At 35.1% G+C, this 144179-nt stretch overlaps 2 protein-coding genes and 3 long non-coding RNA genes across 11 annotated transcripts; 2 read left to right on the top strand and 3 right to left on the bottom strand.

Annotated features, from left to right (window-relative positions):
• Nucleotides 1-29146: 29146 nt before the first annotated feature.
• Nucleotides 29147-29578, top strand: LOC147567222 (uncharacterized). Its single transcript, XM_086657379.1, has one exon. The coding sequence runs from the start codon at nt 29147-29149 to the stop codon at nt 29576-29578; it is 432 nt and encodes a 143-aa protein (XP_086513505.1).
• Nucleotides 29579-44789: 15211 nt separating this feature from the next.
• On the top strand, nt 44790-46530 carry LOC147567221 (uncharacterized). Of its 3 annotated transcripts, none has more exons than XR_015230722.1 (4): nt 44790-44964; nt 45111-45224; nt 45888-45967; nt 46243-46530. It is a non-coding gene; the product is annotated as an uncharacterized LOC147567221 (long non-coding RNA). The 3 variants fall into 3 exon arrangements; XR_015230721.1 differs by having other exon boundaries at nt 44802-44964; nt 45881-45967; XR_015230720.1 differs by lacking the exons at nt 44790-44964; nt 45111-45224 and having other exon boundaries at nt 45233-45967.
• A 433-nt stretch (nt 46531-46963) lies between these two features.
• Nucleotides 46964-48086, bottom strand: LOC147567220 (uncharacterized). The gene is made up of 2 exons (XR_015230723.1): nt 47877-48086; nt 46964-47478 (listed from the first exon to the last, which is right to left on the bottom strand). It is a non-coding gene; the product is annotated as an uncharacterized LOC147567220 (long non-coding RNA).
• An 8797-nt stretch (nt 48087-56883) lies between these two features.
• On the bottom strand, nt 56884-107761 carry LOC147567218 (uncharacterized). 5 transcript variants are annotated; one of them, XM_086653824.1, is made up of 2 exons: nt 106871-107761; nt 56884-57261 (listed from the first exon to the last, which is right to left on the bottom strand). In XM_086653824.1, exons 1-2 carry the CDS (start codon nt 107645-107647, stop codon nt 57079-57081), a joined length of 960 nt encoding a protein of 319 aa, XP_086509950.1. In that variant the 5' UTR covers nt 107648-107761; the 3' UTR covers nt 56884-57078. The 5 variants fall into 5 exon arrangements, with proteins under 5 accessions (XP_086509950.1, XP_086509952.1, XP_086509953.1 ...); XM_086653826.1 differs by lacking the exon at nt 56884-57261 and adding an exon at nt 94848-94947; XM_086653827.1 differs by lacking the exon at nt 56884-57261 and adding an exon at nt 96536-96687.
• Nucleotides 57278-73820, bottom strand: LOC147567219 (uncharacterized). The gene is made up of 3 exons (XR_015230719.1): nt 73661-73820; nt 58390-58728; nt 57278-57958 (listed from the first exon to the last, which is right to left on the bottom strand). It is a non-coding gene; the product is annotated as an uncharacterized LOC147567219 (long non-coding RNA).
• Nucleotides 107762-144179: the final 36418 nt, after the last annotated feature.

Genomic DNA, 144179 nt, shown 5'->3' with positions numbered 1-144179 from the left:
CACGAAACGTGACAAGAAGCAGTTCCAGTACTGCTAATCAGAGACCCCCAGCTAACACAGGAGCCAATCCAAATCCGTATACAAAATTTCGTGGGACTAAGTGCTACTCCTGTAAGAAATCGACCACACGTCAAGCAATTGTCCCCAAGGAAGGAATAGAAGGTCAGTGAATGTCGTGTCAGAGAATAGAGAAGATAGTTTTCCGGAAGAAGACGAAGATGGTGGTGAAGATTATGAGGGTTATGAATGTGCCGAAGAGGAAGGTGAACGAGTAGCTTGCATGATTTATCCAGTCTTACTCACACCAATGAAGGAAGATCGTAGCCAACGGAAAAAGATCTTCCGATCTGAATGTACTATCAAAGGAAAAGTGTGTTCTATAATCATAGACTCCGCAAGTTTTGAGAATTTTATTTCTAGAAAATTTGTTGAGCATCTACAGTTACCTGTGGAAGATAATCCGTCACCATACACCATTGGTTGGATAAAACCGGGACATGTTAAGAAAATTGTCAAGACGTGTCGAGTTCCTATCTCTACCGGAAAGTACTACAAACAGGAAGTCGTGTGTGATGTGACCGATATGGATGCTAGTCATGTTCTTCTAGGACGACCATGGAAATGGGACACCGATTGTACCTTCAGAGGCCGATCCAACACTTATACATTCGATTGGGAGGGACATAAGATTCTCATGGTGCCCCAAGGAAGTAAGGTTAAAAGTATTTCACCTACATCCTCATCTAAAGAAACTTTTCTTACATTGAGCAAGTCAGAGGACGAAGTCTTTGCTGATGTGAAGGAAGCCCAAGGAGCCTATGCCATTGTCGTTAAGGCAACAGTGGAAGAAGGAGTACATAAGCCGCCAATCCAAATTCCAGAACAGGTTGAGGGAATACTAGGAGAGTTTCATGAAATCATTGTTGAAGATTTACCTGAAAAGCTACCTCCTCTTAGGACGTACAACATCATATCGAGTTCATTCCAGGAGCCAGCTTGCCTAATATGAGACATTACCGTATGAGTCGAAGGAAGATGAGATTTTAAGAGAGAAGATTGAAGAATTACTCAGTAAAGGATTCATCCTCCCAAGCATGAGTCCTTGTGCTGTACCCTTCCAAAGAAAGATGGAAGTTGGAGAATGTGTGTGGACAGTCAAGCTATAAACAAAATAACTGTGAAATACCGTTTCCCAATTCCACGACTAGAGGATATGTTGGATATATTAGAGGGCTCCCAAATCTTTTCCAAAATTGATTTGAGGAGTGGATATCATCAGATCAGAATCCGACCAGGAGATGAATGGAAAACGGCTTTCAAAAGTAAAGATGGACTGTATGAATGGTTGGTCATGCCCTTTGGTCTTAGCTATGCTCCCAGCACCTTCATGCGAGTGATGAACCAGGTACTTGAACCTTGTATTACTGGAAAATTCGTTGTTGTTTATTTCGATGATATCCTTATTTTCAGTAAAACTGAGGCGGAACACCTCGTACACCTCCGAAAGGTATTGATGGTTCTACAGGAGAATGAATTACACCTGAATCTGTAGAAGTGTACTTTCCTCACACATATTCTTATATTTCTGGGCTTTGTAATAAGTTCAGAAGGAATTCATGTTTATAACGAGAAGATACAGGCTATACAAGAGTGGCCGACTCCTAAAACAGTCACTGAAGTTCGTAGTTTTCATGGATTAGCCACCTTTTACCGAAGATTTATTCGGAATTTTAGCACTATCATGGCACCTATCACTGAGTGCATGAAGAAAGGAAAGTTTGTCTGGGGTGTCAAAGCAGACGAAGCCTTTTCCCTTATTAAGGAAAAATTATGCAATGCACCGGTCTTAGCCTTACCCAACTTTGATAAACCTTTCGAAGTCGAGTGTGATGCTAGTGGGTTAGGAATTGGAGCAGTTTTATCACAATGAAGGCGTCCTGTAGCCTTCTTTAGTGAGAAATTGAATGAAGCCCGACAAAAGTGGAGTACTTATGACCAGGAATTTTATGCAGTAGTTAGAGCTTTACAACGTTGGGAGGTTTATTTGTATCAGAACGAGTTTGTCCTATACTCAGATCATCAGGCCCTAAAATTCATTAACAGTCAGAAACAAGTAGACACGATGCACATCAGGTAGGCCACTTTTATTCAGAAATTCAACTTTGTTATTCGACACAAATCTGGAGCAACGAATAGAGTCGCAGATGCACTTAGTAGACGTGCCACACTGTTGGTAACGTTAACACAAGAAGTTGTGGGTTTTGAAGTATTAAAAAAGTGTACGAAGATGATGAGGACTTCAAAGAAATCTGGGCTAAGTGTAAGGAAGATCAACCTGTGGCAGATTATCTTATTTCAGAGGGTTACCTATTTAAGGGCAGCATCTTATGCATTCCCAAAACATCCCTACGGGAAAATTTGATCCGCGAGTTACACGCTAGTGGATTAAACGCACATCTCGGAAGAGATAAAAAGTTCTGAGCTTATCCAGTCGATATTTCTGGCCAAAGTTGAAGAGAGATGTGGGGAATTATGTTCAGAAGTGCTATGTTTGTCAAGTCTCAAAGGGTCAGGCACAAAATACGGGTCTTTACATGCCTCTTTCCATTCCAGCAACCATTTGGGAGGATTTATCCATGGATTTTGTGTTAGGACTCCCTCGTACACAAAGGGGAGTAGACTCAGTTTTTGTGGTCGTCGATAGGTTTACGAAGATGGTTCACTTTATTTCGTGTAGGAAGACTTCGGATGCTACCCATATAGCAAAATTGTTTTTTCAGGAAGTTGTCAAGCTACATGGAGTACCTAAATCGATTACTTCAAACCGGGACTCAAAGTCTCTTAGCCATTTTTGGGTCACCTTATGGAAGATGTTCGACACTTCTTTAAACAAAAGTACTACAGCTCATCCTCAAACAGATGGATAGACAGAGGTAACAAACCGAACTTTAGGTAACATGATTCGATGTATCTGTGGAGATAAACCCAAACAATGGGATCATGCATTACCTCAAGCAGAATTTGCCTACAACAATGCAGTGCATAGTGCTACTGGAAGGACTCCATTTTCTGTAGTTTACGTGAAAGCTCCTAATCACGCTGTAGTTTTGGCGAAGTTACCTGATGGGCCTAAAAATAGGTCTACTCCCGCAAGTATACGGGGTCAAGTTATAGCATTGAAAATAAGATCGAGTATCGTCCCAAGAGATAGGTGGGTAACTTCGGATATTGACGGCGAGTTTAGCCCAATAATCAAAATGCCAATAGCTAACTTAGACTAACACACACACACCCCACTCATGAATTTGATGATTGATTGGTAAGAAATAAAGAAACAAATAAAACTAGTTAAACTAACTAAGAGAGAGGAGAAGATATCTAAGGTTATAAAATCCACCACATAATTTCACTTTATAAAACAAACACTTAATCACTTAAATCTCTTTTGTATTTACTCGGGATCCAATATAATGAACTATTTGGATTCCGGATGATATTCTAGATAAAACAATTTTATAATTGAGAATGTATGATTGACTACCATATAAAACTAATTTCCTACACTATCATTCAAGATCTAAAAGGCATATCTCATCTAATAAATCAATAAAAGCATGAAATATCTAATTATAATACATGAATGATAATAAGGTTATAGAATCAACATGAAATGACAATCAATAGGCATTGAAGCACATCAAAGGATTTAATTAATCAAGAACAAGTATTATAAAGATCCAAAATGGGTTTCATTCACAACCTTAGATTGCTAAATTAACTATACATGGAATCTAGAATAACATCCATTGACATTGTAAAATAAATGAAAATACTAAGAAATTAATGGAAAGAAATCACCAAGAATGCTCAAATTCCATATCCCCATGTATCTCCAATTTGTCCAAGATTTGCTCCATTTATGCTCAAGAATGTTACTCCAAAGAATTCAAGTAATAGCTATTTTATTGCCACCCAAATAAGAAAAAGAAAGAGAAGGAAGAAATTAGATCTAGAAAGAAGTTGGAAAGAAGAGATGAAGAGGGTTAGAAATGGTGGAAGAATATGGAAGAAAGAAGGAGATGACTATTAATGGTAGAAAGAATAGTGGTAGAGAAGAAGATAGAAAAAGATGGATTTAATAGAAGAGGGATTGAGTAAGAAGAAAAGAGAGAAAGAAATAGGTGAGAAGAAGTAGAAGAAAAGAATGGAGGATTAGGGTTAGAAGATAGAAAGAGAAGTGGCTTAGAAATTAGGTAAGGAAGCCATTTGAGAGGGTTATTGAAGTCTAGGTTTTAATGGAGGAGAAAATGATTTATTTATAGGTGGGTTTTGGTTTTGGTTGGGTTAAATGGTAAAAAGGATGAAAAGGAAGGGTTATATTTGGAAATATGGGGGGTTTAAAATTGAAAAACCCTAATTTACACAAATAGGTTGGCGGCGGCTGGGTTAGGGTTTGGAATTCGGATGCTAAGGCACTTCTCGGGCGAGCAATTTAGGTGCGGCAGCAATCAGCAGCCCTTGGATCAGGAGAACGCGGGATCTGGACGTCGGGAATAAGACACGTGGCCTGGACTATGTTAATAAGGTGCTTCGGCTCACACGGGAATAGAAGAACTGGAGCTGAATCACGGCATCCGTTGGATCTTGATGACGCGGGAGCGAACGAACAAGATTATAAGGTGGGAGTGGGAGTACCGAGTTACGTTGCTACGGGTGCATGGAATAAGTACAAAACGCGGGACTTACGAGAGCCGTTGGATCTGGGACACGCGGAAGGGAGAGGCTGAGATTAAAACGTTGGCCCAGGACTACCATACTAACTTGCAACGCGCTCCACCGGATCAGGCCTATAGGGTGCGCTTGGATGCTCAGCGGGAACACGGGATATAGATGCACCAGCCTTCGCTCATCGACATCTGTCTGTTGGGATACCGCGCGCCAGAAATGTACCCGAAATTGTCCCGCTAGTCAACATCTTTTGACTGAACTTTGACCTTGGTTTATTCCTTCGTCCGGACTCCGATTTGACTTCCGTTTTCTCCTACGGACTCGTCTCGACCTCTACTTCTCAACCATGCACTGACCTTGACCAAATTTCCAGAATATCCTTGACTCCAAATGACCAAAATACCCTTTATGCATCTTTTTCCCATTTTTAACCGTTTTTCTCATCTAACTCCCCAAAAGACACCTTATCAAGAAAATCAACCATTTTATTATTATAAAGACTCGAAATCGACTAACTTGGCTAAATTAAACGACTTAGATGGGACATTTTCATGACCCATCAAACATCCCCAAACTGAGATTTTGCTAGTCCTCGAGCAAAACAAAATAAAAGAAAAACCTAACTCACTTTCGGAGGAATCCCGGTTGCATTTAGCATATGCAACAAGCCGTTAAACCCCTAGGTTGCCCTAGTGGACGAGTGTGGTCTCGTGAGGGTTTCCATAGATGACACCCACAAACATCATGGTTTCAAATACACAAGGGTCCAAAATCCAAATCATAGATAAGCATGTTCAAATAGTGAAGGGTTTAAGCATGTCAAAACATAATGAATCATGTAAATAAGCTCTTGTAAAAGCTAAAGGCCCCTTCACTAATGATCTTACCCTAAAATGCAAGTGTCATACCATAATAAGCACATCTATGTTCCGAAGTCACAAAACCTTGATTCCCAAGTTTGTACATTTCGCCTCGACTTCGGCCTCACGGACATACACTCCAAAAATGAAATCACTCAAGAATGGTTCGCTCGTATGTGTGAGTGTGATCACTTAAATAGGACTCAACACATAAAAAGGGGTGAGGACAACATTTTGGAACGAATGATCTTCGAAAAGGAATTAGCCACTAAATAGAGTGGGGAAGCTCACTCGCCCTTCTCACCCATTCTACCCTCTAAAAATGCCTTCTAAAGGTTAGCGGATACTAGAGATGGATGATGATGGTGGATTCCCGAGAATTTCGACCTCCTCATGATAGAACCTCTTAAGCATTTCCACATTTATTTCTTGCTTCGAATACTTATTCATGAACAAAAACACCAACACATATATACAATCACATCACTCACACAAAAGAGCTAACACATGCTCAAACATACACAAAAATCACTTTTTTTTTTTCTTTTCATGTCACTTTTTTCATTTTTTTTTCATTCCTTTTTTTTTTCTTTTTTTTTTTTTTCTTTTTCATAACACAAATACTAACAACCAAAACAAAATACAACACACACAACTCTATTCTTGCAATCAACTTTTCATTTCATACTTGCTTTTGACATTCTTCATTTTTTTATCTCATGTCTTCATTCTCGGGATATAAGATGATGGATGGTGATGGAGTATCCGCTTTCCTCTAGTTGGCATTCTCATTGGGTTTCATGGACTACAAGGGCAAGGTTAATTCGCTATCCTAATGTCACTCCTAATGGCTAAGGAAATTGAGCACACGAGATCAAATGAGCTCTTTTAAAAGTTACGAGGTTGAGTAGCTCTTCATTCTACTCGGAGTTAGCGCGGAAGAGTACACTCGAATGGCAATTTAGGCTTTGAGCTCTCACATGGGTCAAGTCTCCACTAATGACTACTTTAGGTCTCTTAGAAATGTTTCTTCTTCACTAAGATGTAACTCACATGGCACAACACAAACACTAAAAGACTCGACTTTCATGCAAAGACAATTAGCAATCACAAAACTCATCAACTCGACACATATGCATCAAAATTCTTAAAACTATCACTAGAATCACATGCAAATCTACTCAAAATGTTCAAAATTTTGGCTAATTTGAACCCTTTTGTCTTTGAACCTATGGTCATGCATTGGTTTTGGTCAAATCCCCGCATCCCCAAACTTAAAATTAACATTGTCCTCAATGTTCTAAGCATATACTCACCAAAAGATAAAGAGACACATCAATCTAAAGAGAAGAGTGGAGAGATATTACCATAACCGAAGGAGATAAAAGATGATACTACCAAGGCCCATGTATAAAGAGGTTCCAAGTTGATGCCAAGCTCGCGCCATCCCCAAACTTGGAACAAACCACGCCTCGGAAGTAAAACATATAAGAAATGCTCCTAAAATATCAACAAATATCATGAGAATGAAGCACATAAAACATATGACCATATAAAACTTACCACTAACGCGGGTATACACGATTGCATTGAGCTATGCAATTAGCCTTTAATTCTCTTGATTTCACACAAGAACACGAGTTATGTCTCGTGGAGGGTTTCCAGAGATGATACCCACAAACATCAAGACCCATTAATCGGCCTAACGATTATAAAGCAAAAGACGAAAGATTTGGGGGTCAACCCAAAGAAAGCTATATACAAATAGTAATCGTCTCACAAAAAGATAAAGAATACGAAGTGCACATGAGACGTTAAAAGAAAACAAGCCATCCACAAACTTAGTGGGTGCACAGTCCACTAAGTAGGTATAAATAGAAGGAACGACAACAAAGAAATCATCAAAAGGATCGACATACATGTGAAGAGTCAAAATATCAGTCGAAGGCAAAAAATCATCTGGAAGCTTAGTGGACAGAATATCCACTATGTCCATAGACGTCTTTGAAAAGACGTCTGAAATGTCCCAAAAGGGATCAACAACCGAGTTTGAGATCATGTGGAAAGTCGAACTAGACTCTAAGGGTAAGGCAGTATGCTCGGGGACCAAGTCAAGGTCCATGGTTTCCTTAGGTAAATAGTCTGACAAACTATCCAACATGTCTCTAACTACTACGTCATCAATATCCTCAAAGACATCTGGGGCCTCGCAGTCAGTTATAATATCAGGCCTTCCTAGCATTGCATCTAAGACTGACTCCTTACAAGTGTCAAAAATTGGATAGTTCGGAATCATGTCATCCTCAATCTTGCTCGTAGAGCCATCATCTTGAATCTCAAAGTCTAATGTAGTCCTATCATGATGAGATGACACATGGTGAGGAAACGAGACAACAAGGTTATCAGTTTGTTCAAGCTCTTGGGCCCTCTCAGTTGATTTGTCGACATTTAACTTAGTACTAGGGTATGACGTATTACCCTCACCATCGGACCTAATACCCTCTTGAGTTTGGGGTGGTAAAACCCCTTCCTCGTCGGCTAATAACTGTGACAACATCATCTCTAATGGATGATTTAGAGACTCTAATTGATGATTTAGAGACTCAAACCTCTGGTGTAACTCTTGTTGCATTTGAATCTGAGTCTGTTCAAAACGATATTGTGTCTCTTCAAGTTGTAACATCATTTCAGTCAGACGACTCACAGACTCTTCTTGAGAACTATCTTCAAGAGTCTCTTCATGATAAGGCTCATAAGTGTAATTAAATGAAGACTCTTGATAATAACTCCCACCGTACATACTAGGATCATACCTGCCGCTAAAATCATTGATCTCAGAATAGTGTGGACTATAAGGTCTCTCATACATATTTAGTGTCGGACCATATCCATCACTAATTCGACCATCTCTACACATCCGTCGGTATTCTCCTAGGGTCATACGAGATCTGTCAGACTCAAATGGTCTATTCCCTTCACTAATCGAAACATCCCTACACATCCGTTGGTATTCACCTAAGGTCATATCAGGTCGGTTAGTGCGGGGAATCCTCGAAATAAGCTCATCATCATCATCAAATGGCCAACCGTTATAAGAACGGGCCATGATCTCACAATGCTCAAGGAACTAACAAACAAGCTATCAATGCAAATCAAAACTCATCCAACCAATCACACACAAGTAAGAAAGAAAGAGATAGAATACGATACTAGCGGATGCTCCTCTCATTTCGTTCTTCCTTCCGATTCCTTTCTGATTCTTTTGTTCCCCTTCGCTCCTATGTTCCCGTTTTTGGGCTTTTCTCTTAAAGTGGTACCTAAAAAAAAAAATAGATAAGAAACTACGAAAATAAAGAAAGAAAACGTCTAAGTTAACAAATAACACCAAACTAAAGAACAAAACAAGCAAACAATATCCTAACTACTAAACCTATCCCCGGCAGCGGCGCCAAAAACTTGATGGGCCTAAAAATAGGTCTATTCCCGCAAGTATACGGGGTCAAGTTATAGTATTGAAAATAAGATCGAGTATCGTCCCAAGGGATAGGTAGGTAACTTCGGATGTTGACTGCGGGTTTAACCCAATAATTAAAATGTCATAAACTAACTTAGACTAACACACACACACCCCACTCATGAATTTGATGATTGATTGGTAAGAAATAAAGAAACAAATAAAACTAGTTAAACTAACTAAGAGAGAGGAGAAGATATCTAAGGTTATAAAATCCACCACATAATTTCACTTTATAAAACAAACACTTAATCACTTAAATCTCTTTTGTATTTACTCGGGATCCAATATAATGAACTATTTGGATTCCGGATGATATTCTAGATAAAACAATTTTATAATTGAGAATGTATGATTGACTACCATATAAAACTAATTTCCTACACTATCATTCAAGATCTAAAAGGCATATCTCATCTAATAAATCAATAAAAGCATGAAATATCTAATTATAATACATGAATGATAATAAGGTTATAGAATCAACATGAAATGACAATCAATAGGCATTGAAGCACATCAAAGGATTTAATTAATCAAGAACAAGTATTATAAAGATCCAAAATGGGTTTCATTCACAACCTTAGATTGCTAAATTAACTATACATGGAATCTAGAATAACATCCATTGACATTGTAAAATAAATGAAAATACTAAGAAATTAATGGAAAGAAATCACCAAGAATGCTCAAATTCCATATCCCCATGTATCTCCAATTTGTCCAAGATTTGCTCCATTTATGCTCAAGAATGTTACTCCAAAGAATTCAAGTAATAGCTATTTTATTGCCACCCAAATAAGAAAAAGAAAGAGAAGGAAGAAATTAGATCTAGAAAGAAGTTGGAAAGAAGAGATGAAGAGGGTTAGAAATGGTGGAAGAATATGGAAGAAAGAAGGAGATGACTATTAATGGTAGAAAGAATAGTGGTAGAGAAGAAGATAGAAAAAGATGGATTTAATAGAAGAGGGATTGAGTAAGAAGAAAAGAGAGAAAGAAATAGGTGAGAAGAAGTAGAAGAAAAGAATGGAGGATTAGGGTTAGAAGATAGAAAGAGAAGTGGCTTAGAAATTAGGTAAGGAAGCCATTTGAGAGGGTTATTGAAGTCTAGGTTTTAATGGAGGAGAAAATGATTTATTTATAGGTGGGTTTTGGTTTTGGTTGGGTTAAATGGTAAAAAGGATGAAAAGGAAGGGTTATATTTGGAAATATGGGGGGTTTAAAATTGAAAAACCCTAATTTACACAAATAGGTTGGCGGCGGCTGGGTTAGGGTTTGGAATTCGGATGCTAAGGCACTTCTCGGGCGAGCAATTTAGGTGCGGCAGCAATCAGCAGCCCTTGGATCAGGAGAACGCGGGATCTGGACGTCGGGAATAAGACACGTGGCCTGGACTATGTTAATAAGGTGCTTCGGCTCACACGGGAATAGAAGAACTGGAGCTGAATCACGGCATCCGTTGGATCTTGATGACGCGGGAGCGAACGAACAAGATTATAAGGTGGGAGTGGGAGTACCGAGTTACGTTGCTACGGGTGCATGGAATAAGTACAAAACGCGGGACTTACGAGAGCCGTTGGATCTGGGACACGCGGAAGGGAGAGGCTGAGATTAAAACGTTGGCCCGGGACTACCATACTAACTTGCAACGCGCTCCACCGGATCAGGCCTATAGGGTGCGCTTGGATGCTCAGCGGGAACACGGGATATAGATGCACCAGCCTTCGCTCATCGACATCTGTCTGTTGGGATACCGCGCGCCAGAAATGTACCCGAAATTGTCCCGCTAGTCAACATCTTTTGACTGAACTTTGACCTTGGTTTATTCCTTCGTCCGGACTCCGATTTGACTTCCGTTTTCTCCTACGGACTCGTCTCGACCTCTACTTCTCAACCATGCACTGACCTTGACCAAATTTCCAGAATATCCTTGACTCCAAATGACCAAAATACCCTTTATGCATCTTTTTCCCATTTTTAACCGTTTTTCTCATCTAACTCCCCAAAAGACACCTTATCAAGAAAATCAACCATTTTATTATTATAAAGACTCGAAATCGACTAACTTGGCTAAATTAAACGACTTAGATGGGACATTTTCATGACCCATCATTACCCAAAGGAATAGGAGTTAGTATAGCAGCAGAAAACATGGCCGAGCAAATTCAGACAATGCACGACGAAGTGCGACTTCGCCTCGAGGAGACTAACGCTAAGAACAAAGCAGCTGCCGATAAACATCGTCGAAAGAAGGTATATAAGAAGGGTGATGAAGTGATGATTTTCCTACGAAAAGAGCGTGTTCCTGCAGGTACATATAATAAATTGAAACCTAAGAAGTATGGTCCATTCAAGATCTTGAAGAAAATCAATGACAATGCTTATGTGGTGGATCTTCCTGAAGACATGGGAATTTCAAATACTTTCAATGTTGCTGATATCTATACCTGTTATCCAGATACACCACTTTATCCTTACAATCACTCGAGGTCGAGTTCTTTTCAAGTAGAGGAGACTGATGTAGAGGAATTGGCCGAGAAATACATGGATGAGATCGAAGCGGCCAAATACAAGGGTGACAGACTAAAACGGCCAAAATCGAAGCTACAGGTGTCGGAATTGGACGAAATTTTGAGGGATGGTGCGAAATAGCGTTCCGGTCATTCGTTGTTGCTTTGCCACGAAGGGCCCACTTTGAGGGGCAAATTCCATCGTTTAGGGCCTCAAAACGGACTTTTACTAGTTTTTTTCTATTTTTGGTAATTGTTTTCAGTTTAGGATTACTACTATTCTGGTATTTTATTTTTTTTAGGAGTTTCTATTGGAGTTTGACCAAGATTAGGAAACCCTAAGTCTATATAATGAGGGCTTAGAAGTTGTTTCAGTCATTCATTCAATCAATAAAATTCAGTATTTTAGTATTCTTGTTATCAACTTCGGTTCAATAGTCTTCAGACGGAGTTCTAAGGCTTTTATCAGTTTTTCCTCTGCGTCATGTCGTCTGGCCACGAATTCATCATGGGCAAATTTAGTTAAAGACAATGCTACCTTTGAGGGTTAATTTACCCGCCAAAGCAAAAAATGCGTCGGCCAACCTTAATTAAAATAAAAGAAGTTTTCTTCTTCAACATCAAAAGTCTACACCAAATTGCATTATCTCGTTTACCATTCTTCAACATCAAAAGTAACTTTTTCTACATACTAAAAAAAAAACTTCTTCATCTTTCCCATCTTCACATAAAACATCAATAACTCTACAACAAAGTGATGAACTTGGTATAAATTTTCTGTGAAACATATGTCGAACAAGTTATGTGCTTCTCCATACTTTCTTTCTCTACAATGAGCTTCAACCATAACGTCCATTATCTTTATAGCTTCTATTAATCTTCCTTGGTTACAAAACTCATTGATCAAAACTGTGTAATTGGTTGAATCTAAAGTCCACCCGTGATCTAAAATCTCATTAAAAATCTTTCTTGCTTTATCAAATGTCAATTAAATAGTACCCACCTAAATTTTTTGTATAAGTAACTAAATTAGGAACCAAACCCATTGATGACATTTCTTCAAAAACCCTAGTTGCAGAATCCACATCAAACTTCTTAATCAAAGCTTTAATCAAAATATACAAGTGATAACGTTAGGGGTTATCTCAAATTCTCGAACTTTTTATTTATTTTAAACCTAACAAACATCAATAGAGGTAAGTTGGGTTTACAAGAAATAGCATAATTTCGAATTACAGTTACGAAAAATTTCTCTTGAGATTTGATTTGAGAATTTTTCAATTGTGAAATCAGGATTTCCATTTGTTCAAGGAGATGGAAGGAGAAGAAGACGGAGGAACAAGAGAGAGAATAAAAAATCACTCAAGGTCACATCGACCGGCGGCAGTCGGTGCCGTTAGGTCAAACCTTCATTCAGACATTGCCTCTTAAACACACATGGCCTTTAACCAATATTGGAATTACCTTTGCGAGATTGCCTATAACAACTTTGTACATTGCCTATAAAATCTCCATCTTTAAAACACTAAAATTTATAAGAACTTGGTTATAGCTTAGTTTTTTTGGAAAGTGACAACTATATGAAGGAGTTGAAGGAGATGTCCTTCGACCAAGGTGACAATGCGAACAAATTGTCGGATAGGACAATTGATGTTGAAGATCATCAAGTCCGATTGATTTAGGGATCGTAGAGTTGTAGCTAGAGACCAACTACGATCGTCGAATTACGAAGTAATTCGCGGCTAACTTCGATCGGATCCTACAACGGGTTACACATAAGAGTGACAAATTGATCTAGGATATGACTAGTGGGAGTGAGATATAATCATGGGAGTGTCCCATAAACATATCTCATAGGCCTAAAAAGGAATTAGGCAAAGATAGTACAAAAAGGCCAAAAACAGGGTTTTTGGGCCTAGACCGGTTCGGGTACTTCTAGGACTCGGATTGGGCTGAATTTTGGAGGGTTAGTTGCTGATATAATAAACATTATATCTGCCAATTTTCGTGGTGTTTGGGCACCTCCTCCTTAGGGAATTGAGAAAATACCAATAGTTGCTATTTTCGACTATTTCCCTAAATCTTATTCTAAAGGGTGTTTTAGGAAACCTAAAAGGAGGTGGATTCTTATTAGGGTTCTATATAAACACTCTTAGGGAAGAGAATAAGGTGTGGAATTTCTCTCTAAGCTTTCTTACTCTACCACATCAAGTAGAGAGGAGAAAGTGAGCTAATTCCCAAGCTATCTTCTAGTCAAGCAAGAAGAAGGTCTTCTTATTATCCAACCACCATTGGTGTGCTAGCTATACAACAAGGTGGGAGATCAAATTGATTGCTCGTGTCCCAAGTAGAGGAGCTACACTTGAATCTCTTGGTCTTCTTCAATCAATTCAACTAGTTCGAGGGAAAAGCGATTAAGGTAATGTACTATCTCCATTAGATTAATTACTAGTTTTGCATGTGATCCTGGGAATACTAGTGTAGACATTAGATGTCATATTTCCGCTATAAACACTAGTAGAAGGGTGTAAATTCCTACACTATAGTCATTGTAAACTCTTACAACAACGGGTCTAAATCCAAACTAAACTATTTTATTTATACTTTTAATAACCAAAGTTCAATAAACCATGAATTTCACTTCTTTTGGAAATCGAACTTGAGACCTCCAGGGTTTTGGAGTACATGCCTTGCCTGTAGGGGACGATATTTGAGAGAAAATATCTAGATAAGATTTATAATAAATTTAGACATAAGTAATATATTTAACTATATTAAAATTTGGAGATGTACGGGCTAGAAGCCCGTACAGAGCTCCTTCAACTCTAACAACTTACTTTATAAGTTCTTCAATTCATTCTCTAATTTGCTTCTCTTGTGCTTCCTGTGCTTTATACCTGCTGATGTCGAAAATTGGCTCCCGGTTAAATCAACATGAAAAAGGGAGTTGATGCATGACAGCCTCCGTTATGATGGTATATTCTGTTTGGAGAGGAGAAATTCCTTTGTTCAGCTCTGCTTCTCTGCTCCTTTCTGCTCCTCTATTCTGCTCTTGTGCTCTGGCTCTGTACCTCCGTTCCTCGCTCCAGCTCCTGACTCCTTGCTCCAGCTCCTGGATCCTTGCTGTTGTTCGTCTCTCCCGAGGGGGAAAACCTGCAAAGGGTTCGAAAACCGCTCCGACGCTCAAGACAGTCAGGGTGCTCTTTGTAGTAAAAGAATGAATATTGATTGATCCTTTTGGTGGTGAGTTACGAGAACTCTGCTTTTTGGGGGTGATCCTTCTTGGTATGAAGAGATCGTAATTTTGGGGGAGAGAGTGTGTTTTTCCTCCAGCGATCATGTCCTTTGAAGGACGATGTGGGGGCCTTTTATAAGCGAAGGTAGGCCGACTGTGATTAGTGGCGGTGGTGAGGCGGTGACCGTCAAACCGTAATAGAAGTTACCTATTTTGCGTATCTAGGGTTTCTCTTCGAGTCTATCCCGGATCTTTGATAAGTGATATTTTCTAAGTTCAAAGATACTTCGTTGATATCTTGCCGGAGTGATAGACTCTAAAGGAGAAGTTTCCTCCTTTAGATACATGGAGTCCAATCGGGCATAAACACTTCAAGATGTGTAACCGACTGAGATCTTTTTAGAAAGTCCGGGATTAAGTCATTAGGTCGGGCAGCGCTGATATCTTCCCAGTTCTGGGCGTAAGATATGGGCAGAACCTGTGGAGACCCCCCTTATTCCTTTAGAGATCCCAGGGCTGATCTGTCCATACCGAGGGCGTTTTGTGCAGAACTGGTTTCTTCTGGCCGACCTCCCGGTTGTGGGAATGTGTGGTGGACCATTAGGGGTTTTCAGCTGTCCTGCTGCCTTAAGCCGAGCTGTTCCGAGAGACTTCTGGTCTGATCTTTGACTCTTCAGACGTTAGTCAACGTCTTGGACATTTTATGCATCATCAATACCCACATCTTACCTCTATTTATACTAAAGATGGAGCATACTAGTAAAGACTAGAGAATTGCACGTTCGGACTTACAAAGGGTTAATATAATTTTTAGACTAATCTTTCAGTCAAACTTCTCTAGACTATTCTTCTCTAGATATTTCTACTTTAAAAAAATATCCATCTAAATATTTCTCTCAATACAAAGAGTTACATAGGAAATTACAAATTACTAATTTCCAACATTGCCAACTGAAGTATCAGCGGTTGTAGCTTAGTTGGCTGATACTTTGTTTTAGAAACTACACAAGTCATGAGTTCAATACTCCCTCCTTTTTCTTTCCAAATGGTCAATTACAAGTATATGCTTCTACGATAAGGATTTATGGAATTTTAAATTCAATAACCATTGTTTCTTTTGGAAAATGATTCCTAAATGTGTTTGTATAGAACTAGAATTGTATATTTTTTCATGCAAGAATGTAAGTCGGCTAGTAATTTATTTTGTCGTAAGTACTTTGAAGCATCAAACACATAGTTAATTACAATGTTCATCTACATTCATATTAGTTATAACAGAAAAATTATGTAACCTGAGTGGAAATGTTTTCCTTTTTTACTATGACGTGCATAAGGAATTATTTTTCGTCTTCAATTATCGAAGGGCCTGAACAAAAATTCCACTGGGCTCCGCTTTTCAGCCACCCCACTGTTTATAGATTTTATATTCTCTCTCCCTTCTTTTCTACTTGAGTAAACACATGATATAGATGACAAGGTGATTAGATATTTTGACTTAATTTTGTCATAATAATTTAGGTTTGGTAGTTGAGTTGTTAGGTACATTTATATTTCCAGTAAAACTAAAGTAATTTATTATCACATGATATCGATGAACATATTCAGGTGAGTTGCTTTGTTGTTTTTATAGTGACTTTGAGATATTTTATCAACGTATCTGGAAAATACAACAAATAAAATATATAAAAAAAATCATCTAATTGAGATGTTTTAGACATCAACAAATGTCTATTGCCTGCTCAACAAAAAAACCAAAACAAAAACAAATGTCTATTGCCCCACATGATTACATGACTTCTTCCTAGCTATACTTTTATGGTTAAGCTCAAAAGAAAAAATATTAGAAAATTTTGATAATATTGGTAAGCAAAATTATCTCATATTAATATTGTACCTAGATTCGACCGTCGAATATATCAAGTAACTAGGCATGACCAATTTTCACTTATTTTCAATATTATTGTGATATACTTGACTAAAAATTTGGGCGTTTTTGTTAGAACTTAAAAATCCATCCAAATTCTATTTTACTAAATAGTTTGTTTCTAAATTATTCTTGTGAATGGTGTCTTCAATTTTTCACTCTCATGGTCGTTTTCTTTTTGTATATGCTTTCCAACAACTTATAACAATTGTTGCTTCTCCTAACTTGAAAAGTCTTCACCAAACGCAGTTCTAAATAATAAAACCAAACGAATTTCTTCTGAATTGAAATGAAAGATTATTAAAAGAAAGTTCCCAACTGATTTGGTCAAAGTTTCAAATCACAACCGCCACATCAGCTGGGAACTATCTTTTGTTAAAATCTTTTGTAACTTTAGCATTTCTCATGTTTTTTATCCTGAAATGTTTGGTCTCTATGGGTTGCCCACGTCAACATTCGGAATGGGGTTAGTCCATTATTTCGGGCGAGAACAATTGTTGTTTTCTTTTTCTTATGAAAAAAGGTGGCATGTGAAAAGCAGATTGAGTGATCGTTTTCATGGAGGGACCGGTCACCACTCACCAGTGAGAGAGTGGTGAGTTTGGGTAGGCAAAGTGTCGGCAACAAGAAAAATCTCTAACACACCTCTTGAATTGCTTTTCCTATCCCATACTATCAAAGTTTAACTTTACTCACTACAGAAAGAATGCGTGTATAGGGAGATGCCGTTATTGTATTAGGAAATATGAAAAGAGTAATTTTCCTTTTTGGTAAGATCTCCCTATAAAATTTAGGTACTACAAATTAAATATTAATTTATAAAGGAATAAGAAAAAACAAAATAAAAGTTCGTGTAACTTTCGTCTGAACTCTTTTAGTTAGGAGGTGGCAATAGATGAGGACTCTCGTGAACGTCAAGTCCATGAATATTTTTCAAGACTTTAGTTGACCTTAGAGTGTACGTGGACATTTTATAGATTTTGAATCCATGGATATTATGTCATTAGTATCTTGTACGACATTTTCATTGACAAGTCTTTGGTGTAAGCCCAACACTGTAAGGTCGACACGAGTCTTTTAGGCATCTTAAGCCCTGTTTTGCGTCTAAAATCCACCAAGTCACCCCTAGTAAAAACTTTGCTCTAGATCTAAGCCCAGTAAGGGAGACCTATGGAAGTCTGGCCGATAACTTAAAGTCCCGAAAAATGGGAAGGTAAAAGCGCGCCTAGATTTACCCAACTAGGACATCGTCAAACCAAGGTCTGGAAAGAAGAAAGAACAAATAAATAACCAGGTCCGCCCGGAGCTCTATGACAAGTCTGAACAGAGCTATGTGACGTGAAAAGCTAAAATACGTCAGAAATCTACTTATGATATACAATGTACAAGATTGACAACAAGATCTATGAAATCCGAAAAATACGCAGACAAGTAAACTTATCTTTTCTACGTTCATAAAAAAATGTGGTTTCATCTAAGTCGGTATTTCATTCACGTATGATCTTAATTGATCAACCAAGCCTCTACAAAGATAACATGTTCGCCCTAATCAACCATGCAAGGTTTAATTTCTAAACTCACATTATGAATTCAACTCTTGAACGCCAAAAGCACTAATATGACTAGAGCTTCAAAGAGATTTTTGAGTTTTTTGCATGTCCTGTCACTCGAATTGTAAGTAGATATTTACTATTTTGTTCATTGATTCCTTATTGCATGAGCGATAACCTAAAGCTAATTTTCGACATCATTTAGGATACATTTTATGGACTTTCATAGACTCTCGCAAATATCAAATTCATTGACATTTTAAAAGAAATGATATATATTATTAAATAGATAATCAATATTTTACTTAACATATTAATAATATATTACTTAATATATTAATAATATATTATTACATAACGATAGATTTTAGAATGATAAAACAAAAACACCTAAAAGGTTTGGTGTTTACAGATCATGTGACATCTTACAATTATATAGCGTGCATAATGTACTATATATCATATATGTAGAATCGTCTATATAACAAGGGAGGACGGTATCTTCTTTAGAATATATCTTCCTCTTCAATGGCTAAGATTATAGCTCCCAAAGTAATCTCCAATGGTTAAGATTATACCTCCCAAACTTATCTTTAAACCCTGTCTAATGGCTAAGATTAGACCTCCTTAACTTATCTCCAAGGGTGGAGATTATACCTCACAAACATATTTTTAAATTTACAAAAAAATACACCCTCTTTGCTTTTATCAAATTCCGTCCAAACTCAATCCTCAGACTTTTCTTTCCAATTTAAAAATTTTGACCAATTTTTTATTTCCAATTTAAAAATTTTGACCAATTTTTTCTCTTCCACCTCATTTCTTCTCGCATCTTTAGCGAGATGAGATATCTCTCTAAGATCTTCAACATATCTCCACATATATCTCTCTTTATCGTTTTTGTTTAAGGTTCAAAACTTTCAAATCCCAGAAATCTCTACAATTTATAATATTTTATACTCATAAAATTAGAGATGATGGTGTTTGTTTTGAGTTTGGGAAATGGCTAAATTCCGTAAGTTAATTGAGGGTTTCTTATGGGTTTTGCAAATTTTCAATCGAGCCAGGTTTCCAAATTTTGCAAGGTTCATGTGAAGGAGATGTCCTTCGACCAAAGATACAGTGCAAGCAATTTGTCAGATAGGACAATTCATGAAGAATATTACCAAGTCCAGACGATTTAAGGATCGTAATATTTTGTTAAAAACCAACTACGATCGTCGAATTACCAAGCAATTCGCGGCTAACTTCGACCGAATCCTACATTGGGTTACACCAAAGAATGACGATTTAATCGGATGATATGACTAGTGGGATGAGACATATATAGATGGGTAAGACCCATAAGTATGTCCCAAAGGTCTGTTGGAAAAATTGACACTTAAGTTAAAATGGAAGGTGGAAAATAATCGATGAATAAAATAATGTTGATCACTAGACTTCGAAGCTTGATAATATCAATTATTTTACATAGTAATTCGCCCCCTTCTGGTATGAAACCACAAGTACACAACGGGTCAATAATTATGCCTTCAGGATACGATGAATCCCTTCAACAACTGCTTGGTTCAAAGTATGTACGCTTTGACCAAGACCAAAAATGCTCAGTATTAATAAACTGATAATGCCAAAATCGACTCCAAAATTTACCAAATAAGGTGATAGAAATTTCAAAAATACTTAGACTGTTGGTATGACTTTGAAACTGAGAGCAATAGAGAAACGAGGAGAGGAATTTTGTTGGATCATCTACTGTATACCAATTGACATAAATGTCAAATATTTATAGTATAATGAATGGATGCAAGTGCATTGGATGCCCCTATCCGATGAATGGGCAGCATACCCATTCACCCACCCTTGAGATGTGGGGGTGAATTGCATCCCTCCATTCTCTATTAATTAGTACCATACACCCAACCATTTTCAATTTGAAAATATCCAACATTCCCCCTCCATTTTCAAACTTTGAAATATATATGAAACATAGTATGGAAAATCAAGACATCAAAGAAACAAATATAAAACAACTTTGGAATAAAAAACAATTGTGACATTATCGTAGAAACTTGTACATAAATGATAGGTATCTTATGGATTTGAACCTTCACTTAGTGCAAACAACTCAAAGCTTTATCAGAATGCTATGGTTAACGTATCTTGAACCAAGAATCCTTAAATGATAAAACTAGAGTCATCGAACATACTCGTTTCGGAGGACAGAGTGTTCATACTCCGCATGTTAATGCCCATGTGCAATATCCCTTTCATGAGTCTTCTTCAGAAAACGGTCTTATTTTCTTAGGAGACGGCCTGGTCTTTATACTCACTCAGGTAAGTCCACTTGAGGTGTTTCCGTCAGGCACCACTTAAAAATTAGGATTTATTAAGGATTATCATCTATCCTTTGTCTTGCAGAAAACCAATACTAGCTCAGAAATGGGAAAATATAAAAGCTAGTATTCCATAATCGCGTAAGCTTTAACTTGTTGGTACCCATTGAACTTTATCTATCTATTTCAACACATAAGTTGGGTTTCTGTTAAAGGCGATCAACATTCATTCACAGACCTGAGTCCCATTTTTTTTCTTTAGATTTAAGTTCTCTAGATAATTCTGAAATCATTAAAGAATATTTGTCTAGATAACAACATTAGAAAATATTTCTCTAGATACAAAATTGACTTAATATAATCAACCATAACTTCACATGAACAAAAATTAACGGTACAAGTTTTGGCCAAAACATTTTATGAGTAATAGTTTCTCAACCATCTACAATTTGTCTCATGTAGTTTCTCAAAATATTCATCACTGAGCTTCTTTCTAGCACGCATGCTTAGAGAAATCAAATAGGTCAATTTCAGTGAAACTAAATCACCACTTGTTTCTTGGTTTCCCTATACAACAACATCTCACAACATGAGGATCTATGTATGGACCCAAGATGAATCCACCAACTTATGTAATTGTATTCTCTTAATACAATGTGATATTCTTTAAAATAAAAAAAAATATCATATCAGTGGAAAATAAATAGTCCAAAGGAACTAAATTGTACTATTACTCAATACAATTTCCATTCATTTTATTCTTCACTCAAGAATATGATTATTCATTTCTTAGAGTTTTAATTCTAAGATCACCATTGATTTTTTCATCATTTCAAAGACTCAAAGTTAGAAATTACCATTCATTTCTTCCACGAAAATGAATTATAGTTTCACGAGCATTATTAACCACTTGTTAAATATCTTATGTTACAAAATAATGTCTGTTATTCCGTAAACATGAATTTCTCAAATGCATATCATCTTCTAAATCTTAATTAGAAACTTCACATGTTCATAGATAACAAAATGATGTACTCATAACATGAAGTAAATTACTTTTGTATTCCGAAATTGAGTAAATATAACTCACGCATGAGATTTACCCCGTGTACCAAAAGATTACATTTCACTCTCTCGTAAATGACTCGAGTGCACTTCCATCTAACACAAAGAACAGTGTGACCAAAATCACTTTTTTCTAGGACTCATAAATACCTCTTTAAGTGGGTAACCAATTGGATTCGAAAAACAAATAGTTCTCACGAACAAATAAACGGACCAACACTAATGTTAAGGTTTTCATGGTAACCACAAAATCACAACCAACCTTAACAATATATTATGGCTATAAGATATTTTAACATAGCATGATTAATAAAAAGATATCAAAATCTACGTCATTTTGTCACATAAAATCATGCATCAAATTTAACAGAAATACATACAGGTGTTCCGCTTATTTTATTCACTTAGTTCGCCTGATCATATGTCGAGATGTTGATTGAAATGACTTCCATTTCAACTACAGAATTACTGTCTAAAAATTGTTGGAAAAATTGGCATTTAAGTTGAAACGGAAGGTAGAAAATAATCGATGATTAAAATAATGTTGATCACTAGACTTCAAGCTTGATAATATCGATTCTTTTAGACAATAATTCGCCTCCTTCTGGTATGAAACCACGAGTTCACAACGGGTCAAGAATTATGCCTTCAGGATACAATGAAGCCCTTCAACAACTGCTTGATTCAAAGTATGTACGCTTTGACCATGACCAAAAACACTCTGTATTAATAAACTGATAATGCCAAAATCGACTCCAAAATTTACCAAATAACGTGATAGAAATTTCAATAATACTTAGACCGCTGGTATGACTTTTGGAAATGAGAGCAAGAGAGAGACGGGGAGAGAAATTTCGTTGGATCATCTACTGTATACCAATTGACATAAATGTCAAATATTTATAGTATAATGAATGGATGCAAGTGCATTGGATGCCCCTTCCAATGAATGGGCATCATACCCATTCACCCACCCTTGAGATGTGGGGGTGAATTCCATCCCTCCATTCTTTATTAAGAATTTTTGAGCTTATAGCCCTAAAAACGAGTCCTAATATGACATTTAGTCCCCTCTTATCCCTTAAAGGGTTTGAAAACCAAAATAATAATGCAAATGGATATCTAGTCCATTTGTATACATCTAGAGAGGAAACACAAATCCCTAGAATACCAATTAAATCATAATTCTTAATCTAACCTTCCTCATATATTGTAACTGATTTATCTTCAAAATCCATAAATATCTTCTTTCATTTTTATCTCCCACATTCTTTCTCCAATCACGTTTCTAAATCTAACATTCCTCATATATTACAACTGATTTATCTTCAAAATCCTTAAATATCTTCTTCCATTTTTATCTCGCACATTCTCTCTCCAATCACGTTTCTAAACAAAGGTTTGTTAGCTTCATTATTTTCAGTAACCGAAACTGCTTTATTCTCTCTCTCTAAATCCGATTTACATAACAAAACCTCCATTAAACTCTGAAATCTTGTTTCATCTTCATTAGATTGTTTTTCAAACTTCGTCTTCTAATCAGGTTTTACAAACATTCATCCTTCGTCAGCTCTTCAGGTTAAAGTAACAGATTCTCTATCTCTAACATTAATCGTAACAGGTTTATTCATTTTGTTTTCCTGTTTATTTTCTCTCTCTAAGATTTTTATAACTGTTTATGATATGGATGGTTAATCCTTCTTTATTGATTCGTTCAAACTGATTATGTTTTGTTTTCATCTGATTATCATATCATATTTCTTTAGATTTTTTTGTGGTTTTTTATCTTTCTTCAGATCAGATCTATTTGTCCGTATAATTTTCGAACCTGGTGATTATCCGTACTGAATCTCGTAACAGAATATACAATACAGTTAATTTAGTATACATTTCTATACTTTCCAGTAAATTACACGAACTTTACAGGTAAGATGTTATTATTACTAAATGATATATATGTGTATTTTTAATACAAATTATACGTACTTTAGCATTGATATCAGATACATATTATAGATGTGCTTACAGTATTAAAAATTTATCCAACATTACTCTAGCTTTTCATAACTGCAAAGATGCCACGACAAACGTGTAAAGCTTCTCTTAACCAAAAAAACAATCGTACTTTGCCATACATTATATATAATTTACTGAAATGTACATGTCATTTATGATACAAAATTTGTTTTCACATTAAATATCTCATTATTAATGTATGTTATTTAAGGTTTAAGCTTCTTGATTGATATTTCTTCACCTTAGATCTTTGGTTTCGTACAATTTTATGAACCAGGTGATATTCCGTACGTTTATCATAACAGAATATACAATATAGGTAATTTACAGTAAATTTTCATACTTTCTAGTACATTACGCAAACATCTTCCGAACAATGTTTTTATAAGAGAATGTAAAATGTGCGTAATTTGTTATACATTATATATAATTTATAATAAATTATAAAACATCGTATAAGTGCACATAAATTATGCATTATTTATTTACCATTACGCGTACTTTTCACCCAAAACAGTAGCCTTGTTAAGCTTACCAAACTACTCAAAACCGTCAAATATTGTCAAAATTTGACAAACATTATACATAATTTACGAAACTGTACATGTAGTTTATAATACAATATATGATTTTTTTTGTTTAATGTATGTGTATTTATGTGTGTAGATTTGTTATAACAGATGGAATTTCAAACAGAATCATCAAATCAAAGTAAGTCATCGAAACTAAAACCTGATGGCTGGGATAAAATATTTACTGAAGTTGGTCAGTTGTTTCCTGGTGGTGCAAAAGCATTTGGATATGCTCTTCGACAATATAGTGTAACTGTTGTTTATCCTGCTCAAGACTACAAATGGAGAGTACATGGATGGGCACCATTTTTTAACCAGAGAAGATTTTGTACGTTTTTTTTTGTAACAGAATGTAAACAATGTGTAGTGTAAAAGAAATTATGTGTAATTTGTAGAACAAGACCCACATACCATTTGATAAATTACGTTGTATACATGACAAATGATGGCTTCCTCGTCATAAATAACACATAATTTACGTATTTGTGTCATAATTTATATTCGATGTGTATCTATGTATGAGTAAAAACAAAAACAAATGCTGCTTTAATGTTCCCAGAAAAATATAATATTTCCAAGTCTGAAAGTTAAGTGAGAGAAAGAGATATATATGTTTTGTATATTAACCCCCAAATCACGCTCAATTGATCCTAGAAAATATACTCTTTCCAAATCTGAAAGTTAAGTGAGAGAAAATTGATTTGACTCGAAAAGAAAATTACATAGTAAGATAGAGAAAATTGATTTGGTTTCCAAATCTGTAAAGAAGAGAGAGAAAATTGATTTGGAAATATCCGTGGTGATGGCGTTTCGTTTTGGTTAGGATTTTGGTTTCTGATTGATTCAGATAATAGGAAAGAATAAATTTAATTTCCAAATCTATTTAGAGGAGAGAGAAATTATGATTTGTTTCTATCCATTTTTTGCTAATAAATCCCCCAAATCACGCCCAAATCTATCTTCCCAAAACGCGCGAATTTTGACTGTGGGACATTGACAGTATTGTGTTTAGAAAGTGAGGGTTTTTATGTCCATAATGTAAAAGGACTAAATATCCATATTTTGGGAAGATTGGATCATAAATCTTTTTTAAACATTATTTTGGTCTATATATACCATACACCAAGCCATTTTCAATTTGAAAATATCCCACATTCCCCCACCATTTTCAAAATTTGAAATATATATAAAACAGAGTATCGAAAATCAAGACATCAAAGAAACAAAAATAAAACAACTTTGGAATAAAAGACAATTTTGGCATTATCGTGGAAACTTGTACATAAATGATAGGTATCTTATGGATTTGAACCTTCACTTAGTGCAAACAACTCAAAGCTTTATCAGAATGCTATGGTGAACGTATCTTGAACCAAGAATCCTTAAATGATAAAACTAGAGTCATCGCACATACTCGTTTCGGAGGACAGAGTGTTCATACTCCACACGTTAATGGCCATGTGCAATATCCCTTTCATAAGTCTTCTTCAGAAAACGGTCTTATTTTCTTAGGAGACGGCCTAATCATACTCACTTAGGTAAGTCCACTTGAGGTGTTTCCGCGAGGCACCACTTAAAAATTAGGATTTATTAAGGATTATCATCCATCCTTTGTCTTGCGGAAAACCAATACTAGCTCAAAAATGGGAAAATATAAAACGCTAGTATTCCATAATCTGCCCAATGGGGCCGACAAGATCTGCCCAATGGGGCCGGCAAGATCTGCCCAATATGGCATGGTATGGCCGACCACAACTTAGGAATATTACAAAATGGAAACTAGTTTCTATTTTTCAGTATTTCCTAAATCTTATTTAAAAGGGACTTTTAGGGTTGAACTCTAACTTAGAATTCTATATAATATCTCTTGGGACTTGAATAAGATGTGGAATTTTCTCAAGAAGCTTTCTAACTCTACAACATCAAATAGAGAAAGAAAGAGAGATTTCTCAAGCTATCTAACTAGTCAAAAGAAGAAGTGTTCTTCATCAAACCACTATTAGAGTTCTAGCAAGCATAAAGGTGGGAGATCAAGTTGATTATTCGGGTGTCTTGAGTAGAGGAGCAACAATTGGAGCTCTTGGTCTTCACATTCAGTTGGAAAGGTTTGAGGGAAAATTTATCGACTAAGGTAATCTCTAACTCTTAGTTTATTATTAGCTTATGCATGAGATCCTGGGGATACTAGTGTTAGATATATTAGATGTCTGAGATTCCGCTACCAATACTAAGAGACATCATAACCCGACAGTGGCGCCAGAGCCTCTTGCACATAGTTAATTTTGGCTAAGTTTAAGACCAATCTATACTTGTTTTGATAGTTAGATGTATCTAAAAGTGTTTTAGACTTTAGTTTGTTTAGTTTGAATGTGATTTGGAGTTATTTAAATTGATTTTAAAAGTTGATGATTGAAAAGAGTTTAAAAAGATTCGATTTTGATTGATTTCGGTGTTGAGAAGTGTTTTCAAAAGAATTGAATTTCATTGATTTTAGAAATCGTATTGGAATCAAAATTTGATGTTTTTAAAAGTATCTAGAAGATGGAACAACAGCTTGGAGAAGCAAAATAAAAAAAATTAGAAGTTGCAAGGAGATGCAACTTCTATAAGTTGCTGAAACTGGGCGGGACGCGTCTAGGACGTGTCCGGCCAGTCGCGTGCTGGTATCGGCCTTCCTAGCCGAGACCGATCCGGACTGTGCAAAACCTGGGTCTTGGTCGCGTACTGGACGCGACCAAGTCAAACCGAGTCCATCTCGGATAAGTATGAGACGATTGTTTCCACCAGACAGGTCTAGACGCGTCTCGGAGGTCCTAGGCATCTCGATATTGGACCGAGATGGACTAGGACCTCGACCATGGGCCAGACGCGTCTGGGACGGCCTAGGATGTCTCGGTCTTGACACTAGGCTCGGCCTTAGGCCAGATGCGTCTAGGACGCGTCTGGGCCAAAGTCTGGCGTCCTGGCCAAGTGTCAGGACGCATCATATGCTCAGGCCAAGAGTCACATGCGTCTTGCCTATGTCTAGACACATCTAGTCTCGGCCAGACTGTGCTAGACACGTCCCAAGCTTTCGGCCTTGAGCCGAACCGTGCTTGGGTCGAACCTATGCACGACCTAGGCTTCTTTGGCCCGGACTAACTTATTGGGCCTTGACCTTATGGTCTTGTGCCTTGACCAAGGGATGTTTTGAGCCACTCCGAGATTGACCTAGGATTACGGGCCGAAATTTTTTGGGTCATGATTCGAGTAGGAGTTTTTTGACAAAAGTCCAAATTTTCTCCCGGTTCCACCCAAACTTTACCGAAATTATTTCGGGCCACCCGAAGGCCCGAAAAGGGTTTTTCTTAAAATTGATTTTCGAAATCATTAAAAGTCAAACTAATTTTTCCGAAATTGACTCGGACGCTCCAAAGGCCCAAACAGAGTTTTTTTTTTCTTAAAACTTGATTTTGGAAATCATAAAAGATGAAACCGGAACGCACCTTTAGTCAAATTCTTCGAATATAGACTTAAGGTCCGTAATGTGACATAGAGATGTCGACAAAAGTATCTCCAGAATAATCATGCATAGATAATTGTTATCCTTGAATATTATAAGATTGCATGTGATGTGAATGCGGGAACTAGTATGACCATAGAAAGTTGTTTTTTCTTTCTTGTTTTAAGCACGGATAGGTGTAATTTGTATCAATTTTAATTTCAAGTGTATACGATCTGTGTATCGTTCGATTCTTGTATTTAGAGTTTAGGGTCTATTAGTCCATTGAAGAAGCTCAAGGATATGATCCAAAGGCGAGTGGCATAATTCAATTGAGGTTCGAGGATGCCAATCCATGCGAACTAAAAGGCGAAACAAGAAGAATCCTAAAGAAGATTAGATCTTTTAGGACTGGGGGCCATACGAGGATCCACATGTGCTTGATTTATTTTCTCGCGCGCATTTAGTTATATATTTACGTTTTATGTCGTGGATGTTAGTTAGGCTAAATAGTTCACGGTAACACATATTAGATGAAAACGTAAAGTCCCTAAAAGTAATTTGAGAAAACGCCTATCCAAATTAAGACACCCTTTGAGCCCTCGATCAAGGAAGGTGGGTCTTCCTCCGCAGGGTACCTCCTTTATCTTGGGACAATACGGGTAGACTTATGGCAGAGGTCTACGGGTCTAAATGGTTTTTCTCAATGAGATCATCAAAAGAGTTTTGGATACCCGAGGCAAAAGGATAGATTAGGCATTCATTAATGCAGTCTCTTAACCAAGAGTCATAAGAGTATGATCAGTGAAGTAGTTCACTCACCCAAGACAAAGGGGTTAAGGGCAGGGCCCTAGTCCGCTTAACGTCGTAGGAATGGGATCTTGGAATCATGTTATTCAATCAGAGACGGTTTTGTATTGAATAATGTGGCAAAACTGAATTTTTCAAAAACGATAACGAGTTTAAAACTTTAAAATTCTTTTATATAGTTTTAAGATGACGAAAGAGAACAAGTTCGACTTAAGCCCTCAAAGAGGTATTGAGAAAATCCATCCATGGAGGAAGGAATCGAGAAATTCTTCTCAAATTGGAAGGCGAGCTGAAATCTGTAGACACTCCAATTCTAAAATTGGATGCCACTTCAATTTCTAAGGAGAAAGAACATGAAGAGGATAATCGGAAGGCAGCTATGTAGTAACGTGCATGATAGAAACACCCATTGATCATGTTTTTCGAGAACAGTTCAACAATATGGATGCCCGTCTCATGAATCCGGAACTTGAGGAATTGTTCCAAAAGAAGCCGAGACTGGGAAGGTATATAACCACCAGAACACAGTAGGGCTTCATGTTGAGCAAATGATTCAACTGATTGCTAGACTAGATAAGCCAGGTAATCCATTATGCCAAAAGTTGTCCGCTGATACGATCCTTCATTCCCTCCACGATGGTTTCAGTCTATTTAAGACGATCCATGAAAAGGATGGATGGAATAAGTCCTTAGAGGAACTTCATGTAATGCTTATAGCAGCTGAAAACAGTATAGTAGAACCAAAGAACGAGGCTCTAATAGTTCAAAAGGACAAAGGGATAAAACGGAAGAAGAAGAAAATAACGCCCAAAGGAAAAGATAAACAAGTTGCCAAAGCTATGGTCAAGCTTATACCTTTCGAACCCAGGTGTTTCTATTGTGATGGAAAAGGCCACTGGAAGAGAGATTGCCCTAAGTTCCTGGAGGACAAGATGAACGGAAAGGTTCTTACTGTTTCAGGTATAAGCAATGACTGTTAATTTAACAAATACTATGCCATTTCGGTATATGTTACCTAATGCTCTCAACATTATGAATGAACATGAGCGATTGGGAACTGAGTATTTGGCTAAAAGAGAAAAGATCCAAGAAGAGCAGAAGCCAAGCTTGCTAAGGATACTGAAAGGGATCGAAGTCTTCTTTAGGCACTAGTCTATATTAAATTTGTTTTTCTAGTTGAACATCATCTCTGTACTAAGTATTATGGGGAGTCAATATAGAAGTTTATTTCTATATTGAGATGTCATAAAAGTGCTAAATTAACAACTTATACGAAAAGATTCTAAATTTGATTATGAGTGTAAAAGAGACACATCAACGAATCGGATGATCTAAGATGAGAATGTTGGAAAAATGTTGGAAAAATGTCATACATGTGACTCATAAAACAGACACATTCTTAGAATGTTGGAAAAATGTCCAATATAATCAAATACGCTTAGAGAAAGGAAAACGTTTCCTTTCAAAGAAAAGAATCAATTGACAAGAAAGAAAGTCTTGAGTAAAAAAACAAAGGTTGATCGTTACTACACTTCTAACCTATCCGCATTGGAGCGTCCATAAGGGATTAAATTGAAGAACACGAATCAAACGCTGTCCTCCAACAACACTATGTCAAGACACAACTTCCCAAATAGTACCAAATCCGTTTGATAGCTACGACTTGAAAGGCACAAAATTAGCTAAGTTTGGCGTAATTTCTTTAGAAGAAATTTAGGGGTTTCCACAACTGATCAGAGAACAAAGTGTTTGTTGGTCGTGATGGTATTCTTCAATTAATTAGTCTAAATATTACAAGAATGAGTAATGAGAAAAGTCATGAGAAACGTAGAGGCCGAATAAGTTCGACCAAGAGCAACAAAACTGTTAAGAACAGTTTACCACACTAAAAGGTAAAATAACTCTAGTTACCTACCGCACGCGCAGAAAAACGAATGTGATTCGTAGGAGAACTCTCAAGTGGTTGAGAGTTGCTCAGATCATGAATATCTAAGGAGTTGAGCGTATTCCAAATTGTTGTTCACAAACCCTTAAGGTCAAAAGTTTTTCTTACAAACTCAGAAGATTAAAATCTTACTGAAGAGATAAAAGACCTGCGCAGAGGCGAAAATCAACTCTATATTTTGGCCTGTAACCAAAAGGATTCCACAACTCATCAAGTTTTGGAACTTGATATATTAGTCAATAGAGTAAAACTCAATTGACGATAATTTGTTTTCCAGAGAAGAAAACAGAAGAATGGAAACATTGGAGTTTCCCAAAACTAGACAAAGAGGAAAAAGGTTCATACAAATAGATTATGAACAAGATCTTTTTCAGTCTAATTTTGTCCACACTAACGTAGTCAAGAAACGTCCTAATAAAATTAGGGAATATAAAGTTAACGACTTAAGAAGTTAGTGAAATACGCATGCTTCAGGAATCCGTCGAAGGCTTGAAGCAGGCAAGAGTTGAAATCTTCGATTCAACGAGGAAATCAAAGATGTTTGATTCCTGAAGAATGAAGAGAACCTTGAACCTCGTGATTTTAAGAAGGTAAGTGGGAGTAACAAGCTTTCTAGGTCCGTATGCAGAGTACATACTAGAAATTGAGAACAACATGTGTTGTAAATAGTTAAAGAACTAACTCGATAAAGGACCACACTCACAAGAGGATGAAATGCTTTAGGCGGATCTATAAGCATAGATCAAGAGGATGATAGGATTGAGATAAGAAAACCTGGTGCGCCAAAATTCTTAAATCTAAACTTGAAACTCTGTAAAAGAAATTCGACCGAAACTCATGACAGAGAGCAAAGCGAGACTCGAAGTCCAAAAGACACTGACGAGCAAGCGCGCATGAGAAGGATTTTATGACCAGGACATAAAATCGATCATGTAAGACACGATTAGCATTAAGACATCTCTAAGAGACGTCGACATCCAAGTTCAGAAATATGTAGTCTGAACCGCTACTTATGGACATCCTAAAAGGCTGTAGGATGAAGTAGTACAAAAGTTGAACATGTCACTGGCTACAAACTTCCAGACATAGAATGAAAGTGGGCTTGAAAGTGTTTCAAGCCCGGAACTGTTACAGACTCTACAAACGAAAGAATGAGATTAAAGCCTTAACACTAGTAAGGGGTTACTAGAGATTATCAAAATTGAAGAACACAACTTTATCAACTGGTAACTAGCAAAGTTTAAACGGACAACACATGTTGTCAACTAAACCGTTCCCTAAGGCAGAGTATAAATGAATTGACACAAAAGTCTAAGGCATAAGGTGTTTACTGAAATAACCTTGATCGGTAAATTGAGTGGGTAAAAGGGGTTTTACGGAAGAGGCTCAAATTTATAAACTCTCGTTATCAAGAAATAAGTTAGTTATTTCGTAGTCGTCTAAATTTGGTTTAGTATTTAAACGACAGTCCAAAGTTAATAAAACATTCCAAATAGGTTTGTCAGATACGTTATCTGATGAATGAAACCCTATTAAGTGAACTTGGAATATTTCATTATCATATCCCTAGTCCAGGTCATTGCATGAACAACAATGACTTATGAAGACTAGCAAGTGAGGTCGATGAGATAACGCAGTTTCATGGGCTATAGGAATAGTGTATTCGACTCGACTACGTGAGTGTATAATAAGGATTATGCACTGGATAACCCACAAATGAGAGCACATCAAAGTGATGAACGTCAAACACCTCCCATTTACAAGATTGGAGAGATTCCTCAAAACATGAACACATCAAAGTGATGAACGTCAAACACCTCTCATTATAAGGAATATCTAACTTTGGTTCCGCCAAACGCCGCGCCATGAAAGTGTAGGGTTTTGTGTATCCTATACACTACCTAGTGTTGTAAGCGGAATCTCAAACATCTCATGTTTAACACTAGATTGCCCAGGACCTATATGCATAAACTAATCAATGAACTAGAGAGGGATAAATACCTTAACGCGTTTTTCCCTCGAACCATTCCAATCGCATGCAAAGATCGAGAGCTCCAACTGTAGCTCCTCTACTTGAGACACCGAGTGAATAGACTTGATCTCCCTTCCTTTCAGACTGCTAGGACTTACTAGAAGGTTGAGAAGAACTCTTCTTCTTGACTAGATTGATAGAATGGGAACTTTTTCTCTATATTCCTCTCTCTCCAATAGCTGTATATTCAGAGAGAGAGAGAGCTGTATATTTTTCCTTAGAGAAAAATTCACACCTTTTCTGTTCTCAACTGACCCAATATATAGACAAACCCTAATTAGAATCTCATTCAGATTAGGTTTTCTATTTTCAGGGTCACAGAAAAGATAATTACCAAAATACCCTTTTTGGGGTATTTTGATAATCCCCTTAAGTGTGGCCGGCCAGGGCAGCCCACTATGGGCCTTATGTGGCCGGCCCACTTACTCTGGTCGGCCATCTCATGGCCGGCCCAAAGAGCCTTCCTTCTATCTTGTCCCGAATCTCCATTCGGACCCTTTCGGCCTTTCCAGTTGAATCCCGTTCGACTTTAGCCAGTTCCCGTCTAGTCAAATCTCTCCGATCAAGTTACCACTCTTATGTGTAACCCGTTGTAGGATCCGGTCTATGTTAGCCTCGAATCAACTCCTTGATCCGACGATCGTAGTTGGCTTCTAGCAAAGCATTACGACCCCTAATTGGACCGGACTGGATGATCTTTACGTGCAGTCATCGTTATCCTAACTGACAAATTGATCGCATTGCCACCTTAGTCGAAGGACACTCCTTCAGAAGGACATCTCCTTCAGACCGAACGGATAAATCCTTCAGTCTCCCACTTGTACTTAGAACAAGTGCAATGCTCGATTCCCATGTCGCTTAGTATCTCATCTGATACGTCACACGTTTCAGACTTTCTTGATCCAGAGAACAACTGTCAATACAAATGATTAACTCTTAATCCATTTGAGTGCGGCCACACATTTCCAGTTGCTTCTCCTCAAGTGGCCCGGAGATACTTATTCCTAACTTAATAGGAGGACATCATCCAGTCTTGTACTCCCACTTAACTTCATGTCTATCCTGTCTCCCCCAGTATGCTGCCTTTATAACCTCCTTTTACGGCGCGGCGTTTGACAGTACCAAAGTTCGACATTCCTTACATAAGATGAGTGGAGCACTCATGTTTACGGAATCTCTCCAATCTTGCCTATGAGAGTTTGTGACGCCTTTTTCAACTTCTTGAAAAAACTCTCATCTTTGGGTTAATCCAATGTAGATTCCCCAATCCACATCCATGTAATTGACTTAAATACCATATTCCTATAGCCCATGGAACTGCGCTATCAGTCAATTCCCATGCTAGTCTTCTTAAGTCATTGTTGTCCATGCAATGACCTGTACTAGGGACTCTATAATGAATCTATTCCACGTTCACTTAGTAGGGTTCCATTTACCAGATCACGTATCTGATAAACCTACCTGGAATTCCTCATTATTTTGGATTGTCATTAAACACTAAACTATGATTTAACGACGAAATAATTAACTTATTTCTGATAATAAGAGTTTGTAAATCTTGAGCCTTCCCGTGTAACTCCTTACACCCTCAAGTTTACCAGTCTAAGCTTTTCAGGAAAGCTTAATGCCAATGACCTTAGTATTACCTCCATACTTAGTCAAAGGTGACAGTTTAGTTAATAGATCAAATCTATATGGATTTTGCTTGTTATCATCCGATGATAATCTTCAGTATCGCCATACCGAATTAAAACTTCCCAAGTTTTAACTATTTTCTTTTATTTGTAAAGTTTGCAACAGTCTCTGTCTGGAACCCTTCCAGCTCACTGTTCTTCCAAGTCAAGATTGTCATCTTATTCTGGAAGTTTGCAACATATGACTTTTCAACCTTTTATTTTCATACCGAGATCACACAAGTTCTTCTCAAGTACATTGTGTGATTCAGATCAGCTTATCTGGATTTGATTGGTGACGACCATAAATACTCCAAGTATTTTGTGACGTCGAGGCGAATGCTAATCATGTCCCACATGACCGATCTTATGCCTTTTGCATAACCATATTTCTCATGCGTGCTTGCTCATCAGAATCCTTCAGATTCTAAATTTTGCTAAGCTGTGTGCCATGAGACTTGAGTAGAAATACTCCGTTTGAGTGTTTCACATTGGACTTTTCAAGACCTTTTCTTGAACAAGTCTTATCACCTTCTCGATCTATCTCCATAGATCTTTGGTGCCCAAAAGCATTTCACCTTTATGTGGTCCTTTTATTGAGTCAGTTCTAAACTGTTTTCAACATCAGAATGTTGTTCTCAATCTCTAGTATGTCATCTACATACCGGACCAAAGAAAACTGGGTCACTCCCACTAACCTTCTTGAACTTCTTAAATTCAAGATTTCTCTTCATTCCCAAAGAAACCAACTCTTGATTACTTTGCTGAATCGAAGATTCCAACTCCTACTTGCTCGCTTTAATCCCTTGATGGATTTTGAAGCTTGCATTCTCACTAGCTTTAGAAGAGTAAACTTCCTCCTGAATGTGTCATGTATACATTCCTTTGCTAGTAATAGATCATTATGGTCATGCTCTGGGAAACACCAATGTTTCCCTCCTTGTCTGTTTTTCACTTTGAAAAACCTATTTGGACTTAACAGGAACCCTTCCTTTAAGCAAAATAGACCAAGTTCCAAACTTGATTTCAGACATGGATACCATTCTGATCATATGGCTCCAAGCCATGTTTCGGAGCGATTCCGTCACAGCTAGCTCATTTTCTTCTTCAGCCGGATCCCCATCCTCTGAGACAGATGTATGAGCTTTCAAGGTCTATAAGGGGTTTGAACAACTTCGAGACACTCTCAACTCCTTGAGGGTTCTCTTGCGAATCACATTCGCCCTGCGCGGGAGGATCTCCGAGATCTACCATCTCTTCCTCTCTTTCCTTTTCTATCGGCTCAGAATAGTTAGGAATCGCGACTTCTGACATCGGTACAACGGTGTCAGTTTGTTGCTCAGATCGAATTTCTTCGATATCTAATATTTCTCCCACTTGTCTTCTTGAAATAACTCTTATTCCAAGGAAGACACCATCACGAGCAACAACCTCCTTGTTCTCTGATTGCTTGTGGAAGAATCCCCAATATTTATTTATCCCATAAATAAATATTCTTTCTTGATATGCAAACTTGGTTCTCGGAAACCATTTACGTTTCATATCTATAGACCTTCAGAAAAGACCACTTTTGGAACCCTTCCAAACCCATACTCTTATGGTGTCTTTTCAGCTTTTGACGGAATATGGTTAGTTAGGAAGAACGACCGTGTTTGAGAATATATCCTAGAAAGTGTTCGGAAGATTGGCCTTAACCCATCACTGATCGACTCATGTCTCACATGTTCGATTACTCCCACTAAACTCATCATCCATATGATGTGTTTGTGGAGCAAGGTGAGAAACTTTTTCTCAACTTCTTTTGATGGTCATCAAATTTCTGATTCAAATATTCATCATCTCGATCCAATCGAATGACTTATATTTTCGTCAAGTGGATTCATGTTAACTCTAGTTAGTATATTAATAGTTTCACGTACATCTGTATGTACAAAAACTATTAGTTTACTAGCCATTTCTCCCTTTCTAAAAGGCGATTTCGTCAAATGGCCACGTTGAACAAAATTCACATGTGTCGTATGATTCAAAATCATTAGACTTAGAAATCCATACCATTGGATCTTCTTCATGTGTTTTATGTCAATTTGACCAATGACAAAACATGAGTTGACCTCTCCGAATCCTTTGATTATAGCCTACCGTATCATTGTTAATGCTCTTGGTTCTCTAAGAACCCATCGTTAACTTAGCACTATTTTAAAACATCTGATGTTTCTAGAAGAACATAATAACTCTTATTAAGTTCTACCTAGATTAGTGTCTAAAAGAAGACTTTGATCCTTTTCAGCATCCTTAGCAACTCTTGCTTCTGCTCCCTCTTGGATCCTCTCTTCTTTTAGTCAAGTATGTTATTTCCACGAAGGAAATCTACAAAACTTGCTAGATTAACTTAGTCAACAAAGATACAAGAATCGGAATTCATAATTCCTTTTCTTTTCTCTTCCAGGTACTCAGGGTAGTTTCCTTGAATGGCCTAGCCAAACTTTTCATCGACCCTTTTAACCTTTTGAATCATAAGAACTCTTCTTATATTCTTTCGGTAACTGAATCTTAAGAACTAGCTTCTTAGATTCAATCTTCCTCAATGTTCTCTTCAAGACGACTTTCTTAGAGGCACCATCCTCTCCATTCACGACTTCTAGTGGAACTCTTCCTTTAGTTGTCGAATGGTTGTGTATGCATCCATATCATTAATCTCTACGTGAGAGAAGAATTTTATGGATGTTCACAAAAGACTTTGGATAATCATATCCTCAGTCGTCTGAAGAACCAATGAACATTAGGAATGATATATTCTCGGACGTTTTCTTTATTTCGAATTCGAGAACGCTTCTCGGATTCCTTTCCAATCATGAAAATAATTTTCATTTAATTCCTTCTGAAGGAATGAACGAAGGTTGGAAAACTATTTTCTAACAGTCATATATCCTCTACTTTTAAAAGAAAATAAAACAAAATCCTAAAACTTATTATCATTGCAAAAACACTTTTTGCCATATTATTCAGTGAAAACCGTCCCCCTTTGAATAATATGATTCCAAGATCCCATTCCTGTGAAGTTAAGCGTACTTTGGCACTGCCCTTAACTTCACCCTCCTGGGTGAGTAACTCCTTACTGATCATATCTCATATGACTCTTGGTTGATGAATAACACTTATGTGTTCAATTCATCCTTTTGCCTCGAAATCCAAAACTCTTTTGCTGACTCGTTGAGAATAACCATTTAGACATGTAGACCTCTTCATAGGTCTACCCGTATTGTCCCGAGGTAAAAGATGGCACCCTGCTTTGGCATGACCCACCATCGATGAACAAGGGCGCAACAGGTGTCTTAATCTGGGTAGGCATTACTCAAAATTCTTTTTGGGGACTCTTACGTTTTTGTTTGCATGCATTACTGTGAACTCTAACATAATCATACACCACACAAAACGTAAATAAGTAAATGCGCGCGAGAAAATAAATCAAGCAGATATGATCCTAGTATGGCCCCTAACCTAAAAGATCTAATCTTCTTAGGTTCTTTGCTTGTTTAGCCTCCGTTCGCCTGGATCTCCATCCTCGAACATCCATTGAATTCTCCCACTCGAACCACGATCTCATCCTTTGGCTCTTCAATGGACTCAATTGTACCCTAAACTCTAATTACAAGACTCAACGATTCGCAGATCGTATAAAACTTGGAATTAAATTAATTACATCGGGCACCCATCCGTGCTTAAAAACAAGATAGAACAATTCTATGGCCATACTAGAACCCGCATTCACATCCATACATACATAATAATATGACACTCATAAAACACCCAAGTATGTATGAGATTCGCTTACTCAGGTCGAATCTAGGTTTGCTATGTTCTAGATAGCTATTCGGGAGATACTACCGACATCTCTATGTCTAACTTGCCTTAAGTCTAATTATCTCATAATTCTGACTAATGGCTCGTTCTGGTTTTATCCTAAAAGATTTTGAAATCGTTTTGGAAAAACTCCGATTCGGGCTTTGGTGGGCCCGGGTCACTTTCGGAAAAAATATGGTCAAAGTCGGAAGAAGAAAACCGAAACCTCCCACTTAAGTCAAGGCCTAAAAGACCCGAGTCTAACTCCAAAGACTTAAGTCAAACTTGGTCAAGGGACCCTTTGACTAGACCCAGTCAAGTCTCGGTCAAGGTCCGAACCAAGGTCGGACCCGGATTGGCACGTTCCAGACCGTGCCGTGTCCCTCGGGTGGTTGCGTCCTGGCCCTAGGCCAGACGCTTCCTAGCCCTGCAGACGCGTCCCAGACGCTCTGCCCAAGTACATCCATCTCGGACTCCCAGTCCGAGACGGTTCCTGGTTTCCCAGACGCGTCCCAGACGCGTTCTGGTAGAAACAGTCCCGGTCGCGTCCGGATTCTCAATCCGAGACGCGTCCGGACTTCTCTATGGTCGCGTCTGGAAGACGCGACCTCTGGTGCTAGACGCGGATCCTTCGGGATCCCTGTCCGAGACGCTCTCGGACTCCCAGTCCGAGACGCTCTCGGACGCGTCTTCTGTCCGAGAATAGCTCGGACGCGTCCTAATCCGAGACGCTCTCGGATTCCCAGTCCGGGAAGGACTGGGACGCGTCCAGAGCGTCCGCGACTGGCCAGACGTGTCCTAGGACGCGTCCTGGTCTGTCCGGTCTCCTGGACAGCACCCTGTTTTCTTCAATTTTCCAAAAAATTCCAACTTTTTGCTGTTTTTGATGAATCTTTCATCCAAAAACCAGCAATTTGAAAACTCTTTTCAAAAAAAAAAAACCATCCACTTTAAAATTTTATTTTGAAAACTCTTTTCAAAAACACCAAATTTTAAAGATTTCCCATTGAAACTCTTTCAATTTTCTATCCGATTAAGTCTAAATCTAATTTAAACTAATCAATTTCATGTCTAAAACCCTATTTAAACATAAAATCATCTAATCAATCAAGCTCGAATCTAATTCGACTAGTCAGAGATAGTTTCATGCAACCGGCTCGTGATGCCACTGTAGGGTTTTGTGTATCCTATACACTACCTAGTGTTGTAAGCGGAATCTCAAACATCTCATGTTTAACACTAGATTGCCCAGGACCTATATGCATAAACTAATCAATGAACTAGAGAGGGATAAATACCTTAACGCGTTTTTCCCTCGAACCATTCCAATCGCATGCAAAGATCGAGAGCTCCAACTGTAGCTCCTCTACTTGAGACACCGAGTGAATAGACTTGATCTCCCTTCCTTTCAGACTGCTAGGACTTACTAGAAGGTTGAGAAGAACTCTTCTTCTTGACTAGATTGATAGAATGGGAACTTTTTCTCTATATTCCTCTCTCTCCAATAGCTGTATATTCAGAGAGAGAGAGAGCTGTATATTTTTCCTAAGAGAAAAATCCACACCTTTTCTGTTCTCAACTGACCCAATATATAGACAAACCCTAATTAGAATCTCATTCAGATTAGGTTTTCTATTTTCAGGGTCACAGAAAAGATAATTACCAAAATACCCTTTTTGGGGTATTTTGATAATCCCCTTAAGTGTGGCCGGCCAGGGCAGCCCACTATGGGCCTTATGTGGCCGGCCCACTTACTCTGGTCAGCCATCTCATGGCCGGCCCAAAGAGCCTTCCTTCTATCTTGTCTCGAATCTCCATTCGGACCCTTTCGGCCTTTCCAGTTGAATCCCATTCGACTTTAGCCAGTTCCCGTCTAGTCAAATCTCTCCGATCAAGTTACCACTCTTATGTGTAACCCGTTGTAGGATCCGGTCTATGTTAGCCTCGAATCAACTCCTTGATCCGACGATCGTAGTTGGCTTCTAGCAAAGCATTACGACCCCTAATTGGACCGGACTGGATGATCTTTACGTGCAGTCATCGTTATCCTAACTGACAAATTGATCGCATTGCCACCTTGGTCGAAGGACATCTCCTTCAGACCGAACGGATAAATCCTTCAGAAAGGAGGTTATAAAAGCGGATACTGGAATGATAAGATAGACATGAAGCTGAATGAGAGTATAAGAATGGATTGTGTCGTCCTAATTAAATTAGGAAAAGTATCTCGAGGCCACTCGATGAGTAACAACTGAAAATGCGTGGCCGCGCTCAAATGGATTAAAAGTTAATAATTTGTTTTGACAGTTGTGTGCAGGATCGAGAAAGTCTGAAAGATGTGACGTATCAGATGGGATTCAAAAATTGACAAGGGAATCAAGCATTGCACTTGTTCTAGGTACAAGTGGCAGATGTCCTTCGACCAAAGATGCAATGTAAGCAATTTGTCGAATAGGATAATTGATGAAGAAGATCATCAAGTACGGACGATTTAGGGATCGTAATGTTTTGCTAGAAACCAACTACGATCGTCGAATTACTAAGTAATTCGCGGCTAACTTCGACCGAATCCTACATCGGGTATGACTAATGGGATGAGACATATATAGATGGGTAAGGCCCATTAATATGTCCCAAAGTTCTAAAAGAAGTTTAGGCAAAGATAACACAAAATGCCCGAACAAAGGGGATTTGGGCCGCGGCATAAAAGAGAAGTCTTTGTGCCCGAAAAGGGGCAGGCCGGTTGCCCTAATGGGGCCGGCCAGATCTGCCTAATAAGGCATGGTATGGCCGGCCACAACTTAGGAATATCACAAAATAGAAACTAGTTTCTATATTTGAGTATTTCCTAAATCTTATTCAAAAGGGACTTTTAGGAAACCTAATTAGGGTTGAACTCTAACTTATGGTTTTATATAATGTCTCTTGGGACTTGAATAAGGTGTGAAATTTTCTCAAGGAGCTTTCTAACTCTACAACATCAAGTCGAGAAAGAAACAAAGAAAGAAAGATTATTCCCAAGCTATCTAACTAGTCAAAAGAAGAAGTGTTCTTCATCAAACCACTATTGAAGTTCTAGCAATCATCAAGGCGTCTTGCCGTCTTTAGTTGCTGAGTTTGTAAACTTCACTACCTACAAATCAAGAAGTCATTTTTCTCTGAACCTATAAACAGATTAAACCTAGACAAAATAGAAGTTATTCCGTTCGATTTCTATCAACCTTCTCGATGCAAAGACGAGTTCCAGACCAAAATGATCCATCACAGCATGATTAAATAAGGTGTGTGTTGATGAAATTGGTACTTTTGTGCCTTTCTAGTGCAACAAAATCAACTTACGATATTCATCATAATCATGTTTCATTATCTTCTTCTTGGGTGGTACGGGTAGGTTCTGACATTTGATTTGGGATGGAAAAATTAGTTGTTTGTCTGGGCATTTAAAAGGGAAAGGTGATAATAGTAATCACTAATAGTTGGTCCTCTATATGTTTAAGCCATTGAATAGGAAGAATAAGCTGCTTGAAGTTCATCTTACTACAACCTCTTCATTCTTAATCAATAAGATGGTTGCCAAAGAGAAGAGGAAGGTGATGGTCATCGTAGTGATAATAGTGGTATTAATTGGTGAATGTGGTGGTCAGTGAAGATATGAGTCAAGGTGGAGTGGTGATGGTAGGGGTTTTGTTGGTGTTGGACTTGGTGATGGAGGTGATTGATGATGACGAAGGAGAAAGATGAATGACATTTAGGCTTCTATTGTAATCTATTATATTTGTTTATAGTCCTCAGATCAGGTAGTGTTTTGATATTTAAGGTCTTATATAGTTGTCCCCTTATTAAATCAAAGTCAATTAAGTCAAGCATAGTTAACTTCTACTGGGCCCGAAAATAGTTGTCCACAAAAGAAAATCGGTTGTCCATGTATTGGCCACTTTTTTATTTGATTTCGAGTAGAACTGGATAATGATGAAAGATGAAAATTTTAGTTTCCCTTAAAAATCTATCACACAGACTGGACCAATCCGAGACTTAAAAGGTCCAAACAGATTAGTTGATCAGAGACCTACGAGACCCCCACGGAACAGTGGATCCAGGACCCAAGAGGGCCATACATATCAGTTAATCTAGGACCTAAGAGGTCGAAACAGATCAATTGATCCGTTATGTTGTGTTAGGTCCTAGTCTGGGCCACTCCGAGTACGTAGACCAGATTCATATTTTTGTGCACCAAACAATATATTATGTATTCAAATATCAAATAATGGGTTACAAAATATTTGTGTACATCATTAAAACATTAGAAAAGATGATTTAGAGGCATTTTGATCTAAGAAATCAATGTAAAGAAGGATCCTCAGATCATAATCAGATCACAATATGCACTCACAATCATAAAAAAATATCTCTTTTGTCATATAGTTTTCACCTTTGTTATAAAGACATTATTTAAAACTAATTGTGTTGATACTACATAATAGTTGTACCTTGTTCAAACCAAACCCAATACTTGGCTTTCATAAAATTTTAGAACTCAATGCACCATCTACTTAGTGTACTTACTAAGAGAGAAGGTAATTATCCAACACTATTAATCTTTATTTTCATTATTGATCTTCTTTGACTACAAATAACATCATCAACAGTTAAACACAATAAAACCATCATCATCGAGAGTGACAACATCAATATCATCAATCACTTAAAGAATGGCAATCAAGGAATTCAATGGCAAACCAAAATACACATCCAAAAAATCCATGAAGTTAAAAAGAGGCTGCAACAGGTCCAATTCAAACACACGATCAGGAAATGCAATGCTCCTGCAGACAAGCTAACGAAATGGTCCAGGTTAAAGAATAGAACGAAGACTTGGCAAGTTGTTCCTTATTTTCTTGTTAATCTATATTGTAAGAATGTTTTAGTTTCTTAATATAAGAGGTACTGTTTCAACAAAAAAAAAAAAAAACAGTTAAACACAATAAAGAGTCAAAGATCAGAAATTAGAAACTTCTATTTTTAATTCGTAGTACCGGCTGGACATTTTAGAAACAAGTAAATTGAGAGGCACGAGTTTGCAACAGTATGAATTCTTAAAGCAACCTAAGTCACTAATAGGACCAACAATTCTAACAAGTGTAATTCCTCACTCATTTCTTATTACAATTTAATAGTGTAAAAAAAATTTTAGGTGACTATTATATGGATAACCAAATATCTTCTGTGGACAACTATTTCTGGTCTAATGTAAGTCACTTATGCTCAACTTAATTGACTTTGATTTTAATAGTTCCTAAAAATTACATCCATTTACCGAACTAAACCAATTGATTTTTGGAAATATACAACCGTACCAAACCACTCGTTGTTTGATTTGAAAACTGACTGGACCGATTTGGATCGGTTTGGTTTGATCTATTTTTGCACACCACTACCTTTGACTGTTACCGTCCATTTGACTATTAACCTCTTTTTGGATTTTCCAGAAATACACTTATTTTAATTACTTCACATCAACCAAATTGTTTCTCTCTTCTTTATCTTCCCCAAATTATTTCCCTATCTTCTTCATCTTCCCCAAATTATTTCTCTCTCTAAAATCAATCAAACAACTCTCTTCCCAGAAATTGAAGTTTTTCATTTTTCTTTCTTCTTCCCAAACCACAACGGTTTAATTTTTTTCATCTTCTTTCTTCCATGAAAAATAGATTGAAATATTTTTCATTTCAATTATAAATCAAGTAAGCATAAGACAAAGTAAACTAGAGGCAATTTGATCAAATTTTCACAGAAACATAGATCATTATCAGAATACACGGTCCACTATAGATCATCGATTAACATTAGAGATAATCAACCAGAGACAATCTAATCCAAGAAACTAACGTTTTAAAGGATCCCCCGATTAAAATAAGATCAATAAATCATTAGAAAAGATGATTCAGAGGCATTTTGATCTAAGAAATCAATGTATAGAAGGATCCTCAGATCATAATCAGATCACAAGATGTGCTCACAATCATAGAAAATCAGATCACACGATGTGCTCATCAAGAACCGAATCAATCAACTCATCTCCTTCAGTATAATGACCTTTCACCCAATTATTACCAGCACCAGATTGTTTAAAAACAAACTTATGAGGACGAAAGATCTGTCCATAGTTCCTGGTCCAAGATCTAATACTATTCATAGTTCCTGGTTCAAGATCCATAAAAAACAACTCTAGGTACGAATCGTCCACGAGAAGGTTCTCCTCATTTGAATCTCCCAGTCTGTTCAATTCCATATTCATCACTGATCACTTCCTAGAACTGAGCTCCAATTTGGGTTTCCACATTGTCCTCCCTGAACATGTAGAATTTCTCTCATTCTCAGATTAGGGTTTGGTTGATCTCTCTCTCTCTCTCTCTCTCTATCTCTCTCTTGTTGTGAAATCTCAATTAGTGAAGAAGATAGGCTTTATAGAGGAAACAAATCTAGAGAGAGAAAGAGAGAAGGCAATAATTATTTTTTATCATCTTCTTTCTTCCATGAAAAAAATTTACAAAAATGATGCTATGCCCGGCGGTTTTCCCGGCCGAATCCCGGCCAGCCGAGTTGGCAGTCCAACCGGGCATAGCATCCTGAGTTGGCAGAGTGAAGAGGGTAGTTTTACAAATTTTACGAATTGGTCCCTCAAGTTTTAAGTCTTTTGAGTTGAGTCCATTTTCAACTCAAAAGCAAAACACGGGATTTCACTCCCTTCATTCCCTCTTCCTCCAATAGCTAGGGCAAAACTTGATGATTCTCTAAATCGATTTCAGCTAGGTTTTGGTTCAAAATCACTCGAGAAATACCTCTTCTTCACTCGATTCCAACCCCAGCCATCATCAGGTAAGTTCGATTAACATAACTAGTAAAACCTAGTAAAATTCTAGGGTTTTATAGGGTAATAGTTTCAGGTTTTAGGACCAGTTCGTTCTTGAGTTTCTTAGTTTCATTTGCTTGATTCTAAAAGGGTTATGCTCGAATCTTGACAGAACTAGGGTTTTGCTCGATTCCATCATCATGGAATAAGCCGCTCGCCTCGCTCGTTCAGTTGGGTTTTGCTCGATTCACATTGTTGGGTTTGATTTGCTCAAATCCATCATCAGGTAAGTTCATTATCTACTTCCAATTGGATTTTCATCAATTTTGGTTGGTTGAATTCCAACTTTTCTTCTGTTTCTTTCTCAATTTTTCTACTTCAACAGAACTAGGGTTTTAGATTTTAAAGAAAATTGCATCAATTTATTTGGGGATTTTTTTAGCATAAAGTATGGCTTGTAAGATGTGATTAAGAGTATGGCTTGGTAAGATGTGATAAAGAAAATCGCATCAATTTATTTGGGGATTTTAAAGAAAATTGCATCAATGTATATACTGAAATACACAGTTTTGTATTAGGAACCACTTGTTACCCAAGCTACAATATTGGTGAGATGTGATTAAGAGTATGACTTGGTAATACCATACCATAGTTATGCTTGAAAATTTTAATACATGAGTTGTGAAATTTGATGTGATTTGAACATTAGTTTAGATTGATTTGAGACAAATTTTGACCTTTTTTTATGGTTTAAATGGGTGACTGAATTTGATTTTGGCGCGATGTGGTTCAAAAGAGAGAAAAATAGGATCTTATTATGTTTTATTTGTCCAAACATGAACTATGCCCTCGAAGTACAAATGAATTGGTAGTAATTAACTTTAGAACATATAGGAGTTCAAAATAGTATTTGTTTATAATTCTCTCATTCTTTTGCTTGAGGCGGAAGCTGCACTTGAGGCATGAAAGAAACCTCCCGAAGAAACTAACCCACGTATCATCAGAGAAGGATTAGTTATCGATGAATGGGTAAAACTAGCTTATTTCTCATTCTTTTGCTTTTCTTTTACGAAATATTCCACATATATATACGAAACAAACGATTGTATGCTCGAGAAAAGGAGCCGAAATCCGAGGTGCACAGAAGGATTCTATCACCTGTTTCTTTATCTTGATTGGTTGTGCGCAATCCAACCACCCCACTTTGAAATTTGGCCTGCTTTTTCGGTTAAACTAACGTGTTATATGTATTTGCATATGTATACTGATATCTCTTTGTTTTCTCCCTGTTTTTCGTTTTTCAGAAAGAACGAAGAGAAAGATACATTGCAAAGCAACAGATTGAAGGGATCGATTCGTTGTAAATTGCAGGATGCAGATGTTGTTGAAGATGTTTAATCTCGATCGTATCATTTTCGGTCCCCTAGTGGTAGTAATGGCAAAGAAGAAAGGGGTTTAGGTGTAAAGGTTCAAGTAGATGATGACAATAATTGTGGTTTTTGTGTTCTAAAATTTTATGAATAAAGAGTTCTTTTTTACATGAAACCCAACTATTTTTAAAGGAAGCTTAATCATATCTGCTGCTTGCATCACATTTGAGCTGTTGCTTTGCCTATATGCTTATATTAGTGCAACAAATGTATAGTGGATGTGGGTGCTTTCGATGTTAACAGCATGAAATAGTTGGGATATTGCAAAATGAAGAAGAATTTTGAAGACGAACAGGAAGAAAGGTGCAACTTCAATTCCTAATAAAATATGAACTAGCCTATAATAAGAGTTGCAGAATCTTAGTACTTCAGATACAAATGGTTTATGGTTCACATTTCTTTTCCTCATTATCTGAATCCGACTTGTCTACCCTTACCTTTTCGAATTCCTGCCATTTTTCCTGTTTGAATTCATGTACAATGAAGTCTAGAGATTTAAGTTTCATGGTCTTTACTAAGTTTTTCGTAGCCAACTAGTGATCGCCTGTTCTTAAGTTCGTAAATGAAAAATAAACAGCTAAAAATAGTCTTTCAATTGGCAAGAAATCTTCATTATATGACTAACAACAATACCACAGTAGCCTTGGAATATAAACAACATTTCTTTCTTCTCTCTATTCTATCCACTACTATGTGCATACAACACAAAAACACTTTGCTGCATCGTCTCAGTCATCGATTCATGTTTTCGGAACCCAAAAACACTTTTCTCTATAACTGCAGAGGATGTGTCAGCACTGAACCCATTACAACTTTCTGGTGTGCTACCTTTCTCTATGTGAACGTTGATATCATAAAAAAGTTTCATAGCACCAGACTTGACTGCATTATCTTTCCGTGCCACTTTTTTGTCGCTGGTAATTGAACTTGTCGGACCTTCTTCTTAATGAATCACACCAAAGATGATAGCACATGCTTCTCTTATCTTTATTCAGTTTAGTCTCATCTTGGGGTTGTTGAGCTTCCCTCTGGGGTTCTAGTTGTTCCTCATTATTAATCCGACCACCATTTTCACGCTTTTGAGCCAATTGCCGATCATAAACTGCACTCCTGTAATATCCACATCAGACGCTTAATCTTAAGAAAATGAAATATTCGTTTATATGAAATTATATGAATCAATGCTTATATGATCTCCCAACAAAAGTTTATACGCTCTGACTCATCTTATGATCATACGGTTCAGACCTACCATTCTGAATTGAATTCAGGTAAAAATCTAGGGCAGAATCTGACCAAAATCAATTGAAAAGTAACCTAACAAAAATCAGTAATCTAACTTAACAAACATAAGTAAATACAACAAATCAGTAACCTAACATAATCATTAATCGAACATAAGTGAATCATGGGTGTGACAATAGACAGTAGAAGTTAGGATAAAATTTACGAACAAAAGAGAGAGAACTGGAGAAGAGGTAACAAGTATTGAGATAGAGAGATCTGACCGAGGCGCTGGATGCTGAAGAAATACCCCTAGATTAAAGCGTTGGATGACGAAGAGCCGTTAATGATGATTTCTGACCAGAACCCCTTACTTTGGATGAAGAACAATGAAACCCTAGGTTGGAACTCAAAAAATGTCGAGAGAGAAATGAAGTTCAATGAACTGCTCGTGAACAAAGAAAAAAAAGGAAAAGGGTTTTACCCATCTTTTTGAGGGAAGCCCCTCTTTATAATTAAAATAATTTAAAGGGATCATTTATGGAAACTGGGAAATCTCAACTCCTCTTGCATTCCGTCAGATGCTATGCCCAGTTGGCTGTGCCACGTCGGCGTCCCGGGTTTGGGCCGGGATTGGCACCGGGCATAGCATCATTTTTGAAAAATTTAATGGTTGTGGTTTGGGAAAAAGAAAGAAAAATGAAAATCTTAAATATCTGGGAAGAGAGTTGTTTGATTGATTTTAGAGAGAGAAACAATTTGGAGAAGGTGAAGAAGAGAGGGAAACAATTTAGGGATGTGAAGTAATTAAAATATGGGTATTTCTGGAAAATTCAAAAAGAGGTTAACAGTCAAATGGACGGTAACGATTAAAAAGAGGTTAAGAGTCAAATGGACGGTAACGACGGTCAAAGGGGACAATTTGATTGGTGACAATCGATAAAGGGAATAGTTGTCTGTAGTTGATGAAGTTGATTAATGGAAGAAAAAAAAGGTATTGAGATGGCAATTAAAATGTAAATAAGGGCATTTTTGTCCAGATTCACATGTGATTTCCACGGCTGACATTACCTTAAAGTTAACGTATTCCGTCCACGTGGGGGTATAAATCAAAAGTTCTTAAAAATGGGGGTTTAGTCCAAATATCCATATAAAAATGGGGTCAATATCAAAATCTTATTAGTAAACATCATACTGTAAGTAACATATGATAATTAATTTATTGGTTATTCCCAAATATCCCCCAACTTTGTGACCGATTTCCTACCTATCCCCCTACTTTATCAAAAATACTCAGATGACCCCCTTTTTCAGATTCCGTTATAACACTGTTAACTAGTCATCACCTCTCTCTTCCAACTCATCGCCTCTCTCTGCCACCTCATCATCTTCACTGGCGAAGGTCGCCGGGCGACGACCTTCAAATATAATTTTTTTTTTTTTAACTATTCTCTCTCTCTCTAAAATTTTTTTTGAGAGGGAGAGAGAAGAGTTAAGAAAACGAATTTTTTTATGTTTGAAGGTCGCCGGCCGGAAAATTGGCCGGTCGGCGACCTTCGCCGTTGAAGATGATGAGGTGGCAGAGAGAGGCGATGATTTGGATGAGAGAGAGGTGATGACTAGTTAACAGTGTGATAATGGAATCTGAAAAAGGAGGTCATCTGGGTATTTTTTATAAAATAAGGGGCTAGGCAGGAAACCGGTTACAAAGTTGGGGGCTAGTTGGGAAATTACCCTTAATTTATTAACAACAAACCAAAAAAGTTTAGTAATAAATATTGATTATCATACTCTAAATAGACTAACTGATTAGCTATAAACATTACCTGAAACCTTAGAAGCACATCGACTTATTTCATAATTGTAGTAACAATAAAGAAAATAAAACATTAAGAAGAGATGGCGATGTTTCTTTCCAGGAGCTTCTTCATCTTCTCTGTGAGTTTCATTTTTTATGTTTTTCATGAGGGGTGTATCAATGCAGTAGTTGGCTTTCATCAGGACCGGCACTGACTTTTAGGTGGTCCAAAGCGAAATTCAAAATTGAGGCCCCTTGTATTATAAGTAAATTCAAAATTCACCTTAGGTCCTCATGAATCTACGTCGACCCCGAAACCATCCTATAAAACCTTTGTTGAAATTGAACATTTTTCCCTTCATACAAAAACACATACATAATGTACTTTTTTACCAATTTAATCCTGGTTGGATTCATCGTAATGGTTAGCTAACAAACATGGGTGCATGTGTTTTGTGATGCTAAAATGGGACCAATAGATATTTAGACTATTCTATCTTTGGTTTTCGAAACCACTTGCTTTAGACATCACAGTGTTTTTTATCCCGCTAGAATGGCTTCTTGAAAGTGAGTTTGAGATCTCATGTAGATTAGGAGATTGCCTAAAATATGACTTCAGAGAATTTTCCTCTTTCATGTGGCATCCAAATCAATTTGTCTGACTGTTCAAATGAGAGAGAGGTATCTGAAGTATTGCTTTCACTATGTCTTCATCAAATAAGTCCTTGAGTAAGTCTACATTCCAATTGTTGTTGAATAATAGATCTGAAACATAGTGATGGTGATCTGAATTCCTATTTCTAATAATGGCTTTGAAATCTTGTATTGTAGGGACCCATGGGTCAATAGCAATCCGAATCTCAGACCAATCTCCCACTTTCGAACAGGTATGATGCTTTAAAACTTCCCGGATCTGAAGAATAGAAGACCATGTTGCTGATATGTTTTGTTTCCTGTTTTCCGTCCAAAAGTCGCCTGTGATGTAATATTTAGATTTCAATATCTGAACCCAAATATCATTAGGGTTATAAAGGAATCTTCAGGCTCGATTAGCCACCAGAGATCCATTAACCTTGGCCAAGTCCCTAACACCCAAACCACCAAGTTCTTTAGACTTCTGAATTACCTCCCATGACAGAAAGTGCATCTTATGTTGATGTTCTTCATGATCCCACCAAAAGCTTCTCTCAAGCCTCTCTAGTTTGTTTAATGTAGATGTTGGAATTAGGGAGTGGCTGAGAAAGTAAGTTCCTATAGGAGTAAGAACTGACTTGATTATGGTGGTTCTTCCTGCTTGGGATGTCAATTCTTTCTTCCACCCTGATGAGTCATGAAAATGCCTCATCTGAATCTCTTAATTTGGACTAGTTAGTCTATTTCGAGCAGTTACTAGGATGATTTGTTTGATTTTCTTTCTGAGGTGTCTTTTACGGAGTTCGGTGTGAAAAATAGTTAAAATCGGAAGAAAGACACACATGAGGGGCAGTTTGGCCATTTGCTGATTTTGGAAATTTTAGTACCCGGTTGAAAAGTAGAGTCTCAGACGAATCAGTAGGCGAAAACAGAAGTAAAAACGGTGTCCGGACGAACGAAATAGAGCAAGTCAAACTTGGTGTCAAATCATTTGACCAATTTAACTAGAGGACACGTGGCAATGATCTAGCGGAAGGACATGGCATAATCTGACGGCAGATGGAAATTTTTGGTACACAAGTGGGCACGGACGGGACCATTTTCGGGATTCTCATGAATTAGGATCAGGTGCTTTGCACTCGCATGTGTCAGCGAACCCTGTGCATATCCAATGGACTTTGTTGTGACACGTCCATATCAACTCGATCTGATGACGCGTGTGAGCCCCTTCCCATCCAGCGACTTTAAATGTACGTAACTTACCTTCTTCCGCTGCTCCATGATACACCGAGTCATTCTCCTTATAACTCCAACTGCCTCCACACGATTTACTCCCAATTTATTGGGTATTCTCTTTTATCTCATCTCTAATCAAAAGAGAAAGAAAATCTCTTACAGTAGAGAGAGAGAGTGAAGAGAGAGACCGAGAGAAAGATATTTTCTTTCTCATTTCTTTCTATATTCACTAATACTCCATACAGTAGAGAGAGAATGGGATTTCTTCTTCAATTTTATAAACTGAGATCAGTGGAGTGGCTTTTAGATAATGAAGAGCAAGAAGGAAATCTTAATAGAGATTTAAGAAGAGATTTTCTTAGACAAATGAATAAGGATGGAAGTGATATTTATAAAGATAGAAAGCTGTTATAGGGATCCTTATATTTTAGAGAGAGGAAGAGATTCGACTAAGATGACAGAGAAGAAGGAAAGAAATTAGAAACAGATATTGAAAGAAGTTGTTGATGAAGAAATATTTTAGAGAGATAAGAAGAATAAAAACAGAGATGAATAAAGAAAGAGATTGTGCTCTGTTTAGAGATGGAAATAATAGAGAATCATGAAGATGATTTCAAGAGAGAGAGAGAGAGAGAAGCCGAGAAGGACAGAGATGATCTTTGAGATATATTCCATTGATGGAAGGGATGATTTGAGAAGATTTAGAAGATTGACAGAGGAGCTGAGTATGATTTTTCTATTCTTATATAAGAAACAGAGAAGAAGAGAGGGGGCATCTTGGAGGGGGAAATTAATTCGGCTCTGTTCTTCTTCTCTGGGCTTCAATTTAATCATAGAGAGATAGAGAAGAAGAACAGAGTATATTTACTATAGAGAGAGAGAGAGAGAGAGAGAGAGAGAGAGAGAGCATTTTTCATCATCTTCTTCTCTTGTTTCTGTTCTTATTGTATTGAGAGAAAGAAAACAGAATTTGAGAGAGAGTTTGAATCTTAGGGGCGCGTTTGGCTGCAACAGAGAAAATCAGCAAGAAAAGTTAAATCTTTTTTCCTCTTTTCTCTTAATTCTTCATACTTATTAGTTTAATTTCATGAATAGCTAACTCTCTCAATCTAGGGTTGATGATGAAACCATATTCGAGCTTTTAGAAACACGAGTTATTTGGTTAATTCTATGAATGTGATTTAATGTTTAAATTGTTTTAATTTGTCAAGTCGATTATCTTTTCACTATCTATGCTTTTTGGTTTGATGTATCGTGCTTAGGTTAAATCCTTTGACGATACATACTTATTGATTGATAGGTAGTAGTTTAGAAATTCATTTTTTAAGTAAGAAAATTACAATTTCAGGAGTTAAAAACCGATTTTATCGAAAGCATCTCCCGGAATTAGGATAGTTCATTATCCGAAATTCTGAGTTATAAAACGAGATAATTAGTCAGTTGATTTCCTGTGTTTAAAAGTTAGTTATTTGGTGGATTCCAGACACCCTAGGTCATCTCCCCCCATCTGGGTTCCTTGTATCATTATTTGTTTTATTATTTTGTTCTTTATTATTTTATCACCAAAACTACAAACCAATTTTCAAACAAAACTGTATGATTTCTAAGTTTTAGAATAAGCTTAACTAGTCTCTGAGGAACGAACCGGTCTTATCGAAAATATTACAACTTGACACCCGTGCACTTGCGGGTGTAGACCAATTTAGGAAACTTTCTAGGCCCATCACACCCCGCTAGCTTGTTTTTAAATTTCTGAACCAGGAACTCGTGAGACTCTATTCTATTTCTCGGTTTGAGAATAAGAGTTCCTAAATACTTCTCTGCATCCGACATGATAGAGCATTAAGTTGGCCTAGATAATTGTCCTTTTGAAGCTGAGGGACACCCAAACTAAAGTGAATCGATGACTGATGCACCCGAAAAGGTTGCACACCCACGTCCACGCGTGCCCACATCCTATTCGGCCATAATAGTAGTCCTAGTTAGTATATGATTAGGAAGTTACTTTAAATTGGTATTTCTTTATATTAAAGTTTCTATGTTTTAAGTATTTTATTATTTAGGAATCCTAGTTTGAGTCTATCTAGGAAAGTCTTATATCCTATAAAAGGAGGTCTAGTCTATTTTATTATTCATATTGAAGAGAAAAACCATTGAAGTTAATCAAGTTTTAGTTTATTTATCGTTTTCTTTACAGTTCTTCGTTTATTTTATTGTTCTTATTTTAATTCCGCTGCGTCTACATCAAGTGGTATCAGAGCCATCAAAATTCTGGATTTTTTTTACAAAAAAAAATAAAAAAAAATATCTATGGATACATCTCCTCAACAAGAGGTTTAGCTAGACATGGAAAGATTCTTGAATTCAAGCACAAATGAGAGTGTGATTAACATATAAACACCATAAAATCCATAATCATACTCACTTTATTTTAATTTCTCTCTCTCTAGGGTGTATGTAGCAAGAATAACTAGTAATCAAGCTTTAGAAGGATTATTTTATAAACTTTGAATCAAGAATGAGAGTAGTTATTCATAAAGATAATCAAATTAAAGCATAATAACATGAATCACTCATATGAAGTACTTTATCTCTCTAAAATTCATCACAAGCAAGTTCAAATAACTCAATACAACCCTAAGAATAGCTTAAAAAATCCTAGAAATCAAAAGAAGAAGAAGATACAAACAAAGGAACTCAAGGGAAGTAAGAGGGGTGTTTGGACGACCAAACCCTATGCAAAACAAGCTTTCCCACGCTATTAATGGGCTGAAAAAGCTGCTGGCCGAGCTGGGTAGCCATGGCCAAGAGCTTCAAAGCATAGCTAACCCATTCTTCACCTTCTCCACCTTCTTTGTTTCACTTCATTTAGATTTCTTCTTGTTATCCCTCTCTAGATCTTTAAATCTCCATGAACCCTAGCCTCCATTGTCATTTTCTCTCTCTAAGTTCAGCACCTAAGGAAGAAGATGAAGTGTAGAGACAAAGTTAGGGCATTACTTTCTATTTCTTACCCAAAAGACCACTTTGCCCTTCTTTAGTAGTTATAGCCACTCCTTTGTCTAGCTTGACTTCTTCAAGTTATTTTGACTTATTCAATGAATCCATTTAATTATAACTTGAATAATAGGCTCTCTAACTTGACCAAAGAGTGCAAATGACAATCTTTCTCTTGTCTCCTAACTTGCTCATTTCTTATGCTTTTCATCTCTAGTCTTCACCAAAGTGATAATCATGTTCCCAAGACTTCATAGACTTTCTCAAATTATATTTTGACCCTCTTAGGTGCAAATGACCATAATACCCTTGGTGAGTCTTTATCTCCTTACTTTCTCCTAGACTTTAAGGGCCTCTTCTTAGATTCTTTTAAGTGTTCTTGACTCTTCTAGGGTCTCCTTAGCTCATTTCCTTGCATAGTTCTTTTATGGTACCTTGTCATGAATATAAACATATCTTATTAGGATTAAAGCATAAAATGGACTAATTCATCTAAGTTAAGTGACCTAAATGTGATGTTTTCACTCCACATCAATGACTTGTTAAAATTCACAGCTTGGCCTGAAAAAAGAAGAATAAGTATGCATAATCTCTATTACTACTTTTAGATTTTTATCCGTAGCCTCACCTAGGATAAGCAAGTCATCTGCAAACACCAAGTGAGATATAGATGGAGCATATCTATTAACTTTGTACCCGTTGAATAAGGAGTCCTTCGCATATTTGTCTATTAGGATAGACAGAGATTGAGATACCAAAATAAATAAATACGGAGACAGCGGGCATCCCTCTCGAAGTCCTCTAGATGATTGAAAGTTACCATATTGCTTACCATTAATAATGGCACTGAACATAGGAGTAGTGGCACAACACATAATGAGGGAGTTATTTGGGGAAATTAAAATTGTTGTTGTTCTCTCACTTTCATCCCCTTTGTCCTTCATTTCAGGAATCGCAGTTGTCATCAAAATTCTCTGAAGTAGTCATCTACTCTTCGCATAATCCACGTCAAGCGAGTATACATATCTAATATTCATATCATCATATGTATAGATCAAGATATCCTAACTTTGGAATTGACTCTTGTTTTCTTTTCGTTTCTTGGTGCATTCATTGACCAATATTACCAATCTCTAAACATATATATATATATATATATATATATATATATATATATATATATCATTGCACAGAGAATTTTCAAATGTGGTGTACTTTTCCCTAAGGAAAAAGAAAGGAAAAGGGTGATTTAATTATACTGAAATCCAAGCCATCCAAATCTACACGTGAAACAGTGGCGAAGCCAGAAACTTTAATTGGTGGGGGCACTGTTAAACAGTAAAAAAAAGAAAAATACAGTCATTAATGACGAATTGTAGAGCTTCATTACTAACCTCTATCGAAATCATTAGTTTTATTTTAATCAGAGAAGTTACCACTATATTACATTACAAGTTTTTTGTAAAATCCCTCTATCAATGTCAAAATTTCATGGTTGGCTTTGGCTATTTCAAGAATCTTGGTATCTTCTTACGTGAATGTCACTACCCTTCTCCATAATTCCATTTTTTAGTTTCTTAACAGTTATCTAAGGAAATTTTTAATATTCAGTATTCCAAGATTTAGATATACATACACAAATTCTGTTTAGTTTACTCCAATATCTTCATTTTCGATTTAGTTTGTAATAATTAGCTCACTCAAAAATTTCACTCAAGAAATAATTTGGTGAGAAGATGAACTATATACGAAGTTATTGAGCATGAAATAAAAACACTCATGTTCCATTAATATGAATTTTTGTTCATAAGTTTTTCGTGAACCACTACTGCTTCTAGATCAACGACTGAGGACAAAGAACATTTACTAACATCGAAGCCAAAAACTTTTCTTGGTGGGGGCACTGTTAAACAGTAAAAAAAGGAATACTGTCATTAATGACGAATTGCAGAGCTTCGTTACTAACCTCTATCGAAATTAGTTAGTATAAGTCTAAATTGCAAAAAAAAAAAAAAAAAATCATATGTTTTTCAGACCAATGATTCTATATGTCATAGCAATACTATCAACTAATTAGGTTATAACTAACTGTAACTTGTTTTTACTAAAATCTAAACATAAATAAATAACATTTGCAGTTAAATTAAATAATGTTTGGATATATACACAAGAATGAAGAATTAATAGGACCTAAGGATAACATGGAGATGCAAATAACTCTATCTGAAGTTGAATAAATTTACAAAAAAATATGAACAAAAGAAATTTGATAACCAAAGAAGTAGAAGTTTAACAAAAAAAAAAAAGTAGGAGTTCAAAAGAAAATTTGAGGTACCGATTAGACAGGCAAAAATGAATTGAAATTTTTAGAAAGCCCCCTTATAAGTATTAATGGAGAGGCGCCATTAACACTAAAACAAGTTATCTTTAAAAGGTCGAACTCATGACGTGTTGTGTGAACGACGAGTGACTCAACCACCGAGCCAACTACGGCTTTGTGATATAATTTGACAATCACATGTATTTTACCTAAATCCGATCATGAGATTTTCACACTCAAAGACGTTTTTATCTCGGAACCGTGGGGGCCTACGCCCCTACGGGCCCCTATGTGGCTCCGCCCATGCGTGAACACATGATAAATTAAGAACAATTACTATTGAAGACTTCCTAAAACCACATGCTTTTGCTAATATTGAGATGGGTTTCTTGAAAGATCAAAGAGAAACCAAGCACGTGCACACACACAATTATTATTATTTTTTTTTTAGAGAACGCAAATTTATTTCATAATCATGGTAACGAAAAAGAAAATAAAATAGTTAGAAGAGATGGTGATGTTTCTTTCCATGCGCCTCTTCATCTTCTTTGCGAGCTTCTTTCTTCTCATGATGTTCATGAAGGGCATACCCACCACTTCCCACGGCAAACGTTGCAGCAATCCCCTCTTCAATTTTGTGTCTCTGGGCATTTTCTGGGTCTTTCTCCGCCTTATGTTTTTCATGCTGTAAGATTACAAATGAAAAATTCTAATTAAGTAAGGTATGCATTTAGTTAGTTTCCCTTCGGCCGAACTCATCAACGCTACCGTCGTTTGAGGGTGTAAGTGTCGTCTGCACACAGTGGCGGACCCAAGTAATTTTATGGGGGCCCATTTGATTATATTATATAGTAACCAAATATAAAATACAATCAGCACTGAGTCAGTGACGAATTGTCGAGCATCATTAAAAACTTTTACCGAAATTAGTAATAAGTAAATTAGTAAAAAAAAGTTATGTTCCCTTCAAACTAAAGATCCATGTATGCTATAACAAGACTCTTAACTAATTAAGCTGTGAAATCTAAATATAAATAATTAGTGTCAAATATATAAAAAGAAATATATACGAATTATATGGTTATATAAGACCCTCTATCTTTAAGAAATCATCATAATCCATATTCTGTAAAGATCAATGAAGAAGTGAAATAGAGACAATAATGAATTTAAAAAGAATATTACAAGAAAATAAACAAAAAAATGAAGGATGAAAGGACATATGGGTACTGTGTGAATGCAAATAATTCTACTAGAGATAAGATGAATCCTAGCAGACTCTGAGGTCAAAGTGATTACTTCAAAGAAAGTAGAGGAAAAAACAAATAGGTAATTTCTAAAGGGTCTGCACAAAGTGTTATTGGGCGTTTCATTTGTTCATACTTTCTAAAAGGCCAGCGCTTTGGGGAAAGCTAAATAGTTTCCGGGGTGTGAAATTTTAAAGGAAATATGCAAAATTTTGAAAAGTTTCCTGGGAAACATATTTTATGGAGAATAAGGCTCAAAATAAAAAACTCTCCCCCTCACCTCCCTCCCCCTCACCTCACCTCCCTCCACCTCATCTTCTCTCTCCCTTCTCCGATAGGTCGCCGGCTGGAAAATTTTCCGGCCGGCGACCTATCGGAGAAGAGAGAGAGAAGATGAGGTGGAGAGAGAAGATGAGGTGGAGGGAGAGAAGTGAGGTGGAGAGAGAGAGCTGAGGTGGAGAAGCTATTTTGCTTTCCCCCTAAATAAAATTGTCCAACAAAATTGACCAATTTTTGACCAAGTCTTCACACCCCGAAAACTATTTAGCTTTCCCCAAAGCGCTGGCCTTTCTAAAATTTGCCTTTAGATGGGCGCCATGAACACTTCGGCGGGGTGCCTTTAGATGGGCACTTTACCGTCGGGCCAAGTATTCTTTCCTAATGAAGTTGTGCAAATACTTTTATTCTAAAGTAGATAGCTTTGGAAAATTTGTGGTTAAAGTTGTGGTTAAAGTCGCTTTGAGCTTGGGACCGCAGGAGCACGTGCCCCCATAAGCCTCAGTGTGGGTCCGCTCCTGTCTGCACATCTAGCATATCCTTTCTTTTTCTTCTCAATTTCTATTTTAATTGCTAACTTTGTGGTAATAAAACAAAAATAGTTTTTTTTTCTAAAGCAATTATAGTTCCTTAGTTTTTTTTTGTTTAAAGAATTATAGTTCCTTAGTCTATATCTATCTCATTGAATTAGATATAAAACTCAAGCTCTGTAATAGTAGTTTGTAATTAAAGCTAGAAGATTAATAAAGCCGAAGTATTTTGAAGATTAAGTCTGGTTTCTGCTCTCCCATCTTTGTAAGTTTTCTCTTTATCGGTATTTTGAAGATTAAGTCTGGTTTCTGCTCTCCCATCTTTGTAAGTTTTCTCTTTATCTCTTATGTTAAACGATCCTTCTTAATATTGGTATCAGAGCCATGATAGCTTAAATCCGAATTAGAGGAGAATATGTAGATATAGACTAAATCCAAATTATGATAGTTAGAAATTTCCTTTTAGAAATTTGTTCTTAAAAATAATTTATTATAATCCTTGAATTATGGTACGTCACCCAAGTCGCGTATGGGTTTAGATCCGTTGTTGCCGGGTAGGCGTTGAGGATCGTTTGATACCCTTTAAACCGTTGACAGACGTGTAATTTAATAATTATATATAAATATTTTTAAGAATATAATTTTAAAGGAAATTACTAAAAATCATAATCTGCTATTTATGCTAAGTCTATATGATTTCCTCTAATTTAATTCAATGAATCAATTGGATTCTCGAGACTTAACTGAAAGTTCTATAAAGAACTCCGTAATTGAAGAGTTTGACCAAACTAAACAATTAAATCAATGGACCATACCCGCAATAAAATCAAATAAAATCTATAAAAAAGGATTTTTTGATTTCATTAGTCAAAATAATATCAAGACTCTTGAACAGTCAATCGGACTTGACCAAGAATTCAAAACCCTTAGACTTTTGAGTCTTAAAGATATTGAAAAGTATTTAAAATCTAAATACAACTACCTGCACGTTGGATGCATTCAAATAGCATTCAAACCTTTGACTTTGGCCGGATTAAATGCCAGTATCTTATCCTATTTGCGAGATGCTAGGTGTTTGGATTTCTTACCATCTTTAATGGGAATAATCCAAACTAGTTTATGCCATGGACCGGTTTATTTTAATGTTTACCCGAATTTGACCTTATCTTTGACAGATAGAAATCTGTTTGAGGCAGTGTCCCTGCATATTCAAACACAGGGATATAATTATCTCCCTGGATCTGAGACAATATCAGTAATATATAGGATTCATTATAAGGTAATGAATACCTTGACTCCTAACGCAATACTGCGTAGTGAACCAGGCAAGACTATAGTAATAGATAGTAATTGCTTGACTACTAATATTGCAATTCCGAAGTTAATTAAATGGGAAGAAATTGACTTTCCACATGAATGGGTTGTACAGGATGCTGTACCACCTGTCAATATTATGAACAGGAATTTAAATCAAATAACCCAAACACCTGAGGGAGATGTTGAAATAACATTTGCCCCTAATAAAATCAGTAAACTAAGCTTAACTAGAAGCTCTTCCGCCAAAAGGATAGAAGACTATAAAGTCTCATATCCTAGTAGTTTATCTAGATACTCTGTATCAAATGATGGACTTAAAGAGCAAATCATCCGAGGATTAAAGATTTCTGATCAACAAATTCCACATGGAGTCTATGTTGAACAGACAACTGAACAGGAGAAAGAACAAAGGACTTCTCCGACTCAATCTGAAATGAGTTTCCATTTATAAAATTTTATGGATTATAGTCCAGGATCAATACCTAGACAGTGGCTTAATCAGGAGCTCATGATGACAAAACATGAAGCTTTCCGAAATTGGTTTTTTGCAGCCTTTAATAGTAGGACTCTTGAAAATATTAAAAATATTTATTATCAAGAGTTAGAAAGGGATCAAAAAATGACAACCTTTACTATTTGGTTTCATAATTGGTACCCTAATCAGAAAACTATCCATGTTATAGAAGATTATACAAAAATGTGGACTAAGAGTGATGGAACTAAGATTAATTCTATTCATCCTCCACCTGAAGCCTTGACTCTTAAAAATGACAATGAAAGTAAAGCACTAGAAGCAGTTCCATATGCTATACCTAGTGAATCAGTAACTACCGTCATAAAACAGCACAATCATACCAATCTAAGTCTTCAGACTATTGGTAGTCAATTAATCAGAATTGAAAATACTATTCATAATCAATTGAGTAGTATTGAAGAAAAACTTAAGGATACACCTAAAGTTTTATCTACCAAGGTTGAATCCACTTCAAAAAATAAAGACAAAGAAATTGTTGAAGTAGATGTTAAATCTAGTCCAGAAATCAAAGACTTTAAACTGTCTGATAAACAGGATATAGACTTTGCTAATTTAATCATTGAAAGAATGAAAAATTTAAAGATTAATATTATTAGCCAAGATTCTAGTACTGAAAACTCTGATCTTGAGTCTGGACCAGATATCAGTAAAGTTCAAACCATGTTATATAAACTTAGTAATGAACCTAATACAGGTTTTAAGACCTATTATAAAAGACCTACTCCTCAAGATCTCCTCTTTGAGGAAGACTTTTTTTCATTAACATCCTCAGAGTCACTAGAAGATGAAGATTCTTCTTCAGTATTAGAGGTCAGGAAAACTTTGCTTAATTCAGCTTTTAGATTGTCATCAATTTTTAATTCATTCAGTTTTCTTTTTGTAGAACATTTATTAGCATAATGCCCTATTTTTCCGCATTTAAAACAAGTTTTATTACTTGTTTTTTGTCCTGATTTTGTTTCAGATTTATTAGGAATATAATTTCCTTTAAATCTTTTCTTATGTCGAGGCTTCTGATAATAAATTTCTTTATTCTGTTTGTATTTTCTTCTTTTCTTATAATAAGATTTTCGAGAATACTCTTTCGAATCTCTAGAATTCCTTTTATGAGATTTTGGATAATCAATTTTCATATCATATGCAAATTGACTACAGAATTCACCAATTTCTTTTTTCCCATGCAAATTCTGTTTTTTCAATTGGTATTGTAATTTCATATGATTACAAATTTCTAATCCAGTTTGAACACAAGTAGTAATTATATGTCCATAAGTTAGATAACTATAAGAGATGATGTTTTCATTATTTTGATCTCTTAGTCTTTGTCTAACTTTTTCAGCAAAAAGAGGAGGAAGTCCATCAATGAACTTAGCCTTCCAATATTCAGAATTAGCATCATTGCGTTGCATAACTTTACAGATAAAGACATCTTTATACCATCTAAAATGGGTTAAAGATGGACATCTAAGGTTCTGTAAAAGTTCTCGACTTTTCTCTTGCCTTTGAGGATGACTCCCCACAAAATGCAAAAGAATAGTCTGAAGTAAAGTATAAACTGCATCAGGTTTAACTTGTGCAGTATTTGGTTCAGGTTTTGTAGCTGTGAAAATTTCAGTCTGCTGGGCAACAGTGAGAACATTATCCCACCATCCTTTTAAGGCACCAACAAAACCAGTAACAATGAATTTAGCCACAGCCGAATCATCATTACCACTAGCTTTGCAAATGCTGGCATACATTAACATTTTATGAACAACTTCATAAATTTGATATTCTGAAAGGCCATCAATATTCCATTCATAAATGGAACGACCATTATAAGAATTCTGATTTTGATAAAAGTCTTCCTCAAAGAGGAGATCTTGAGGAGTAGGTCTTTTATAATAGGTCTTAAAACCTGTATTAGGTTCATTACTAAGTTTATATAACATGGTTTGAACTTTACTGATATCTGGTCCAGACTCAAGATCAGAGTTTTCAGTACTAGAATCTTGGCTAATAATATTAATCTTTAAATTTTTCATTCTTTCAATGATTAAATTAGCAAAGTCTATATCCTGTTTATCAGACAGTTTAAAGTCTTTGATTTCTGGACTAGGTTTAACATCTACTTCAACAATTTCTTTGTCTTTATTTTTTGAAGTGGATTCAACCTTGGTAGATAAAACTTTAGGTGTATCCTTAAGTTTTTCTTCAATACTACTCAATTGATTATGAATAGTATTTTCAATTCTGATTAATTGACTACCAATAGTCTGAAGACTTAGATTGGTATGATTGTGCTGTTTTATGACGGTAGTTACTGATTCACTAGGTATAGCATATGGAACTGCTTCTAGTGCTTTACTTTCATTGTCATTTTTAAGAGTCAAGGCTTCAGGTGGAGGATGAATAGAATTAATCTTAGTTCCATCACTCTTAGTCCACATTTTTGTATAATCTTCTATAACATGGATAGTTTTCTGATTAGGGTACCAATTATGAAACCAAATAGTAAAGGTTGTCATTTTTTGATCCCTTTCTAACTCTTGATAATAAATATTTTTAATATTTTCAAGAGTCCTACTATTAAAGGCTGCAAAAAACCAATTTCGGAAAGCTTCATGTTTTGTCATCATGAGCTCCTGATTAAGCCACTGTCTAGGTATTGATCCTGGACTATAATCCATAAAATTTTATAAATGGAAACTCATTTCAGATTGAGTCGGAGAAGTCCTTTGTTCTTTCTCCTGTTCAGTTGTCTGTTCAACATAGACTCCATGTGGAATTTGTTGATCAGAAATCTTTAATCCTCGGATGATTTGCTCTTTAAGTCCATTTGATACAGAGTATCTAGATAAACTACTAGGATATGAGACTTTATAGTCTTCTATCCTTTTGGCGGAAGAGCTTCTAGTTAAGCTTAGTTTACTGATTTTATTAGGGGCAAATGTTATTTCAACATCTCCCTCAGGTGTTTGGGTTATTTGATTTAAATTCCTGTTCATAATATTGACAGGTGGTACAGCATCCTGTACAACCCATTCATGTGGAAAGTCAATTTCTTCCCATTTAATTAACTTCGGAATTGCAATATTAGTAGTCAAGCAATTACTATCTATTACTATAGTCTTGCCTGGTTCACTACGCAGTATTGCGTTAGGAGTCAAGGTATTCATTACCTTATAATGAATCCTATATATTACTGATATTGTCTCAGATCCAGGGAGATAATTATATCCCTGTGTTTGAATATGCAGGGACACTGCCTCAAACAGATTTCTATCTGTCAAAGATAAGGTCAAATTCGGGTAAACATTAAAATAAACCGGTCCATGGCATAAACTAGTTTGGATTATTCCCATTAAAGATGGTAAGAAATCCAAACACCTAGCATCTCGCAAATAGGATAAGATACTGGCATTTAATCCGGCCAAAGTCAAAGGTTTGAATGCTATTTGAATGCATCCAACGTGCAGGTAGTTGTATTTAGATTTTAAATACTTTTCAATATCTTTAAGACTCAAAAGTCTAAGGGTTTTGAATTCTTGGTCAAGTCCGATTGACTGTTCAAGAGTCTTGATATTATTTTGACTAATGAAATCAAAAAATCCTTTTTTATAGATTTTATTTGATTTTATTGCGGGTATGGTCCATTGATTTAATTGTTTAGTTTGGTCAAACTCTTCAATTACGGAGTTCTTTATAGAACTTTCAGTTAAGTCTCGAGAATCCAATTGATTCATTGAATTAAATTAGAGGAAATCATATAGACTTAGCATAAATAGCAGATTATGATTTTTAGTAATTTCCTTTAAAATTATATTCTTAAAAATATTTATATATAATTATTAAATTACACGTCTGTCAACGGTTTAAAGGGTATCAAACGATCCTCAACGCCTACCCGGCAACAACGGATCTAAACCCATACGCGACTTGGGTGACGTACCATAATTCAAGGATTATAATAAATTATTTTTAAGAACAAATTTCTAAAAGGAAATTTCTAACTATCATAATTTGGATTTAGTCTATATCTACATATTCTCCTCTAATTCGGATTTAAGCTATCATGGCTCTGATACCAATATTAAGAAGGATCGTTTAACATAAGAGATAAAGAGAAAACTTACAAAGATGGGAGAGCAGAAACCAGACTTAATCTTCAAAATACCGATAAAGAGAAAACTTACAAAGATGGGAGAGCAGAAACCAGACTTAATCTTCAAAATACTTCGGCTTTATTAATCTTCTAGCTTTAATTACAAACTACTATTACAGAGCTTGACAGAGAAAGAGAGAAGAAACTAAAAACTTGAAAAGGAAAAACTTAGAAGAAAAAACTTAGATTCAGAATGAACCAACATTCGGAATTTATAAAAATTTTTAGATGACCGGAACAGTTCCGGTTTCCAGGTCTACTTTGTCGTCTTCTGATGAATAGTGAATAGTAAAATTGACTTTTACTATTTGCCTTTTACTATTTGTCACAGTAAGCCGCCATCTACTGTTGGCACAGTAAGCCGCCTTCTATGTAGTTCTTGACTCTTCCTGTCGAAATAGTTCTTGACTCTTCCTGTCAAAATAGTTCTTGACTCTTCCTGTCGAAACAGTCTTGACCTTTACTATTTAAGCTGACAATCACTATTTTGAATAGTGTCTTCTAGATGCTGATACTGTCGAATAATACTGAAATACGGATTTACTGTACAATTGTACAGTACCTGTAGCAAACTACTGATCTTTTTGTTTGCCTTTTGCAGATTTTAGTAACTTCTGAGAATGCACTTCGATGATAGCATCCCAGTAATCTGCCATTGAGGTATCCGATTTTGCTGATTTTGAGTCATCGAAATCCTCATTCGGATCTTGGCTTTCTCCAGCCAATACAGCATACTGATTTTCTTGAGATGACGAGTCATCTAGAATTTCAGTCTCTATATCTTGCTTCTGATGATGAGCTAGGAATTGATTTTTAATTATTTCCATAGCTTTAATCTGTTGATCTACAGATGAAAGGTTCGGATATCTTTTCTGAATATCATCCAGTAAAAATTGGAAAATATTATCAGAAGGTGAAATAGATACGGATTTTTGAGTAGCCTTATAGGCATTTTCATACTCAATTACAGTTTGGCAAATGAGTTTATGGGTATCTGTAATAGGAAATCCATCCCACCATTTGTAATGAAAAGTTCTGCTAATACATGGAATTAAGAGATCATCAAAGTGAAATTCTAGATCCCATCTCCATATCCATGGTATTTTGAACTCTGCCATATAACAGAGTGCTGATAACCCTTTTGGGGTTTTTTCTGCAGTTTTTCCCTTGAGCTTTGGATGATACTCATACCATTTTAGCCAAGGGTCTTTCAGTGTATCTGGTAAGAAACTCAGTTCTGGACCGAATTTCTCCCACCAATGCAGAAACCAGAGAGGGAAACCTTTTCCTTTAACAATTTCAGGGTTAATACTGATAAACCAGGAGTGTTTCCTGATCGGATTCTGATAATAGAACATGAATGACCATGCCAAAACATAATCCCAATAATTATAGTTTTGACCATTCAATTTCAGACTGGGTCTTGAGGGGTCAAGAGCCCATTCTGTTATATGTAAGACTTTTACTATATAACACTTAGAATGTGTTATAGGAGACTTACTGTCTTTCAGATTATAATGGTGGTGTACCATTTGTACAGATTCTGTTTCATTCAAAATGGCTTCATAGATATATCTATGCTTGCCATCTTGGATAGGATAGTTTTGTACTCCTAAGTACCGTTCTTTGATGTGCCATGGATCATGTTTCCACTGGACATCTTCTAAGGATACAGATAGAATTTTTTCAGTTATTAACTTTTTAGCATAAATGATTTCTTTTTTTAGGATATCTTTAGCAGTTAGTTTCGGATTGGGTTTATCCTGAGAGGATGATCCTACTACAGGGAATTCTGATAGAGAAGAAAACTTCCCTTTTTTCTGATTTACTTTCTTCGGATATCTAGATCCTCCTGCTCCTTTATCAGGTGGTTCCATCTTTATCCTGCAAAAATTCACGGGTTAAAAAATCAGGAAGAGAGTTCTGATTTCCTTTAATATATTCAATTTTAAAATCGAATGCAGATAATTCAGATTGCCATCTTGCAAAAATTTGTTTAGAAACTAAATTTTTAACATCCTTTTGCAAAATATCTTTTGCAGCACTACAGTCAATACGGAGTAGAAAAGATTGATTTAATAAATCATCTTGAAATTTAGAAATGCATTTGACTATTGATAACATTTCTTTTTTGATGGTGGAATAGTTTTTCTGAGCATTCTTCCACATTCCAGATGCGAATCTAAGTAATTCATCTTTATTAGTAGAAGGGTTTTTCTGTTTTAGAATACCTCCATAACCAATATCAGAGGCATCCGTTTCAACAATTTTGAACCATTGAGGGTTTGCTAACCCTAGACATGGTAATTGTTTTACTCTAAGTTTGATTTTTCGGACTGCTTGGGTATGCTGATCATCCCAAGGTAATGGATTCTTTTTAAGCCTATCATATAAAATAGCACTATCCATTGCTATATTCTGGTAGTAGTCTGCTATATAATTAAGACTTCCTAAAAATCTTTGCAATTGATTTTTGTCTCTAATTTCATCAGGAAATTTAGAGGCAAATTCAATGCTTCTGTCAATAGGGATTATTGTCCCTTGACTAATATTCTGTCCTAGAAATCTAACTTCAGTTTGAAAGAGTTTCATTTTAGGTGCAGATATGACTAAACCATTTTTTCTGATAACATCTTTTGTAATTCTAAGATGTCTAAAATGTTGATCTATATTAGATGAAAATACTAATATATCATCTATATAGACAATAGTAAAATTTGAATACGGAATAAAAATATCGTTCATAATATTTTGAAATTCTGAAGGGGCATTTTTTAAACCGAATGGCATAACATTCCATTCATAATGCCCAAAGGGTACAGTAAATGCAGTTTTATATCTATCTTCTTCAGTTAGTTGAATCTGATAGTATCCAGATTTAAGATCAAATTTAGAAAATATTTTTGCAGAATGCAATCTATCTAAAAGATCTTTTTTGTTTGGAATAGGATATCTAATCCATTTCAGAGCATCATTCAAAGGTTTGTAATTTACTACAAGCCTTGGAACACCTCTTTCCTTTTCAGCTGCTTTATTCACATAGAAAGCGGTACAACTCCATGGTGAATAACTTTTTCTGATAAGCTTCTTTTCTAATAAATCTTGAATTTCTCTCTTACAAAGTTCAAGATATTCAGCATTCATTTGACTAGGACGAGCCTTAGTCGGAATCTGAGTTTTTTCATCAAATTCAGGTTTATAAGGTAAAGATACAATATATTTTTTCCTTTCCCAAAAAGCATTGGGAATATTGCTACAAACTTCGGTTAGAAATTGATTTTCAATTTCTTTGATTTTTAGTTTTATTTCTGGGGAGTTCAATTTCTCGGAAATATTCAAATTATGTATTTCTTCTTGTAAGAAGTTTAAATGAGCAGTTTTAGAATTAATTAAATATTCTAACTCATTTAAAGTCCTGGTTTCAGGGCTAGTAATAAATTCAAAATGTATTTTATGATTCTGAAAACTAGCATATAATCCGGTTTCATCTATCTTGTCATAAGGGAAAAATAAATTAATAAATGGAGTTCCCAGAATAACTTCTTGAGATAAATTTCGGATTAAAATAAAGGTTTGTGGAATACAGATTCCTTTATTACAAATATAAGCTTCAGGTAGCTTATAATTAATTGGCATTCTATCTCCACTTGCAGAATGTAGAGATTGTACGGTTTTTTCGAAGTATTTAGTCGGAACTAAACCTTCTCTAATACAGTTCATGTCAGCTCCGCTATCCACCAATGCTACTGCATTAGTAATGGTATATTCTTTGTTGATAACAATATTAATACTTATATACCATTTCTGATAGGTAATTTTCTGCATAGTATTTAAAAAGATAAGATTATTATCTAAAATACTAGATGGTTCTGTGTTTAGAATAGCAATCGATTTATCTTTTGATTGATGTTTTTCAGCTTGACTTTCTATCTTCTAGCCAATCAGAAGATATATCTGAAAAGGAACCTTGTGCAGGACAATGTTCTAAAAACCAAGACTATTGGAAAGCCATTGTAGAAATGAATGGCTTGAGTATTAATGTTTTAACGGATACTCAATCAGAAATAATATCTATGATAGATAAAGTAACAGACCCTCTGCTAAAAAGTAAAATATTACAATTTTGCTTAGAACAGACAAAAAACTCTCCTAGTTCCTTTGAGAAACCGAATATTACTAAACATTACAGTATGAAAGAAGTACTTCAAAGACTTGAAGGAAAACCAGAAACTTCTTTAAAACCTTCTACTTCTCAAGATTTAAGAAGTGAGGTAAATATAGTTAAATCTGAAATAAAACTCATCAGAGAAGAGTTAGATAACCAGAATATCAGACTTATTCAATCCTACTATTAAAGGCTGCAAAAAACCAATTTCGGAAAGCTTCATGTTTTGTCATCATGAGCTCCTGATTAAGCCACTGTCTAGGTATTGATCCTGGACTATAATCCATAAAATTTTATAAATGGAAACTCATTTCAGATTGAGTCGGAGAAGTCCTTTGTTCTTTCTCCTGTTCAGTTGTCTGTTCAACATAGACTCCATGTGGAATTTGTTGATCAGAAATCTTTAATCCTCGGATGATCTGCTCTTTAAGTCCATCATTTGATACAGAGTATCTAGATAAACTACTAGGATATGAGACTTTATAGTCTTCTATCCTTTTGGCGGAAGAGCTTCTAGTTAAGCTTAGTTTACTGATTTTATTAGGGGCAAATGTTATTTCAACATCTCCCTCAGGTGTTTGGGTTATTTGATTTAAATTCCTGTTCATAATATTGACAGGTGGTACAGCATCCTGTACAACCCATTCATGTGGAAAGTCAATTTCTTCCCATTTAATTAACTTCGGAATTGCAATATTAGTAGTCAAGCAATTACTATCTATTACTATAGTCTTGCCTGGTTCACTACGCAGTATTGCGTTAGGAGTCAAGGTATTCATTACCTTATAATGAATCCTATATATTACTGATATTGTCTCAGATCCAGGGAGATAATTATATCCCTGTGTTTGAATATGCAGGGACACTGCCTCAAACAGATTTCTATCTGTCAAAGATAAGGTCAAATTCGGGTAAACATTAAAATAAACCGGTCCATGGCATAAACTAGTTTGGATTATTCCCATTAAAGATGGTAAGAAATCCAAACACCTAGCATCTCGCAAATAGGATAAGATACTGGCATTTAATCCGGCCAAAGTCAAAGGTTTGAATGCTATTTGAATGCATCCAACGTGCAGGTAGTTGTATTTAGATTTTAAATACTTTTCAATATCTTTAAGACTCAAAAGTCTAAGGGTTTTGAATTCTTGGTCAAGTCCGATTGACTGTTCAAGAGTCTTGATATTATTTTGACTAATGAAATCAAAAAATCCTTTTTTATAGATTTTATTTGATTTTATTGCGGGTATGGTCCATTGATTTAATTGTTTAGTTTGGTCAAACTCTTCAATTACGGAGTTCTTTATAGAACTTTCAGTTAAGTCTCGAGAATCCAATTGATTCATTGAATTAAATTAGAGGAAATCATATAGACTTAGCATAAATAGCAGATTATGATTTTTAGTAATTTCCTTTAAAATTATATTCTTAAAAATATTTATATATTTATTATCAAGAGTTAGAAAGGGATCAAAAAATGACAACCTTTACTATTTGGTTTCATAATTGGTACCCTAATCAGAAAACTATCCATGTTATAGAAGATTATACAAAAATGTGGACTAAGAGTGATGGAACTAAGATTAATTCTATTCATCCTCCACCTGAAGCCTTGACTCTTAAAAATGACAATGAAAGTAAAGCACTAGAAGCAGTTCCATATGCTATACCTAGTGAATCAGTAACTACCGTCATAAAACAGCACAATCATACCAATCTAAGTCTTCAGACTATTGGTAGTCAATTAATCAGAATTGAAAATACTATTCATAATCAATTGAGTAGTATTGAAGAAAAACTTAAGGATACACCTAAAGTTTTATCTACCAAGGTTGAATCCACTTCAAAAAATAAAGACAAAGAAATTGTTGAAGTAGATGTTAAACCTAGTCCAGAAATCAAAGACTTTAAACTGTCTGATAAACAGGATATAGACTTTGCTAATTTAATCATTGAAAGAATGAAAAATTTAAAGATTAATATTATTAGCCAAGATTCTAGTACTGAAAACTCTGATCTTGAGTCTGGACCAGATATCAGTAAAGTTCAAACCATGTTATATAAACTTAGTAATGAACCTAATACAGGTTTTAAGACCTATTATAAAAGACCTACTCCTCAAGATCTCCTCTTTGAGGAAGACTTTTATCAAAATTAGAATTCTTATAATGGTCGTTCCATTTATGAATGGAATATTGATGGCCTTTCAGAATATCAAATTTATGAAGTTGTTCATAAAATGTTAATGTATGCCAGCATTTGCAAAGCTAGTGGTAATGATGATTCGGCTGTGGCTAAATTCATTGTTACTGGTTTTGTTGGTGCCTTAAAAGGATGGTGGGATAATGTTCTCACTGTTGCCCAGCAGACTGAAATTTTCACAGCTACAAAACCTGAACCAAATACTGCACAAGTTAAACCTGATGCAGTTTATACTTTACTTCAGACTATTCTTTTGCATTTTGTGGGGAGTCATCCTCAAAGGCAAGAGAAAAGTCGAGAACTTTTACAGAACCTTAGATGTCCATCTTTAACCCATTTTAGATGGTATAAAGATGTCTTTATCTGTAAAGTTATGCAACGCAATGATGCTAATTCTGAATATTGGAAGGCTAAGTTCATTGATGGACTTCCTCCTCTTTTTGCTGAAAAAGTTAGACAAAGACTAAGAGATCAAAATAATGAAAACATCATCTCTTATAGTTATCTAACTTATGGACATATAATTACTACTTGTGTTCAAACTGGATTAGAAATTTGTAATGATATGAAATTACAATACCAATTGAAAAAACAGAATTTACATGGGAAAAAAGAAATTGGTGAATTCTGTAGTCAATTTGCATATGATATGAAAATTGATTATCCAAAATCTCATAAAAGGAATTCTAGAGATTCGAAAGAGTATTCTCGAAAATCTTATTATAAGAAAAGAAGAAAATACAAACAGAATAAAGAAATTTATTATCAGAAGCCTCGACATAAGAAAAGATTTAAAGGAAATTATATTCCTAATAAATCTGAAACAAAATCAGGACAAAAAACAAGTAATAAAACTTGTTTTAAATGCGGAAAAATAGGGCATTATGCTAATAAATGTTCTACAAAAAGAAAACTGAATGAATTAAAAATTGATGACAATCTAAAAGCTGAATTAAGCAAAGTTTTCCTGACCTCTAATACTGAAGAAGAATCTTCATCTTCTAGTGACTCTGAGGATGTTAATGAAATTGACTTTCTATCTTCTAGCCAATCAGAAGATATATCTGAAAAGGAACCTTGTGCAGGACAATGTTCTAAAAACCAAGACTATTGGAAAGCCATTGTAGAAATGAATGGCTTGAGTATTAATGTTTTAACGGATACTCAATCAGAAATAATATCTATGATAGATAATATTGGTATCAGAGCCATGATGCTAATTCTGAATATTGGAACGCAATGATGCTAATTCTGAATATTGGAAGGCTAAGTTCATTGATGGACTTCCTCCTCTTTTTGCTGAAAAAGTTAGACAAAGACTAAGAGATCAAAATAATGAAAACATCATCTCTTATAGTTATCTAACTTATGGACATATAATTACTACTTGTGTTCAAACTGGATTAGAAATTTGTAATGATATGAAATTACAATACCAATTGAAAAAACAGAATTTACATGGGAAAAAAGAAATTGGTGAATTCTGTAGTCAATTTGCATATGATATGAAAATTGATTATCCAAAATCTCATAAAAGGAATTCTAGAGATTCGAAAGAGTATTCTCGAAAATCTTATTATAAGAAAAGAAGAAAATACAAACAGAATAAAGAAATTTATTATCAGAAGCCTCGACATAAGAAAAGATTTAAAGGAAATTATATTCCTAATAAATCTGAAACAAAATCAGGACAAAAAACAAGTAATAAAACTTGTTTTAAATGCGGAAAAATAGGGCATTATGCTAATAAATGTTCTACAAAAAGAAAACTGAATGAATTAAAAATTGATGACAATCTAAAAGCTGAATTAAGCAAAGTTTTCCTGACCTCTAATACTGAAGAAGAATCTTCATCTTCTAGTGACTCTGAGGATGTTAATGAAATTGACTTTCTATCTTCTAGCCAATCAGAAGATATATCTGAAAAGGAACCTTGTGCAGGACAATGTTCTAAAAACCAAGACTATTGGAAAGCCATTGTAGAAATGAATGGCTTGAGTATTAATGTTTTAACGGATACTCAATCAGAAATAATATCTATGATAGATAAAGTAACAGACCCTCTGCTAAAAAGTAAAATATTACAATTTTGCTTAGAACAGACAAAAAACTCTCCTAGTTCCTTTGAGAAACCGAATATTACTAAACATTACAGTATGAAAGAAGTACTTCAAAGACTTGAAGGAAAACCAGAAACTTCTTTAAAACCTTCTACTTCTCAAGATTTAAGAAGTGAGGTAAATATAGTTAAATCTGAAATAAAACTCATCAGAGAAGAGTTAGATAACCAGAATATCAGACTTATTCAATTAGAAAGTCTAGCTGAAAAACATCAATCAAAAGATAAATCGATTGCTATTCTAAACACAGAACCATCTAGTATTTTAGATAATAATCTTATCTTTTTAAATACTATGCAGAAAATTACCTATCAGAAATGGTATATAAGTATTAATATTGTTATCAACAAAGAATATACCATTACTAATGCAGTAGCATTGGTGGATAGCGGAGCTGACATGAACTGTATTAGAGAAGGTTTAGTTCCGACTAAATACTTCGAAAAAACCGTACAATCTCTACATTCTGCAAGTGGAGATAGAATGCCAATTAATTATAAGCTACCTGAAGCTTATATTTGTAATAAAGGAATCTGTATTCCACAAACCTTTATTTTAATCCGAAATTTATCTCAAGAAGTTATTCTGGGAACTCCATTTATTAATTTATTTTTCCCTTATGACAAGATAGATGAAACCGGATTATATGCTAGTTTTCAGAATCATAAAATACATTTTGAATTTATTACTAGCCCTGAAACCAGGACTTTAAATGAGTTAGAATATTTAATTAATTCTAAAACTGCTCATTTAAACTTCTTACAAGAAGAAATACATAATTTGAATATTTCCGAGAAATTGAACTCCCCAGAAATAAAACTAAAAATCAAAGAAATTGAAAATCAATTTCTAACCGAAGTTTGTAGCAATATTCCCAATGCTTTTTGGGAAAGGAAAAAATATATTGTATCTTTACCTTATAAACCTGAATTTGATGAAAAAACTCAGATTCCGACTAAGGCTCGTCCTAGTCAAATGAATGCTGAATATCTTGAACTTTGTAAGAGAGAAATTCAAGATTTATTAGAAAAGAAGCTTATCAGAAAAAGTTATTCACCATGGAGTTGTACCGCTTTCTATGTGAATAAAGCAGCTGAAAAGGAAAGAGGTGTTCCAAGGCTTGTAGTAAATTACAAACCTTTGAATGATGCTCTGAAATGGATTAGATATCCTATTCCAAACAAAAAAGATCTTTTAGATAGATTGCATTCTGCAAAAATATTTTCTAAATTTGATCTTAAATCTGGATACTATCAGATTCAACTAACTGAAGAAGATAGATATAAAACTGCATTTACTGTACCCTTTGGGCATTATGAATGGAATGTTATGCCATTCGGTTTAAAAAATGCCCCTTCAGAATTTCAAAATATTATGAACGATATTTTTATTCCGTATTCAAATTTTACTATTGTCTATATAGATGATATATTAGTATTTTCATCTAATATAGATCAACATTTTAGACATCTTAGAATTACAAAAGATGTTATCAGAAAAAATGGTTTAGTCATATCTGCACCTAAAATGAAACTCTTTCAAACTGAAGTTAGATTTCTAGGACAGAATATTAGTCAAGGGACAATAATCCCTATTGACAGAAGCATTGAATTTGCCTCTAAATTTCCTGATGAAATTAGAGACAAAAATCAATTGCAAAGATTTTTAGGAAGTCTTAATTATATAGCAGACTACTACCAGAATATAGCAATGGATAGTGCTATTTTATATGATAGGCTTAAAAAGAATCCATTACCTTGGGATGATCAGCATACCCAAGCAGTCCGAAAAATCAAACTTAGAGTAAAACAATTACCATGTCTAGGGTTAGCAAACCCTCAATGGTTCAAAATTGTTGAAACGGATGCCTCTGATATTGGTTATGGAGGTATTCTAAAACAGAAAAACCCTTCTACTAATAAAGATGAATTACTTAGATTCGCATCTGGAATGTGGAAGAATGCTCAGAAAAACTATTCCACCATCAAAAAAGAAATGTTATCAATAGTCAAATGCATTTCTAAATTTCAAGATGATTTATTAAATCAATCTTTTCTACTCCGTATTGACTGTAGTGCTGCAAAAGATATTTTGCAAAAGGATGTTAAAAATTTAGTTTCTAAACAAATTTTTGCAAGATGGCAATCTGAATTATCTGCATTCGATTTTAAAATTGAATATATTAAAGGAAATCAGAACTCTCTTCCTGATTTTTTAACCCGTGAATTTTTGCAGGATAAAGATGGAACCACCTGATAAAGGAGCAGGAGGATCTAGATATCCGAAGAAAGTAAATCAGAAAAAAGGGAAGTTTTCTTCTCTATCAGAATTCCCTGTAGTAGGATCATCCTCTCAGGATAAACCCAATCCGAAACTAACTGCTAAAGATATCCTAAAAAAAGAAATCATTTATGCTAAAAAGTTAATAACTGAAAAAATTCTATCTGTATCCTTAGAAGATGTCCAGTGGAAACATGATCCATGGCACATCAAAGAACGGTACTTAGGAGTACAAAACTATCCTATCCAAGATGGCAAGCATAGATATATCTATGAAGCCATTTTGAATGAAACAGAATCTGTACAAATGGTACACCACCATTATAATCTGAAAGACAGTAAGTCTCCTATAACACATTCTAAGTGTTATATAGTAAAAGTCTTACATATAACAGAATGGGCTCTTGACCCCTCAAGACCCAGAAGCCTGAAATTGAATGGTCAAAACTATAATTATTGGGATTATGTTTTGGCATGGTCATTCATGTTCTATTATCAGAATCCGATCAGGAAACACTCCTGGTTTATCAGTATTAACCCTGAAATTGTTAAAGGAAAAGGTTTCCCTCTCTGGTTTCTGCATTGGTGGGAGAAATTCGGTCCAGAACTGAGTTTCTTACCAGATACACTGAAAGACCCTTGGCTAAAATGGTATGAGTATCATCCAAAGCTCAAGGGAAAAACTACAGAAAAAACCCCAAAAGGGTTATCAGCACTCTGTTATATGGCAGAGTTCAAAATACCATGGATATGGAGATGGGATCTAGAATTTCACTTTGATGATCTCTTAATTCCATGTATTAGCAGAACTTTTCATTACAAATGGTGGGATGGATTTCCTATTACAGATACCCATAAACTCATTTGCCAAACTGTAATTGAGTATGAAAATGCCTATAAGGCTACTCAAAAATCCGTATCTATTTCACCTTCTGATAATATTTTCCAATTTTTACTGGATGATATTCAGAAAAGATATCCGAACCTTTCATCTGTAGATCAACAGATTAAAGCTATGGAAATAATTAAAAATCAATTCCTAGCTCATCATCAGAAGCAAGATATAGAGACTGAAATTCTAGATGACTCGTCATCTCAAGAAAATCAGTATGCTGTATTGGCTGGAGAAAGCCAAGATCCGAATGAGGATTTCGATGACTCAAAATCAGCAAAATCGGATACCTCAATGGCAGATTACTGGGATGCTATCATCGAAGTGCATTCTCAGAAGTTACTAAAATCTGCAAAAGGCAAACAAAAAGATCAGTAGTTTGCTACAGGTACTGTACAATTGTACAGTAAATCCGTATTTCAGTATTATTCGACAGTATCAGCATCTAGAAGACACTATTCAAAATAGTGATTGTCAGCTTAAATAGTAAAGGTCAAGACTGTTTCGACAGGAAGAGTCAAGAACTATTTTGACAGGAAGAGTCAAGAACTATTTCGACAGGAAGAGTCAAGAACTATTCTCAACAATAGAAGGCGGCTTACTGTGCCAACAGTAGATGGCGGCTTACTGTGACAAATAGTAAAAGGCAAATAGTAAAAGTCAATTTTACTATTCACTATTCATCAGAAGACGACAAAGTAGACCTGGAAACCGGAACTGTTCCGGTCATCTAAAAATTTTTATAAATTCCGAATGTTGGTTCATTCTGAATCTAAGTTTTTTCTTCTAAGTTTTTCCTTTTCAAGTTTTTAGTTTCTTCTCTCTTTCTCTGTCAAGCTCTGTAATAGTAGTTTGTAATTAAAGCTAGAAGATTAATAAAGCCGAAGTATTTTGAAGATTAAGTCTGGTTTCTGCTCTCCCATCTTTGTAAGTTTTCTCTTTATCGGTATTTTGAAGACTTAAGTCTGGTTTCTGCTCTCCCATCTTTGTAAGTTTTCTCTTTATCTCTTATGTTAAACGATCCTTCTTAATATTGGTATCAGAGCCATGATAGCTTAAATCCGAATTAGAGGAGAATATGTAGATATAGACTAAATCCAAATTATGATAGTTAGAAATTTCCTTTTAGAAATTTGTTCTTAAAAATAATTTATTATAATCCTTGAATTATGGTACGTCACCCAAGTCGCGTATGGGTTTAGATCCGTTGTTGCCGGGTAGGCGTTGAGGATCGTTTGATACCCTTTAAACCGTTGACAGACGTGTAATTTAATAATTATATATAAATATTTTTAAGAATATAATTTTAAAGGAAATTACTAAAAATCATAATCTGCTATTTATGCTAAGTCTATATGATTTCCTCTAATTTAATTCAATGAATCAATTGGATTCTCGAGACTTAACTGAAAGTTCTATAAAGAACTCCGTAATTGAAGAGTTTGACCAAACTAAACAATTAAATCAATGGACCATACCCGCAATAAAATCAAATAAAATCTATAAAAAAGGATTTTTTGATTTCATTAGTCAAAATAATATCAAGACTCTTGAACAGTCAATCGGACTTGACCAAGAATTCAAAACCCTTAGACTTTTGAGTCTTAAAGATATTGAAAAGTATTTAAAATCTAAATACAACTACCTGCACGTTGGATGCATTCAAATAGCATTCAAACCTTTGACTTTGGCCGGATTAAATGCCAGTATCTTATCCTATTTGCGAGATGCTAGGTGTTTGGATTTCTTACCATCTTTAATGGGAATAATCCAAACTAGTTTATGCCATGGACCGGTTTATTTTAATGTTTACCCGAATTTGACCTTATCTTTGACAGATAGAAATCTGTTTGAGGCAGTGTCCCTGCATATTCAAACACAGGGATATAATTATCTCCCTGGATCTGAGACAATATCAGTAATATATAGGATTCATTATAAGGTAATGAATACCTTGACTCCTAACGCAATACTGCGTAGTGAACCAGGCAAGACTATAGTAATAGATAGTAATTGCTTGACTACTAATATTGCAATTCCGAAGTTAATTAAATGGGAAGAAATTGACTTTCCACATGAATGGGTTGTACAGGATGCTGTACCACCTGTCAATATTATGAACAGGAATTTAAATCAAATAACCCAAACACCTGAGGGAGATGTTGAAATAACATTTGCCCCTAATAAAATCAGTAAACTAAGCTTAACTAGAAGCTCTTCCGCCAAAAGGATAGAAGACTATAAAGTCTCATATCCTAGTAGTTTATCTAGATACTCTGTATCAAATGATGGACTTAAAGAGCAGATCATCCGAGGATTAAAGATTTCTGATCAACAAATTCCACATGGAGTCTATGTTGAACAGACAACTGAACAGGAGAAAGAACAAAGGACTTCTCCGACTCAATCTGAAATGAGTTTCCATTTATAAAATTTTATGGATTATAGTCCAGGATCAATACCTAGACAGTGGCTTAATCAGGAGCTCATGATGACAAAACATGAAGCTTTCCGAAATTGGTTTTTTGCAGCCTTTAATAGTAGGACTCTTGAAAATATTAAAAATATTTATTATCAAGAGTTAGAAAGGGATCAAAAAATGACAACCTTTACTATTTGGTTTCATAATTGGTACCCTAATCAGAAAACTATCCATGTTATAGAAGATTATACAAAAATGTGGACTAAGAGTGATGGAACTAAGATTAATTCTATTCATCCTCCACCTGAAGCCTTGACTCTTAAAAATGACAATGAAAGTAAAGCACTAGAAGCAGTTCCATATGCTATACCTAGTGAATCAGTAACTACCGTCATAAAACAGCACAATCATACCAATCTAAGTCTTCAGACTATTGGTAGTCAATTAATCAGAATTGAAAATACTATTCATAATCAATTGAGTAGTATTGAAGAAAAACTTAAGGATACACCTAAAGTTTTATCTACCAAGGTTGAATCCACTTCAAAAAATAAAGACAAAGAAATTGTTGAAGTAGATGTTAAACCTAGTCCAGAAATCAAAGACTTTAAACTGTCTGATAAACAGGATATAGACTTTGCTAATTTAATCATTGAAAGAATGAAAAATTTAAAGATTAATATTATTAGCCAAGATTCTAGTACTGAAAACTCTGATCTTGAGTCTGGACCAGATATCAGTAAAGTTCAAACCATGTTATATAAACTTAGTAATGAACCTAATACAGGTTTTAAGACCTATTATAAAAGACCTACTCCTCAAGATCTCCTCTTTGAGGAAGACTTTTATCAAAATCAGAATTCTTATAATGGTCGTTCCATTTATGAATGGAATATTGATGGCCTTTCAGAATATCAAATTTATGAAGTTGTTCATAAAATGTTAATGTATGCCAGCATTTGCAAAGCTAGTGGTAATGATGATTCGGCTGTGGCTAAATTCATTGTTACTGGTTTTGTTGGTGCCTTAAAAGGATGGTGGGATAATGTTCTCACTGTTGCCCAGCAGACTGAAATTTTCACAGCTACAAAACCTGAACCAAATACTGCACAAGTTAAACCTGATGCAGTTTATACTTTACTTCAGACTATTCTTTTGCATTTTGTGGGGAGTCATCCTCAAAGGCAAGAGAAAAGTCGAGAACTTTTACAGATTTTATTTGATTTTATTGCGGGTATGGTCCATTGATTTAATTGTTTAGTTTGGTCAAACTCTTCAATTACGGAGTTCTTTATAGAACTTTCAGTTAAGTCTCGAGAATCCAATTGATTCATTGAATTAAATTAGAGGAAATCATATAGACTTAGCATAAATAGCAGATTATGATTTTTAGTAATTTCCTTTAAAATTATATTCTTAAAAATATTTATATATAATTATTAAATTACACGTCTGTCAACGGTTTAAAGGGTATCAAACGATCCTCAACGCCTACCCGGCAACAACGGATCTAAACCCATACGCGACTTGGGTGACGTACCATAATTCAAGGATTATAATAAATTATTTTTAAGAACAAATTTCTAAAAGGAAATTTCTAACTATCATAATTTGGATTTAGTCTATATCTACATATTCTCCTCTAATTCGGATTTAAGCTATCATGGCTCTGATACCAATATTAAGAAGGATCGTTTAACATAAGAGATAAAGAGAAAACTTACAAAGATGGGAGAGCAGAAACCAGACTTAATCTTCAAAATACCGATAAAGAGAAAACTTACAAAGATGGGAGAGCAGAAACCAGACTTAATCTTCAAAATACCGATAAAGAGAAAACTTACAAAGATGGGAGAGCAGAAACCAGACTTAATCTTCAAAATACTTCGGCTTTATTAATCTTCTAGCTTTAATTACAAACTACTATTACAGAGCTTGACAGAGAAAGAGAGAAGAAACTAAAAACTTGAAAAGGAAAAACTTAGAAGAAAAAACTTAGATTCAGAATGAACCAACATTCGGAATTTATAAAAATTTTTAGATGACCGGAACAGTTCCGGTTTCCAGGTCTACTTTGTCGTCTTCTGATGAATAGTGAATAGTAAAATTGACTTTTACTATTTGCCTTTTACTATTTGTCACAGTAAGCCGCCATCTACTGTTGGCACAGTAAGCCGCCTTCTATTGTTGAGAATAGTTCTTGACTCTTCCTGTCGAAATAGTTCTTGACTCTTCCTGTCAAAATAGTTCTTGACTCTTCCTGTCGAAACAGTCTTGACCTTTACTATTTAAGCTGACAATCACTATTTTGAATAGTGTCTTCTAGATGCTGATACTGTCGAATAATACTGAAATACGGATTTACTGTACAATTGTACAGTACCTGTAGCAAACTACTGATCTTTTTGTTTGCCTTTTGCAGATTTTAGTAACTTCTGAGAATGCACTTCGATGATAGCATCCCAGTAATCTGCCATTGAGGTATCCGATTTTGCTGATTTTGAGTCATCGAAATCCTCATTCGGATCTTGGCTTTCTCCAGCCAAATGAACCTAATACAGGTTTTAAGACCTATTATAAAAGACCTACTCCTCAAGATCTCCTCTTTGAGGAAGACTTTTATCAAAATCAGAATTCTTATAATGGTCGTTCCATTTATGAATGGAATATTGATGGCCTTTCAGAATATCAAATTTATGAAGTTGTTCATAAAATGTTAATGTATGCCAGCATTTGCAAAGCTAGTGGTAATGATGATTCGGCTGTGGCTAAATTCATTGTTACTGGTTTTGTTGGTGCCTTAAAAGGATGGTGGGATAATGTTCTCACTGTTGCCCAGCAGACTGAAATTTTCACAGCTACAAAACCTGAACCAAATACTGCACAAGTTAAACCTGATGCAGTTTATACTTTACTTCAGACTATTCTTTTGCATTTTGTGGGGAGTCATCCTCAAAGGCAAGAGAAAAGTCGAGAACTTTTACAGATTTTATTTGATTTTATTGCGGGTATGGTCCATTGATTTAATTGTTTAGTTTGGTCAAACTCTTCAATTATGGAGTTCTTTATAGAACTTTCAGTTAAGTCTCGAGAATCCAATTGATTCATTGAATTAAATTAGAGGAAATCATATAGACTTAGCATAAATAGCAGATTATGATTTTTAGTAATTTCCTTTAAAATTATATTCTTAAAAATATTTATATATAATTATTAAATTACACGTCTGTCAACGGTTTAAAGGGTATCAAACGATCCTCAACGCCTACCCGGCAACAACGGATCTAAACCCATACGCGACTTGGGTGACGTACCATAATTCAAGGATTATAATAAATTATTTTTAAGAACAAATTTCTAAAAGGAAATTTCTAACTATCATAATTTGGATTTAGTCTATATCTACATATTCTCCTCTAATTCGGATTTAAGCTATCATGGCTCTGATACCAATATTAAGAAGGATCGTTTAACATAAGAGATAAAGAGAAAACTTACAAAGATGGGAGAGCAGAAACCAGACTTAATCTTCAAAATACTTCGGCTTTATTAATCTTCTAGCTTTAATTACAAACTACTATTACAGAGCTTGACAGAGAAAGAGAGAAGAAACTAAAAACTTGAAAAGGAAAAACTTAGAAGAAAAAACTTAGATTCAGAATGAACCAACATTCGGAATTTATAAAAATTTTTAGATGACCGGAACAGTTCCGGTTTCCAGGTCTACTTTGTCGTCTTCTGATGAATAGTGAATAGTAAAATTGACTTTTACTATTTGCCTTTTACTATTTGTCACAGTAAGCCGCCATCTACTGTTGGCACAGTAAGCCGCCTTGTATTGTTGAGAATAGTTCTTGACTCTTCCTGTCGAAATAGTTCTTGACTCTTCCTGTCAAAATAGTTCTTGACTCTTCCTGTCGAAACAGTCTTGACCTTTACTATTTAAGCTGACAATCACTATTTTGAATAGTGTCTTCTAGATGCTGATACTGTCGAATAATACTGAAATACGGATTTACTGTACAATTGTACAGTACCTGTAGCAAACTACTGATCTTTTTGTTTGCCTTTTGCAGATTTTAGTAACTTCTGAGAATGCACTTCGATGATAGCATCCCAGTAATCTGCCATTGAGGTATCCGATTTTGCTGATTTTGAGTCATCGAAATCCTCATTCGGATCTTGGCTTTCTCCAGCCAATACAGCATACTGATTTTCTTGAGATGACGAGTCATCTAGAATTTCAGTCTCTATATCTTGCTTCTGATGATGAGCTAGGAATTGATTTTTAATTATTTCCATAGCTTTAATCTGTTGATCTACAGATGAAAGGTTCGGATATCTTTTCTGAATATCATCCAGTAAAAATTGGAAAATATTATCAGAAGGTGAAATAGATACGGATTTTTGAGTAGCCTTATAGGCATTTTCATACTCAATTACAGTTTGGCAAATGAGTTTATGGGTATCTGTAATAGGAAATCCATCCCACCATTTGTAATGAAAAGTTCTGCTAATACATGGAATTAAGAGATCATCAAAGTGAAATTCTAGATCCCATCTCCATATCCATGGTATTTTGAACTCTGCCATATAACAGAGTGCTGATAACCCTTTTGGGGTTTTTTCTGCAGTTTTTCCCTTGAGCTTTGGATGATACTCATACCATTTTAGCCAAGGGTCTTTCAGTGTATCTGGTAAGAAACTCAGTTCTGGACCGAATTTCTCCCACCAATGCAGAAACCAGAGAGGGAAACCTTTTCCTTTAACAATTTCAGGGTTAATACTGATAAACCAGGAGTGTTTCCTGATCGGATTCTGATAATAGAACATGAATGACCATGCCAAAACATAATCCCAATAATTATAGTTTTGACCATTCAATTTCAGGCTTCTGGGTCTTGAGGGGTCAAGAGCCCATTCTGTTATATGTAAGACTTTTACTATATAACACTTAGAATGTGTTATAGGAGACTTACTGTCTTTCAGATTATAATGGTGGTGTACCATTTGTACAGATTCTGTTTCATTCAAAATGGCTTCATAGATATATCTATGCTTGCCATCTTGGATAGGATAGTTTTGTACTCCTAAGTACCGTTCTTTGATGTGCCATGGATCATGTTTCCACTGGACATCTTCTAAGGATACAGATAGAATTTTTTCAGTTATTAACTTTTTAGCATAAATGATTTCTTTTTTTAGGATATCTTTAGCAGTTAGTTTCGGATTGGGTTTATCCTGAGAGGATGATCCTACTACAGGGAATTCTGATAGAGAAGAAAACTTCCCTTTTTTCTGATTTACTTTCTTCGGATATCTAGATCCTCCTGCTCCTTTATCAGGTGGTTCCATCTTTATCCTGCAAAAATTCACGGGTTAAAAAATCAGGAAGAGAGTTCTGATTTCCTTTAATATATTCAATTTTAAAATCGAATGCAGATAATTCAGATTGCCATCTTGCAAAAATTTGTTTAGAAACTAAATTTTTAACATCCTTTTGCAAAATATCTTTTGCAGCACTACAGTCAATACGGAGTAGAAAAGATTGATTTAATAAATCATCTTGAAATTTAGAAATGCATTTGACTATTGATAACATTTCTTTTTTGATGGTGGAATAGTTTTTCTGAGCATTCTTCCACATTCCAGATGCGAATCTAAGTAATTCATCTTTATTAGTAGAAGGGTTTTTCTGTTTTAGAATACCTCCATAACCAATATCAGAGGCATCCGTTTCAACAATTTTGAACCATTGAGGGTTTGCTAACCCTAGACATGGTAATTGTTTTACTCTAAGTTTGATTTTTCGGACTGCTTGGGTATGCTGATCATCCCAAGGTAATGGATTCTTTTTAAGCCTATCATATAAAATAGCACTATCCATTGCTATATTCTGGTAGTAGTCTGCTATATAATTAAGACTTCCTAAAAATCTTTGCAATTGATTTTTGTCTCTAATTTCATCAGGAAATTTAGAGGCAAATTCAATGCTTCTGTCAATAGGGATTATTGTCCCTTGACTAATATTCTGTCCTAGAAATCTAACTTCAGTTTGAAAGAGTTTCATTTTAGGTGCAGATATGACTAAACCATTTTTTCTGATAACATCTTTTGTAATTCTAAGATGTCTAAAATGTTGATCTATATTAGATGAAAATACTAATATATCATCTATATAGACAATAGTAAAATTTGAATACGGAATAAAAATATCGTTCATAATATTTTGAAATTCTGAAGGGGCATTTTTTAAACCGAATGGCATAACATTCCATTCATAATGCCCAAAGGGTACAGTAAATGCAGTTTTATATCTATCTTCTTCAGTTAGTTGAATCTGATAGTATCCAGATTTAAGATCAAATTTAGAAAATATTTTTGCAGAATGCAATCTATCTAAAAGATCTTTTTTGTTTGGAATAGGATATCTAATCCATTTCAGAGCATCATTCAAAGGTTTGTAATTTACTACAAGCCTTGGAACACCTCTTTCCTTTTCAGCTGCTTTATTCACATAGAAAGCGGTACAACTCCATGGTGAATAACTTTTTCTGATAAGCTTCTTTTCTAATAAATCTTGAATTTCTCTCTTACAAAGTTCAAGATATTCAGCATTCATTTGACTAGGACGAGCCTTAGTCGGAATCTGAGTTTTTTCATCAAATTCAGGTTTATAAGGTAAAGATACAATATATTTTTTCCTTTCCCAAAAAGCATTGGGAATATTGCTACAAACTTCGGTTAGAAATTGATTTTCAATTTCTTTGATTTTTAGTTTTATTTCTGGGGAGTTCAATTTCTCGGAAATATTCAAATTATGTATTTCTTCTTGTAAGAAGTTTAAATGAGCAGTTTTAGAATTAATTAAATATTCTAACTCATTTAAAGTCCTGGTTTCAGAGCTAGTAATAAATTCAAAATGTATTTTATGATTCTGAAAACTAGCATATAATCCGGTTTCATCTATCTTGTCATAAGGGAAAAATAAATTAATAAATGGAGTTCCCAGAATAACTTCTTGAGATAAATTTCGGATTAAAATAAAGGTTTGTGGAATACAGATTCCTTTATTACAAATATAAGCTTCAGGTAGCTTATAATTAATTGGCATTCTATCTCCACTTGCAGAATGTAGAGATTGTACGGTTTTTTTCGAAGTATTTAGTCGGAACTAAACCTTCTCTAATACAGTTCATGTCAGCTCCGCTATCCACCAATGCTACTGCATTAGTAATGGTATATTCTTTGTTGATAACAATATTAATACTTATATACCATTTCTGATAGGTAATTTTCTGCATAGTATTTAAAAAGATAAGATTATTATCTAAAATACTAGATGGTTCTGTGTTTAGAATAGCAATCGATTTATCTTTTGATTGATGTTTTTCAGCTAGACTTTCTAATTGAATAAGTCTGATATTCTGGTTATCTAACTCTTCTCTGATGAGTTTTATTTCAGATTTAACTATATTTACCTCACTTCTTAAATCTTGAGAAGTAGAAGGTTTTAAAGAAGTTTCTGGTTTTCCTTCAAGTCTTTGAAGTACTTCTTTCATACTGTAATGTTTAGTAATATTCGGTTTCTCAAAGGAACTAGGAGAGTTTTTTGTCTGTTCTAAGCAAAATTGTAATATTTTACTTTTTAGCAGAGGGTCTGTTACTTTATCTATCATAGATATTATTTCTGATTGAGTATCCGTTAAAACATTAATACTCAAGCCATTCATTTCTACAATGGCTTTCCAATAGTCTTGGTTTTTAGAACATTGTCCTGCACAAGGTTCCTTTTCAGATATATCTTCTGATTGGCTAGAAGATAGAAAGTCAATTTCATTAACATCCTCAGAGTCACTAGAAGATGAAGATTCTTCTTCAGTATTAGAGGTCAGGAAAACTTTGCTTAATTCAGCTTTTAGATTGTCATCAATTTTTAATTCATTCAGTTTTCTTTTTGTAGAACATTTATTAGCATAATGCCCTATTTTTCCGCATTTAAAACAAGTTTTATTACTTGTTTTTTGTCCTGATTTTGTTTCAGATTTATTAGGAATATAATTTCCTTTAAATCTTTTCTTATGTCGAGGCTTCTGATAATAAATTTCTTTATTCTGTTTGTATTTTCTTCTTTTCTTATAATAAGATTTTCGAGAATACTCTTTCGAATCTCTAGAATTCCTTTTATGAGATTTTGGATAATCAATTTTCATATCATATGCAAATTGACTACAGAATTCACCAATTTCTTTTTTCCCATGTAAATTCTGTTTTTTCAATTGGTATTGTAATTTCATATCATTACAAATTTCTAATCCAGTTTGAACACAAGTAGTAATTATATGTCCATAAGTTAGATAACTATAAGAGATGATGTTTTCATTATTTTGATCTCTTAGTCTTTGTCTAACTTTTTCAGCAAAAAGAGGAGGAAGTCCATCAATGAACTTAGCCTTCCAATATTCAGAATTAGCATCATTGCGTTCCAATATTCAGAATTAGCATCATGGCTCTGATACCAATATTATCTATCATAGATATTATTTCTGATTGAGTATCCGTTAAAACATTAATACTCAAGCCATTCATTTCTACAATGGCTTTCCAATAGTCTTGGTTTTTAGAACATTGTCCTGCACAAGGTTCCTTTTCAGATATATCTTCTGATTGGCTAGAAGATAGAAAGTCAATTTCATTAACATCCTCAGAGTCACTAGAAGATGAAGATTCTTCTTCAGTATTAGAGGTCAGGAAAACTTTGCTTAATTAATTCAGCTTTTAGATTGTCATCAATTTTTAATTCATTCAGTTTTCTTTTTGTAGAACATTTATTAGCATAATGCCCTATTTTTCCGCATTTAAAACAAGTTTTATTACTTGTTTTTTGTCCTGATTTTGTTTCAGATTTATTAGGAATATAATTTCCTTTAAATCTTTTCTTATGTCGAGGCTTCTGATAATAAATTTCTTTATTCTGTTTGTATTTTCTTCTTTTCTTATAATAAGATTTTCGAGAATACTCTTTCGAATCTCTAGAATTCCTTTTATGAGATTTTGGATAATCAATTTTCATATCATATGCAAATTGACTACAGAATTCACCAATTTCTTTTTTCCCATGTAAATTCTGTTTTTTCAATTGGTATTGTAATTTCATATCATTACAAATTTCTAATCCAGTTTGAACACAAGTAGTAATTATATGTCCATAAGTTAGATAACTATAAGAGATGATGTTTTCATTATTTTGATCTCTTAGTCTTTGTCTAACTTTTTCAGCAAAAAGAGGAGGAAGTCCATCAATGAACTTAGCCTTCCAATATTCAGAATTAGCATCATTGCGTTGCATAACTTTACAGATAAAGACATCTTTATACCATCTAAAATGGGTTAAAGATGGACATCTAAGGTTCTGTAAAAGTTCTCGACTTTTCTCTTGCCTTTGAGGATGACTCCCCACAAAATGCAAAAGAATAGTCTGAAGTAAAGTATAAACTGCATCAGGTTTAACTTGTGCAGTATTTGGTTCAGGTTTTGTACCTGTGAAAATTTCAGTCTGCTGGGCAACAGTGAGAACATTATCCCACCATCCTTTTAAGGCACCAACAAAACCAGTAACAATGAATTTAGCCACAGCCGAATCATCATTACCACTAGCTTTGCAAATGCTGGCATACATTAACATTTTATGAACAACTTCATAAATTTGATATTCTGAAAGGCCATCAATATTCCATTCATAAATGGAACGACCATTATAAGAATTCTGATTTTGATAAAAGTCTTCCTCAAAGAGGAGATCTTGAGGAGTAGGTCTTTTATAATAGGTCTTAAAACCTGTATTAGGTTCATTACTAAGTTTATATAACATGGTTTGAACTTTACTGATATCTGGTCCAGACTCAAGATCAGAGTTTTCAGTACTAGAATCTTGGCTAATAATATTAATCTTTAAATTTTTCATTCTTTCAATGATTAAATTAGCAAAGTCTATATCCTGTTTATCAGACAGTTTAAAGTCTTTGATTTCTGGACTAGGTTTAACATCTACTTCAACAATTTCTTTGTCTTTATTTTTTGAAGTGGATTCAACCTTGGTAGATAAAACTTTAGGTGTATCCTTAAGTTTTTCTTCAATACTACTCAATTGATTATGAATAGTATTTTCAATTCTGATTAATTGACTACCAATAGTCTGAAGACTTAGATTGGTATGATTGTGCTGTTTTATGACGGTAGTTACTGATTCACTAGGTATAGCATATGGAACTGCTTCTAGTGCTTTACTTTCATTGTCATTTTTAAGAGTCAAGGCTTCAGGTGGAGGATGAATAGAATTAATCTTAGTTCCATCACTCTTAGTCCACATTTTTGTATAATCTTCTATAACATGGATAGTTTTCTGATTAGGGTACCAATTATGAAACCAAATAGTAAAGGTTGTCATTTTTTGATCCCTTTCTAACTCTTGATAATAAATATTTTTAATATTTTCAAGAGTCCTACTATTAAAGGCTGCAAAAAACCAATTTCGGAAAGCTTCATGTTTTGTCATCATGAGCTCCTGATTAAGCCACTGTCTAGGTATTGATCCTGGACTATAATCCATAAAATTTTATAAATGGAAACTCATTTCAGATTGAGTCGGAGAAGTCCTTTGTTCTTTCTCCTGTTCAGTTGTCTGTTCAACATAGACTCCATGTGGAATTTGTTGATCAGAAATCTTTAATCCTCGGATGATCTGCTCTTTAAGTCCATCATTTGATACAGAGTATCTAGATAAACTACTAGGATATGAGACTTTATAGTCTTCTATCCTTTTGGCGGAAGAGCTTCTAGTTAAGCTTAGTTTACTGATTTTATTAGGGGCAAATGTTATTTCAACATCTCCCTCAGGTGTTTGGGTTATTTGATTTAAATTCCTGTTCATAATATTGACAGGTGGTACAGCATCCTGTACAACCCATTCATGTGGAAAGTCAATTTCTTCCCATTTAATTAACTTCGGAATTGCAATATTAGTAGTCAAGCAATTACTATCTATTACTATAGTCTTGCCTGGTTCACTACGCAGTATTGCGTTAGGAGTCAAGGTATTCATTACCTTATAATGAATCCTATATATTACTGATATTGTCTCAGATCCAGGGAGATAATTATATCCCTGTGTTTGAATATGCAGGGACACTGCCTCAAACAGATTTCTATCTGTCAAAGATAAGGTCAAATTCGGGTAAACATTAAAATAAACCGGTCCATGGCATAAACTAGTTTGGATTATTCCCATTAAAGATGGTAAGAAATCCAAACACCTAGCATCTCGCAAATAGGATAAGATACTGGCATTTAATCCGGCCAAAGTCAAAGGTTTGAATGCTATTTGAATGCATCCAACGTGCAGGTAGTTGTATTTAGATTTTAAATACTTTTCAATATCTTTAAGACTCAAAAGTCTAAGGGTTTTGAATTCTTGGTCAAGTCCGATTGACTGTTCAAGAGTCTTGATATTATTTTGACTAATGAAATCAAAAAATCCTTTTTTATAGATTTTATTTGATTTTATTGCGGGTATGGTCCATTGATTTAATTGTTTAGTTTGGTCAAACTCTTCAATTACGGAGTTCTTTATAGAACTTTCAGTTAAGTCTCGAGAATCCAATTGATTCATTGAATTAAATTAGAGGAAATCATATAGACTTAGCATAAATAGCAGATTATGATTTTTAGTAATTTCCTTTAAAATTATATTCTTAAAAATATTTATATATAATTATTAAATTACACGTCTGTCAACGGTTTAAAGGGTATCAAACGATCCTCAACGCCTACCCGGCAACAACGGATCTAAACCCATACGCGACTTGGGTGACGTACCATAATTCAAGGATTATAATAAATTATTTTTAAGAACAAATTTCTAAAAGGAAATTTCTAACTATCATAATTTGGATTTAGTCTATATCTACATATTCTCCTCTAATTCGGATTTAAGCTATCATGGCTCTGATACCAATATTAATCTTCAAAATAAGAGATAAAGAGAAAACTTACAAAGATGGGAGAGCAGAAACCAGACTTAATCTTCAAAATACCGATAAAGAGAAAACTTACAAAGATGGGAGAGCAGAAACCAGACTTAATCTTCAAAATACTTCGGCTTTATTAATCTTCTAGCTTTAATTACAAACTACTATTACAGAGCTTGACAGAGAAAGAGAGAAGAAACTAAAAACTTGAAAAGGAAAAACTTAGAAGAAAAAACTTAGATTCAGAATGAACCAACATTCGGAATTTATAAAAATTTTTAGATGACCGGAACAGTTCCGGTTTCCAGGTCTACTTTGTCGTCTTCTGATGAATAGTGAATAGTAAAATTGACTTTTACTATTTGCCTTTTACTATTTGTCACAGTAAGCCGCCATCTACTGTTGGCACAGTAAGCCGCCTTCTATTGTTGAGAATAGTTCTTGACTCTTCCTGTCGAAATAGTTCTTGACTCTTCCTGTCAAAATAGTTCTTGACTCTTCCTGTCGAAACAGTCTTGACCTTTACTATTTAAGCTGACAATCACTATTTTGAATAGTGTCTTCTAGATGCTGATACTGTCGAATAATACTGAAATACGGATTTACTGTACAATTGTACAGTACCTGTAGCAAACTACTGATCTTTTTGTTTGCCTTTTGCAGATTTTAGTAACTTCTGAGAATGCACTTCGATGATAGCATCCCAGTAATCTGCCATTGAGGTATCCGATTTTGCTGATTTTGAGTCATCGAAATCCTCATTCGGATCTTGGCTTTCTCCAGCCAATACAGCATACTGATTTTCTTGAGATGACGAGTCATCTAGAATTTCAGTCTCTATATCTTGCTTCTGATGATGAGCTAGGAATTGATTTTTAATTATTTTATTAGGGGCAAATGTTATTTCAACATCTCCCTCAGGTGATTGGGTTATTTGATTTAAATTCCTGTTCATAATATTGACAGGTGGTACAGCATCCTGTACAACCCATTCATGTGGAAAGTCAATTTCTTCCCATTTAATTAACTTCGGAATTGCAATATTAGTAGTCAAGCAATTACTATTAAAGCACTAGAAGCAGTTCCATATGCTATACCTAGTGAATCAGTAACTACCGTCATAAAACAGCACAATCATACCAATCTAAGTCTTCAGACTATTGGTAGTCAATTAATCAGAATTGAAAATACTATTCATAATCAATTGAGTAGTATTGAAGAAAAACTTAAGGATACACCTAAAGTTTTATCTACCAAGGTTGAATCCACTTCAAAAAATAAAGACAAAGAAATTGTTGAAGTAGATGTTAAACCTAGTCCAGAAATCAAAGACTTTAAACTGTCTGATAAACAGGATATAGACTTTGCTAATTTAATCATTGAAAGAATGAAAAATTTAAAGATTAATATTATTAGCCAAGATTCTAGTACTGAAAACTCTGATCTTGAGTCTGGACCAGATATCAGTAAAGTTCAAACCATGTTATATAAACTTAGTAATGAACCTAATACAGGTTTTAAGACCTATTATAAAAGACCTACTCCTCAAGATCTCCTCTTTGAGGAAGACTTTTATCAAAATCAGAATTCTTATAATGGTCGTTCCATTTATGAATGGAATATTGATGGCCTTTCAGAATATCAAATTTATGAAGTTGTTCATAAAATGTTAATGTATGCCAGCATTTGCAAAGCTAGTGGTAATGATGATTCGGCTGTGGCTAAATTCATTGTTACTGGTTTTGTTGGTGCCTTAAAAGGATGGTGGGATAATGTTCTCACTGTTGCCCAGCAGACTGAAATTTTCACAGCTACAAAACCTGAACCAAATACTGCACAAGTTAAACCTGATGCAGTTTATACTTTACTTCAGACTATTCTTTTGCATTTTGTGGGGAGTCATCCTCAAAGGCAAGAGAAAAGTCGAGAACTTTTACAGAACCTTAGATGTCCATCTTTAACCCATTTTAGATGGTATAAAGATGTCTTTATCTGTAAAGTTATGCAACGCAATGATGCTAATTCTGAATATTGGAAGGCTAAGTTCATTGATGGACTTCCTCCTCTTTTTGCTGAAAAAGTTAGACAAAGACTAAGAGATCAAAATAATGAAAACATCATCTCTTATAGTTATCTAACTTATGGACATATAATTACTACTTGTGTTCAAACTGGATTAGAAATTTGTAATGATATGAAATTACAATACCAATTGAAAAAACAGAATTTACATGGGAAAAAAGAAATTGGTGAATTCTGTAGTCAATTTGCATATGATATGAAAATTGATTATCCAAAATCTCATAAAAGGAATTCTAGAGATTCGAAAGAGTATTCTCGAAAATCTTATTATAAGAAAAGAAGAAAATACAAACAGAATAAAGAAATTTATTATCAGAAGCCTCGACATAAGAAAAGATTTAAAGGAAATTATATTCCTAATAAATCTGAAACAAAATCAGGACAAAAAACAAGTAATAAAACTTGTTTTAAATGCGGAAAAATAGGGCATTATGCTAATAAATGTTCTACAAAAAGAAAACTGAATGAATTAAAAATTGATGACAATCTAAAAGCTGAATTAAGCAAAGTTTTCCTGACCTCTAATACTGAAGAAGAATCTTCATCTTCTAGTGACTCTGAGGATGTTAATGAAATTGACTTTCTATCTTCTAGCCAATCAGAAGATATATCTGAAAAGGAACCTTGTGCAGGACAATGTTCTAAAAACCAAGACTATTGGAAAGCCATTGTAGAAATGAATGGCTTGAGTATTAATGTTTTAACGGATACTCAATCAGAAATAATATCTATGATAGATAATATTGGTATCAGAGCCATGATGCTAATTCTGAATATTGGAACGCAATGATGCTAATTCTGAATATTGGAAGGCTAAGTTCATTGATGGACTTCCTCCTCTTTTTGCTGAAAAAGTTAGACAAAGACTAAGAGATCAAAATAATGAAAACATCATCTCTTATAGTTATCTAACTTATGGACATATAATTACTACTTGTGTTCAAACTGGATTAGAAATTTGTAATGATATGAAATTACAATACCAATTGAAAAAACAGAATTTACATGGGAAAAAAGAAATTGGTGAATTCTGTAGTCAATTTGCATATGATATGAAAATTGATTATCCAAAATCTCATAAAAGGAATTCTAGAGATTCGAAAGAGTATTCTCGAAAATCTTATTATAAGAAAAGAAGAAAATACAAACAGAATAAAGAAATTTATTATCAGAAGCCTCGACATAAGAAAAGATTTAAAGGAAATTATATTCCTAATAAATCTGAAACAAAATCAGGACAAAAAACAAGTAATAAAACTTGTTTTAAATGCGGAAAAATAGGGCATTATGCTAATAAATGTTCTACAAAAAGAAAACTGAATGAATTAAAAATTGATGACAATCTAAAAGCTGAATTAAGCAAAGTTTTCCTGACCTCTAATACTGAAGAAGAATCTTCATCTTCTAGTGACTCTGAGGATGTTAATGAAATTGACTTTCTATCTTCTAGCCAATCAGAAGATATATCTGAAAAGGAACCTTGTGCAGGACAATGTTCTAAAAACCAAGACTATTGGAAAGCCATTGTAGAAATGAATGGCTTGAGTATTAATGTTTTAACGGATACTCAATCAGAAATAATATCTATGATAGATAAAGTAACAGACCCTCTGCTAAAAAGTAAAATATTACAATTTTGCTTAGAACAGACAAAAAACTCTCCTAGTTCCTTTGAGAAACCGAATATTACTAAACATTACAGTATGAAAGAAGTACTTCAAAGACTTGAAGGAAAACCAGAAACTTCTTTAAAACCTTCTACTTCTCAAGATTTAAGAAGTGAGGTAAATATAGTTAAATCTGAAATAAAACTCATCAGAGAAGAGTTAGATAACCAGAATATCAGACTTATTCAATTAGAAAGTCTAGCTGAAAAACATCAATCAAAAGATAAATCGATTGCTATTCTAAACACAGAACCATCTAGTATTTTAGATAATAATCTTATTTTTTTAAATACTATGCAGAAAATTACCTATCAGAAATGGTATATAAGTATTAATATTGTTATCAACAAAGAATATACCATTACTAATGCAGTAGCATTGGTGGATAGCGGAGCTGACATGAACTGTATTAGAGAAGGTTTAGTTCCGACTAAATACTTCGAAAAAACCGTACAATCTCTACATTCTGCAAGTGGAGATAGAATGCCAATTAATTATAAGCTACCTGAAGCTTATATTTGTAATAAAGGAATCTGTATTCCACAAACCTTTATTTTAATCCGAAATTTATCTCAAGAAGTTATTCTGGGAACTCCATTTATTAATTTATTTTTCCCTTATGACAAGATAGATGAAACCGGATTATATGCTAGTTTTCAGAATCATAAAATACATTTTGAATTTATTACTAGCCCTGAAACCAGGACTTTAAATGAGTTAGAATATTTAATTAATTCTAAAACTGCTCATTTAAACTTCTTACAAGAAGAAATACATAATTTGAATATTTCCGAGAAATTGAACTCCCCAGAAATAAAACTAAAAATCAAAGAAATTGATTTTCAATTTCTAACCGAAGTTTGTAGCAATATTCCCAATGCTTTTTGGGAAAGGAAAAAATATATTGTATCTTTACCTTATAAACCTGAATTTGATGAAAAAACTCAGATTCCGACTAAGGCTCGTCCTAGTCAAATGAATGCTGAATATCTTGAACTTTGTAAGAGAGAAATTCAAGATTTATTAGAAAAGAAGCTTATCAGAAAAAGTTATTCACCATGGAGTTGTACCGCTTTCTATGTGAATAAAGCAGCTGAAAAGGAAAGAGGTGTTCCAAGGCTTGTAGTAAATTACAAACCTTTGAATGATGCTCTGAAATGGATTAGATATCCTATTCCAAACAAAAAAGATCTTTTAGATAGATTGCATTCTGCAAAAATATTTTCTAAATTTGATCTTAAATCTGGATACTATCAGATTCAACTAACTGAAGAAGATAGATATAAAACTGCATTTACTGTACCCTTTGGGCATTATGAATGGAATGTTATGCCATTCGGTTTAAAAAATGCCCCTTCAGAATTTCAAAATATTATGAACGATATTTTTATTCCGTATTCAAATTTTACTATTGTCTATATAGATGATATATTAGTATTTTCATCTAATATAGATCAACATTTTAGACATCTTAGAATTACAAAAGATGTTATCAGAAAAAATGGTTTAGTCATATCTGCACCTAAAATGAAACTCTTTCAAACTGAAGTTAGATTTCTAGGACAGAATATTAGTCAAGGGACAATAATCCCTATTGACAGAAGCATTGAATTTGCCTCTAAATTTCCTGATGAAATTAGAGACAAAAATCAATTGCAAAGATTTTTAGGAAGTCTTAATTATATAGCAGACTACTACCAGAATATAGCAATGGATAGTGCTATTTTATATGATAGGCTTAAAAAGAATCCATTACCTTGGGATGATCAGCATACCCAAGCAGTCCGAAAAATCAAACTTAGAGTAAAACAATTACCATGTCTAGGGTTAGCAAACCCTCAATGGTTCAAAATTGTTGAAACGGATGCCTCTGATATTGGTTATGGAGGTATTCTAAAACAGAAAAACCCTTCTACTAATAAAGATGAATTACTTAGATTCGCATCTGGAATGTGGAAGAATGCTCAGAAAAACTATTCCACCATCAAAAAAGAAATGTTATCAATAGTCAAATGCATTTCTAAATTTCAAGATGATTTATTAAATCAATCTTTTCTACTCCGTATTGACTGTAGTGCTGCAAAAGATATTTTGCAAAAGGATGTTAAAAATTTAGTTTCTAAACAAATTTTTGCAAGATGGCAATCTGAATTATCTGCATTCGATTTTAAAATTGAATATATTAAAGGAAATCAGAACTCTCTTCCTGATTTTTTAACCCGTGAATTTTTGCAGGATAAAGATGGAACCACCTGATAAAGGAGCAGGAGGATCTAGATATCCGAAGAAAGTAAATCAGAAAAAAGGGAAGTTTTCTTCTCTATCAGAATTCCCTGTAGTAGGATCATCCTCTCAGGATAAACCCAATCCGAAACTAACTGCTAAAGATATCCTAAAAAAAGAAATCATTTATGCTAAAAAGTTAATAACTGAAAAAATTCTATCTGTATCCTTAGAAGATGTCCAGTGGAAACATGATCCATGGCACATCAAAGAACGGTACTTAGGAGTACAAAACTATCCTATCCAAGATGGCAAGCATAGATATATCTATGAAGCCATTTTGAATGAAACAGAATCTGTACAAATGGTACACCACCATTATAATCTGAAAGACAGTAAGTCTCCTATAACACATTCTAAGTGTTATATAGTAAAAGTCTTACATATAACAGAATGGGCTCTTGACCCCTCAAGACCCAGAAGCCTGAAATTGAATGGTCAAAACTATAATTATTGGGATTATGTTTTGGCATGGTCATTCATGTTCTATTATCAGAATCCGATCAGGAAACACTCCTGGTTTATCAGTATTAACCCTGAAATTGTTAAAGGAAAAGGTTTCCCTCTCTGGTTTCTGCATTGGTGGGAGAAATTCGGTCCAGAACTGAGTTTCTTACCAGATACACTGAAAGACCCTTGGCTAAAATGGTATGAGTATCATCCAAAGCTCAAGGGAAAAACTGCAGAAAAAACCCCAAAAGGGTTATCAGCACTCTGTTATATGGCAGAGTTCAAAATACCATGGATATGGAGATGGGATCTAGAATTTCACTTTGATGATCTCTTAATTCCATGTATTAGCAGAACTTTTCATTACAAATGGTGGGATGGATTTCCTATTACAGATACCCATAAACTCATTTGCCAAACTGTAATTGAGTATGAAAATGCCTATAAGGCTACTCAAAAATCCGTATCTATTTCACCTTCTGATAATATTTTCCAATTTTTACTGGATGATATTCAGAAAAGATATCCGAACCTTTCATCTGTAGATCAACAGATTAAAGCTATGGAAATAATTAAAAATCAATTCCTAGCTCATCATCAGAAGCAAGATATAGAGACTGAAATTCTAGATGACTCGTCATCTCAAGAAAATCAGTATGCTGTATTGGCTGGAGAAAGCCAAGATCCGAATGAGGATTTCGATGACTCAAAATCAGCAAAATCGGATACCTCAATGGCAGATTACTGGGATGCTATCATCGAAGTGCATTCTCAGAAGTTACTAAAATCTGCAAAAGGCAAACAAAAAGATCAGTAGTTTGCTACAGGTACTGTACAATTGTACAGTAAATCCGTATTTCAGTATTATTCGACAGTATCAGCATCTAGAAGACACTATTCAAAATAGTGATTGTCAGCTTAAATAGTAAAGGTCAAGACTGTTTCGACAGGAAGAGTCAAGAACTATTTTGACAGGAAGAGTCAAGAACTATTTCGACAGGAAGAGTCAAGAACTATTCTCAACAATACAAGGCGGCTTACTGTGCCAACAGTAGATGGCGGCTTACTGTGACAAATAGTAAAAGGCAAATAGTAAAAGTCAATTTTACTATTCACTATTCATCAGAAGACGACAAAGTAGACCTGGAAACCGGAACTGTTCCGGTCATCTAAAAATTTTTATAAATTCCGAATGTTGGTTCATTCTGAATCTAAGTTTTTTCTTCTAAGTTTTTCCTTTTCAAGTTTTTAGTTTCTTCTCTCTTTCTCTGTCAAGCTCTGTAATAGTAGTTTGTAATTAAAGCTAGAAGATTAATAAAGCCGAAGTATTTTGAAGATTAAGTCTGGTTTCTGCTCTCCCATCTTTGTAAGTTTTCTCTTTATCGGTATTTTGAAGATTAAGTCTGGTTTCTGCTCTCCCATCTTTGTAAGTTTTCTCTTTATCTCTTATGTTAAACGATCTGGCAAATGAGTTTATGGGTATCTGTAATAGGAAATCCATCCCACCATTTGTAATGAAAAGTTCTGCTAATACATGGAATTAAGAGATCATCAAAGTGAAATTCTAGATCCCATCTCCATATCCATGGTATTTTGAACTCTGCCATATAACAGAGTGCTGATAACCCTTTTGGGGTTTTTTCTGCAGTTTTTCCCTTGAGCTTTGGATGATACTCATACCATTTTATGTATTAGCAGAACTTTTCATTACAAATGGTGGGATGGATTTCCTATTACAGATACCCATAAACTCATTTGCCAAACTGTAATTGAGTATGAAAATGCCTATAAGGCTACTCAAAAATCCGTATCTATTTCACCTTCTGATAATATTTTCCAATTTTTACTGGATGATATTCAGAAAAGATATCCGAACCTTTCATCTGTAGATCAACAGATTAAAGCTATGGAAATAATTAAAAATCAATTCCTAGCTCATCATCAGAAGCAAGATATAGAGACTGAAATTCTAGATGACTCGTCATCTCAAGAAAATCAGTATGCTGTATTGGCTGGAGAAAGCCAAGATCCGAATGAGGGTTTCGATGACTCAAAATCAGCAAAATCGGATACCTCAATGGCAGATTACTGGGATGCTATCATCGAAGTGCATTCTCAGAAGTTACTAAAATCTGCAAAAGGCAAACAAAAAGATCAGTAGTTTGCTACAGGTACTGTACAATTGTACAGTAAATCCGTATTTCAGTATTATTCGACAGTATCAGCATCTAGAAGACACTATTCAAAATAGTGATTGTCAGCTTAAATAGTAAAGGTCAAGACTGTTTCGACAGGAAGAGTCAAGAACTATTTTGACAGGAAGAGTCAAGAACTATTTCGACAGGAAGAGTCAAGAACTATTCTCAACAATAGAAGGCGGCTTACTGTGCCAACAGTAGATGGCGGCTTACTGTGACAAATAGTAAAAGGCAAATAGTAAAAGTCAATCTTACTATTCACTATTCATCAGAAGACGACAAAGTAGACCTGGAAACCGGAACTGTTCCGGTCATCTAAAATTTTTTATAAATTCCGAATGTTGGTTCATTCTGAATCTAAGTTTTTTCTTCTAAGTTTTTCCTTTTCAAGTTTTTAGTTTCTTCTCTCTTTCTCTGTCAAGCTCTGTAATAGTAGTTTGTGACGTACCATAATTCAAGGATTATAATAAATTATTTTTAAGAACAAATTTCTAAAAGGAAATTTCTAACTATCATAATTTGGATTTAGTCTATATCTACATATTCTCCTCTAATTCGGATTTAAGCTATCATGGCTCTGATACCAATATTTTGCCAGATCGTTTAACATAAGAGATAAAGAGAAAACTTACAAAGATGGGAGAGCAGAAACCAGACTTAATCTTCAAAATACCGATAAAGAGAAAACTTACAAAGATGGGAGAGCAGAAACCAGACTTAATCTTCAAAATACTTCGGCTTTATTAATCTTCTAGCTTTAATTACAAACTACTATTACAGAGCTTGACAGAGAAAGAGAGAAGAAACTAAAAACTTGAAAAGGAAAAACTTAGAAGAAAAAACTTAGATTCAGAATGAACCAACATTCGGAATTTATAAAAATTTTTAGATGACCGGAACAGTTCCGGTTTCCAGGTCTACTTTGTCGTCTTCTGATGAATAGTGAATAGTAAAATTGACTTTTACTATTTGCCTTTTACTATTTGTCACAGTAAGCCGCCATCTACTGTTGGCACAGTAAGCCGCCTTCTATTGTTGAGAATAGTTCTTGACTCTTCCTGTCGAAATAGTTCTTGACTCTTCCTGTCAAAATAGTTCTTGACTCTTCCTGTCGAAACAGTCTTGACCTTTACTATTTAAGCTGACAATCACTATTTTGAATAGTGTCTTCTAGATGCTGATACTGTCGAATAATACTGAAATACGGATTTACTGTACAATTGTACAGTACCTGTAGCAAACTACTGATCTTTTTGTTTGCCTTTTGCAGATTTTAGTAACTTCTGAGAATGCACTTCGATGATAGCATCCCAGTAATCTGCCATTGAGGTATCCGATTTTGCTGATTTTGAGTCATCGAAATCCTCATTCGGATCTTGGCTTTCTCCAGCCAATACAGCATACTGATTTTCTTGAGATGACGAGTCATCTAGAATTTCAGTCTCTATATCTTGCTTCTGATGATGAGCTAGGAATTGATTTTTAATTATTTCCATAGCTTTAATCTGTTGATCTACAGATGAAAGGTTCGGATATCTTTTCTGAATATCATCCAGTAAAAATTGGAAAATATTATCAGAAGGTGAAATAGATACGGATTTTTGAGTAGCCTTATAGGCATTTTCATACTCAATTACAGTTTGGCAAATGAGTTTATGGGTATCTGTAATAGGAAATCCATCCCACCATTTGTAATGAAAAGTTCTGCTAATACATGGAATTAAGAGATCATCAAAGTGAAATTCTAGATCCCATCTCCATATCCATGGTATTTTGAACTCTGCCATATAACAGAGTGCTGATAACCCTTTTGGGGTTTTTTCTGCAGTTTTTCCCTTGAGCTTTGGATGATACTCATACCATTTTAGCCAAGGGTCTTTCAGTGTATCTGGTAAGAAACTCAGTTCTGGACCGAATTTCTCCCACCAATGCAGAAACCAGAGAGGGAAACCTTTTCCTTTAACAATTTCAGGGTTAATACTGATAAACCAGGAGTGTTTCCTGATCGGATTCTGATAATAGAACATGAATGACCATGCCAAAACATAATCCCAATAATTATAGTTTTGACCATTCAATTTCAGGCTTCTGGGTCTTGAGGGGTCAAGAGCCCATTCTGTTATATGTAAGACTTTTACTATATAACACTTAGAATGTGTTATAGGAGACTTACTGTCTTTCAGATTATAATGGTGGTGTACCATTTGTACAGATTCTGTTTCATTCAAAATGGCTTCATAGATATATCTATGCTTGCCATCTTGGATAGGATAGTTTTGTACTCCTAAGTACCGTTCTTTGATGTGCCATGGATCATGTTTCCACTGGACATCTTCTAAGGATACAGATAGAATTTTTTCAGTTATTAACTTTTTAGCATAAATGATTTCTTTTTTTAGGATATCTTTAGCAGTTAGTTTCGGATTGGGTTTATCCTGAGAGGATGATCCTACTACAGGGAATTCTGATAGAGAAGAAAACTTCCCTTTTTTCTGATTTACTTTCTTCGGATATCTAGATCCTCCTGCTCCTTTATCAGGTGGTTCCATCTTTATCCTGCAAAAATTCACGGGTTAAAAAATCAGGAAGAGAGTTCTGATTTCCTTTAATATATTCAATTTTAAAATCGAATGCAGATAATTCAGATTGCCATCTTGCAAAAATTTGTTTAGAAACTAAATTTTTAACATCCTTTTGCAAAATATCTTTTGCAGCACTACAGTCAATACGGAGTAGAAAAGATTGATTTAATAAATCATCTTGAAATTTAGAAATGCATTTGACTATTGATAACATTTCTTTTTTTATGGTGGAATAGTTTTTCTGAGCATTCTTCCACATTCCAGATGCGAATCTAAGTAATTCATCTTTATTAGTAGAAGGGTTTTTCTGTTTTAGAATACCTCCATAACCAATATCAGAGGCATCCGTTTCAACAATTTTGAACCATTGAGGGTTTGCTAACCCTAGACATGGTAATTGTTTTACTCTAAGTTTGATTTTTCGGACTGCTTGGGTATGCTGATCATCCCAAGGTAATGGATTCTTTTTAAGCCTATCATATAAAATAGCACTATCCATTGCTATATTCTGGTAGTAGTCTGCTATATAATTAAGACTTCCTAAAAATCTTTGCAATTGATTTTTGTCTCTAATTTCATCAGGAAATTTAGAGGCAAATTCAATGCTTCTGTCAATAGGGATTATTGTCCCTTGACTAATATTCTGTCCTAGAAATCTAACTTCAGTTTGAAAGAGTTTCATTTTAGGTGCAGATATGACTAAACCATTTTTTCTGATAACATCTTTTGTAATTCTAAGATGTCTAAAATGTTGATCTATATTAGATGAAAATACTAATATATCATCTATATAGACAATAGTAAAATTTGAATACGGAATAAAAATATCGTTCATAATATTTTGAAATTCTGAAGGGGCATTTTTTAAACCGAATGGCATAACATTCCATTCATAATGCCCAAAGGGTACAGTAAATGCAGTTTTATATCTATCTTCTTCAGTTAGTTGAATCTGATAGTATCCAGATTTAAGATCAAATTTAGAAAATATTTTTGCAGAATGCAATCTATCTAAAAGATCTTTTTTGTTTGGAATAGGATATCTAATCCATTTCAGAGCATCATTCAAAGGTTTGTAATTTACTACAAGCCTTGGAACACCTCTTTCCTTTTCAGCTGCTTTATTCACATAGAAAGCGGTACAACTCCATGGTGAATAACTTTTTCTGATAAGCTTCTTTTCTAATAAATCTTGAATTTCTCTCTTACAAAGTTCAAGATATTCAGCATTCATTTGACTAGGACGAGCCTTAGTCGGAATCTGAGTTTTTTCATCAAATTCAGGTTTATAAGGTAAAGATACAATATATTTTTTCCTTTCCCAAAAAGCATTGGGAATATTGCTACAAACTTCGGTTAGAAATTGATTTTCAATTTCTTTGATTTTTAGTTTTATTTCTGGGGAGTTCAATTTCTCGGAAATATTCAAATTATGTATTTCTTCTTGTAATAAGTTTAAATGAGCAGTTTTAGAATTAATTAAATATTCTAACTCATTTAAAGTCCTGGTTTCAGGGCTAGTAATAAATTCAAAATGTATTTTATGATTCTGAAAACTAGCATATAATCCGGTTTCATCTATCTTGTCATAAGGGAAAAATAAATTAATAAATGGAGTTCCCAGAATAACTTCTTGAGATAAATTTCGGATTAAAATAAAGGTTTGTGGAATACAGATTCCTTTATTACAAATATAAGCTTCAGGTAGCTTATAATTAATTGGCATTCTATCTCCACTTGCAGAATGTAGAGATTGTACGGTTTTTTCGAAGTATTTAGTCGGAACTAAACCTTCTCTAATACAGTTCATGTCAGCTCCGCTATCCACCAATGCTACTGCATTAGTAATGGTATATTCTTTGTTGATAACAATATTAATACTTATATACCATTTCTGATAGGTAATTTTCTGCATAGTATTTAAAAAGATAAGATTATTATCTAAAATACTAGATGGTTCTGTGTTTAGAATAGCAATCGATTTATCTTTTGATTGATGTTTTTCAGCTAGACTTTCTAATTGAATAAGTCTGATATTCTGGTTATCTAACTCTTCTCTGATGAGTTTTATTTCAGATTTAACTATATTTACCTCACTTCTTAAATCTTGAGAAGTAGAAGGTTTTAAAGAAGTTTCTGGTTTTCCTTCAAGTCTTTGAAGTACTTCTTTCATACTGTAATGTTTAGTAATATTCGGTTTCTCAAAGGAACTAGGAGAGTTTTTTGTCTGTTCTAAGCAAAATTGTAATATTTTACTTTTTAGCAGAGGGTCTGTTACTTTATCTATCATAGATATTATTTCTGATTGAGTATCCGTTAAAACATTAATACTCAAGCCATTCATTTCTACAATGGCTTTCCAATAGTCTTGGTTTTTAGAACATTGTCCTGCACAAGGTTCCTTTTCAGATATATCTTCTGATTGGCTAGAAGATAGAAAGTCAATTTCATTAACATCCTCAGAGTCACTAGAAGATGAAGATTCTTCTTCAGTATTAGAGGTCAGGAAAACTTTGCTTAATTCAGCTTTTAGATTGTCATCAATTTTTAATTCATTCAGTTTTCTTTTTGTAGAACATTTATTAGCATAATGCCCTATTTTTCCGCATTTAAAACAAGTTTTATTACTTGTTTTTTGTCCTGATTTTGTTTCAGATTTATTAGGAATATAATTTCCTTTAAATCTTTTCTTATGTCGAGGCTTCTGATAATAAATTTCTTTATTCTGTTTGTATTTTCTTCTTTTCTTATAATAAGATTTTCGAGAATACTCTTTCGAATCTCTAGAATTCCTTTTATGAGATTTTGGATAATCAATTTTCATATCATATGCAAATTGACTACAGAATTCACCAATTTCTTTTTTCCCATGCAAATTCTGTTTTTTCAATTGGTATTGTAATTTCATATCATTACAAATTTCTAATCCAGTTTGAACACAAGTAGTAATTATATGTCCATAAGTTAGATAACTATAAGAGATGATGTTTTCATTATTTTGATCTCTTAGTCTTTGTCTAACTTTTTCAGCAAAAAGAGGAGGAAGTCCATCAATGAACTTAGCCTTCCAATATTCAGAATTAGCATCATTGCGTTGCATAACTTTACAGATAAAGACATCTTTATACCATCTAAAATGGGTTAAAGATGGACATCTAAGGTTCTGTAAAAGTTCTCGACTTTTCTCTTGCCTTTGAGGATGACTCCCCACAAAATGCAAAAGAATAGTCTGAAGTAAAGTATAAACTGCATCAGGTTTAACTTGTGCAGTATTTGGTTCAGGTTTTGTAGCTGTGAAAATTTCAGTCTGCTGGGCAACAGTGAGAACATTATCCCACCATCCTTTTAAGGCACCAACAAAACCAGTAACAATGAATTTAGCCACAGCCGAATCATCATTACCACTAGCTTTGCAAATGCTGGCATACATTAACATTTTATGAACAACTTCATAAATTTGATATTCTGAAAGGCCATCAATATTCCATTCATAAATGGAACGACCATTATAAGAATTCTGATTTTGATAAAAGTCTTCCTCAAAGAGGAGATCTTGAGGAGTAGGTCTTTTATAATAGGTCTTAAAACCTGTATTAGGTTCATTACTAAGTTTATATAACATGGTTTGAACTTTACTGATATCTGGTCCAGACTCAAGATCAGAGTTTTCAGTACTAGAATCTTGGCTAATAATATTAATCTTTAAATTTTTCATTCTTTCAATGATTAAATTAGCAAAGTCTATATCCTGTTTATCAGACAGTTTAAAGTCTTTGATTTCTGGACTAGGTTTAACATCTACTTCAACAATTTCTTTGTCTTTATTTTTTGAAGTGGATTCAACCTTGGTAGATAAAACTTTAGGTGTATCCTTAAGTTTTTCTTCAATACTACTCAATTGATTATGAATAGTATTTTCAATTCTGATTAATTGACTACCAATAGTCTGAAGACTTAGATTGGTATGATTGTGCTGTTTTATGACGGTAGTTACTGATTCACTAGGTATAGCATATGGAACTGCTTCTAGTGCTTTACTTTCATTGTCATTTTTAAGAGTCAAGGCTTCAGGTGGAGGATGAATAGAATTAATCTTAGTTCCATCACTCTTAGTCCACATTTTTGTATAATCTTCTATAACATGGATAGTTTTCTGATTAGGGTACCAATTATGAAACCAAATAGTAAAGGTTGTCATTTTTTGATCCCTTTCTAACTCTTGATAATAAATATTTTTAATATTTTCAAGAGTCCTACTATTAAAGGCTGCAAAAAACCAATTTCGGAAAGCTTCATGTTTTGTCATCATGAGCTCCTGATTAAGCCACTTTACAGATATTATAGTTCCTTAGTTTTTTTTTGTTTAAAGAATTATAGTTCCTTAGTTTGAGATCATCTTTTCACTATAACTTCTACCATCTATCAATCGTGAGCCGCCATGAATCTTCTTAACACGGTTGAAGAAATGAAATTTATCTCCTAAATTTTAATAAAATTAGAATTTCACCATACATTTACGGTGGAAAATATGATCCTACCCCTGGCGAAAAATGTAAGTCCCCGCCTAGGAAAATTAATTCATATATATGTGGGTGTTCAAATTCAATAAATTTTTTTGTCTAATATTAAGCGGAGGATATACACACTCTTTCTTCTTTTTTATTTTTTGGAGAAGAAAAGTCAGCTCTAATATTATACAAATGATGGGTGACTAGAGCTCCCTTTATCAAGCTCTTTCTATAACCTAAACAGATCTTCACACAAGATGGGTTCTTTAAGTTTTTCTTGACTAAAATGTTCCAAAAAGAATGGAACCAACATTTATAAAAGAATATGAATTCTTGGAAGACTGATAAAATAAATTCTAGGATCTTACCAAAGCAAAGACACCAGCTGCCGCGGCACTGAGCTCCCCGAGGTGTTCTTTGCGCTTGTGCTTTTTCTCTTCGGCCTCGTAGTCAGGTGTCTCTTTACCACGATAACCACCACCACTTTCCCCACCATAATCACCACTTTTACCACCATAACCACCACTTTCACCACCATAACCACCACTTGCACCACCATAACCACCACTTTCCCCACCATAACCACCACTTTCACCACCATAACCACCACCACTTTCCCCACCATAACCACCACTTTTACCACCATAACCACCACTTGCACCACCATAACCACCACCACTTTCTCCACCATAACCACCACTTTTACCACCATAACCACCACTTTCCCCACCATAACCACCACTTTCACCACCATAACCACCACCACTTTCCCCACCATAACCACCACTTTTACCACCATAACCACCACTTGCACCACCATAACCACCACCACTTTCCCCACCATAACCACCACTTTTACCACCATAACCACCACTTTCCCCACCATAACCACCATTTTCACCACCATAACCACCACCACTTTCCCCACCATAACCACCACTTTTACCACCATAAGCAGCACTGTCACCACCATAACCACCACTTTTACCACCATAAGCACCACTGTCACCACCATAACCACCACCACTTTCCCCACCATAACCACCACTTTTACCACCATAACCACCACCACTTGAGTAAGTGTTCTCTGAGTAAACAACCTCTTCTGAGGGTTTCTCTTCCTTCTTGTGGTGGAAGAACGACATGGTTGTAGATTCAGGTGTTAGAAAAATTTAATACCAAAAACTAATGAATTATTAGAAAGAAAAATTTGATGGAGAAGGTGTTGGTGTTTTCTTAGTGGTACTAGTAAGTGGTATTTATAAGGGGTTCTCCTTTGAAATATAGAGAGGAAAAAGTAATTGTTATCTATACTACCAAGGAAAATTAAGGAAATGTCTTAATTACCCATTTTGATTTATATTGGAATATTCCATGAACTTGATTCTTTATTTTTGGAAGTTGGAACTATATGTGTATTTTCCTAGTTAAATTACTAGGTAAAGTTGAGACAGATCTTCCCTTTTATATCACACATAGTAGAGGTAAGAATGCGAATGGTCTAAAGAAAAAGTTATTAATTTATTGTATCACAAAGAAATTGTTGGAATCATATTCGATTTTGGCTCCACCCAACTCATCAAACTTAGAAACGAAATGCAGCATTGTGTTCTTTTCGTCGAGCTCTTCAACTTAGATAAAAAAATTACTCGAATCCGATTTCGGATGAATGAGAAATTCAAGTTTAAAATTAGGACGAAAATCAGTTAGGTTAAGGACTAAAATGTGAAACGACACAAGTTAAATTGGGTGGCATTTGAGCGAAGCAAGCACGCCCAAATCTAGACCTCTCGCGTTCGCACCCCGGGATTCCGCGAGATCTAACAGTCACGCGTTGAGGTCCTAAGGACAGTGTCGGAACCCACCAGATTCGGATCCGCGAGATCCAACGGAGGGCGTCACCTCCGCGTTGGGTTGTTGGTGGGACGTAACCAATGGCATCCAACGGAGGGCGTTTCTTCCCTGTATTTTAGCCAGATCAGACGCACCAGATCCTTGCCGAAAATGCTTATTTAACCAACTCTTTCTCGAGAGTTGTATCCTAAAAATTAAGAATTTGTCACCAAAAATCAAGAGATGTGTCCCAAAATAATGTGCCTACTCGACCCCTATACAAACAACCCAAACCAACTTCATTTTTCATCAATTCATTCTCTTCTTCTCTTCTCTTCTAAACTTCAGTATTCTGGAGTGTCTGGAAAATAATACTGAGTTTAGAAAAATTCTAGTGTGTTTGGAATTGTGAAGAGAGAAGTACCGGGTGAATTTTAAAGCGTCTAGAAGATCCATTCCCATCGTCCAAGAGCTCATAATATTTACGAAGGTTCGTCTGTTTTCAGAATATCGATGTACCATCTGAAAATTCTGAAAGGATAGTCGTTGTATCCCGAAGGCATACACCCTAACGTTTAGTACTGTTACGGGGGTGTAAAATGTCTTAAGGAAAGAGAATTTATTCTCACCTCGACTGCTTTAACTTTTGTCTAACTCAGTTAATCCTATTGATAAATCACTATACGTTTGTAGTTTATCTCTCTATAAATTAGAGAAAGGAAACTTTTTCTTAATCAAGACAAGATAGAGAGAAATCGACTTCTAACTAGAGGAACAAGAAAAATCACTTCCAATGGATGGAGAAAGAAAGAAATCGCATTAAGGATACACTATTTATAATCATTCGAGTAATAAGTTTACCGCGATGAAATTATAAATAATTGTAGTTTTTTTTTGTTGAAATTATAAATAATTAATGCTATGTACATAACTATGAGAATCACAAGATTTACAATACCTAGTGTGTATATGTATGTGTGTATATATATGTCCACAACTTCCGTTGTAGTGGTTGGACATCTATTCCGCTACTCGGAGGTCTGAGATTCGATCCCATAGAAGTGACAATTTAGGATTTATTGAAAGGCCTTTCAGGATGGTCCTTAAAGATTGATATGTGGATTTTAAGATTACATTCAATGTAACTTCGTAAAATCTTTGTAATGACTCTTGTAGTGTTAAACTGTGTGTTTGTTTAGGATATCAAATACGTGGAGGGTTGGCTTTTAAAGATTCAATTGAAAATGACTTTTTAATTATATAATGTGGCACACATGGTCAACTTTTTCTTTCTACCATTAATTATATAACGCTAAAGACTGGGTTCTTGAGGAGAGAGAGAGTCTCGCCTGATGTTATCAAGGCGATCGTCTCCCCCCTCCTTTTTTCCTCACAAAAACCTAACCAGGCCAAATCGCCTTCAACACAAACCACATCCATCATTAAATCTCACATGCATCCACAAATCCCAACTACCAACCACTAAACCTTTTAACCACAAAAAGAATTTTAACCTTTAACCATTCCCAACCACTAATTGAGGACTGATTACATTAAGAGATAGGCAGCTACTTATCTCCCTCTTAATCATCCTCTCACAAATACGAACAAACAAAAAGCCAAGGACGAAAGCCTCGGGAAAAAGCAAAAGAATGAACAATCAGGACTAATCAGATAAGTTTCTCAATCCTTCCTCTTCTTTAACATTTGTCGTTTAATTACTAGCTAATCAACATGTGTAAGAACAAAAATACCATCCGAGAAGGCTATTCATTAATACCTCATCGCATTCGCCGGATTCTTAGCGATTTTCGACGCTCGGCTTTCTCAGATAGGGGCGATATCTTCATGTTCTACAAGTGCCAAAGGGTTAGTTGAGGTTTCTCTAGAATCTAGGAAAGAATTATCATTACCCTCAGACACGTGGTTAGGAGGTTCAGAGCTATCATTTAATGTCGTCTTTAGGGTTGGGTTTTATTCTCTTCTATTTATGTTTCATCTGGTCAATTCTTATCTTTAGGTTTAGAGTAATCTGGAGAAAAAGAAAAGTCTTCTTCTTCTTCCTCCCTTCTGGTTTCCCTTTCATGTCGACTCATTCTGCTGCTCATAATATTGACGATCTCACTAACCAAATGTCAATTCAACTTAGTTTGTTTGATTATGGGAACCTTACCATCAACTATCCTAAACCCTCTGAGAACAAGGCACTTCAAGACATAGCTTCAGGTTTCGCTGCTCGACTCTGTTGTCAATATGACTATGGTATAGGGTTTATTAGGAAACATTTGTCGGCTCAATCTAGGTTCTTTCGGGAATGTAGAATTACACCTTCTGCCACAAGACCCAACCACTTCTTCATTAAACCTCGCAACCTAATATTGATGAACGAGATAAACCAAGGTCGACCTTGGATTATAAGAGGTTTCTTGGTAGTCATGCAAGAGGTAGATTTCCCAATGAATGAAGAGGTTCCAGAACTCATGCAAGAACCCATGTGGTGCAGCTTCTCAGGTCACCCATCGTCGATTCAGAACAGGCACGATCTTGATATAATCTTCTCGTGCATGGGATACATTTTACAAATCCAACCTAAGAACTTCAGTATGGTCACCAAGTTCAATATCCGTATCCAGTTCATGTACGATGTGCGTACCCCTCTGTTGGCGACTCTTAACTCGATTTTCACCAATTGTGGAAAGCCTGTTAACTTCAGCTACCATAAATTCCCGAAGGCCATATGCCACCAATGTAGAGTAGTAGAACATCCAGCCACTCCTTGCATCATGCCACATTCGCAACATGGAATCTCTCCTATGTGGACATCAACCCTACTGCTCCACTTCTTTCAGATAATTGGGCTCTGTCAGTAGTACATTCTTCTTTTAACCAGGTACCCCGTATCCCTTCTCCTGAGATTTTTCAACAGAAAGGGAAGAGGAAAGACCTAGACGATCTTATAGAAGTCAAAATAGAGGAGGACGTACGAAGACAAGCATTGTACAAGAAGTCGAAGGAGTAAGATCAGGGTAGTTGTTCTTCTCTCAGTGATAGTCCTTTAGTTTGGTATGCTGGTAACTCTTCTGGTTCTCTTATCCACTCCTCATCTATCCCTTTAAGCTGGTATACACCACCCCCAGAGTCCATACACAGCCAGGAGGAACAGGCCAGAGATGAGGGGATAAATGAATAGCCAATCTCGGTTGAACAGTTACTTGATTAGCTTAAAGTATTTTGTGTTAATTGTAGTTTCCATTAGGTATCATCTAGTTTAGTTAACTTTTAAGTACAGTGTTTCTCAGTTTGGCTCCTTTTTGATGAACTTCTAAGTTTGGTTCTGTTACTCAGTGACTGTATTTTGTTTTTTGTATAGTTTGCTGGTTTTACAACTAATATAAAGATAGTCGTTCGGTTTTAAGCTCATTAATAGTGTGTTGATAAATGATAAACTATATCGTTAATATTTGTATTCTCTATTCATGTTAATCTTTTACTTTAGACGCTCCCTCTATTAGAGATTGGCGTTTATTACTGTTCTAGCTTCTCTCTCTTTCTTCTGCAGTTTTGCATGCTTAGAGGCCATAGGAGTTGCTTTGGTTTAGAGATCCCTTATCTCTCTGCCGCTTAGTTGGAACGTTAGAGGTATATCCTCTTATATTACCAAAACCCACCTTATGAAACTTATCAACAAGCATAAGCCTGACATAATCTTCTTGGCCAAGACAAAGAACATATCGACTAGTATCAATAAACACATAAAGCTTAACAAAAATTATGATAGTCACTTCGTAGATCCTATCAACAAATCTGGGGGACTGGTTATGTACTGGAAGCACCATTATTGGAATACTAATATCTTGTACGCTGACACAAACATCATTCACGCAGATATATACAATTCGCAGACAAGACTCCACAATATAGTGACAGGTTTCTACGGCTGCCCATATCATAAAAATAAATCCAAACCGTGGAAAACCTTAAACAAACTTAAGCCTGACAATACCTCTCCTTGGATAGTCATTGGCGACCTAAATAGTATTCTTGATAACCAAGACAAAGTTGGAGGCTCGAAAGATTCTAATTCCCACAACCCTAAAATCCTTACCCTCATTAACCAACTATAGATTATGGATATGGGCAACCAGGGAAGCCTTATACATGGAGTAATAGGCAGTTCGGGGAGAACCTTATTCAAGAAAGATTGGATAGAGCCTTATCCAATCTCTCTTGGCTTCAGACACACCAATCTCTAGTATCACCCACCTTGACTCTGTTGGTTCAGGTCATCTTCCGATCCTTCTTTCGGACATCAAACATAATCAACCGAAACCTAAACCGTTCAAATTCATTCGGACGTGGATGTCCCATCCGGATTGCTACGATTTCATAGCTGAGAAATGGACCAGTAATCCCAACTTCCAGTTGGATCTCAAGAATCTTAGTAAACACCCTTACCAAGTGGAATAAGAATGTTTTTGGTATTAATATTGAGAAAAATATCAATAGGATCGTAGTTTCATTACAGAAAAGTAGAAATAGAGAGGAAATTAATCGTATGAATATACAACTAGAGGAATTGTATAGACAACAAGAAAGCTTATGGAAAGAGAAATCTCGAAATAATTTTCTTTCCCTAGGTGACAAAAACACGAAGTACTTCCACTCCTAGGCCATTCAACGCAACAGAACCAACAACATTCTGGCCATTAAAGATAGCAAAGGTGGTTGGCAAGAGGGTACCAGGAACATTCAGTCGACCTTCACTTCTCACCTCCTTAATATCAGTACTTCTGCTTGTTGGGTTTTACCCCCTACTAATATTTATTACGGAATCTCATACATCTCATGTCTAACATTAGTATCATAGGATCACATGCATACACTAATAATTAACTAAGTGAAACTAGAAGATTACCTTAATCGCTAGTTTTCCCTCGAACCTTTCCAATTGCTTTAGAAGACCAAGAGCTCCAATTGTTGCTCCTCTAATTGGGACACCAAATGGACTCCTTAATCTCCCACCTTGAAGGTCCGTAGTACCCCAATGATAGTTTGATACGAAGAACACTTCTTCTTGACTAGTTGATAACTTTTCGGAATTAGCTCACTTTCTCCTCTCTACTTGATGTGGTAGAGTAAGAAAGTTATATGAGAAATAACATACCTTATTCTCTGCCCTAAGAGTCTTTATATAGAACTATAATAAGAGTCCACCTCTAATTTGATTTCCTAAAAGACCCTTTAGAATAAGATTAAGGAAATTGCCGAAAATAGTAACTAGTTGATATTTTCTCAATTCCTTGAGGAGGTGACGTCCAAACCCAGCCAAAATTGGCAGATTTTATGGTCCTTATTAGAGGAACCGACCCTCCAAAAATCAGCCCAGAATCCGAGTCCTAAAAGTGCTCCAATCGGTTTAGCCCCAAAACCCCTTTTCCGGGCCTTTTTGTTATCTTCACCCAAACTTCTTTTGGGCCTATGAGATATGTTTATGGGAAACTCCCATTATTAATATCTCACTCCCACTAGTCATATTATCCGATTAAATAGCCATTCTTATGTGTAACCCATTGTAGGATCCGATCGAAGTTAGCCGCGAATTACTTCGTAATTCGACGATCGTAGTTGGTTTCTAGCTAAATACTATGACCCCTAAATCAATCGGACTTGATGATCTTCTTCATCAATTGTCCTAGCCGACAAATTACTCGCATTGCAATCTTGGTCGAAGGACATATCCTTCACTGCTAACACCATTTCTGACCCCAACATCCTCAACCTTTTTCAGGCTTTTATTACCCCTTCCCAAAATCATGAGTTAACTTCCATACTAGATATAGAAGAGATAGATAGGCTATCAAGGGGCTCAAGAAAGATGCCGCCCTGGGACCTGATGGATACCCTCCTTTCTTCTTCTAGTCTAATTGGGATACGGTTGGTAATGATATCCATAGTCTAGTTCACTCTTTCTTCCAAACTGCCGCTGTCCCTCCGGAGGCCAATTACACTCATATCTGCCTCATCCGGAAGACGGCGACTCCCCAAACCCCGGCAAACTATAGGCTGATAAGCCTCCTCAATACCACCTATAAGATCATAACCAAAATTATGTCTGACCGGCTGAAGCATACCCTGAAAGCCGTCATTACCCCCTTCCAAGCGGCTTACATCCCGGGTAGACATATCTCAGATAATATTATCATAGGACAGGAGATCATCCACTCGCTCAAACAGATGAAAGGTGCTAAGGGTTACTTCGGCCTCAAACTAGTTATGTCTAAGGCTTTCGAGAGAATCAAATGGAATTTCCTGATAGATATTATGGCTAAGCTAGGCTACTCTGAACACTGGATTAAGATAATCTCCAGCTGTATTTCTACCTCTTCCATGTCAGTGTTAGTCAATGGTCGTCCGGGACCCACTTTCCACCCCTTCAGAGGAATTAGGCAAGGAGATCCTCTATCCCGCTTCCTGTTCACCCTAGCTATGGAAGGGTTGAGTCGACTGATAGCATCCAACCAAAGCATAGGCAAGTTCATGGGATTTCCTACAAACAACCCTAACTTAGAGATCTCACATCTCCTGTGTTGCTGATGATTGCATCATTTTCGGTCGTATCTCTATAGATAATATCCACATCCTTAAAGCTACTCTCAACACGTTCTGTGAAACATCAGGCTAGATGATTAACTACAATAAGTCTAACACCTTCTATTCCAGAAACTCTCACCCGAAGTTCAAACGTTTAATTATGCGCTCCCTCAAAGTCAAATACGCTTCCACTTCAGAGAAATACCTTGGAGCGCAGCTATTCATTGGGGCCCATAAAAACGAGAGTCTTCAGTGATATCCTCCAGTAAATCAAAGCGAAGTTGGATAAGTGGAATCACTTTTTTCTGTGGTAAGCAGGTCGCACTGTTGTTATATCGGCAATAGCATCGGCCGTACCCCGATACCAAATGCAATGCTTTGCCAATCCTAAAGGTATAAGTAAAAGTATTTTGACTATTCAAAGGTCGTTCTGGTGGGGGTAAGTCTAAAGGCATCTGCACTAAGTTTTGGTCTAAAATACGCCTCCCAAAGAGATTGGGAGGTTTAGGTATTCATCTTCCAGAGCTGGATAACAAAGCCATGCTTAGTAAACTTGCTTGGAGACTCAAATCTGAACCTAATGCCATGTGGTTCAATTCTTAAAAACCAAGTACTACCCTTAGAAGGAGAAACCAGGTCCAGTCAAGGCGCACCACTCGTGGAACTGGAAAACCATAGGTAAATATCTTAACCAGATTGACGACTTAACTACTTTGGAGGTCCATACAGGCAAGGAGATAAAAATTTGGACTGATAATTGGATACCCACTCTCCCTTCCCCTCCGAAGAACTGGAGTAACTCTAATCTGGTCACAGTATCCCAACTATTCACGGATAATAAATGGAATGAAGATACTCTGAATAACGTTTTTGACAACCATAAGAAAAACCTGATCAAAGCTATTCTTATTACTAACGATGGAAGGGATCAAAAGAAATTGACCCTCGCCGAATCGGGAAATTACTCGGTTAAATCCATGTACCATCACCTTTGCATGAGCAATCATATCCCCAAACCCCTCCCCTATCTGGAACTTCATCTGGTCTATTCCCACAGTTCCGAGGATCCAGCTTTTCTTATGGAAGATCTGTTCCAAGGCTCTCCCGGTGAGAGAAAGAATTGGTAAATACATTAACAACAACTTAAATTATTCTAATTTCAATAATATAGAATCTATCGAACACGCCCTGCTACACTGTCCTCTTGCAAAAAATGTGTGGTTTATTTTAATATTATCTCTGAAAAAATCACTTCGGTGTCGGAATGGATATTCTCTTGGCAACTACCTTCTCAGAATAGCCACTCTGCTAATGACATACACTACGCTACAATTTTGTGGATCATATGGAAAACTAGGCGTGATCACTGCTTCCAACACGAAATTAACTCTCTGAGTACGGTGATAAACATGATATTGGCTTTTCCGAAAAACCATAAACCTCATGTGGAAAAACAACAAAATCTTAAAGGACAATGGCAACCACAAGGATCACCATTCCTAAAAATTAATGTAGATGCTTCATTTATCAATATTCAATCCAACACTGGAATTAGCTTAATCATTCATGACGCAGAATCTAAATTCATAGAAGCTTATGCAACCATTGCAAGGGGAAGAAATAGTGAGGAAAGTGAAGCAATGACAATTCTCAATGGTCTATTATGGGTAGAAGAACACAACGATATAAACATCATAATAGAAAGTGACAACATAAACATCATCAAAAGCATCCGAGACAGCATACATGGAGTAAAATGGCAATCCTTAATTCATATACGAAGAATACAAGAAGTCAAAAATAGACTGAAAAAAGTTCAATTCAAGTATACAAGCAGAACATTAAACTCACCAACAGACAAGCTAGCAAAATGGGCAAGAAAGAAGAACGGAACAAAGACATGGAAAAATGTACCTTATCTTTTAGTGAACATGTATTGTAATAACGTTTTAATTACTTAATATGATGAATATGTTCAACAAAAAAAAAATTCTATAACGCTGATCTTAATTGTTACTTTCCACTATTTAATGTATGGATGGCATAAATAAATAACTAAATAAATTAACTTGCTGATTTTATGTTAGTTCGTTAGCAAGTTAATTTATACCAACTCTGATTTTCAATGGGCGGAACAACTTATATACAATAACCAATGGATAGAATCTATTATTACTATTATTTTTAACCCACAAATATGCAATATTATTCGTGCTTTGACTTTGCAGGACGATGAATTTGACAAACTCAGATGGCCTTTAACGAAGTCAGGAAATTATACTATAAGTTCGATGTACAGATACATCAAGGAAAATCTATTGAACAACCTAGGTATGATCCCTAATTGGTTATTTATATGGAAAGTTGATACAATTCCGCGAATTAAATTGTTTCTTCGGAAATGTTGTACTAATAGCCTACCAGTAAAAAAAAAAAGATTTAAAAATACATTGGACAGAACTATTTTTGTGCTACTTGCGATCAAATAGAAACGAAAGGGCACACTCTCTTACATTGCGATAATGCTAGAGCTATTTGGTTTCACTATTCAGTTCGTACCAATGCAATTACTTCGGTAGAAGAATGGATACTAACATGGGAAAAATTAGAACAACATCAAATAAAATTGTTTGCTCATATTACTTCGTTTATATGGAAAGACAGGTGTAACAAATCTTTTGGCCACTCAACAACTACCTTCCAACAAACGATACAAATGATCTCAGATATGACTACTCCAAATAATAGATTCGACATACACCTAGGGGCGAAGCATAATTCTAGATGGAAGCCCCCCGACAACCCCTACGTAAAAATCAACACAGACGCTTCTTTTACACTACAGTCTAACATGGCTGTAATTGGATGCGTAGCCTACAATCACCTAAACGAATTCCCAAAGGAACTAACAATTACAACCAGAGCCAGAAACGCGGAAGTATGTGAAGCTAAGCCATCTTATATAGTATCAACTGGACAGCTGAGCAACAGTGGGAATATGTGCATATTGAAAGTGACAATTCAAACATTATAAAGTACCTCAACAATCTTGGAAACAACATTGAGTCTCCATCTATAGCGCATATCGTGAAGATCCGACAACAAATAACTACTTTCAAAGGAACCACATTCTCTCATGTAACCAGGAAATATATACTAAAGCGGATAAACTAGCAAAATGTGCAAAACGACATCAAATAAAGAATGGCAGAATTACTCTTACGCTCTTCGGTAATCCGTTGTAATTTGCTTTTTGTGGTCCTGTAATCTTTTCTCGTGTATCGAAAAATAAATGTTTTTTTTTTGCAATTAAAACTTGCTAGAACTTCGGAATGTTGTTTCGAAAACGTCAAATCCATCAGCTTAAAAAATATTTAACATAACAAATGTTGAGATGTGATATCACATATTAAAAAATATATTACCTTTTTCGCCAAAATATTTGCAGGCACCTTAAGAAAGTTATAGTTAATTATAGTTGCACTTGAAACAAGTATTTGAGATTTCAAATAGACAAGGAATTAGTCAGTATGAAAAAGGATTATTATTATTATTTAGAGTTTAACACAGAGTTATTAACCAGTTAAAAAAAAGAATTAGGCCCTTCCTTTCTGTCCATTTATAAAGCTTGGTTCTCCCAAACTGACCATTAATATACTCTACATTTAGACCATGTTTGGCACACGAAAATCGCGTGAGAATGAAATGTGATTTTTGGAATCAGAATCCTGACAACTGTTTGGCTCGCGGAAATGCAAGGGGAATCCTATTGTTGGAGGAATGGGATTCCCCCCAAATAGAGTAATAGCTAACCCAGAGAGTGGGTGGATTTGTGATTCTTAATCCCGAGAGTGATTTGATTTATATTTCTAAACAAAACAAACCTTGATAAAATATTAAAATGACTAATATTGAAATCGTCATTATCATAATATTTTAACTAAAAAAATTAAGAACCTAAGGTTTCAACATATACTTTACATTTAGGATTTTATTGTATAATTTTGGTATACGAATCATTAGAGTATAGCTTACAAAGTTATTAGTGTTTTATGGTATGTGGCATCTAGGTCGATTTTAGGCCTTGATTAGCTGCCGACACTAGCAAATTTACTGTCCGACAACCTCTAACTATTTTTCAATTCTAAGTAACCTATTTTTGTCCGCTATTACATTTATAGATAGGGTTGTGAGAGAGGGGTGTCATATGTGCGATGACACCAGACCCCTCTCAAACGACAAAACATAAGAAGGAATTTAAACCTCTCGAGCAATTAATTTTGTGATGCAGGCGCGTACGGGTCAAGGCCACAAACCCACGCGCCCTTGCCCTAGTCGGCCACGTTAGTGGTCCTAGTTAGTTTAGGATTAGGAAATTACCTTATGTTGGTATTTCTATTATTTAGGAGTTTCTATGTTTTAAATATCTTTAATATTTAGGAATCTTAGTTTGAGTCTATCTAGGAAAGTCTATTATCTTATAAAAGGAGGTCTAGTCTATTTTGATATTCATATTGAAGAGAAAAAACCCTCGAAGTTTAATAAAATTTAGTTTATTTACATTTATTTACCGTTCTTCGTTTATTTACATCGTTCTTCTTTTAATTCCGCTGCGACTACATCAAGTGGTATTCAGAGCCTTTTTTTTTTAATCCTTTACAATGGTTAACACGACTATTCCTCTTGAATGTTGGAAAAAAATTTCACGTTTATGTTGGGATTCCATTCGAGATAAAACTCAATTTTACATTGATCGAAAAGATGAAAGAAAAATTCATCAAGTTTCTAAAATCCCTCTATTCGACGGTCAATTCCATATAAATTTCTGGATTCACCACATGGAAGATTGTTTCTGAAATTAAGCAGTTCATGATTACGATAAGGTTTTTTTGGTTGAGCAACATATGTCCGAAAGAATCTATGAACAATTCAATGTACTGCAATGGAGACTTATTTATCAAGGAAAATCGATCATTGATGATTGGGTTACATTGGTAAGTATTTTCAGGTATGCTTTTCTTCCTTTGCATGAATACCTATCTTATATAGAAGCTCAAACCCATTCGAACAAATTATTATCCGAAATTCCTTCAACTACCATGATCGATATTGTTGAAGAAGATTTTCTTGATAAAATAAATACTAGTTTTTCAATGACAAAGAAATACAAGTTCAGTGAGATGAATAAAGAGGAAGAAATTCAATCGAATAACACAAGCTCGGACAAATTATTTGCTCCGTATATAATTCTGGGAAAAGAATTGGTTGTTTCAAATCATAAAAAATTTCCGCATCAATTATGTTCCACACCACCTCCGTACTCTTATTATGCACCACCACCGTATTCACCACCTCTAATACCATCCTATTCACCACCACCGCCACCACAACCGACTTCTGCCGAAACGGTTCAATTGCTACTACTCGATTTAGCTCAGATTCAACATATGTGTGACGACCTCAGAACAATAATACGTCAACCATCTTCGTCGCCTATTTTACCGTTCCATCAGGAACAAGAAATAGAAAAATAAGATTATGAGGAAGTTGAAGAAGATGTTCAAGAAGCACTTGTGACTAATGATTCGATTTATACGGCTACGAGGACTAATGATATGAATCGATCAGCTAGTGTCTTTAGTAAAGAAGATGAATCTGGTAAGATGAAAGAAGAAGACGTCATTATCAAAAACAACCACCACAACCACAATCCCATTATTCCAAGAGAGAGAAAACAGAACCCACTTCCTCTATCAAATCTTCATCTGCCAAACTCCCTTGAAACTGAAGAATATGAAGATGATTATTCCCCAGCAATAGAAGAAGATAATTTTAATTTTATTTGGAATCCAGGAGCTTTGACAGTTTCAACTCCCCATGATCAAACAAACCTTCATTCATTATCATGGGAGAAACCTATTTCGTATTCAAATAATAGTAGTACCCCATGGTCTTCAAATAAACGATCACAACTTGATAATGCTACCACTTCTACGAGGTTTAAAGGCAAAATTTCACAAGATAACAGGTATTGGGGAGATCAACTATATGCAAATAATCAACTAATTTGGCTTGAGACGTTAGCAGATAATGAAGAATTTCGTTATGATCCTTCATCGAGTGATCATAACACAAAGACTGAAGATCATCCCACTTGCGATGTTGACTTTGAATTAGCTTTTGTATTTCATATTTATCCTACTGACATCTTCTCCGGTAGACAGTTTAAATTCAATCAAATTCATCATGAAAGCAATCTATCAACATCATCGTCGTCTGAAGATTACTGGATGAAGACGAAACTTTTCCTGCTCAAAAATCTGATTACTAACACTAATGCCAATGATAGTTATGTTTTGTTATCTTCTCCATCAACAATTTCTTCATCACAGTATATTACTAAGAAGTCAATTGTAAATTCAGTGGAGAGGAGGGAAAAATCAACTGAAACTATTACAAAGATGCCTACATACAAAGTAATTGGCAGAGAAACATCATCATCTTCAATGGCTTCATCACATGAAAGTCTTTACTTGAGAAACAGGGCATTAATGAAAGGAGGTGGATGGAGCTTCACCTTACCACACAGGAGTCCAAACATGGGAATATTAATTGGTGTCTCTAACGTGTTCGAAAAATGCTCCTTAGAAAAATCAATGGGATACTTGCTACATTAACAGAAAAGAGTAATGTGAAGAAAAAGAAAAGTATCTCACCACCAGTTCACTTTTTAGCTTCCGGTGAACACGAAATCGTGATATATTGGAAGATGATTTTGGAGGTCCGATTTTTCAAAGAGGATATTTTGGTATGTGCAATCTTCTTCATCCCACTAAAAGATGACGGCCGATGTCATAATTTGTTGGATGTTTCTTCACTACTGTGGATTTTACGAATCTCGTCGTGTCAAGGGGTCCGGATTATATTACGTTCGTTAGTCCATCATTGTCTACGGATCGCCATGGAGGAATTCAGAGTATACGGGTGGCTCACATTGTTTCCTTCATCGAAACGGTTCGGGACGAACCTTCTGGGAAAGGGGAGCTGATGCAGGCGCATAAGGGTCAAGGCCGCAAACCCACGTGCCTTTGCCCTAGTCGGCCACGTTAGTGGTCCTAGTTAGTTTAGGATTAGGAAATTACCTTATGTTGGTAATTCTATTATTTAGGAGTTTCTATGTTTTAAGTATCTTTAATATTTAGGAATCCTAGTTTGAGTCTATCTAGGAAAGTTTATTATCCTATAAAAGGAAGTCTAGTCTATTTTGATATTCATATTGAAGAGAAAAATCCCTTGAAGTTTAAAAAACATTAGTTTATTTACATTTATTTACCGTTCTTCGTTTATTTACATCGTTCTTCTTTTAGTTCCGCTGCGACTACATCATTTCGGTATAAATCTTTAAAACTCTAAAAATTTACAAGGACTTGGTTGTTGTTATAGGATGGTGCGGACCTGCCTTCTGGGCTGCTAGTCATACTGTCCGCTTTGGCACACCTGGGCCTCACGGTTTGAAAGGCCTCACTAGGGAAGGGTGCTTAACCTCTTAAGAGGAGCACCACACTCCTGTCTCCCACCAATGTGGGATTGCTTTACAACACACCCTCCCAAGACCACATCACAGTAGAGCGAATCGTGCTGATAACGTGTTATAGGATGGTGCGGACCAGCCTTCCGGGCTGCTAGTGATACTGTCCGCTTTGGCATACCTGGGCCTCACGGTTTTAAAAGGGCTCACTAGGAAAGGGTTCTCAATCTCTTAAGAGGAGCACCACACTCCTGTCTCCCACCAATACGGGATTGCTTTACAACAGTTATAGCTTAATTATTTTTTGAAAGTGACAACGATAGTCATTGTAAACTCTTACAAAAACGGGTCTAAACCCAAACTAAACTATTTTATTTATATCTTTAATAATCTAAGTCAATAAATCATGGAATTCACCTATGATTGGAATCAAACTTGACAACTCCAGAGTTTTCCACTAAGTGCCTTGCCAATTAAGGTATCGGTCAGTGGCGAGGCCAAAAAAATTTATGAGTGGGGGCACTTTTTTGTTATAGTTAGTAAAAGAATTGCATAGTATACGATCAGGCTAGAATCAAAAAACAAATTTTCAACAAAATTTTGTTTATAGTTTAGATATTCCATGGTAATTTTGATGTACAACAAGTAATCTCTAATTTTCTCATCAATATGGTTTGAGGATCTTTTCCCCAACTGCATTCTCAAACAATATTAAAACAAAACACAAAGGAAGGGATGATGAGATAGTGATGAAGATTAAGAAAACGATGGTGGAGATGATGCAAAGCAAGTGGTCGTCATGGAAAGAAAAACGAAGATAAACTTTTCTTTATAATAACATGTTTACTATAACAAACGTGTAAAAAGACAATCATGAAGTCCAAAATACAAGTCACTGAAAAATTAGTCAGAATCAAAATTAAGGGAGTTATTTAGAAAATTCATCATCTCTACGAAGTCGTTTTATTAAGTTGGTCACTTTGAGGAGACCAGAATTGAATTACTTCAATTAATAAGAACCAATTTTAGACTAAATATGCACGTTATAAAGTATTTTCAATAAACATCATCTTAAACCAAACAATACTTTTAACTAACGTAAATAGTAGACATTCTACGAAAATGCAAGGAGAATCCTATTCTTGGAGGAATGGGATTCTCCCCAAATAGGGTAATAGCTAACCAAGAGAGTGGGTGGGTTTGTGATTCTTAATCCCGAGAGTGATTTAATTTTATTTCTGGACAAAACAAACCTTGATAAAATATTAAAATGACTAATATTGAAACCGTCATTATCATAATATTTTAACTAAAAAAATTAAGAACCTAAGGTTTCAAAATATACTTTACATTTAGGATTTTATTGAATAATTTTGGTATACGAATCAATAGAGAATCGCTTACAAAGTTATTAGTGTTTTATGGTATGTGGCATCTAGGTCGATTTTAGGCCTTGATTAGCTGCCGACACTAGCAAATTTATTGTCCGACAACCTCTAACTATTTTTCAATTTTAAGTAACCTATTATTTTCCGCTATGACGTTTATAGATGGGGTTGTGAGAGAGGGGTGTCATATGTGCAATGACACCAGACCCCTCTCAAACGACAAAACATAAGAAGGAATTTAAACCTCTCGAGCAATTAATTTCGGTGTAAATCTTTAAAACTCTAAAAAATTACAAGAACTTGGTTGTTGTTATAGGATGGTGCGGACCAGCCTTCCGGGCTGCTAGTCATACTGTCCGCTTTGGCACACCTTGGCCTCACGGTTTGAAAGGCCTCACTAGAGAAGGGTGCTTAATCTCTTAAGAGGAGCACCACACTCCTGTCTCCCACCAATGTGGGATTTCTTTACAACACACCTCCCAAGACCACATCACAGTAGAGCGAATCGTGCTGATAACGTGTTATAGGATGGTGCGAACCAGCCTTCCGGGCTGCTAGTAATACTGTCCGCTTTGGCACACGTGGGCCTCACGGTTTTAAAAGGGCTCACTAGGGAAGGGTGCTTAACCTCTTAAGAGGAGCACCACACTTTTGTCTCCCACCAATGTGGGATTGCTTTACAACAGATATAGCTTAGTTGTTTTGGAAAGTGACAACGATAGTCACTGTAAACTCTTACAAAAACGGGTCTAAATCCAAACTAAACTATTTTATTTATATCTTTAATGATCTAAGTCAATAAATCATGGATTTCACCTATGATTGGAATCGAACTTGAGAACTCCAGAGTTTTGCAGTAAGTGCCTTGCCAACTAAGGTATCGATCAGTGGCGAGGCCAAAAAAATTTATGAGTGGGGGCAATTTTTTGTTATAGGTAGTGAAAAAATTCCATATTATACGATCAGGCTAGAATCAAAAAATAAATTTTCAACTAAATTTTGTTTACAGTTCAGATATTCCATGGTAATTTTGATGTACAACAAGTAATCTCTAATTTTCTCATCAATATGGTTTGGGGATCTTTCCCCTAACTGCATTCTCAAACAATATTAAAATAAAAAACAAAGGAAGGGATGAAGAGATAGTGATGAAGATTAAGAAAACGATGGTGGAGATGATGCAGAGCAAGTGGTCGTAATAAAAAAAAAATGAAGATAAACTTTTCTTTCTAATAACATGTTTACTACAACAAACGTGTAAAAAGACAATCATCAAGTCCAGAATACAAGTCATTGAAAAATCAGTCAGAATCAAAATTAAGGGAGTTATTTAGAAAATCATCCTACGAAGTCGTTTTATTAAGTTGGTCACTTTGAGGAAACCAAAATTGAATTAGTTCAATTGATAAGAACCAATTTTAGACCAAACATGCACTTTATAAAGTATTTTCAATAAACATCAACTTAAACCAAACAATACTTTCAGCTGATGTAAAAAGTAGACATTCTACGAAAAAAGTGTAAGTAGTGGAAATTCTAAAAAAAAGGTGTTGTGTGTGTGGGTCGATCCCAAGACCTCCACAATGTAATTCAAGCGTTTCACCACTTGAGCTACAGAAGAATTCTATTTTTTTTCTAATGAAAATAGGCCCATGCCTAACTTTATTAATCAACTCAAGGCAATATGCCTCTTTCAGAGGCCAATTGATGTACAATGCATAATGGAGGATCAAGAACTCACATCAAAATTCAAAGCACAATGCGCTAACAAGTGCGCTACTTTATTAGCATTACGATTCACATAAGAAAATGGGCACTCTTGCTAAGTGGAGTAATCTTGTTGTAGCTCAATTTAACACATACGAGTCACATTAGGATCGTGGGGGAACGCGCCCCCACGGCCCCTATGCGGGCTCGCCCCTGGTATCGGTTGTTGTAGCTTAGTTGGCTGATACCTCGTTTTAGAAACTATACAAGTCATGAGTTCAATACTCCCTCCCTTTCTTTCTTTTTTTTTTCTTTCCAAATGGTCGAATACAAGTATATGCTTCTAGGCGAAGGATTTAGGGAATTTTATTCAATAACCATTGTTTCTTTTAGATAATTATATCTAAATGTGGTTGCGTAGAAATAAAATTGTATATTTTTTTGTGCAAGAATGTAAGTCGGCTAGTAATTTACTTTGTCGTACCTAATTTGAAGCATCAAATACATAGTTAATTACAAATTTCATCTACGTTCATATTAAATATAAGTAAAAATTATGTAACCTGAGTGGAAATGTTTTTTAACTATGATGCGCATAAGAAATTATTTTTCGTCATAAATTATCGAAGGGCCTGAACAAAAATTCCACTGGACTCTGTTCTTTCAGCCACCCCACTGTTTATAGATTTTATATTCTCTCCGTTCTTTTCTATTCCGGTAAAGCCTCCATCATTAACAATTCATAAGGAAGAACCAGACTAATAGAGCTCCAAAGTCAGTGAAATTTCGGTTAAACTTCTTAATGATCAGATATCTCTGTGTAACAATTACGCCAATCTGAGTTCTTTCTGATTACATCTGTTATCTTACTTTACAATATATATTTTATGTCTTAAAATAATCACTTTATTATTTTGAATTGTTTATGTCCGGAAATAGTTTCAATTGTATACGTGTATTGATTCGATAACGAGGTGAAACACATGATATAGATGACAAGGTGATTAGACATTTTGACTTAATTTTATCATAATAATTTAGGTTCAGTGCTTGAGTTGTTAGGTATTTATATTTCCAATAAAACTAAAGTTACTTATTATCACATGATATTGTTGATAGAAAAATGCATGAAAAACTCTAAATCTAGATCCTAATAGAAAAAAAAATCACTCAAAAATAATAATGCAAAAAATTCATTTCTCGAACACTTTCCAAAATGTTGACGACATATATAATTATGTTGTTAACAAGACAACCATATTTTTTCCATAATTTCATATTTACCTCATATGTTGACAACATATATAAATATGTTGTTATAAATTGTTCACAACTTATATAATTGTGTTGTTACAGAATGTTGACAACATGTGTAATAATGTCCTGACTTGTAATAAAATGTTGACAGCATATATAATTATGTTGTTAATAATATATATAATGCATTAACCAGGGCCGTGCCTGACAATTTAGAGGCCCAGTGTCAAACTTGAAACGAAGCCCTTTTATATGAAAAACATTAGAGTCGAAAGATTTCTTTTACCTAATTTTTTTTGTTTTCAAATGATTTAACTATAAAATTAAGATTGAATCATTGGGAATCCAAACTCAATGTATGATGTTAATATATGATTGATGTAACACTTTTCATGCAAAACTTCTACTATTTGACGAGAGTTTAATCTTCATAAAATATTATTTGGAATTTAATAAATGAAAATTAACTTACGAGGGATTTGACATTTATAGTCTCTAATCCTTATTTGATGAAGAGGGATTTGACATTTATATTCCACCACCCTTTGGTGTAACGGTCGGGCACCCCTCTTAAGACCATGAGGTCGTGGGATCGAGTCTCGGTGGAAGCAGTGGCCATCAAGATTTATCCTATGAAGTTTAGGTTATGAATAATGTAATAATTTGTCGTGCTTTAGGCCTCTTCGTTGTCGGGCTTTAGGCTCCTTTCATTCTCAGCATAAATTATGCGGTTATCGTGCTCATTACATCTCCATGATGCATTTATTCCTTGTAACGACTAACGTAGACCGTAGTCGAATTTTCAAAAATAAAAATAAAAAAAAAAAAAAAAAAAAATCATAAGCTATTCGAAAAAGTTATTAAAATCAAACAAGTTTTGTGGTCTTCAAAAAGAAAAAAAAAAGACAAAGCCCACTAAGTGGGTTGCTTGAACCAAGTAAAATGCTCATAAAAAAAGATGCAAAAAAAAAAAAAAAAAGACAAAGCGCACTAACTGGGTAGGCATCAAACCGGCCTGAGTTGTTCGCATTTAGATGCTCAAATTGTGACATTTCTTGTCCTTAATATGTATAAGATACGCCTTTCAAACTTTAAAAATGGCCCCGTGTGATGGGGGCTCTGTACGGGCGCACGGCCCACACCCCCCACCACACGGCCCTGACATTAGTCAAAATATTATTTATCTGTTAATGGGCGTGTCAAATACAAAGGATAATATGCATAACATTTTAATTTTTGCACAACACAAATAAAAAAATGTTTTAGTCTAAATATTTTTGTAGAAAGAAAAACAAAAAATGCGGAAACCATTTCTTTCTTCAAAAGACAAATTGGAAAATACTTTAGCCAAAATGTTAGTGTCGGCTTGTGTATGTCAAATGCAAAATACAAAATGCGAAACATTATTTGCAAAACAATTTTGAGCAAAACGAATTTGTTCAGAAATTTACAAAATTGTTTAGAGCAAACTAAGATTTGTTCACAAATTTCAACAAATATTTTTGGGTTTTTTGGGCTTACCCCCTCGTCACTAATTGGTAATTGAGTTTACCCCCCTCAATAATGGATAATTGATCTTACCCCCTTGGACTTACTATTAGTGACAAAAACACAAAGGTTATGTTTGGCGTACGTGAAATAATTGCCACTACCAAGAACACATATTCTTCAATATGATTCATATTAGGGATTCTACTTCATTTTATTGTTTGATTTGATCAGGAATATGATTAGTAAAGATTGATTTTGTTTATATATTATTTACTTTCTGATTTTATTATCACATACCAAACATATCCTTAGTAGTTTTGACAAAAAATCTAAATTCAAGGGGGTAAGCTCAATTACCAATTATTGAAGGGGGTAAACTCAATTACCAATTAATTGTGAGGGGATAAGCTCAAAAAACCCAATATTTTTAACGTCGATTTGGACAGAAAATTTCTTTTTGGAATAAAATTGTACTTTTACCAAATGGATTTTTTTACAATATTATTCAGCTTTGGGCCTAATTTCCTATTATCCCTCAATTTTTGGGTTTTATAATTATCCTCAACTATTTGACATGAGTTGCTTTGTTGTTTTTCTAGTGACTTTGAGATATTTTATCAAACTATATGTGAAATACAATAAAATATATCAAAAGATCATTGAGATGTTTTTTTTTTTTTTTTTTTATTGTTCAGCGTGTGTCTCGAACCCTTGACCTCTAGGTGGAAGATTATACCTCTTACCACTCCAACCAAGGGTTGTTGGCAGATCATTGAGATGTTTTAGACATAAACAAATGTCTATTGCCCCCACATGATTAGATGACTTCTTCTAGTTTTATGGTTAAACTCAAAAGAAATACTAGAAAATTTTGATAATATTAGTTAGCAAAATTATCTCATACAAAATATTGTATCTAAATTCGACAGTCGAAAAAATCAAGTAACAAGAGATGACCCCTTTTCAGTTATTTTCAATATTATTGTGATCCACTTAACTGAAAATTTGATTGTTTTTTGTTAGAACTTAGAAATGCATCCAAATTCTATTTTACAGTTAAATAGTTTGTTTCCAAATTATTCTTAAGAATGGTGTCTTCTATTTTTCTCTCTCCTCGTTGTTTTCTTTTTTATATATTTTTCAACCACATATCACAACTGTTGCTTCTCTTAACTTAAAAAGTCCTAACTAACCAAACGAAGTTCAAAATAGTTAAAACAAACGAGTTTCTTCTCAATTTAAATGAAAGATTAAAACCTTAATCACATACATTTCGATAATGATATGTAATATGCTAGTAAAAGTTAAGAGGCTAAAATAACGACGGGCAGAGAGTCAAATAATTATCTATTTTTCTTTACACAGTTTAGGTCCCACGTTAGCTACTTAGCTCCGAGGCATTAATATCGGGCCCGCTTATAGACCTGACCTCTATTATGATGGGACGTTCGAAACTAACCTACACGGAAAGCATTAGCATTTTCTACAACATTATCTAAGATGAGGCATAAGTTCCACAATCTGTGAAGCTAATGAAGGTAGAGGGCAAAAATTAAATATTACTTAGTTTTAATATAATTTTTAAATACTAACACGGTATCAACACTAGTTCAAAAAAAAGAAAAAAAAAACACGGTATCAAACACTACCAAGTTTTAAGTGTAATTCCAAAAATGAATTAGCTCTATGAAAAGAAAAACATAATTTAGGGAGAGACATATTTTTATTACAAAGTTGTTGATATTGTTAAAGATGGGGTCTTCGTTACACAGATAAGTCAATAATTTAAAATCAAAAGAGATTTTTTCTTTTCACTTGTTTATTCCAACAAGTGGATCGAACACAACTTAGAAGTTGATGTGGTCGGACCACATTAATTAAATGTATTTTTTCTGAAATGTTTGGCCAATATAGGTTCATCAAATGAACATTTGGGATGGGGTTGGTCCATTATTTCGGGGCGAGAACAATTGTTGTTTTCCTTTGGTGAAAAAAGGTGGGGTAGGGAAAGCAGAATGAGTTATCGTTTTCATGGAGGGACCGGTCACCAGTGAGAGAGTGGTGAATTTGGGTAGACGAAGTGTCGGCAAGAGGAAAAATCTCAAGGGGATTCTATACACACCACTTGAATTGCTCTTCCTATCCCATACTATCACTTGCCAAATTCCTCACTAATTTTAGTGAATCAAAGTTTAACTTTACTGACTACAGAAAGAATCCGTGTACTGGGAGCCAGGAGCCTAATGTATTGGAAATATAAAAAGAACAATTTTGGTTTTGGTAAGATCTCCCTATAAAATTTAGTATAGGTACTACAAATTAAATATTAATTTATAAAAAATTAAAAAAACAAAAAAATAAAATTTATGAAAGTTTGGTCTCAACTCTTTTTGTTAGGAGGTGGCAATGGATGAGAATTCTCATGAACTTCAAACCCATGAATATTTTTCAAGACTTTAGTTGGCCTTAGAGTGTCTGTGGACATTTTATAAATTTTGAATCCTTCGATATAATTTCTTTAATATTTTGTACGACATTTTCACTGACAATTATAAATGATCCAAATAATGGTCATTTTCGACTAAGTCAACAAATCAACAAAAGATCAAGAAATAAACGGGTCAACCCACACTAAAGTAACGAATGAGGTGGACTCGAAATAGCTCCGTCACGTAAGTCCACTACTGCGAGGTCGGCACGAGTCTTTTAGGCATCTTAAGCCCTGTTTTGGCTCTAAAATCCACCAAGTAACCCCTAATAAAAACTCTGCTCTAGATCTAAGATCAGTAAAAGAGATCTATGGAAGTCTGGCCGATACCTTAAAGTCCCGAAAAATGGGAAGGTAAAAGCGTGCCTAGATTTACCCAACTAAGACATCGCCGAACCAAGGTCTGAAAAGAAGAAAGCACAAATAAATAACCAGGTCCGGCCAGAACTCTATGACAAGTCTGAACAGAGCTATGTGACATGAAAAGCTAAAACACGTCAACAATCTACTTTCTATGCACAATTTACAAGATCAACAACAAGATCTATAAAATCCGAAAAATACGCATACAAGTGAACTTATCTTTTTTACGTTCATAAAAAACGTGGTTTCATCTAAGTCGGAATTTAACTCACACATCATCTCAGTTGAACAACCAAGCCTCTATAAAGATAACATGTTGCCCTAATCAACCATGCAAGGTTCAATTTCTGAACTCACATTATGAATTCAATTCTTGAACTGCAAAAGCACTAATATGACTTGAGCGTCAGAGAGATTTTTGAGTTTTTTGCATGTCATGTCACTAGAATTGTAAGGAGATATTTACTATTTGGTTCATTGATTCCTTATTACCTGAGCGATAACCTAAAGTCAATTTTAGATATCATCATTTAGGATACATTTATGGACTTTCATAGACTCTCACAGATTTCAAGTCCATTGAGATTTTAAACAAAATGATATATATAAATATTATTAAATAGATAATTAATATATTACTTAATATATTAATAATATACTATTACATAACGATAGATTTTAAAACGATAAAACAAAAACACCCAAAAGGTTTGGTGCTTACAAATATGTGACATCTTATAATTATATAGCATGCACAATGTACTATATATCATATATGTAGAATCGTCTATATAAAAAGGGAGGATGGCGTCTTCTTTAGAATATACCTTCCTCTTCAATGGCTAAGATTACAACTCCCAAAGTAATCCCCAATGGTTGAGATTATACCTCCCAAATTTATCTTTAAACCCTATCCAATGGCTAAGATTAGGCCTCCCTAACTTATCTCCAAGGGTTGAGATTATACTTCACAAACTTATTTTCAAATTTACAAAAAAATACCCCCCGTTGCTTTTATCAAATTCCGCCCAAACTCAATCCTCTGACTTTTCTTTCCAATTTCAAAATTTTAACCATTTCTTTTTTTTTTTTTCTCTCCCACATCCTTTCTTCTCGCATCTTTGGCGAGATGAGATATCCCTCTAAGATCTTCAACATATCTCCAGACATACCTCTCTTCATCGTTTTTGTTTAAGATTCAAAATGTTCAAATCCCTGAAGTTTCTACAGTTTATAATATTTTCTACTCTCATAAAACTAGAGATGATGTTGATGATGGTGTTTGTCTTGGGTTTGGGAAATGGCTAAATTCCGTAAGTTAATTGAGGGTTTCTTATGGGTTTTGCAAATTTTCAATCGAGACAGGTTTCCAAATTTGCAAGGTTCATAAATTCGAGGTTGTAGCACATCCTTAGTTGCTACACAATCTTAAATATCAGCCACGACTTTAGACCATAGCTAAAGGTGATGTGTTTTGTAGTGTGCGGTAAGCCTCCAGGAACGCAAAAAAAAAAAAAATTGGTACAAAATCTGTTTGAATAAATGAGAGATTAATTTTATGTAAGAGGTCTCACCTAAAGTTCATGAATGAAAGTACTGCAGCAAAAGGCTTTTGCTATGACATTTATGCCTCGACTTTATTCCGCAGCCAAAACATCTCACCGCTCGTTACAGAGTTTCTCATAGTTAGAAGTCTTGTATTTTTTGAAATAATATAACCATTGGACATGCAGTCGTTATGGCATAGTTCGTAGCAAAAGGTCCGATATTTTCAAAATAATATAATCGTTATACTATATGTTTTGCTATGAGATGTTCAATAGCGATGTCATGCTTTTTTTTATTATTATTTTTGTATTTGTTACAACAGTTTTCGTAGTAAAAAATCTGAAGCAAATAATGAACTGTTCATCAGTAACTGAATTCAGCTAATCTGATACATGCACACATTAAACTGATATACTAACATAATGAAGATGCATATACAATAAGAAATACATATAACTAATTGCATTCATTCAAAATTCATTAGAAATCCATTGTACTTTAGATAAAATCATCCACCTTCTTATCCATCATACCTAAGAGTTGAATAGAAGACTAACAAATATAATCTTTTGTGTATCAACAAAGTCATCCAGTTCGTTATGTCTAACCACGAGTTCATAACATAATATATCAACAAAAAAGAACCTCACTCTCACATTTGCTTATCCTACTTCTCCTGCACCATTACGATATAAATTATCATAAAAAATCATATAGAATGAAGATGGTAATAAAAACTCTAATGATAACAAAGAAAATAGAGATTTCAGTTAACTTGATGACGAAGATCTACAAGAGTGGATGGGAAAAAACAAGAATTTCCCTGCTAATAATAACATAGGCAATGAATGATTTAACCGTGATCCATCATCAGTAATCAACCTAAAAGACTGGTATCTTTGAAAATCCTCTATCTAAGTAAGGGTATGTCATTCTTGATAATCAATTCACCTAAGTTTTAGAAAGTATCATTCTTGATAATGAATTCACTTAAGTTTTAGAAAGTAAGGCTAATGGCATGACCCTCTAAATGGTCATCAAAAAACCAACTTTTCATTAATGGTGGCTGCAAAATAGAGTTTAGATTATTTCCTTTTTATCTACAAATCTCAGCCCAAGTGCAAGGAAATTATAAGAAGTAGTTCCATGACATATAACATGATTGGAAAAGCAACTAAGAATTCTGCATTTGATTATGTGTACGAATGTCTAGAATTTTGTAGTGTTCACCTAAACAATAACTTTGCTTAACAATATATAAATGCTCATATATTTAGTAACATATATTTACCTTAAATACAAACTAAACAGGGGCAGTTGCCTACATATAAGAGCATTCATAAATATATCAAAGAAAGTGAAACGTAAACTTACCACACATAGTACCATAACTTCCAAAATAATGGTAGTTGATAGGCCCAAAATGGGTCTATTCCCGCAAGTATATGAGATAAAGTTATAGTAAATCCAGAAGTCCGGAATCGATCCACGGAGATAAGTAATTTCGGTTTAAATCTTAAATTAACATCTTATTCATAAACATGATTTGTTTTTGAAAATGATTAAAACAATAACTAGAAATTAAAGGATAAGGTAGCAAGATGAAGAAAGATGTAGGATTTAGAATCCACCATATTAGGTAACTTCCTAACACATATAATTCATCAACTAAGCCTCATTCTTTATAACTCAAGATCTAACATAATAAACTATTTAGATTTCGGAAGATATTCTTGATTAACACATTTCATAATCATGTATTTCTAATTGACGATCATATAAAGACTATCCTCTTTAACTATTATTCATGATCTAACAAGCATATTCCATCTAACAACTTAACGAAAGCATGAGATATCTAATTATGAAGCATAAATAATGAAAAGATTTTAAAATCTATATTGAATGACAATTTATAGACATTAAAACTCAATAGAGGGATTTGATTAATTATTAACATATTTTAAAAAGATCAAGTAAGGGTTTCCTCTACAACAAGATACCAGATTAACAACTCATCAAATTTGAAGACATATTCATTAATAAAACAAAATACATGAAAATAAATGAGACAAAGCAAAGAGTCCCCCAAGCAATCTTTGCTCAATATGCTCTAAATAATCCCCAAGTTATGCTCCAAATTTAAGTGCTAGATCTTTGTAATTGAGAAGATGTAGAGAAAATTGATTTAGAAAAGAAGATGGAGAGAAATAGGTTGTAGAAAAGAAATGACAGAAGAAAATATGTTAGAAATAGAATTTAGATGTAGAAATTAGAAGTAAGAATTATAACTAGAAAGTAATTGAGGAGAAGAGATGAAGGTGGCTAGAGAAAGTTAAAGAAGATAGAAGGGTTAGAAAAGAAAAGAGAGAGAGAAAATAGGTAGAAGGGTTAAGAGGGATTTCAAGTCTACTCAAGAATGAAAAAAAAAGTTATATATATATTGGTTGGTGGTTAAGGTTTTAAGAGATAAGGTTGAGAAGGCTAAAATAGATATATTTAAGTTGCTTTTGGAGAAAGGAAGGTTTTTTATTGGTTGAAAATCAAGTGGGAAAAAATTGAGGGTCGTAAAAGTAATTTTATATAACCTTAATCTGTGATGCTCCGTGTTCCGAACCACGGTTCGCCAGACAGTTTATAAAAGAAACTCGGTCTAATTCTCACTCAAACCAGTTTCAAATATAAACCCAAGCCAAAACTCACATCACGGGTTACAAATCAAGAACAAATGCAGCGGAAAATCAAATATAGTTTAAGGTCGCGACTTTGGAGAATAAAGAAAAATCTCTGGGGAATAAATTCTCTGGGGAATCCATGTTTCATTTTCCCCTCTTTCTTCTTCTCCGGAGAAAAACTCATTCATCTCATCTTTTTCTCTATCCATCACTTCTCTTACATATCTTCTCCAAATCTCCAACACCTATTAACCTTATTTCTCTAAAATCAATAACAAAGTCAAAGAGTCAAAGAAGAAAAAATATTATAAACCCTAGAAATCATCAAACAAAATATATTGAAGTTCTTAATACATCTTCCATTGGATGTCCAATGAAAGTTTCTTCATCTATTAATCCTCCCTAGATAAACACATTCTAAACCCTAGAAATCAGTTAATTTTGAACCCTAAAACATATTCACTTCTAAAGATATTAGGTTTGTTCTCCATGTTTTTAAGGTTTAGTGATTAGAAGAAAACAAAACTTTGGAAAATAAGATGAAGAAAAAAAAGAAACACTTGGAGTGAGTTTAGGGTTTAGAACCCTAGAAAGATTTTGATTAAGCTTATAATAGTTCTGTCTAAATTCGTTTATGGGATCTTATAAAAATTTAGTTTTGTTTAACTCTAAAATTGGAAGCCCCATAGCAACTAATAGATATAAAAAAAATACGTCTCAGTTGACCAATTTTGTAGAAAATTTTTATTCCCCGTAAATTTTTCTTTATTCTCCAAATCTGCGACTTAGTTTAAACCTTTTGAAAATATGCTCGAAAAATGTGTAACCCAAAATAGTTTTCATAAAAAGAAAAACAACTTGAATTCATGTATATGAACAATTCACAGAAGAGACTGCATTTTGATAGAGTCATCTCTATATATCAAACCTGAAAAACTTGTCAAACATTCATACATGCTTTTATAAACTCCAACATATCAATAACATCAAACTCAAAGTAATGGTCTGCATACTATATACATGTGTACAATCACAAATAAGTGAGAGAACGATCTTAACTATTCTAGGCGATACATATATAATATTAACGTTGTGATAAAATCGTAAGTTGAAAATACAATAAAAATTATATCGAGCTTACATAATGTGAGCTATCGAAGTAAACAGTGTCACCTCGGGCCACCAATACCTGCAACTGAACAAAGACAAATAGGAATGAGATAACCCAAAGGTCAGCTTGGTAGGATACCTAGACATCCTACCCGCACCAGGCACATCAACAGTTTAATATATGAATAGTTATAGGCGATACTTATATACACAGAGATATCATTATGCACACGAAACAAGGCAATATAGCAAGATAATTCTTCTAGCTTACCAAGATCACGACTGAATATGCCCTTAGTCGGGGTCACCTAATATTCGACTAGGAAGAACCGTTCGACCTTTGTTAGCATGTAGGCAGGTGGCGCCTTATCGAACGTTTGATTACTGCAGTGTACACATGGATCCACGTAATACCCAGATAAGAGCTTCCGTAACTCTCCCTTCGTCATCATCACCCATTGTGCTAGCATGTGATCTCAATACGCATGGAATAGTAAACCTCACCCAAATAGTGATATGCTTAGAGTATGTCATGACTTACCCAGATGAATATAAGAGCATCGTCGTGTAGCAGAGTCATATACCCACGGTGATACAAGTATCTCATCTTGAGGCGCGTCCTACCTCCGGCTAGATCTGACGCTTCCTCGCAAGCTAATTCATTAACCATTCGAAGAATACCCAAATATGTGCATGAACCTATAATAATATTAAATGATCTGAGTGACTCCCGAAGCTACAAGAACAGATCTTCCCTAATAAGTCCCATCAACCAGCGGGTTCTTGTGTCTCAAGGTAGGATAAACTCTGTTTAAAGCCAAGCTTTTACAAGTGTCCATGATGGGCCTAATAAGTTTCCTAAATAGGTCACCACCCGCAAGTATACGGGCGTCAAGTAATAAATCCGGTAAGACCGGGTCGATCCGCAGGGACTAAGTGAAACCTATTCTAAGACTTGGAAGTATCACGGTTTTTTTTTTTTCAAAATTGGTTTTGGTTTTGGTGATAAAATATAAAAGCAAATAATTAGACAAGTAAAAATGGGAAGTAAACTCGACGGGGGAGAAGTCTAGGGTCTCGAATCCGCTTAATCATGGTCAAATAACAACCGAATCCTCAATGACTTTATGTAACCAAATTTCTCGAATGATGATAAATCAACTATTGAGTTACACATGATAAGTATCAACCATAAAAGAATTCAACCTAATAATGATAGATCAAATCGGAGGCATAACTAATGAAAATTATATCATCGACAAAAGTGAACTCATTTATCAAATCACGGATTTCAAGCATCAATCATAAAAGAACCTAATCTAATCATGATGGATCAAGTTAGAAGTATAAACAATGAAAGAAGATCACTAAAACTACGATAAGAATTTAATCAACGATATTATGATGAAAAAGGGATATACGTTAAACGTGATCAAAACTTCATCGAAACCCTAAACTAGAGAGATTAGCTAATCATGATCAAAGAGATTAACAGTAATACGTATGAATGATAAGAGAGGATAGAAGAATAACTAAACTTTTTTTGCTGATTTCCTGTCTGGCAGTCAAACGCACCCTAAGAAGCAGTTTTCCTTCTGTTTTTACTGTTTTCCAAACAAACAGACCCTTTAGGAAATTAATTTTCTCGTCTTCTTGGAAAATATTTCCCTGTGGGAAAATAATTTTCCACGGATTTTTCTCGTCTTCCCCACTGATTTTTCTCTTTCTCTCTACTGATTCTCTCTCTTTTTCAATTCAATTTCAACTCAAAACATCAACCAATTGAAAGAAGAGATGTTAAATAATATTAAAAACTTGAATATACAAACAATCTCTCTCTCTCTCTGTACAAATTTCTCTCTCACTTTACTCTGTTTCTCTCACAAAAACAAAATAAAACAGAGGAAGAAGAAGACGATAATGGTCACTGTTTCTAACTCTCTCTATCCTTCTCTCAAAATTAATTCATTGAAGGCCCGAGAAGGAGAAGAATAAAAAGAGGTTCTCTGATTTTTACTCCCCAAAAGATGAGATAAAAATTCCCTGTTCCGTTGATGCAGGGAGATTTTCATGAGATATTCCAAGTATCTTGGATATCTTAAAATCTAGTTATTTTAGTAGCATAATAATTTTGTTAGTAGAGAATTATTATTTTTAGCAGTTTTATATTTTTAGGAAACCTTTTAGGTTTTAGATTCTAGTATTTTATTTATTTAGAAGTTGTTATTACAATTTGATTAGGTTTAGGAAAGTAGTATTTTATTTATTAGAAATTGTTATTTGAGTTTGATTAGGTTAAGGAAACCCTAAGTCTATATAAAGGGGGATCTAAGAGTTGTTTTATTCATTCAAGTTTATTAATAAAATTCAGTATTTAGTAGTAAATCTTATTAGTTTTGGTTCTATAGTCTTTAGACGGAGTTCTAAGGCTTTTATCAGTTTTTCCGCTGCGTCATCCGTCTCTCTGTTTTATAGATAACCAAAGCAACCCATGATCTCAAAGAGAATATCTTTCTCTCTCTATCTCTTCCAACCGAGCTCTCTCTCTCTCTCTGTAATATCACTGAAGAATCTTTCTAAAATATCATCTTTTCGGCCAAAATCAAATCAAGACAAGACCTAATCCAATCTTCTTCCCTTCTCTGTAAATACCCTATTCAGCCCTCTCTTTCTAAAATCTCCATTCCAATCATTCCCTGAACATGGTAAGAGTATTAAAGCAAGCAATATCCAGCTATCTCTCTAAAGATAAACCAAAATTCCATATTTGGTGAGATACGTGAGAAAGAGAGGGACAGAATGAATCTGGCCATTTCAAATCTTCCATGTTAATTGAAGATGATATGGTGCATCTCGCTTGAGTGAAACACGCGGGACGTGACTTCTTTAGATTTGGCCACATGTGCGGAGACTAAGTTGATCGTTGGATCTTTCCTTGTGTACGGGAGTATTTCTGGCACGTCACACAGTATCAAAGTTTCAGACAATAGACTAACGTGCACTGCGGCCATGCAAATATGGAACAACTCTCAACTAAAATCACGCCACGTAATCCTTCCCTGTCTCGAAATTATCCCCGTATTTAATAATACTTGACCCAAACTTTGACTTCGCCTAAATTGCTCGTCCGGAATCCGATTTGACTCCCGTTTTCACCTACGGATTCATCTTTGACTCTACATTTCATTCGAGCACTAAAAATTCCATAATACCCTAACCTCCAACTCACCAAAATGCCCTCAAGTGTGTCTTTCTCCCGATTTTATCCGTTTTCCGCGTTCAATTCTGTAAAAGACACCTGGACAAAAGAAACACACAATTCTTCAGAGTAACTGCTCGAATTGGACTAACTAGCCTTATGGGACATTTTTATGTCTCATCAGTCTACTTTCAAGGATTAAGTATTTTCTTATTAAGAAAACTCGGGTAAACACTCCCTTTCATTTCGGTGAAAACATTGTAAGTATCAATCACAACAGAATTCAAACCACACACACCAGTAGCTTAGTAGAATAAATAAACAAGCATGGCATAAGGTCGATCCCCTAATCACTCCAAGGGTCAGAACACCCTAACTCCCATCCTCTCCGGACCCCATTCTGGGTAAACTGGATTGGTCGTTACCAAAACGGCTGCACACGCACCGAGTGTAACCCTTGCCATAATTCATGGATAATCCATAACATAAAAATACAAGGGACCGACCAATGCCCATCGGAAAGCAACCATTACACGTAACACAACTCAATCGATTCCGCCACCATGTTCTACACGCAGCTCAAGCGATTCTGCCACCACGGGTTTACAATTCAAACGAAACGATCACACAACTCAAGTGATTCCGCCACCATGTGATTTTTTTTCAGAAAAACCAATTTGTTTTGAAAATATAAACATCCATAACAGAGAGCACACCATATACACTCACATCATATCATATCATACCATAGTTTGAACTAAAGAACGATAAAAGGAAAATTATATATATATATATAAAGTGGCGAAACAGGGAATACCTGAGCTCCAAGTAAGATTGATAGGATCCTACCTCTTCTTACGCCTCAAATGGTGCTCCTGACTAAGCTCCACCTCTCCTCGAGCTCCCTATTGCAGTACATTAGTCCTACTGAAATATAAAAGGGAAAATGGTCATTTGACAGTTACATAACTGTCAAGAGTCCTCTTGCAGAACAAGAATGCATATAATGAATGAAACTATATTAGGAATGTCCTATCGGCACTATACAATTCACTGAGACGTTCCATTGAATAACTGAAATGCATACAAACAAACCAACTTCCCAATTTCTCTATTTTACATTTTCGGATACCCATACGCTGACAAACCATATAACAAACCCAATAATATGAATCTATAACTCAAACTGTCAATTCATGTGAAATATGACAAGCGGGTAACCATATCTATTGCAATTCATTCCTAAAATTAGTCCAAATAAAAAATTAGAGCAGTAAAATAATTCGGCAGCAACCCGTCTATATACGGACACCACAAAGTAGTCCATATATCCTAAACATCTTACTGAACATAAATCATTCGAAGAAACTGAAGAATAATCACTTCAAATTATGAACCCAAAATAAATTAGACCCAACTATACAGTATTCGAAATAACAATCATAAAACCATAAAATTCGGACGAAATAAAAAGTTCTGAACCGCTATATATGTAAAACAAGTCGAATATAATTATCTAGAAGAAGTTTCATTGAGTTCCGACAATTGAACGCGAAGCAATCGACAAATGAAATTTGAAACCCTTTAACCCTAAAACTCACTTAATTTACTATAGTTTTTTTTTTTTTGAAGTTCCTCAAGTTGTTGTTGTTGTTGGTTTTGGTTTTAGAATGATTTGAACAAAAATGGTTTAAAAGGAAGTAGTTGTTGATCCTACTGACGTGTGCATAAGTGGGTGGGTATGTGTCCAGGTGAGAAATAAATTTAAGCATAAGTGGGTTGGTTTTTATCATCAAGTCACCATTTGTTAAAGAATGTTCAAGTAACATAAGAAATTAAAAAGATGGGGGTTTTTGAGGAGAGAGAACCTCTCGCATGACGTCATCAAAGCGAGTAGTCTTCCCTCTCCTTTTTCCCTGAACAAACCCTAATAGAGACCTCCATTAACTCTAGCAGCAAGCTTTAACGAACTCCCTACACACATGCAAGCTAAGCAAGGCACTCACAACCACAGCTAATCATTACTTTTCAAATTTCTTAGAAAGTGAAGCACTCAAACCAACAATCCAACCATTAGATCGAGGAAATCCAGGTAAGAAGACGAAACAGCAGGTGGACGGCATCATAACCTACCTCGAGAATCAGCAAGAAGGTAAGGTAATCATCCCAAGGTAATCCCTAAATACTAATTTTTATTGCTAATTAGTGTAATCTCTGCATGATCAACATGTGTCCGAACTAATCCGGTAGAATTAGGCTGTTCACTCCTCTTCTTCAAGCGTGAGCCGGTTTTTCGTCTCCTCTCTCCCAGGGGTGCTCGTTTATTGGTAGGCCGTCGTTTTGTATACAAGTGGTGAGATTTCTGGTCGTTTGGTCCTTCCCGAGAACATGCAAGTTCATCTCAGAAAACCCCCTCCCCCATTTAAACCTATCATTCCTCCAGGTCTCATTCTCTCATTTAAGGACTCTCTTCTAAACCTCTTCATCTCCCTTCTTCTTCTCTGTCTGTTCATGTCGTCCTTTTCCACTGAGACTAGTATTAACGACCTTTCTAATAGCATGGCACTTCAAATGAACATATCGGATTATGGTAACCTCACGATCGCATTCTCAAAATCTTCTGTTAGTAAAGAACTACAAGAGATTCAATCGGGTTTTGTTGCTAGGCTGTGTTGTTCGTATAATTTTGGTATTGGGTATATTCGCAAACATCTTTCTGGCCAGTCAAGGTTCTTCCGTGAATGTATCATTTCCAAAGCTCCATTTGGACTGAATCACTTTTTGATCAAGCCGAGAAGTAAGATAGTTAAGAATGAAATCAACCAGGGAAGGCCTTGGATAATTCGGGGTTTGCTTGTAGTGATGCAGGAAGTTGATTTCCGTTGAAAGATGAAGTCCCTGAATTGACGAGTGAACCAATGTGGTGTAGTTTCTCTGATCTCCCCTCAGCCATACAAAATAGACAAGATCTAGATGTCATCTTTTCTTGCATGGGGTACATAATGCAGATCCTCCCTAAGAATTTCAGCATGGTTCCAAATCCGTTGATTCGCATCCAGTTTATGTACGATGTCCGTACTCCATTGTTGGCGACTTTGAACTCAATTTTTATGGATGGAGGTAAGTCGGTTAACTTTAGTTATTTGAGATTTCCTAAAGCTATCTGTCATCTTTGTCGTATTGTCGATCATTCGGCTATTCCTTGCATTAAGCCTAATGTTAGAGCCTCTAGTTCGAAAATGGATATTTCTCCTTCCTCTAGCAACCCTCCTCATCAATGGGCTTTATCTGTGGTACCACCTCCCTCCTCCATTGTAGAGAATCTCCCTCTACAGGAGAGACTAAGTCAGAGAGGTAAAAGGAAGGAGGCAGATCTTTTGCTTGATGTTAAGATAGAAGAGGGAGAGATGAGACAGATTATGACCAAGAAGTATCGAGAGCAAGCTAATGGCAGTGGTTCTTCAAGTGATAATAGTGGATTGGTTCGTAGGCTTGGGAAATCGATTGTGCAGTCGGAATTCGCCAACTCTATTCCTCCTAGCTGGTACTGCCCTCCGCCTGAATCCTTAGACAGTCAAGAAGAGAGAAGGCGTCATTTGTTCGCGGATTCTCTGTTGGAGTCTCCTGGAACGATGTCGGATGCTCGTGAAGAAGGAGAGGATGAACAGCCTAGTTCGATCAATTAACTTTAGCTGTTCTTGTCTTTGTCTTGTGTGTTGGTTTTTCGTTTTATATGGTTTGTGTAGTTAAGTTTGATGTCCGTTCGTCCAGTCCTTGATTCATCTTCTAGTATAAGATAGAAGATTGGATTCCTTTTGTATTTTGTACTGTGTTTATGTTTATGGACTGTTAATCTTAGTTAGGTTATGTCTATATCTGTTAATTATTTTCAGTTTCTATCTTGCTTTATTATTCTCTAGTTATTACTCCTAAGCTGTGTTAATCCTTCCTCCTGTTGTCACTTAGTAGCATTTCTCGATTTACTTTTTGTCTCATCTTCTTCTTGTGGTTTCTGTGGTTCCTTCTATTTTGGCTAAAGCTAGTTACCGGAGATACCAGCGGATTGCCGGAGACCTTTGTCTTTGTTTGGCTGTTCCCGTTCAGGTAGATTAAAGTTTGGAGGTGCCCTTAGCTGCTACTTCAGGGCGTCAGTACCAGCCCTATTTCATGGCGCTAAAAGCACCCCCCACAAACTGTCCTTCTATTCTCAGTTGGAACGTTAGGGGTATTTCTTCGTTCTTAACGAAGAAACATCTAATGAATCTTATCGCTAAGAATAACCCTGACATTGTTTTCTTAGCGGAAACAAAAAATAGATCGTGCAACATTAACAAAAACATTCGAATAGGTAAAGAGTACTCGAGTCACTTCATTGAACCGATTAATAAAGCGGGAGGTTTGGTAATGTATTGGAAACACCAAATAAAAGCTAATATCATCTTTGCAGACAACAACATAATTCATCTGGAAATTCCAGATAGCAATATCTTCAGTCATAC

This window comes from Eschscholzia californica, unplaced genomic scaffold, assembly GCF_041429995.1.
Source record: "Eschscholzia californica isolate CP2 unplaced genomic scaffold, dmEscCali1.0.p SCAF_1, whole genome shotgun sequence".
NCBI classification, from domain to species: Eukaryota; Viridiplantae; Streptophyta; class Magnoliopsida; order Ranunculales; family Papaveraceae; genus Eschscholzia; species Eschscholzia californica.
Note: the sequence above shows the minus strand (reverse complement) of the source record. Positions and strands in the feature narration are given on the sequence as shown.

Coding starts and splice junctions, on each gene's coding strand:
- LOC147567218 (XM_086653824.1), bottom strand. CDS start 107,647: ATGTCGTTCTTCCACCACAAGAAGGAAGAGAAACCCTCAGAAGAGGTT. Junction 57,262..106,870: donor CAGCTGGTGTCTTTGCTTTG/GTAAGATCCTAG, acceptor GTAATCTTACAG/CATGAAAAACATAAGGCGGA.
- LOC147567222 (XM_086657379.1), top strand. CDS start 29,147: ATGATTCAACTGATTGCTAGACTAGATAAGCCAGGTAATCCATTATGC.